The following is a 142923-nucleotide window of genomic DNA, read 5'->3' on the forward strand; positions in this document are numbered from 1 at the left end:
GTTTAGTGGTGACACTGGTGTGAGGGGGGATCTGGTGGCCACCAGAGGCAAAGCAGGGACATTGTTGTTTTATTTCGTTTATTATTTGCGAACCCTGGAAGGACACAACGCGGCCGGCACCCCGCGGGCTGCCTGTGAGGGGCTGGCGGCGGCAGGGCGGGGCGGGGCGCGGCACGGCCGCCATTACGGCCCGGCTCCCCCTGCCGGCCGCCCGCCGCCATGGCAACCGGGGCGGGCGGGGCGGCGGGCGCGTGATTGGGCGGCGGCGGCCGGGCGCTGACGGCTTCCGGCGTGCGCGGCGGGGGCGGCGGGCGGCGGCGGGAGGGGGGGTCCCGGTGGTGTCCCGGTGCCGGGTAGCGGCCGTTGGGCGGCGGTTGGGCGGCGGCGGCGGTTGGGCCGTTGGGCGGCGCGGCAGCAGGGATGGACACGCTGGGCAGGAAGGTGGTGGTGTGCGACAACGGCACCGGGGTGAGTGGCGGCGGCGGGGCCGGTACCGGGAGAGCGGCTGGAGGGCGGGTGGGATTGAAGGAGGAGGAAGGGAGGGAGGGAGGAGAAGGGCGCCGGCCCGCCCGGCTTGCAGCGGCCCCTGTGGGGCTGGGGAGGCCGAGCGCGGGGCCTGGCCTCGGGAGGGGACGCGGGGGGAATGAATGGGCCGCGGGGGCTGCGGGGCCGCCCGCTGGGAGCCGGTAACCGGGAGGGCCCCGGGAGGGCTGCGGGGTGCCCAGCACCTCCCCGGGAGGCGGCAGGAAGCCGGCCTTTTGTCAGGCTGCGGGGCGCCCGGGCAGGAAGTGCGGGAGGTACCATTTGCAAGGCAGGCGATAAGGTGCTGGGCGTGGAGATCCCCCTCGGGAGCTTTGTTCGGCGGGCGAGGTTCCCCCCGTTAAAGAAACGCTGCCTGTTGGGCTAACAACGCCGCCGGCACGCTGCCGTCCCCGGGATGGCCGGGTGTATGCTTGGCAACCGCTTAGGATAAAGGAGAAAAAGAAATATTCAAAACCCAGGGTGGAATAGTGGAGACAAAGGATGATGTTGTTAAGGATTCGGCCTCCTGATTCACGCTTTGCAGTTAGCATCCGAAATGGTTGGAAAGGAGAAGCACGCAGCTGACAGGGTTTGACAGCTCCCCTGCCTTCTCATGTTTCCCCTTCTAGGAAAAATTATCCTTAACGGGGCTGAGGTCCAGGGCCTCTGGGTATTTCTTACAATATCAGTTAGAAAAAGGAAAGAAAAATAAGATGCTTCATTTTTACAAATGAATGTGGAAGCTGGTGGATTATTTTTCTGTGTGGTATGGGTATTTCTATTTTTTTTAGATGTTTTAATGTGTTTCTTGTCAGGCTTGATTCCGAGAGACCCATGCTCAAATAAAATTTTAGGACTTCATCCCTTAGGATTGCCCTTTAAATAGCAGTAAATCACCAAAATGTAAAATGTTTCAGGTATAGTTAGTGACAACAGCTCTGCACTGTAGCCAGTCCCAGGAAGGCATGAGCCAAGGGTAGAAACAGTTATTTTTACACTGTTTCCCAAGGTAAGTTTGGAACACAGGCTTTGCACAGTGTAACAGCTCTGCATCAGTTTATAAATCAAGAGGCAGACGATGCGTTTTTCCCCTTCTGAACTGAAGCAGATGGATATAAATAACTACAACAGTGTAAGATACCTTTGTGCTGCTGTGAGAGTGCCAGAGAGGAGGGGCCTGTGTCACTTCAGCTTCTGTTGCTTTGGGTTGTGTTTTACCTCCAAGCAGAACCGCAAAGATGTGGACGTAGCCTGGTCGCAGAGATAGCTGTGTGCAAGAACAAAGTATCAGGGTATAATTATTGTTAAATTAGTCAACTAGAAATATTTAGGTCAAACTGGGAGAATTAAACTGGAAGAAAATTCTGTTCTTCAGAAAATCTTGGAAACCTCAGCTGTATTGAGAAAATGAAGTTTGTCCTATATTGTCAAAACACTTCTTACAATAACCGTTTTTCTGTGTGACAAAGAAGAGCTGCTTTATATCAAAAGGATTTCTGATACACTGAGATAAGCCATGATTAAAGTTAAGTGCCAAAAATATTACATTAAAACTACACCTGAGTGAGTTTTCTATTCTCTATTTTTACCATAGACCTGTCTTTGAAAAGTTCTCATTATGCTGAAATATGACTTTAAATGTATCTCGCTGCTTTGAGGAAGAGGTGACTAGAAGGAAGTTCTTGCAACACGTGGAGGAGAGAGGCTGGCAATGGCATCTTAAGTACCAAAGCACTAGAAGTGGGCGTTCTTTTTGTTACAGGACAAGCAATAAGGCCTGTAAACGTTTCCTGATAGTATTTAGGGGTTTTGCTTGAGAGTTGCATCAATAGAAAGGGTCAGGCACAGATATCTAATGAGAATATCAATATTCATTTTAGAGCTTGTCACGTGACGTGCCTGTGAGCTTCCTCATTCTTTCAGTTCGAAAGAATACTTATACGTACCAGTTCTTACTGTTTGATGACTCAGTAGGAAGTGAAAGAGTCAGTATAAACCACAGTGCAATGGAGAAGAAACTATATATGGTAAAATCTTTTACATACGTGGTCTTGCAGACAGGCAAACGAAGCAGCTATTCTTAAAACATTTTGAATGTATAGCAAACGCTTGCAAAAAATGAATGATGTTGAACTCTTGGCTTCCTTGCAGCAATGCATAAATTCATTGAGTGGTGATGTTATTGTTAGAGCCGTGGTGTATACTAAGCATTGTCCTGAAATTATTTGATAATTGTCACAAGGGGTGTGCAGATAATGGGTGGCAGAGGAATAAGTGCACTGTACTTAAATTTCAATGAAGGGCTTCAAACTGAGGGTGGAAAGTGCAGTGAGCGTTTAATGTCTGGCACCAGAAAAGAGAAGGTGATTATATTCCAAACAATTTTATAATGTTTAATAAGTATTTCGGAGGATCATTTGTCAGGGAGAGATAAGTGTCTTATGTTTCTTACTCTCCTTCAAAAATCCAAAACAGTCCAGGATCTATGATATGGATACAGTTTTGTTCTAAGATGCTTTTACCTGTCAGTTATCTCTTGGTACTTTTGTCAAGTCTGGTTCTTCAGCCTTAGCATCTAACGCTACGTCATCATCAACCTCCTGAACCAGCTGAATATCCAGTGTCGTGACAGGCAGGATACTACACTGAGAATGCTCTCATTGATGGGGATGCTGACGTACAAGGCTGCCTTGTTCTCATCTTCACTAAATATTCATGGAGCCTGGGGAGGGGGCAAAAAATGAAGGGAAGGAGGAGAGAGAAAATTTTGCCCCTTCAATTTGGTAAACTCTATACAGAGCTTACCAGGCTTGGCAAAAATGTCATTTAAAGACTCTCAGTTTCCAACCTGAAAGCGGTAGGGAGGAATTAGTAGAAGTCTAAGCTTAGCCTTGCTCATTCTGTGTTGCACAGACTAAATCTGGTTGTAGGATTTGTTAATTGCTGATATCCTGCTATTATGCAGCATCCTGAGAAGGTGTGTCAAGGCCTAGAGGACTTAGCATAGAACAGGGCTGGAAGTTAAAAATGCTGTTTGGATAGTAGGAACTCAGAACTGTGCTTCTGCAGGTCAGTGTATTCTAGCTCACTGTAGTTGGATGTGGTTACCAGAGGTACTTTTAAGGTTAATCAACTTGCACTTACTTTGGTTGTGCATCGCGGCTGCTGCATAAACCTCAGGGTTTATTTGCCTGGCCAGCAGGAGCTGCAGGTGGGTGTCTTGAAGCTCCTTGAGAGGTGCTCTGATGGCTTCATTTGTAAAGCTTCGTTTAGGTGGTGCTGGTTCTGTTCCTTCTGTTCACCAGTGCGGTTGCTGATGACTGGTAGGGAAGTTACTTCAGTCTGGGGGAGGGGAAAAAAGAGGAAAACCAGATAACAGCTGCATGGGTGTGAAGGTTTAGGTGTTTATGGCTATACTCAGAATAATCTGTGAAACCTTAAGCTAGAAGATGGGATTATAAGGGCTGTTTTGTAGAACTTCATTCAAGTTTGGCCAGGTTCTGCTGTACAACCAAGTTCTAGTCTGTAACAAGCACCTTGTAGTAGCGACTAAACCTTGTAGTAGCAACTAAAATTGCATGACTGAAAGCACTAAGTCTGAAAGGGAGGGGTGTGTGTGTTTCCTTATTTATTTATTTATTTTTAAAGAATCTGTACACCTTTATTTGCACTCAGCTCAGTCCTTCAAAATGTCTCAAATGTTTCCTGTGGTGTAAAACTTCTGGTAAAGACTTGTGGCGTGTTCAGGTAGCGTGATCCAAAAATGCTTGTGGCTACTCTTTGCTTTCCCATAGCAGCGCTGCATTCCTGAATACACAGATAAGATCTGTGTAACTCCTAGGTACTTTGGGCCTGAACGAAAGGCAGGGAGTCGATAAGTACTTGCCTCTTTGCAGAACATGGATTGAAGTCGACTGAGTGAAATGAATTTTATACACAGTGTCTTTCTTTAGGTAATTAAAACAGTTCTGCCAATGGAGAGAACAATTTCTGAGCTGTGAAAAATGAGGGGCACGAAAGCAAAGAATTCCCTCCCCACCTTAGTAGCCCAAGTTTCACTAAAATGTTTCTCGGCTCTTTCCAGAACTGGCTTGATAAATGTCTTTCCGAAATGGGTGCCCTTTGTCCTTCAGTAAGACAAATAATTCAGAGCAACAACAGAAAGTGACTTCTCGTGTTAGAGTTACCTGTAATGACGGAGTTCCCCTTGGCTGTGAATTTTCTGCCCTTGGAGGTTTCCAATTCCCATCTGGACAAAGCCCTGAGCAGCGTGGTCTGAGTTCAGCGCTGCCTGGGTTGAGCCCAGGGCTGGATCAGAGAGCTCTCAAGGTTCCTTCCACCCTGTGATGCTCTCTTACAACTAGATGGCTTGGTAATTTTGTAGGTAAAAATGCTTAATGTTTGGCTTGGAACCACGGGATTTTTTTTTTTTTGTGTGTTTTTACAGCACAGTAAATAAAATGTGCACCAGAAACAGAAGCCAGCTCCGTGTGAACTGCAGTAGGCATCAGAGCAGGATGGCTGAGGAGCATAACTTGCTGATCGCAGTTAGCTGAACTTGTAACTTCTTGTTGGGGCAATCTTAACTTCTTGTTTTACAACTGAGCTTCCCCTAGGGACTGTGTACAGTCCCTATACACTTTTTTATGCTCAATTAATCCTTAATGTTTTCTTAGCATATACACTGTGTATCTTTGGACCTAGCAGTGTGAAACTTCTTTCTGTATGTATTTGAGGAGCAAGCACGTTCTCAGGGTATCCTGGTCAGTATGAGCTACCGTCAGCTGAGACTTTGCCTCTGGCCTGTACATTTTAGAAGTGTTAACTGCAAACTGTTTTTTTTTTTTTCCCCTTAAAATATATCCTGAAAGTTTTGAAACTCTTGAGAAAACTCTGACTTGCAATGAAGCATCTCTGCTGGTTCCCAGATGAACCCTTTTTATTGCAGCGTAACACCTGAGTTCACAAGGTTTTGTGTTTTCTAACGTGTAATTTGTTACGCTGATCTTTGTGCTAATTGGAAAGGCAAGTTAATTGGGTCTCATTGGGTGCTGTTATAAGGTGCTCCATCACAGAATGGTAGGTTTCAGTTTGCTGGAGAGTTTGCTGTAGTGTGGCAGGAAATCCAGATTTGAACACTAGACTCTTTTATACCTCTCAGTGTACTTAGTCATTTTAGTAATGTTTGCAACAATCTGCTTTAGAAAACATTTTGGAAGATACTTTAATTCTCTATTAAACATTTCAGATGTGGAGACCTGTAGAAGTGATGTGAAAGCATTAATCCTGTATGGGCACATGCTCTTAAACCTGAGACTTTTTTTTTTTTTTTTTTTTTTTTGCCCCCAGACAGGTTTCTGTTAATAAAGTAATGCATGCTCTAATAAAATTGTTTTTCTTTTCAGTTTGTGAAATGTGGCTATGCAGGCTCAAATTTTCCAGAGCACATTTTTCCAGCTTTGGTTGGAAGACCTATTATAAGATCAACGGCTAAAGTGGGAAACATTGAAATCAAGGTAATTATTTTTATTGTTATTTGTTTAACAGATAAGTTAACGGGTGCCCTACATATTGCTCACAAAATGTTTGAAAATGGTTGTTCCTGTATTCTCATTTGTGCTGTTTCAGTATCTCTTGAGTAATTTCTATGTTGGGTTTTAGCCTGTCACGTATTACGAAGTAATCAAGAGGATAGTGTGAAGTTCTGCAGAGGCCTTCAGCTAGTACAGCTGAGGAGGCAGCAGGTAGGGCTCAGGTAGTTCTGGGCCAAAAGGGACTTCAAATGCCAATATCTAAATGATTACAAGATTAGAAGGCAGAAATTCCCCAGGCTGGGTGGGGTCTTTGAGAAACCTGGGCTAGTGGAAGGTGTCTCTGCCCATGGGGGAGGGAGGGGGGTTGGAACTTGGGTGATCTTGAAGGTTCCTTCTAACCCAAACCATTTTAGGATTCTATGGTATCAGACAGAAGTGGTTAAGTGGTTGGTACTTGTCACTGAGATGTACTGTAAGATTATGAACGAACTGGTGAAGCGTCCAGGTCTTTATGTACGCTTTGCGTTCTGCTGTGATCATCTGTGATCTTGTATGAGGTGCTTAACCTCGGTTGTGTTTGCATTTCATTGTTTCTATTGCTTTTGTTTTCTTTTTGTTGCTGACAGAAGTAATGTACCACCAGTTACAGACAGAGGCTGTGTTCAGGCTACTGCTTTGGTGGAGAGCCACTGCTCCAAAATCCTCCTCTTATGTTTAAGGAGCCATTATTTCTCACTTTTCTTTTGTAATTACAGAGAAATGCTTCAAATGTTAGTAATTGCTTCTGCAATTCAGACTTCAGGAAACATCTCGGCCCTGCTGTGCCTACACCCTCTTTTCTTGCTTCTAGCCACACATTCTCACCTTGTGCTGGCCATAATGCTTGTGCAGTCATGTGGTGAGCCGCTTTAGAGACCTGACGCAGCTGAAAAAGACTTATTTCTTTGTAAGGTAAAGTTTTAACTGCCTCCTAAGACAATTGTGAAAGCTCTAGTTGGATGGCAAAGCAGAAGAAGCAGAAACTTGAGGGAGAAGCGGAAGAGGATGCAGAACTGTAGAAACCCCCACTTAAACCAGTGAAGATCAAGTAGAACCACACGTGCACAAGCTTTCATTTTTGCTTTCCATGTTGCTTCTGAGGAACGGCTTGGACAGAAATTTCCCCCCCCTTTACCAGCCTTGTTTCCTTATTTTCAGACCCCTGTGGTTGACGAGGAGAACTTAGTTATCTGATTGCCGCTGCTGCCTAGAAGCAGCAGAAAGCAGTACTAGAACTTCAAGAGGACAAAAGATGTCAGACCTTCCCAAACTGCTTTTATATATGGATCTATGTAGAAATTAACAAGTCTTAAGTCCAAAAAAATTCTCTGTTACAAAATCATATCAATGAAGTCATGTCTTCTTACTAGCTGATCTGATAGAGCCTGTCCTGCCAGTTTTGGCATCCTGATTATTTGGTAGCTTAGATCAATAGCATTACAGATGTCAGCGTTGAATTAGAAAAATAGATGGTAAAAGTGGGTAATTGTTATGAGATAGCTGCAAAAGAACCAATAAACCACAATTTTTCATATATTGTCCCTTTTCTACTTGTGTGGATCACACAGGTGTATTTTAGAGAGCGTAAAGTGTGTCTTCATTCTTCCTGGCTGTTTTATACCATCTCTCTATAATAGCTTGTCACTCTTTCTTAAGAAAATTTTGTATCCAGAGAAGAAATTCATGCTGCAGGTACTTTGGATGTTCCGGTAGGATGACTTGTTAGGTGTGTGTACCACTTTCCTTTGTGAGATTCTTGCAGATTTCTTAAAATGTATTTTAGCAGATGAGTTTTATGCCAAAACTTAACTCTAGCCATTCACTTTAAGATTTTACAGTGTAAGTTTAAAGCTGAGTAAAGGAAACTGTCAAGAAGATTAGCTGCTTAACTTGTGAAAAGTATTCAGAAAAGCTGTCATTCTTGTGAAATTCAGAAATGCTGTGAAAAGTCTGGAAGCTGATCAGAGCAGTGGTTATTGTCCACCTAATGAGTTGCCAATTTCACGTTGCTTTGTCCATCTTCTCCTTCTGGATTCTTGTTTCACATCAAGGTGACATTTTTGGAGGGTGAGTAGCAGTCAGGGCCACTTATGGCAATGCATTATAGGAGCACTGACAGCTTTCTTGATGCCAAGGAGTTGACCAGATTGGGATGCTGATATTTAGGTATTTTCATCTTCATTAGTTCCTGTTTTATTTATTTATTTATTTTGGCTTATTATGTGGCCATAGAAGCAGTTAAGCACAATGGAAGAGAGAGTCATGAGCTGGTTAGAAAAAGAGCATGGTCACAGCCTCCTTACACATCTGCTGCTGTCTTTGAAGTGACTGTAGAGCTACAGCCTCAGTAGCAGGGATATATCCTTTTCTCCTACCTCCAGTTCAGGGCATAAACACAAAAGGTCAGTTATTACTGGAATTATTTTGCTGGAAATTGCAACGTCTAAACTTAAAAACCAGAAGCATAAATACTGCTTTTTAGTTTTAACTGATTTAGTGATCTTTGAAGCAGGTATTGGGAGTTAATAACCTTAGGAAGGCAGGACTGTCATGTAGCTTTGACCACTTAAGACAGGGTTTTAGGGCAGATCAGACTTAGGGGACCTGTTGAGCCATAGTCCAGGTGTGCAGTTCTGCTTAGTTTTTGCCAAAGACAGCCTGGAAATGGTCTTTCTTTCTCCGGGTTTGAAGTGAGGAAGTGAGGCCATGCTCTGACCAGCCTGTTTGGTGCTGCCTGTGTAAAGGGAGCTGCCAGAAACTCTAAGCACTTTTTCTCTGACACAATTTGCAAAATAACTAGGTTTGCCTTAATGGTGCTGGTAGTTATCTTATGGCTTCTGACACGTCAGGTGACTTGATGTAAATTTAATTGAAGGAGGAAAAATCTCATTAGTCATGAAAATGGCCTTAGTATAATTTTGGACAATGTTTGTACACATATGCTTTAAATATTTTAGAGCGCTTCTCAGTGGCTTTAATTTTCCTATCTTCCTGCCTCCATTGCTTGCTGTAGGGAAGAGCTTTCAAACCCTGCTCTTACTGCACTTTGTGATTGCGTATTTCAGTTCTGAAAGTAGCTACCATCGTTTAAATATCTCTTGATTTTATTTCCCCTGGATATTGGTTCCATAATACCTGAACATATTAGTCTGCTTACAGGTGAATTTTTTGTTACTGTTTTCAGTTCTTGGGTATTTAAAGAAGAGTATTTAAAGCAATCTAAATTTAGCGTTTGCCAGAGCTAGTTATGGTCAGATGCTTTGTGCAGTCTTGTACAGTTCAGATAAACATTTTGTCCAGGGTAAAATTCCAGTGTTACAGAATATTTATGCACAGTGTCCTATTTATGAGAAAAATGCAGATCTTACTTGCAACATCAGATGCATAAACACGACATGCCAGTGACTTGTAGCAATAGCTTTCTTTAAAGAGACGTTTTAATCCGAGATCCTGAGAATGTTAGCTTGGCCATAACTACACTAACTCAGATAATTTCCAGCTGTACATGCATTTTTCAGCTTATTTCTGCTGTATACTTAAAATAATTTGAGAATTTCATTTAGGCCTTTTCTGACTTTCTTACTTCTACCTTCTTTCTTCACCTTTCTTGACCCGTTGAAGTAGAATAACAAAAAGATGGTAAGTGAGGTGCCCCTGTGCTGCTTGTTCACCATTTTTGCTTGATGGGACCTAGTACCTCTTATGCTATTTTTGATGTTACTCATTGTTTTGTCTTGCTCTACATCTTACATTGGAATACATACTTATTTTGGACGTTGTTCATTGCTTTGGTTTACTAGCAACTAATTAATGAGAATATTTTATGTGTTGCTTCTAAATGTTACCTGTAGTTCTGCAAGGTACAAGAATAACACTTTACGGTCAATGTGAGCTCAGTACCTCTAACAGTAGAAATTGCTTTATTTAACATTACAAACCAAGGGCTTGAGAAAAGCCTCAGATATCAGTTAGACGGATATTATTGAGCACCAAAGTGGTGGAAACACTAGACATTATGACACTGGTTTCTCTCTGCAACTACAGCTGTACTGTCCTTCTTGATCCTACTAAGTGTGCATGTTGTTTGTTAGCGTGCTCTTGTTCTGCCCTTTAGCTTCGTTTTAACAAGACATGAAAGTTTTGTGTGACTTTGACTGCATATTTGATTAGTGTCTTTTCCCAGACTACGTCCTGTTCAGGAACATTAAGTCTCAAAGAGCAGTGCACAAAAAAAGGCTTCTGATTCTTCCAACTGGTGGGGTTTCTGTTGTCTTAATTCTCAGGAGTAATGTGGTACCTGGTGGAGTTTTCATAGCATGTTTTCACTGAAGTATGTTTGATTTAAATATCAAAGCCTTGACTTCTGTCTTCTGTGTAGTCAAGACAACTGAGTGTGATCTGCTGTGCGAGGGAAAACAAATAAAATGCCTTGTCAGGGAGAAGAGGTGGAAGAAGAATGGTTTGTTTTAAATTATTTTCAATGAACTTCCTTTCTAATGGTCACCAGTAGCTGCTTAAGTTGCTTCTATAAAAGGCACTGGATTTTTTCATTGTGCATCTTGGCGTTGAACAGTAGACTGAATAACCTTTGCTTCAGAGGTCTTGGTGCCACGGTAACTGCAAACCGTGGTGGCATTTTTTTGCAATGAAAAGAGTATGGGAGCAGTGCTCTAGAAGTATGTTCTTAGAGGCTAGCTGTGAGCAATTCAGTTAAGGCTTCTTTAGGGAAGTATAAGATATGACAGGGAACAGTGATAGTGTTATATTGGACATACTTTGTCTGGGAAATACGTGGGAAAGGAGAAGATACATTGCTACTAATCTGAATGTGCAATGTTTGCATAACTAACTTTAATAAACAGGTTGCTTAATTAGTGTGAGATGACTGTACAAACTATGCATTGGTTGGTTGCATTTGTGTAAGAATGCATTACTGGGGTTTTTGGCTTGGGACTTCTGGCATGGAACAGTCTGGGGTGTATTTTATATTTAGATGCCTCTTCTTCACACCCTACTGGCATAGGCAATATGTAAACCATTGTTTCTTTCAATGTATAGCGTGGAACTTCTAATCTCTTATTTGCTTTTGCTACTGCTCTGTATGCTTACGTACCACTCATTATTCCTTTTTTGGTATTATGCACAGAAATTTGCAGCATGCATGGAAAAATACTCTGCCGATCCCACCTACTACTTTTATGTGCCATTGTGTATCTTGGCCTTTTGAAATGGGAACTTGATAAAAGAATTTTGGAGTTGTCAGTGGAGAAACCTTTATGTTTATAAAGGTCTTTGTAGTATCTCACTTTAGCAGGCTTCATTCATGTGTTTAAGATTAATTGGAGAGTGGAATTAACAAAGTTTATTTTGGAAAAGGTTTGGGATGGGTAACAGCCAAATTGAAATACTACCTGAAATGTATTCTACTTCTCTCCTAAACACCTGAAAATGATTCTAAAATGCAGGCAGTGTTTAAGAACACAGTTGGACACAGGCTGGAGCAGCTCACTGTTACTTTTTTGAGGATATTGCTGTTTAGAATACTCTGCAAACACTGATATGTCTCTTTATTAAAACTTTGCAGGATCTCATGGTTGGTGATGAAGCAAGTGAATTACGCTCAATGCTGGAAGTTAATTATCCAATGGAGAACGGCATAGTTCGGAACTGGGATGATATGAAGCACCTCTGGGATTACACATTTGGACCAGAAAAACTTAATATTGACACAAAAAATTGTAAAATACTACTTACAGAACCTCCCATGAACCCAACTAAAAATAGAGAGAAGATTGTGGAGGTATGTCTGTCTAGTAGAAACTAATATGTGCTGTCCTAGAAGTATAGATAAAAGATTTTAATCTTACAATACCCAATAACTGTTTGAGGCAAAGCAGTTCTTTTGTTTTTTATCCAAAACTTTGGTCTTGGTCATAAAGGCTACTGTGGTCAAATTCAAACAGTCCTACCTCATCCAAAAATTATAACCGAGCTTCTTGTCTCAAGCCATATCACCAACAAAACACAGAGTTGGAAGTGCATGTTTTTCTTCAGGTGTCTAAGATATTTTGATTACTAGGTATTGGATGAATGTTAATTACTTTAAATGACTTGGACTTTTGTAAGCCAGAAGAGATTTGAGGCTTGAACAAGATGATGCTTGCCAGACGGAGCAGTGTTGTTGGAAGTAGTTGAGACAAGTGTGATGACAACCAATTAATTAGGCTTTGATTAATAGTAGGGATTATCAATGAAAGCCTTCTGAGAAGGAAAGCTGGGTTGTTGGATCCTGGATCTCATGGTGACCTCAGCTTGCTCTGAACCTAAACCTTGGCTCTAGTACTGCGTGACAAAGACTCACTTTTCACGAGCAGTAGTGTTTTAAGAGAGCAAAAAATTTAATCTCCTGTTTTTTGCTTTTCTCAAGCATCATATGTATTTCCAGTTAATGCATGTATTTGGTTTAACAAAAATTCTATTAAAATTTTCAGTTAAAAATAACTACCTGGTAGGGCAGAAAAAATGTTTTCTAAAGGTCTGAAACCTTACCCATGTATCGGAAGTGTGAGTATGAAAGGTTGTATGTGTTTTTTTTCCCCAACTCAGTTAGTACAGTAAGAATTTATCATTACCCACTGACCCTGCCTTTAAAATCCATTTGCTGTCACAGTTATAGCAATGCTTTCTGCAATGTGGCAGAAAATATTTTTGCACTTTTGTTTCAATGACTCAGGAGCCAGCTAAGTAAAGCGAAGCTGGAAAAACTTATGTGGACGAATCAAACTGTACAATTTTAGTGTTTCTGAATTGAAGGTTTCCTAGCATTTAAGGACATCAGGGACCAGTTAGCTAAGTACTACATAAGCCAACATTAGCAATACGGTCTGCTGTGTCTCAGCTGTGGTGTGATGAACATAGTGGATTATTCTGGGTTGCCTCCATGCAGCAGGAATGGATGAATTTCCTGTTCAGGCTCTTTTTGCTTTTCAGCTGCCTACAAGTGTTCTTGTTTGTTTTTCTGTTAAACGCAGTGGTCTGGGTTTTAGTTATTCTGGTACTGAGTAATTTTATACCATAAATTGAGAAGCCTTCTATGGGTTCTGAAGTCTGATGAAATATTTGTATTGTCCCATTTATTTCCTAAAACCAATCCAGAGATCACAGATACTTAACCATCATCCAGAGGACTAGGGAGAACTAGAACCCATTTACATAAATCTAAACTTGAGTTAAACAGGAGTTCTATGCTTCTATTAATGTTTTTAACTGATCACAGCATTATGACAACTAGGAATATTTATTTTTTAACCGCAACCTATTCGCACTTCTTTTTGACAGTGACTCTTCCTTTTTGGGGAAGTTAGCCCCAGTATGAGACAGAACTGAATTAAGATTTTCCTACAGGCTGTAGTAAATGTTAGTGCATTTTTCTGGATACATTGCAGTAGCATTTTATAAGAACAGCTTAGTCATCTGGACCCTATCAAGACGGTAGATAATTCCATATGCTGTATCTCATTCTGTTTCCACTAATTCTCTTTCCATACCCCATCCATCCCTCCATCAAACTCAGCTACGTACCAATAGCTGCAACTGTTCACAAGACCATGTATATTGTAAAATGCATATTTTAGAAGTGCTGTTTCTTTCACAGTATGTACAAGACACGGATTAGTCTTCAATTTAACTGGGTGTTTGCTCTTTGTCTGCTGCATTCTCATTCTGTAGTACCCTCAGGAGCACCCAGACTTCCATGGTATATTGTGTGGCTGTAGAGATGATCTAGCATGGACACTTGAAGTCCCATTCCAGTATTCTTTCATGTTTTTCCCTCTTTTTTTAGTTCTTCCTTTCTGGACCAAATTAGAACATCAGTAGCTAATCCAAAAGCTGCTCTCACTAGAATAAGAATCTTTTCAGGAGAATGTGCTGGTCCATGTTTACATCTTCAATGTATTAATATAAATGCCCTGTGTCAATGCATTTTTCTAGTCAAACAGAACAGACCTAGGTGTCTTGAAAGAAGAATAGCAAACCATAAAGCCCTGTGTGTGGGCTACGTACAAAAGGATTTTGGGGTGACTTTCAGAGTGCAGTACACCATGTGAAGGTAGTAACTAATGAAATTTGAGTGTTGAGTTTTTTATATGAAGAAAATTTAAATTTGTCCTGTGTTGGTTTTTCATTTTGTAAGCACTCAGCTTGCTTGAAAGATTTATCCTTAGGAATAGTACAGTTTTTAGTTGTTGAGATCTCAAACAGGATCTCTTTCCGAGTTGCTTTCTTTCAACTGTTCCTTTTCTCCTGGACATTTCTGCTTCTTGTTTCTGAAGGTATTGCGTATATGCAAAATTGCGGTGATTACAGAAGCTGCTAGCCAGCAGTGTGTTGCTGGTTCTTAGCCAATGCATCTCGATACTGTATTAAACTTCCTTTTGTATCACTCAGTTCAGCTAGGGGGGTTGTGAGAACCCAAAGCCTGGTGTTCTCATGGCAGGGTGCTCAGCAGCTCGCCCCCTCCATGTTCCTCTCTGCGTGACTTCTGTTATACGGCGTGCTCGCGGGGAATGTTCTCAGAAAGGAGGCATCAGTCTTCCCAGGGGTTCTGCTCTGTGCTCGATATAGCTATGAAATAATTAGCATGGCTTTGCGAGGATCAGGGTTTTGATATAGGCCAGCCATTTAAAATCATGCTACTCTAACAGTAAATTCTTCAAATTGTTCAGAATTCTAAAATTGTCAGGCATCAGCTTTTTACTTTAAAAATATTTAGCTGTCTTTTACTTGAACTGTGGGAGTGCTTAGGATTTAATCAGTTTCTAATCCTAGAAGTTGCGGAAGTGCTCAGAAGGCTGCAGAGGAGCAAAAATAAAACTTTGCATGTGCTGAAACGATCAGAGTTCATTGGTTTTTCCTGGTAAAGCATTTTGAGGGGGAAAACTTCTGTGCAGCTTAATTTGTTTACTTGGCCTTCTTTTTGTTTATAAAGCCGACAAGATCCTATGAACTGCACATCCTTTAATCCTAGGCTGTTTCTTCACTGAAACTTATACAGTGTTTAGGGAAGCCTAGCCTACAAGACAGGCAATTACCTTTCATGTTTTAATGAGTTGTTCTGCAAACCTGCATAGTTCTGCAAGTAGAAACTGAGTAGTTCTAACTGTCCTTTTTCAGTTATAGTGGGTTTTGTACTAGAACTAATTTTAGAGGTTTGTCATCACTTGTACTTTAAAGAAAGGAAGAGGAAGACCCGGATGCAGAGAACAGTCTGTGATAGCGCTCTGATTCTAGACTGATACGAGTAGGAGTCTGTTTGGTCTTTGGCAGTCTGCAGTTGTACAGAGACTGTTGACCTGGATATGAAGAAGAGAAAAATCTGAACCTCATTAGATTTAGAGCATCCATCTTTAACAAACATTTCCTTCCAAAGTCACACTTCAGTAATGAAGTAGTTGGCTGGCCTACAAGTACTGCCTCCCACTCATTAAGCACTTTAGAAAATGGCTTAGTTGCAGAAATGCAGAAATTGGAGTATGGATTTCTTGAAACTATTCACATTTGTTGCTAAAAAGGATATGAAATGTTTTAGCTCCTTGATATGATTCATATGGTATGAATGGACAGGTAAGGTATAGAACTGAATGTGCTATTACTGCCACAAGGCAAGTAGGTTTCAAATGTTTGTAAAGGCAAGTAGGTTTCAAATGTTTGTAAAGGCAAGTAGGTTTCAAATGTTTGTATAGAATGAGTGTAATAAACTTTCTTGGAAGGTCTTTTTGACTAGGGAAAAAAAAGGCAGAATTATAGAAAGTTTTCAAACATCCGTGAAAATTTCTTTAAGAATCTTGCCTTATTTGGAGATTAATTTTTGTCTTCATCTTGCAGGTTATGTTTGAGACGTACCAGTTTTCTGGGGTGTATGTAGCCATTCAGGCTGTCCTTACTTTGTATGCTCAAGGTAGGCAAAGATAACTTAAAAAATGTTTAACTTATAATTGCGTTGCTAGGCTGTAGCTCTAAGATGGTATTAATGGGTCTTGGGCTTACTTCAACACTGATGTGAGCAAGCTGAATCCTATCTTAAGGGTTTGCTTTTTGTTTTGAGGAACTACTGAAAGATTATTTTTGTGGACAAACTGTGCAGACGTGCTTGTAAATGCAAAAACCTGGTTTATCAAAGGTATCATTGTTTCAGGGTGTAGTCACTTAGCCTTTGGCGTGCTTCCAAGTTTTAATGACATGCTTTTGATTTTCTGATAAAGAAAAGTATTACTGCAAGTGAATTTCAAGCAGTCGACTAGGTGACTTTGCACTATTTTAAGTTTGGGAAAATGTTGATTCTTCGGTATATAAACAAGAATAAATGATTGTCAGTTTGAGAAGAAAATTACAGATTTACTGAATTCAACAGAAATTCTGCCATTGGCTGCAATCCATCTATGATCTAGGATATTCAAGCAATTGAATTCTAATAACATGACTTCTCACATCTGTTTACTGGTCGCTTGGTGTACTTAACCATCACATGGCAGGAAATAAACATCCGTATTCATTAATATGTCATCATAGTTTGTTTCCAAGAGCAAAAGTGATAGGATACTGGAAGGGTGGGACCGCCATACAAGTCATTAAAAGCAGTTGAACCCAAACCACTTTTGCAGACCTGGATTATAGATTTATTTGTTGTGTGTTATTGTAGTCCCAACGGACAGCACCATTACTTTTTTTTTCCTAGATATTTTCCTTGGTTTTGTTTTGGTTTAAGTCTGTTTAACTACCTTATAGGGTCTCAAATTCTGTTGTAATTGTACGTGTATTTTCCTGTATAATGGTCAATTACTCCACTCTAATCTAAACTACTCTGCTCTAAATCTGAACTGAAATCTGAACCATGATCCAAAAGAAAGCTGAAGACCTTCTAAAATAAAAATACAAAGTGGTACGCAAATAGAATACTTACTTTTCAAAACTTAGAAGTTGTTCTTTAAAGCATCCTACATGTTTAAATTGCACGCTCTACATGCTTCTGACATTTCAGTTTTGTGCACCTTAATATATGATTCATTTATGGTAAACTTTTTTTCACTGGATTTAATTTCTTGAATGTGAAAGTGGATCTGGTTCTGTCTAATGCTGTTCCTGTGGGGAAAAACGTAAATGTGGTGTATGGTCCAGATACTCTCTACCTTATGAAGCCATTGTCTTGTTGATTGTGGCTGGTACTCAAAAACAATAATAATATTAATAATAATTCTAATAGTCCTAATAAATCTAATAAGATAAATTTGTGGCATGAATAGCTCTAAATTTCTTCATATCTGAAAAGTTAATATCAGGTTGCACATATACAGGTGGATCTTAGGAGAAATTTGTAACCCAACAAGCATTTAATGATCTTACATATTCTCTTTAATTGGAGTGCAATTTAAGATGTCAAAACACTGGATAAAATGGTGAATGGTAGAGCTGTAAGTACCTAGGCAGGAGTCAAGGCAATACTTCTAAAAATGTATAGAAAGCATTGTTACTGTCAAAATCTTCTGTTTAAAACTGAGGTGAATGGAAATAACTGAATTTTAAATTGTGATTACTTTTCCCGGAATGATGACTTGGGAGAGCAGAGGTTGTTTCAAGATAGTTACAAGGTTAAGATTACAATTATAAAGCTATTCTGCTCTATTTATGGAGGCGCTAATAAAAGGTGTACTTTTTTTTCTCCGCCCATCCCTACCTCCCCCATTCTTTTAGGTTTGTTGACTGGGGTTGTTGTGGACTCTGGAGACGGTGTGACTCATATTTGCCCAGTTTATGAAGGTTTCTCCCTCCCCCATCTCACCAGACGGTTAGATATTGCTGGGAGGGATATCACTAGGTACCTCATTAAGGTAAGCTGAAAAGAATCTTTTAAAGTTGAGGCTAATAGCTGTGGCACACTGGTGCACGTCTCCTGGATAGCAAGAAACCACTATATGCATTCCCTGCATCACTCTTATGTTACTTACATAAAGAATTCCAGTATTCTTTGTATTGCTTCAGCTTATATATATTGTTTTGTCATCAAAATGATGTGATAGGATTGATATTATTCAGAGACTTCACTTATTTTTTTTTTTAGTAGCAGTCTAAGAAGGGAAGGGACTTTATTCCTTATTTGGAAAGGAAGAAAAAAGTCAAATTTGGCTTTTTTGATGTGTAAAATGAAAAAAAAATTGCATTCTGTCAGTTCTACTCATCTATTTTCAGAAAGACCATTTTTTAGGTGTGGCAAATGTAGTGATTCTTACCTAATTATTAATTAAGGCAGTATGTTTTATAGATTATTTGCTTTAAAAAATACAAGCAATATTCTGTGTTGACAAATCCTATGCTTTAAGTGGAATAGTGTGGTGTTCTGAAGTGAAGACCTAAATGTAAGAACTATTTTGGTTATCTTTCACTTCCCTTTCTAACAATTGTACTGAAAGTTGTGAAGAAAGAAAATTTCCCACTTGCAGTGATGCTGCATCTGTGTTTTTCATTTCTGTTATTAATGGATACACTGTGACAGACTTGATTTAATACTAAATTTGCTGTTCCAAAAGGGAGTCAAACTTGAAAAAGATACATTTTTGAACGTGCACGTCTGATAATGTGAACAGGACATTTACTGCAATTCTAATCTCCTCACTCTAGCTCCTCTTACTGCGAGGGTATGCTTTCAACCATTCTGCTGATTTTGAGACTGTTCGCATGATCAAGGAAAAGCTATGTTATGTGGGATACAACATCGAACAGGAGCAGAAACTGGCATTAGAGACCACAGTACTAGTTGAGTCCTACACGGTGAGTGTTTTGAGACAACTTTTCTTGTCCTAAATTTCTTAGGTATAAAATTAGGTAGCCTTTAATTTTGATTCTTCTTAAGTTTTTCTTGGTAGTAGCCCACTTCCCAGACATGAGTCTGTAGAATCACACCTGTTTCTGGAAAAACTTTGAAAAGATAATTCCTTATTCCCAGGATTTTCATAAAACTTTGTGCTGGTTTTTGTCCTTGTAGATACTTGAAAAATGATTATTACAGCACAAAAACTTGTAGAGAAGGGGGACTTACTCTAGCATGTCGAACTGTTTTAGCTTCATCTGTCTAGCTGTGACACATTTGAGACCAATACCTGCTAACAAGACAGGTAAACTTGCTTTTAGGGGACACTTGCTGTGATAGTACACAAGGTATCTTGCAGGGGAGCATTACTGTTGTTGTAAGATCATTTTTTAAGTGAAGATTTGGAGCTGTATTAGGAGTGTTTGGAACTTCAGTATCAATGTGTCTGGTCCCTGATCTCTGTAATTTTATAGGAATTAAAGAATTCATAGCTTGTTTCAGGAGTACTAAATGACATTTGCAGTGGTGACAATAAGCAACAGTTTCCTGTTCTAAAACATGAGGTAACAATGTAGGTACTTCCTCTTGCTTTGTTTTGTATTTGAGTAGCTAAAAGTAGTCTTGTGAAATATGTTTTCTCTTCACTAGCTCCCAGATGGCAGAATTATCAAAGTTGGTGGAGAACGGTTTGAGGCACCAGAGGCTCTCTTCCAGCCTCACTTAATCAATGTAGAGGGGGTTGGTGTGGCTGAACTGCTGTTTAACACCATCCAAGCTGCTGACATTGATACCAGGTAAGAGCAGGAGGACACTTAAACTCCTGTGTCGTGGTGCAGGGGTGACATGAGAACTGCATTCAAATGAAATGCCATCTTTTGCTTTAGATGTTAATGTGCACGCTGCTGCGGGAAGATATATGCTGGGATTGGGGATCAGTCTGAGATGACTCTTTGAAGCTTCATGGCTTGTTTGGAAGCCTGACTATTTTGGTACGAACAAGCAAGGATTGCATTTTGGAACTGCAATGTTTTTTTGGTTTTATTTTGCTGCTTTCCAGGACGTCTGGAAAAGCATGAGCAAGCGTGCCAAACTCAGGCAAAAGCTGGCTTTATGTTTGTGTAGTGACAGTTTTAGATTTGTATTTATTTCCATGTACAAACAGGTAGCTATTTGTACTGCAGAGTATATGATATGACACTAGAAAGACTGTTTTCTTGGTTAGGTCTGAATTCTATAAGCACATTGTGCTGTCTGGAGGGTCCACCATGTACCCCGGGCTGCCTTCGCGACTGGAGCGGGAACTTAAACAGCTCTACCTGGAACGAGTTCTGAAAGGAGATGTGGAAAAACTCTCGGTAAGTATGGAGTCACTGCTTTATTTGTGCGGGGCAGAGGTTTATCCTGAATCCCCACTAGAGGGAACCAAGTAGTCAGAAATGACTGGAGCTGCTGGTCACCCTCCACACAACTTGCAGAAGCTTGGTGCATCTCAGTTCTTCACACCCCAGTTGTGCATGCAAGGACATGCCATAAAGCCACTTCCAGTCAATGCTAACAGCAAGTCATTCCTAAAATCTTGGGCTAGTTTGTATGTAAAACGTGCTGTTAAATGTTACGGCACAACTTGTAATATAAATTGAACAATGCTAATGAGCATTTGTGTTTTTGAAAGTCATCACTGGGCAAAAGTGATTTTTATTTTTAAAAGTTTTGATTCATACTGTGTGATGTGGGTGAAATGGTCACTCCCAAAAAAGAATTTAGAGGTCAGGGTTAACACATCCTCAAGTGAAATACATTTTCCTTGTTCATGGGTTCCTGTGATAAGCAGACAAAAGTCAGATGTGTTTTGGAGGTAACGTTGCCTTCTATCTGCCAGCAGTGCTGTGTGCTTTTCAGAAAGGAGGTATTTACAAAAGAAATTTCTTTGAGTGGAGTTTCTGATGTTAAGCTGAACTGAACTTCCCCAGTTCTTAATACAGTATTCTAAATAGCTGCAGAAGATCTTTACAGAATGACTCAGTTGCACTCACAGCTTTGACTGTACTCATTTTTGCTCTTGAAGTTAGAGCTTGAACATCAAAGAATTGAAGATAATATTAAATAAGCTGGTCTAGATTGTATAAATTTAGAATCTGTTCCATCTGCCTTTCTAAAACTTGGTATAATTCTAAAATATTTTGTGATCTGGTAACTTCTGATAATTTTAGCCATCAAAGCTTAGCAAGTATTTCGTTCTTTTCCGTGTTCATGAAATGTAAAAATGTGGTCTTTAATTTTGTATTCTGACTTCTGGGCTTTTTGTGGATACACTGAAGGTATAATTTTGGGGAAGTGTCAATAGCTGTCTCTAATTTCCAGTGCAAAGTAGTTATTTTACTTCAGTTGCGCAAGCTGAAAGCTCACAGAGTGCCCTATGCTAGCACTTCAGGTTTTTGGTTGTGTTTTTCTCACTAAATGATTTACATTTCATTGTTCTGGTGGAAAGCACAATTTTATTTCAAGAGGCTTTGTTTCAAGAATCCTAGTAACAATTGTTTTTTTTTTTCTTCTTAGAAATTTAAGATCCGAATTGAAGATCCACCTCGTCGAAAGCACATGGTGTTTTTGGGTGGTGCGGTTCTAGCAGACATCATGAAAGACAAAGACAACTTCTGGATGACCCGACAAGAATACCAAGAAAAGGGAGTGCGTGTTTTGGAGAAGCTTGGTGTGACTGTTCGATAAATCCCAAAGCTTGTTCCCATCACATGTCTAAAGCTTTTTTTCTTTCATTGCCAATCTCTGAACTCACTCAGCTACATGCTATGGAAAGGCCTGTCTTTGGCCTTTGACCCAAAGGTCAGGTTTTGTTCTGGTTTCTTGGGGTAGCTTTTGTTAAGTATTTCTTAATGTGGCTAAATTTGACTATTAAATTTGACCACTTCCCTGCAAACAAAACAGAGCAAGAGCAGCCTGTCTACTTCATTGTTCCTTCCCAGTAGGCAATTGGGTAATTCTGGTAGGCTTTTTCTTCTGGGTTTATTGCTGTAGTACCGCTAGCTTTTGTCTCTAGTTCACAAGGGGTTGTGTGCCTTTTTTAGCATAAGAAAACCTTTAAACAGGAGCTTTTGCTATTGGGTCGTTGTGGTGGTTATCTTTGCATCTTTTTGCCTCTCTCTACATTCAGACTTTTCTTTCCTGCAGTAAGGAATTTTGATTAAACATAGTTAGAAACTAGTTTAACTAGCTGGAATGGCTTTAACACTGTTTCAATGTAATGTGGTTCCATACGCACTGCTGCCTAAACTGGCTTCTGAGGTGGTTTATCAGAATCCTTAGAGGTGGTGGGGCTTTCATACTGTATTTTCGAAGTGGGCATGCACACGGTTGCCACAAACCAGGGAACACCGGATATTCTGGCAAAAGTAAATTTGTGGCCTTAGGTGTCTTTGTTTTTGTTTTTGGAGGGAGGAGACAGGTTTGAGCTGTGTTGCTTTTCTGTTAAAAGGACAGCTGGGGGTCAGGCTGACCAAAAATGCCTCTCTTTTTGTAGCTAAATTTTGGTACCATGTTATCTCAGCATAGGGAGCAAGAATGTTACGTTAGCTATTCAGTAATTGTTGAGAAACTTAGATGTGCTGAGACAGAAGCCTCTAAACTTCTGAAGAGATTTCAGAAATGCTTGTGAAAACTGTAATTATAGATATTAAGCCCCCCAAAACTAAGTTTTAAAAGTCTGATGTTTTAAGTGCTTGTATGTACATCAGAAGCACTTTATTATTAAACTTTACAAGTATATTAACCTAGTGCCAAGTAGTTATTGCAAATGAATATTTCAGTGACCGGTGTTTATTGCAGCAAGTAGATGTTTATAAACAACCACTGGCAGTAGGTTATAAAGAATGACCTATATTTGTTCTAGTTAAAAATAACATTGGAATAGGAGATGCTGTTGGTTGGTAAATATCCACGATTCATTTTGACCAGTCTTGAGATCTGATACTTAACATGGGATGGGGAAGGAAGTGGAAAACCAGTGATGAAAATGCTGTTTCCAGAAAGTACATTAAAGCTGAGTTGTACTGAAAAATAGAAGTTGTCACTAGTAATTATCAGCCATCTTCTCTGAGTATAGTTGCCTGTATCTTTTCCTGCTAGCAGACCGGTAACTATCTTTGCAAATAAAATCTGCCTTACATGAAACATAGCAAAAAGCTGCTTGCATATGAATGCCAGTTAGACCTAGTTCTACTTTGCTTTTCATGGAAATATTGTATCACTTCTTACTTGGTTTTCCAAGCCTACCGTAACATTTAAGTGTAAGGAAGTTAAGATCTGTTTTTGACTTCCAAACCTTGGAATGTACAAGATGTGCTTTCATATACTTGCCATTTGTCTACATCTTTACATTAATAATTGACCCCAGAAACATGGAAATATTAAACTCCCTTGGATTCCTAAAACTTGCTTTCTTTCTAAATTGAGCAGACAGCTTCCTTTCGGCCGAGAGAGCCAAACAGGCAGAAACCATGTCTGCATTTCTTTAATAACAAGACAGTCACTATAGTATTGCTAGTAATGACCATTTAATTATAGGTGGGTGGGGTTTTTTGCAGCTATATTTACTCTTAACTTGAACAATATGAATTTACAGGCATGCCGGTCATGCCTCAGTGCATGCACTTAAGCAGTTACTAGATTTTTGGGGACATGAATGTAAGGGGTATTCTGAATTCCTGTAGTCTTCTGAACATCTAATACACGAGATTTAAAAATGCTGTGGGCTTGCTTTAGGGCTATGGTTTCTCATGTGACTGTCTCTGGGCTTTTTGGACAGCATTGAGAATCATGGAAATAAACCAAAGAATGACTTAAAAACCGTTTTTGAATGACAATCTGCCATGTGATTTTTCAAATCTAGACCTTGACCCTGCACCCCTTTTCTAAACCATATTCTCCCTCTTCATTGGCTTGGGTTAGGTATGTGCATGTTTGAGTAAAGGATTTGGAATTTGGCCCTTTCACAAGAGAGAACTTCACAGCACCATGAGTAATAAATGTCAGTCGATTATGCAGTATCTTGGGTTTCCATGGAAACCATGTATATATTGGAGGAAAAAAAAAAGAAAGCATTTTAAATTACAGCTATCATGGATTCAGAAGAATGCATATGTAATCCACATACTGAATGGGGTGTTCCAGTTGTGCTCAGTGTGGTTCTCTGCGTGTGTTTGCACACATGAGTGTATGTGTGTGTTCTCTCAGCTGACAGCTTCAATATTGCTATGAAAGCAATCTGGTTTTAATGGGTTTTTTTGAAGACCAAATAACTTGAGTTGTATTTGCAATATGCTTCAGCTCCTATAAAATTAGAATAGAAGATGCTGCATCAAATGTAAGTTTTTTGGGAACATCCTATTTTTAATGTTAAGCTGCTTCAAACCCTCCCCACACCCCACCCCAGTGTTCTAGGATGTTAACCAATGTAACACAAATGGCTTTTTTTATACAGTTCTGAACGATATGTTAACACATGACACTGGTTGAGACCATGAATGGAAATAAAACATCTATTTAAATTGACAGGTCTTTTCAATATAAAAATAAAATCAGATTTTTTTCAAAGTAGATGCCGTTTGCTTTGTTTCCTTTGGGAAATCGCAGTTCTGTCAGTTTTTCTCTAACATAACTTTCATCACAAAACTATCATGAGCTGCTTATGCTGAGGAAATCTGACATGACAAAATAACATGTTCCCTATTGATTGCTGTCAGAGTGAGAAAAGCGCCCTTATTTCATTCCCTAGCTAAAATTTCCCTCCCTTCACCCTAGTTTCTTTAAAATTTAAAAAAAAATGTCCTCAAAGATGAATCTTTTCTAGTTCAAGCTCTATGCTTAGTACTGCAAAATGAGAAGAGCCCTTAACTTTTATTGATTTTAGCATCCCTGGCTATGCTTGGAAGCCACATAATGATGTTCTGCTGCGGAAAAAATCTTGGCATTGCTACCTTACATGCTATTTCATGCGCATCCCTCATTTTAATTGATACAAGAACTATACAAGGGGGGTTAACATGTGGCTTCTAGGAAGAGGCACTGGTTTGAAGCAGCTCTTGCACCTGAAATCTTGCAATTCTCTCTTGCCATGTGGATTAGTGGCTAGCCCACTTACTGTGATGCATTATCTGGCTTATGAAACAAGCTTAACTAGCTTCTTCATCCTGGCCCACTGTGATGCTGTTCTGTATGCATGTTCCCCAGGCATTGTGTCCCTCATGGCTTGGGTTTTACAGTTAAACAATATCTGCAGGTTGGCTCTGGGTGAATCTGTCTCAAGGGCTAGGCCAGATATTTGCCATATTAAACCATCTTAAATACAGGTGGTTGGAGACAGGATCTTAATAGGGCGTGGAAAAAAAAAAAGCATTCTCCCTTGCCCACCACCATATCTTTATTCCATCACTGTGTATTCTTGTGGGGATGAGGAGGGTGTCAGGATTTACTTCTGCTCAGTGATAATTCATGCTCCCCACTCTCTGCTTTGACTTAGTTTGCTTGTCCTGGCTTTTGCAGGGAAAGAGCTAAATACAGCTTGGTCAACATTTACTAGCCAGCTTTTTCAATAGTTAATTCCTCCCTGCAGGCACTTCATCTATTTGCCACAAACAAGCTTCATTAGCTGTGTCTGTACTGTGAAAAATCAAGGGGTTGCTGTTGTTGTTATTTCTTAAATCTAAATTATCTCTTCCTGTGTTCTAGCAACCAGGAGAACTGTTAAGGGAAAAAAAAAGTTCTAGATATTTTCAGCAAGTGTTAACATCTGAATGGAAAACTTGCTTTATTCTAGCCCTACCTTATGCAGAAATACTTGTTCCTATCTAATGGGGGTCATTTGTTGTCCTGTTGTTACAAGTCACTGTGCCATTAGAGGCCTCAATAAAAAAAAAAAGTATTAAATTTTAGAGTAGTGCTAATCCTGCCTCTTACCATCACTGCATGACCTTCTGAGATAAGTTTTAAATAACATCCCCCAGGTAGATGGGCTATGTTCCCATAACCTGTTGTTGCAGCCTGTTTTCCCAACCCAACTGCACAAAACAGGACTGCAACGCACAGCTGCTTGTTGGCCTGACAGCTGGAGGAGGGCTCCTTGTCTTCACCGTGCCATGTGCAGAGCTCTGCTTTCGTGTTGCTGGCACCAGGAGCACAAGTTCAGGGAGGAAAGGAAGCGTGGGGCTGTGCTTCATTTTATTTTTTCTTTCTTACAGTAATTCCTTAATGCTGGAGATTAGGGAAACAGTTTCTGTTCTAGGTGATGAATAAAGCACATTGAGAGTCTTCAACAGAGATTTAGGATGATGCTAAGGGGCATCTTCCAACCGCAGAACTTGTGCTCCTTCCCATAATTTATTTTTTTTTATTTTAAATCTTTCCCCAAAGCCTAGGAATGGTAATTAAACTGTAGCTGCAGGAATAATGACAGATATGGGCCCCTTGCCTACACCTTTTCATCACCGCACCCATCTCCCATCTGTTTTTTATTTGCCCTAAAGCTTAAGTGGTTTCAGGATCCTCTACTTGCATGTGTGTTTCCACTGTGTGCCCATTTTAAATCTCTCCAGGTATTTTAATGAATTAATTAATTGACAGTTGCTGACCTCAACACAAGTACATCCTGTAAGTCCTGACTTGCATCAGGCACTTTTCTTAGCGCAGCAGCCTTCTGGGGGCTATTCCAAACCTAAACCTTTGTGTTTTCCAATAAGTTTCCCTTCTGAACCACTCTGTGTAACCCTGATGCTGGCTTTCCCTGCCAAAGCAGGAAAGACAAGGGTGGCATTAAATACATGAAAGGGAGTATTTTGGGAAGTGCCTGACCACACGATCTCCTTGTAATGTTTTTGGGTTTTCCCACTGGAGTAGTGTTGATGCCCACTACAAACTACCCTGTGATGTCCAGTAGGAGCTGGTGGGATTGATGTTAGCACCTGTAATGCTGGTAGGTAAGAAAGTCACCTCCTGATGGGGGTGCTAGTGCTTTCTGCAGCATTGCTAGGTGATAACCTGGAACTAGAACTGGAATAACCTACAAAATATTGTCAGCACTGGAATCTGTGCGCCATGTGAGAACAAAACGCTGTATGATCATTGCCCATTATCTAATTATACAAGAACTTACAGCCCTGGAGGGTGAACAGCTAATTAACTTCCCCACTTTTAAAAGGGTAACAAAGAAGGGAGGGATGTTTGTGTGAGCCAAAAAAAGGCTCTTGCTCCAGTGAAGTCACGTGTTCCTTGAGAGGTGAAGGAGGCAGGCTGGTGTGGACATAGCTCTGCATCCTGATCCTCTTAATGCTGTGCAGGGGGTTGTAGAGGCAGGAAGTTTGCTTTTAGGAGTAGATTGCTTGCTCAAAAACAGCTCAGCTATTGAGATGCAACTCATAATTCACTGACTCACGAACCCAGCTTGTCCAGGGAGGCAGCTGATGCTCGACCTTGCTTGCCTTCAGTGCAACATGAGAGATCTTCTACATTTGAGGATTTGCTTGTGCAGAATTCTAAACAGAATCTCTCTGGAGCATTTGATCTTTTGGTGTGGATGGGAAGCACTGGGGAAAGGCCATGGTTTTACCCCACGTTGGGGCTTGCTGTTATCACCTGGGAGAAGAGCTGCCTGTCAAAAAAGCAGTGGCATTTCTCCGTATGATTAAAGGTCCTGCAGCTTTTGTGTCTCAGACCTCATGCTGAATGCACCAGCATTTAGTGCCCTAGACTCTAATTTTACTTTCCAAGCAGCACTGGACAGCTTCCACCTCACCTAGAGGCAGTGCCTTCCTTCAGAGCCCTCATCGCTGCCTCTCAGGACCTGCACACTATCACCTGGCTCGTGAAACACCGAGCACCCTGTTGTGTGAGCCAGGGTTCCTAAACGTGAGGGACTCCCCAGCCTCTTGGGAGCAGCGTGAGCACCACTGACCTGCTGTTCTTTGCCGATGCAGGATGCAGACAGGTCTCCTCCCAGGCGTCAGCGTGGCTCAGCAGGGCAGCACCCCTCTCCTCGGGCTGCAGCAGCAAGCTGTGCTGGGCTGCTGGGGGATCTGGAAACGGAGCCTTCGTCTGCCTGGGAAATCAAAACCAGCAGGCATTCTCAAAACAACCTGTAGGCTATAAAACACAACTGTGTGGCTGCGGTGCTCCTGAGAGCTCACAGCTCACACCTGGCACGGGGCAGACTGTGTTTGAGCTGTTGCCTTTGCAGTGGGTGTGCAAGGACCAGATAGCTACCTTGGCCAGAAAAAATAAATTAAAAGCTACCTACCAACAAACAAAAAACCCAGGCCAAACATGGAAAGCAGAATTTGAAGTACTGCCCCATCCAGACCCAGAGGCTAATTGTTCTAATCAGAAAGGCCTAATTGCCTGCAAGTGACTGAGAATGAGATTTCAGCGCGTGCAGTGACACCCAGGCAGTTTCTGGGGAGCAGCTGATGTGCTCTTGTCCACATTCTGGCAGTAACATGGGTGTGTACGTTCCTGGGTTGCTGTTGATTACAGAGCTGTTAGCTCGACGACTTTTACACTCCAACTGGCTTTCTCCAACTTTCCCCAAACCCACGGTGCAAGTTTCTGCTGAAAAAGGTGGGTGACTAACTTGGGAGGTAGAGTGGGCCCTTATAAATCAGTGTGCTTGCTATTTTTGGAGGTTTGCTTAAGGAGTGGAGTGGGTCAGAAGGAAGTGACTCTTTTTTTTTTTTTTCTTCCCCATCCCCCCCTGACATTGTAACACAGTTGTTGCTTTCAAGAATATGCATGGTCTGTTTTCTTCAGACTATTGGCTCGTCTGGTAAAATAATTAGCTGTTAGGCAGACAGAGGGAAAGGATCACATCTGCACAAGACAGGAAGACTGGGACAGTAGAAAGGGGAAAAAAAAAAATCCCTGCTTGAATCACAGCTGCCCACCATGCATAGTAACAGAGCCTGCCAAGAATATTCAAATTGATTTAGGGAGAAAAGCTGAGGAAACCGTTTAACCCCAGCCTGCTTGGATCTGTGACAGTACCTCTCTAGGCTGCTCCCGCTTTAGGCCAAAAGAAGGGTTTTTCAAGCCGTGTGTTTCTCCAGCCACCCTGCCTCTACCCCCTTTTGCAGCAGGAACACAAAATACGGCCTCACTGACAGGCACGGGGCCGTGCGCTGCCGAGCAGCTTTCCACGCGGCAAGAATAACCGAAGGTGGGAACATTTATTTCCTATTGATGGGATTAAGTTGTAATTGGATCATGTGATTAAACCCGAGAGCCAGGCAGATCATTTGTGACTAATTTCAGGCAGTGGGAACCTTCCTGCTGCCTGCAGAGTGCTCTGAGTTAGGCCCCCTCTCGCCACCATGGGTCTGCAGAGGCATCGTCTGCGAGCAGCCTTCCCAAGTGCACGAGGCCAAAGTTACTCGCCCAAGACTTTCGGGGAGCACACGTCCGCTGCAGGCTGCTTGCAAGCAGTTACGAGCGAGGCTTTTGCATCAAAACTGTGGCTAGTGATTAGTTTGGACAGGCGAGTCATCCAGCGAATCCCTTTCCCTACTTAAATACATCTATTACCGGAATCTGTAAGGAGAAGCTTGCCTAATGGTTAAAATATGGTTTGTGGGGAATATGGCTTGGTGTTTGTTCTCAGAACCTGTTGTCTCAGACCAGCTTTTCCTACGGGAGTCCCCGGCTCAGTCCCAGCCATCTCTGCAATAAACCCACAGAAGGATAGCTGGAGAAATGCACAGAACCACGTCCAAATAAAACACAAGCGCCATAACGCAGGTATTTCAGTGCTTGCCTTCAGGTGCTAGTGCTCAGGCTGCAAGCTGCAGCCCTAAATGCCACCCAAATACCAGCTGGAGCAGCAAACCCCAACATTCAGCCCCCCGAACTTCTCAGCTGCAGCCTCGCTTGCATCGGGAGGCCTTTGGCACACGAGCTTTTTTTCCGGTTAAAACACAAGTTCCCTGGGTACCGAAATGTCTGCTGCGAGGCAAATGCAGGAGTGCTGAGGCCCTGACAGCACTCAGCAGCTATGTGCTTTGTCCATGCCTAAACCACAACAGGCCCCGGCAGCAAAGCATTCCCCATTGAGCTCGCCTGCAGAGCCAGGCTGCAAGATGTGCGCACAAGATGTTTTTGGATCAGGTCTCACATCAAAACAGCTGTGGGAGGAAATGGGCCCAGTAGTCAGACCACATTCACCATTAATATTCATTTATGCACAAATACGAACACAATCGGCGATGACTTCTAAAGGAATGAGCCTCGCTAAGCCCAGGAAGAGACACTTCTGGGCTCTGGACAAATAATTTAGAGGCCACTGAAAGGAAACCTGAATGCTCTTCCTCTGTTTTGTGAGAAGGAAAGGGATCCTGCCGGCACATCCGAGGGGGAAGGAGCCATCTCCTGCCAGCCTCATCAGGATTAGGCACCTCCCTGCCTCCCGGCACAGGGCACCACGCAGGTGCTGGACACGCAGGGCTGTTGCAGAAGGCTGGGATACAGGAGCAGTGCCGACCAAACCTGCAGATAGGCGGGTGTCTTCAGAGAGGTTTGAGGATGTGTGCTTGCAGTTGGGTTCTAAAAGGGGGGAAGAGTTACAAACCAGAACCAGAGGAGGGTTAATTGCATGTTTTTCCTTGTGAATGATACTTGGAAGCCCTGAAATCACAGCCCTGAAGCAGGCAGGATCAAGCAACATCCCAAAGACTGAGATATTCAGAGCCCCGGCTTTAGAGCAGCAAGTCCTCAGCTCATGGCAAGAGAACATGGAATAGGGAAAACCCAACCCAGGGGAAGAAAAATAAATAATCAGAGTGGCAGAGAGGGAAATAGGGAAAACAGAGAGACCACAGCAAGGCCCACCGTCACAAACAGCTTTGCTCGCCTTTGCTGGTGACCAATTGCTCAAGCACAGCCCGAGGATGCTCCTCAGAGGATGTGGTGAAGTGCCAACAGTCAGTCTGCAAACACGCAGCGTCCCTGGCCGGACCCCTTTTGAGGGAAATGAACCAAGTCCTGGACAGGGTAAGAGAGGTGTCGATCCTCTCTAGGGGTCTAAGGAAGCCTTCATTTGACTTGTCCCAGCCTCGCATTTTTATTTCAAGTAATTGATGCATCGTGGATTGCAGCCCGCTGGAAGCAGCTGTCTCACAGCGAGCACAAAGATGGAGGTCTCTGGGTTTTCCTGGAGGACATGGCTGCGCTTTGAGAAGCAAAGCCTGGAAAAGCACACGAGAAAAACCTTCCTCCCCAAGGCTTGTTCAAGTTTCCCGCTCATGCTGGAGAAGTTGTTGAAGGGGTAGGGAGCGTAAATCCACTAACACCAGGAATCCATTTGCTTTCAAACCGAATTCCTCTGTGAACCGCTGTGAAGGAGAAAACACACGAGACCAAATCCAAAAAATCCTGTCGCTGTCTCCTGAGGAACCTCAGCGAGATGGCTGAGCATCACCTTACACCGAGGGTCCATCTGACTCCCAGTATCTGCACGCACCAGAAGATGCCTGCCAACTTCAAGGCAGAGGCTCATGTGCACACCAGGCAGGATGAAGCCTAAAAACCACTGGTAGTTACACTTTTACTGCCAGAAGCAACATTTTAATCTAAGTATTGGCTCCCGACAGAGCCTGTACTCTGAGGCACTGCAACATCTTTCCTCCATCTGAATAATTGCGAGTGCCTGTCTTTAATCTATTTTCAAGAATTGTTGGGTTTAATTTTTTTTTTTTAAATATATATATTATTATTTTTTTTAAGTACAAAAGAAAATGTTTCTGTGTATACATTCATGGCAACAGAGCTGCACAGAGACAGAAACTAATGGAAGGTCCATATGTCGGGAGAATACCGTGTGTAATGAGAACTGCTGCATTTTTGTAAAATGTAATGGGACAGATACGCAGCAGCTGTGGGTTACTCAAGAAGCAGCTAATTTAGCAAGCTGAATTCAAGGATATTTCCCAGATCTCCCAAACAATGAATAGCAGTGTTGTTTAAGATTACCATTATGCCTTACATCCTCCTTTGACTGGAAGCAGGGGGAGGAAGCCTCTATCTGTGCTTCTGGGGCAGAAGTACATGATTAGTGCCTAGCTATCATAGGAAGCCCCAGGGGAGCACAGGGGTCTGGGCTTGAAGGAAGGAAGGAAATCGTGTAGGATAAACAAAAAAGAGCCTCAGGAAAGCAGTTGAGATGGGCAAGACTTGGTGAAAAATAGAAAAGAGAAATAAAAAAAGGAAGGGACCTACTGGAGTTCTAGCTAATATTAAACTTATAAAAATAAACAAAACCAGAATGAAACAACAAGAAAAAAACCAACACACCTTATTCTAAAACAGCGTTAGGAACTTAGCAGGTTCATATTTCCATACGCTGCCCAGCAGGCCCAGATTTCACCTCCTGCTCCACCAAAAAAACTGTCTCCCTACAAAATCTCCAGATTTATTTTTTTTTACGGGGAAGGTCCCTGCGGTGACGATGCCAGCGCTGCCAGGAGCACACGGCTGTAGTTTGCGGCCGCCCTTCTGCAGCTGGGAGGCAGAGGGGGAGGAAAGGGACGGGGCTAATCTGGAATCCAAATTTGTTGCAGGTTTCACACGTGTAAACAAAAGTGGCCGGGCCGTGCAGACAGTCTGGGGCCTCGTTACATCAGCTTGAGGAGGGTTTGTCAAGCGTAACGCAAAGCAATCCTTCCCCTGAAAAAAAAAAAAAAAAGGAAAGAAAAAAACCACACCACACCTCTCCCTCAGCAAATTAAGAGATTACCTGAGCGAGTGGAGTTTGCAAAGGATTTTCAGATACAGTAACTTGGTAGCAGTAACTGGAAAGGACATTGCTGCGTTAAGACAGATTGCATTTATCTGGTTCCCAGATCATGATGTTAGAATTTCCTCTTACAGTACCGTTGAGATAAGCGAAGGCCCTATCTCCCTGTACAAGAAAAACACTTGATTTCCACACAAACGGAATGAGCTTGCACAAGAGAAGTACCAGGAAAATCCATCTCTCCCGGCCAGGCTCTCCTCCCTGCTCCGCTGCTGGAAATGACCAAAGCTCTGAGCCTCGCCGTGCGCTCCCGGGGGTAGAGCAGAGCAGAGGCTCGTGCTTTGCTGACAGAGTCATTCCCTCAAGCCTGGCTTTAGACACTCATTATAGCAACAGTTTCTCTCCCAGGCCCAAGCCAAACCTTTTGCTTAGTTACACAGGGAAGGGAACTTCTGAAATCGGCGTTAGAGACGCTGAGTGGTTTGTGTAATGTCGCAGCGGGCTTCCCAAGTGCTCCATGGAAGAGCACATCTGCGGGCAGCAAAAGGCTATCGTGGGCCAGGGACTTTGCTCTTTGCCATATATCACTGACACAAGGCAAGTCTGCGGCGTAATTCTGCTCCTGGAGTCACAGCTGAAGCAAGATAGAGCTGGAAGCTTTGGGCCTACCTGCAATGAATGCTTTTTAAAACATTTTTTTTTTTTCTTCTTAAAACTTTCGGAGCTGCCCCTTCCTGTTTAATGCTAAACAAAAACCTCCCTGCGACACCAGCACGAAACCCTCAGCGTACTTCATTCCTTTGCACGAGGACAAAAGCCCAGCCCCTCAGCCAGGGGAGCCTGAATTTATTCAGGAGTCCATAGGAAACAGCTGTTGCTTCCAGCCCAGCCTCTCCTTTATCTCCTTTATTGTTTATTCATGTCTCAGCTAATGCTGGCCACTGCGAGCGGGTCAGGACTCTGCACTCCGAAAAGCTCCTCGGAAGCTGATGGAAGTCAGCCCGGTGCCAGGGGGATGGAGGAGCCGGGTTTTGCATTATTCAGTTCCCAGCTGGTGACAGAGGTAAATTCCTGACTGGGCTAGCTCATAGCGCAGGCAGGAGCCAAGCTTCTGCCCCAGGTTTTTGCAGAGGGGGGCAAACACTCAGCTTGAAGGAAGCCAAATGCAACAAGATGAACATGGAGCATGGCTTTTGACCTCTCCCTGCTTCTTCTTGGAGTTTGTTGGCATCTCCTTGTACTGGGGGGGTGTTTTCCCTCCAGCTTCTGGAACAGAGTAGTGACCAGGATTATGCTCAAAAACCTGCAAAGATTAATCTGTGAAGACCGTGCTGTGGTCTCACGGCATGCAGAAGTGCTCCAGAGTCCAAACAGCCCAGAGATTTTCCAGGGAAAAAGCAGAGGGTGGTGACCCCACCAGGCTTTTGCTGGAGTTTTCCTACCAGGCAGGGGAGAAGGCGGCAGTAAGGAGCCTGGCGTGGAGCACAGGGAAATGGGAGGCAGGCCTCCCATGTCCTACTTCGAACTGCCTCCGTTTGTCTCTGTTTCCCAGCCAAAACGTGGGTGTAATTGTTCAGGCAGAGCATGAAGCTCTAAAGCCTCACGGTGGCTAAGGCGTAGCGGGGGGACAGCGTGATGTCAGCAAGAAGCGAGCTGTTTTCCTCAGCGGCAGCAGAAGTAGCGAGCTAGAACCTCAGAAAGAGCATTTCAGCTCCCCAGACGGGCAGGGGGACAGCCCCACGTCTCCCCTTGCAGAAAGGCTTGTTGAGTTTTCTGTGCTGGGCACCTCGGAGCGCTGCAGGTATCGCTCACGCTGCTGGAGCGCTGCAGGGAGAGGGGCAGTGTGTTTGCCACGGGGAAGAGGAGGAAGGAGGGTGCATGCTCACGGAGCAGGCCTCTTCCCACTTCACAGCGGCTGCCAGCATCGCTTTTTTCACAGGCAGCTATTTAACAGTCAACATAAGGAAGCATCCTGAGTAGAGAGCAGCAGACGAGGCATAAATTAGGCAGCTAACTACGGATCACGGTTCCTACTCTCCTTTAAAAGGCAGGCCAGATGTCTTCAGATACTGTCGACTGCTAGTCGGCAAGGAGAAACCCTTTCAAGACCGGCTCGCTGAAGCCACAATGTGCGCTCGATTTGCTCGGCTGAGCGAGGATCTTCCTTGGCTGAGAGCAGGATCTACGCGCAGCTGAAAATACGGTGGGAATGAGTCAGTTCCTTGGAGTTTGTGTGGGAGGCAAAGACAGAGCTGTGGGTGGCTTCAAAGTGTTAAACAGCCTTTTAAATTCAGGCCCGGATTCTCAGAGGAATAAGGAAACAGAGATATTCACCCAGCCTGGATTCAGTTCCGTGCCTTGGGTCAGCCTTGAGAAAATTGCTCTCCGATAGTGGCAGCCACTTCCTTGGCGTGCAGGTCTGCCTGCTCCCCGGCCAGTCCGGCCTCAGATGTAATTAAGACGTGGGGTTAAACAGCAAACCCAGTTAGATGGACCCTTACCTGTAGCAAGGCAGCACCTGGCCTTTCTCTGATGGCTGCAGGCTGCCCCCGAGGCAAGGCAGAGCCCCCCAGCCCCAGGCAGTGTCTGTCTGTCCATCACATCTCACTTGAGCTGCCACAGGGATCTCTGGTACCTGCTCGAAGCTGCTCGAAGCTTTCCTGCTCTGTTTCAGCCCGGAGCTTGCCCACCCCGTGGTCTATCATCACACCTCGGGGGTTAAAAGCGCTGAGATCTGGTCCTGGGAGATGGGGGACAAGGGATGCCGTGAGTTAAATCACCTGGCACATCGGAAATTCAGGCTCCATCCAGTTACCTCCTGCCAACTCTTTGCCATTCAGCCCCGTTCTCCTATCGTCTGGTCAGCTCTAAAGAGGATTTATTGCTTTTACTGGATCAGGCTCACCCTTCCATTTAAGTGGATTAATGCGGGTTAGCTCCAACTTAGCCCCACACAGCATTAGCCAAGTCAACATAAAGTTCCCTACTACTGGCAGCGCTGTTGTTTTTTCCCTGCCCTGATGAATTTTTAATGGCCTTTATGTGCAAAAGCAGCTTTGCAAAATCTTAGGCTCCTGCTTTCCAACTTCGATGATTTGGCATGTGAAGAATGCAATGAATATTTAAACCTGCAGTTTGGCAGGGCCTAGGAAGCTGCTCTTTCGGGGACCGGCCAGGACCTGTGCGAAAACCCAGCGCGGAGAAAGAGCTCGTGAGGATGCAGCAGTCTTCAGCCCTCAGCCCGAGTCACCCGGAGCCCACCGTTCTTTGCATTCTTTTAATTAGCCTCAGGACTCATCTGGAGGAGCCGCACGCGGGTGGAGCTGCGGGTTGTTTGATAGATGACTCAGATCGCTCTGCCGGCCGTATTTTATGAACGCCAAAGTAGCTGTTGAAGGCTGTTACGTACCGCTGGGACCCGGGTCCCCATCCCTGTAGACAATGTGCAACCATGTGGTAACAAGCGCCGCCTGCAAGACCTTACCATCAAGCCAGACGAGGCAGAAGGGGCAAAAAAGGAAGGGTGCCCCTCTCGTGCCCTCCTCGTCCAGCTGGGTGAGCTGTGGGTTCGCACACGCACTCGGGCAGCCACCCGTGAGCAGCTCACTGCAACCCCTCGTGCCCACCTCGAGCCCGCAGCGACATCCAGGCACATCGACTCGGCTTCGTCGGCTGTAAAAGGGCACCCGGCTCCGGAGCCGTGGCCAGAAAACCTCCATCATCCGCTCGAACACACAGGGACAGATGCTGGAATTGAGCCAAGACAACGCAGCTTTCATCTCCGACATGAAAGGGGGCTCCCTCTGACATTTGGAGGCCCACTTTTTTTTTTTAAGAGCTGCTGTGCAAAATGCAGTTCACACGAGCTCAAACGCTACAGAGGGGCATGCCTCCGAAACCTCCCTGGTAAAAACCTCTCTGTGAGCTCCTCTCTGAAAGGTGGATGCAGGAGGAACCCCGTTGCCTTTGGCCAAGCAGCTGGCCCCGTGTCTCAGCCAGCTCCTGCTGGCACCAGTGCTGCCCAGAATGGGGTTTGGGGTTGGGTACCGGCAGGGAAAGGTGCTCGTTTCTTCAGAAATGGCTCATGCTGTCTGTCTCGGGTGGCTTTCTGGAGATGCCGGAGTGTCTAAACGTGGGCAGCTCTGCGCTGTGTAGTTGCGAAGCCAAGCAGCCCTGCTGTAGCCAGTGGCTCTCTTCGCATGTGATCAGATTTAGGAGGCTCCACGGGCTGTGTCGTTATCTGCGTGCGGTAATTTGTTAAGTCTGGCCTACATAGTCAGCGGGGCTATTCCCTTCGGGTTGTTATTATTAGCAAGACTCGGAGGTTTTAAGCCTTTCTGGAGCTCAGGAATCTCTCTCATCATGCAAGCAGAAGCCTAAGGAAATCTCTTGTAATCATTGACTACGATAATTTAATTTCAGCGATGGAAAGATAGCCGGATTGATGCACGGGAGCGCGAGGGGAGAAAGAAAAAAGGTGGAAGCAGACTTCAAGCTGGCAACAAGCAAGAAGCAAATCATCCACCTACAGCACTGCGGAGATGCAGCCAACACTCTCAGCTGAATTAACAAATTGTGAAGCAGACCCTTTAGCAGCTAGAGCCAGACTGAAAAAATATATATAAAAACCCAACAACTCAGGGCATTACTTGACACATTTCTTTGCCCTGGTTGGGAAAACATGTCACTTCCCTCCTCGATATCGCTGGGATATGTTAAAACAAGTATTCCATGAGCGATGAAAACACCAAAGCTTGGTTTCCAAAGGATGTGTCTGGCTGTTTGGGGGAGATGTGTGGTGTAAACCTGAAGTTGCTCTCGTGGAGGGGATTTTCAGAGCCCAGTAAAGCACAGCTGCCAGCCAAGAGCTCACCCCCAGGTAGGGCATTCATGACAGGTCTTGTCCCACACTGGTTTCCTGGTGTCTAATCGGGGATGAGCTCACGCTTTGCTTTGCTTCAGCAAGAGGGCTCACAGCTCTCTGTTTTACCCAGCTGATATTTTTCATGAAGCCCAAAGGAAATTAATTTCTCCAGGACTTCAGTTTGGTTTTCACCGTCCATGAGGTTCAAGAACCATTACAGGGGCAGGACGAGCAGAAGATTGATTGTGCAAACACAAATCCTTTAGAAACCAAGCCAACGTTGAACCTGTGTGCATCTTTTTACTCCAAGCTGTGATTAAATTCAATGAGGCGCAGAGCCCAAGGACCCACGTCGTAAAACCCCATACCTGCTGGCTTCAGCTATCCACCGCCTGCTTCCAGAGACGCTGCTCATCCACAGCTCCTGCTAGAGCCAGCTAAACAAATTGGAAGTCTCAAACTGGGCTCTGAACATCAGCTGAGGAGTTTCTGCATCAAATCCCCTAAGTTTCTACAATTAGGCTGACGTGTGTGTTTGGCTTGTGACTAAGACCAAAAAGGTGCCACTCGAATAGACTCTGAGGGCAACTCAGGCCGCAAAATTTTTTTGTATTTCTTCACCAGAGATGGGAAAATGCACAGCAGGGCTTTGCACAAAACTCAGACAAACACAACGAGGTCTGTTGGTATTGCTCTAGGTATTAGGCAGGCTCTCACAAAAGCAGCTGCCAATAATTAGTCTCCTAACTCGGTATTTCAGAGCTGGTTAAATATTTACTGAAGCCAGTGGAAAATCTGCCATTGACCACAGTGGAGCCGATATTTTACACCCAACCATCTAGGAAATGTTGCGTGCTTCAGGAAGAAGGGCAGACATTCAGCACCTCTCAGAACAAAGTCACTTTACCTTAGGAGCCTAAATATGGACTTTACACCTTCAGCTTAGACACCCAGTTTATCCTAGATTACATTCACGGCTACAATTTGAAATTACCCAGTCCCAGAAAACAAATATTAGACATCCCGTGCAGTGTCAGCAGTCTGACAAATAAAGACAACAATAAATTTGCTTTCTTTTCACTACCCACGTCACATCCTCAATCTGTTCTGTGTCTCTTGACACACAGGAGGCTTGGGAGAACCTGTCCAACAGTAAGAACACAATGCCATCTCAGCAGTAAGAAACCCGAGGTTCAACGATTCGGAAGGGGGGATTCAAAACCCCTGCCAAGAGGAGGTTTTGGAGGAGGAGACACCACCATCCGCAAAATGGCTGCTGCAGGGCCGCAGCTCCTGAGCAGCGTCACATTTGCCAGGCTATCTGCATGAAAAACAAGCTGGGAAAAAAACAAACAAACTATCAAATCAGCACTACAGCAATCCCCAGAGAAAACAGTAGAAGGGCTGTTACAGTATTTCAGAAAAATCAAATACATTTCAAATAAAAATCTGCTAGGCTTGATGAATAAACTCACATCACTCTTCCATTCAGTTGATTTTTTTTTTCAAAGAGGCATATAAACTTTCCTGTTCGAGGGGATAAATCAATGACAAACTGTCTGATGTTGGGAAGAAATTTCCTCTGCTAGCAGATGATTTCAATACAGAGTTTCTTGTATTCTCTGCCTTTGAAGTATCTGGTACAGGCTGTGGTTAGAGACAGGATATCAGCCTGACGAACCCCAAAGACATTTTCTTGTAGCTCAAAGTTCAGATGGTCACAAACAGCAGTTGTTCTGGTTAGAAAAAAGTATCACGCATTTGCTGTGAGTTCAAAAGCTCTCTGCTCAGCACCTGGGTTTTCTGCTCTTCATGCCACATCTTTACAACCACTTCCTTCAGGAACTGGCCATAAAACGAGCTCTGATGGTGACAGCTCTTAAAATGTTATGTATGTGAGCGGGTTTGAAAACACAGTCCTTCCAGGGACGCCTCTTTGTTACAGGACCTTTTTCTCTTGTATGTTATTACATAGGCACTCTTTCAGCCTTTTAATCTTTGTAATTCCAAGCTAATATCGGAAAGAATCGCTGCCAGCTTGAAACCCAGTAAGCTGTCAAAAATGAGTGAAACGTGGCTGTGGGAATGTCCCTGCCAATTTGTTCGTTTGAAAGGCAAATCTGCTTGCTTTTTCTGGATGCTTTTCTTTTTCTTTTCCAAGCTAGTTTGTGAAGATCCAAGTGAATGAAACGCCCTGGCCATTGGTCACAGGAAAAAAGGTAATGAGCTGAGGTTGGAACCAGCGATGCTGGGGGCTTTCTGCTGTGGCATTTCTCAGGCTGGGACGAGCAGTCCGCAGGAGGCACGTCTTTACCTGTCACTAGAGATACCCCAAGGAACAGCTTCCACATGAAATGTCTTCTCAGCCGGGCTGGTGGAAGTGGGGGCACCCAAGGCCCATTCCTCTCCCACTAACCCCTGGCACACTTTCAGCTGGCTGGGGTTAACCCGTGTGTCCTTTCCCCCGGGAAAAGGAGGAAACGGCGTGTCCTCAGCTGCCAGCAGGATGCTCTGGCTCCTCACTCACCTACTCGTGACTGTGCAGGAGCAGAGCGTGGCTCCTATTTCAAACAAAGCTCTTTAAAGGCAGGTTTGGGGAGCTGGTGCACTGTAAAGGATAATAAATCCCTTCTTACGGGCTAAAGCTGTCACTGCACAGAGTCTTCCTTAGGGGACTGGGGGAAGGAGAAGACTGCAGAAAGTTTGCCTCAGGGAGTCACCAGGGAGGGAGGTATTTTGGGTGCCAGACCTTGAGATATTGCCAGCTAAATCCTGCAAATCCCAGGAGACAAATTCTGGCTCTACTTAAGTGCAAGGTTTTTTTTGCCACTGACTTAAGCGGAGCCAGGATTTTACCCCGGGGAACTGCAGAACGGAATCTCCTGGCATCGGATGGGCTGTTCTCTCCCCAGTCTTCTCTACCTGAGGCTGGAAGGAGTCCATTTGTTCCAAGTCTAGGGAAGCACAAAAGCAGCATTGCATCTGAGATGTGTGCTTTTAAATTAAATCTGACATTTCTTGCTACCTCCCCAGCACGTCACAGCCCTTCAGAGCTCTCTGCGAAGACAGGGGTAAGTGTGAGGACTTTGCCCACCCCCAGGACTTTGCTCTCAGGCCCGTGGTGCTTTTGGCCATGAGTGGAAGCACAACTGTGTCTCAGCCCTGCGGCAAATGGCACGGCAAAAAGAAACTCCTCTGAGCAGAAAACATCCCTTTGCTTCATCCTACAGCTATTTCTGTCTCTCCTTTGGAAGGATTCCCATGTCTGTGGCTGGCTGAACCACTTAATGGGGTTCTGGGGTTTTCCCCGAGATGAGGAGTTCACTGAAGCCTATTCACCAAGTGAACAGAGAAATCCTGCAGCGATACCCAATACTTGGGGCCACTGCACTGAAAACCCCATTCATTGTTGCCAAGCCACCGGGGTCAGCCACACGGCTGGAGTTTTACCTGCTTATTTGTTTATTTAATGAGTAACTATCACTTTGGAGCTCACGTCGGTAATTTCAGATTTCTGCTCCCAGAGGGTACACAAACACACACGTGTGTAGATGTGTACACACGTTTCCTGCCTGGCAGCCTGAGCCGTGGCATGGCTCTGAATGCTCCTCTCAGAAGCACAGACCACCAGGTGGAAACCACGGGGGGTACCTCAGCTCCAGCATTGGCCCCGTACCAATGCACCACTGCATACCCTTCAAAAAAAACAAAGTGGTTTGTATTTCTCCTTCTATTTAATATCTGGATTGAACCATTTATCCAGCATCTCCATTCAGTCCTAGCCTCTACTCTGTCTGATTTAGCTACTCGGGGTTTTCTGCTACAAATTTATTGGGATTTGAATTTTGCACTGTTTAGACACAAGAAAAAAAAAAAAAAAAAAAAAAAAAAGAACAGCAGAGTGCTTCTTCTTTTGGCTGTACACATAAAAATGTTCTGTTTTAAGTTTTGGCCAGAATGTCTGCAAAATGTGGTTGGAAGTTATACTTTCTAACCTGGCTTTTATCATTGTTCTCAGGAAGCTGTAAAAAGTAAGCACTTTTAAAGTGAAATCACTTGAGTTCAGTAGTTCTAGAACCGGGCTTTTAAGGTTGGAAATGGCTCTCAAGGGCACAAGGACATAAATGCTTCAAATTTTAGAAGTGTCTGAGCTTTTAGTTCCTGAATCAGGTTGGAGCTAAACACAATCTGAACGCAGGAAATCTCAGATTCTAAGCCAGAGTGTGTTTGGGAAAATATCAGACTTGATAGTTGAAGACCAAGGATCTCACAGTTCACAATAACAAGTTCTCTGTATCTGTTCCCTTCTCATAAAATTGAAATTTTACATCAAGACCTGAAACAGTCAATAACCTTGTATTAGCACAGTGCTGAAGCAGAGAAATTGAGTGTGTGAAAATCAGAGAGATGCTTGCTTAAAGCAGTAAGCCTGCTGCTAGTCTTGTCAGTTCCCTTAAAGCAGATGTTGGCCAATTCCACAGCTCATCGTGACATAACCTTAGAAAATGCGAAAAAGAAATGTCAGTTCATATCGCGCTCTCTCTATAATTAAGAATAATTAAGAATTCTATACAAGCATTAAGCTTCAGGCTGCGTATGACTTGCTAATTTCTCAGCCGTCCCAAAACATGCATTAATTCCAGCTCCTCCATGCAATGATACGTGTTCTTAACATCAGTGACTCCCCGGGTCATTAGATGAATTATATTGCCTGGGTATGACTTTGTACTTTCTTTGCCACCTCGAAGTACACAGCAGCGCACGGAAATGGGATTGCACACGCAGAGAGACAGGGCGTGTTACAGCCCTTCAAAACCTTTCTCTTTACAGCCACACAGCGCGCTGCTGGGAGATGCTGTCTCACACGACATTAGGCAGCGGGCTTGAAATCTCACAGAAGCCAAACCGAAGTCTGTCAACTCTTCCCAAATGAATTTACAAGTGGGGAATGGGGGAATGAGATGAATGGCATGGGATGGTTGTGCATGAGTGCAGGGAAGCAACTGAAAATATTTGTAGAGATCTAAGTACGCCACCCCAAAAATACACACATACTTTCCATCATTTAAATATCTCGTCTCTGGGTGGAAGCCAAGCATTTTTCTATTTATTTCCACTTATGCCACCAAGATACGAAGGGATTTAATCCCCTAATTCAACATGTTAGGAAAATACCAGAAGGCTGAACATCCTGGAAAAGGACAAGGTGTTAGGAGGATGTTAAATCATCGAGCACGATGTGCTGAAGAAACTAAAGCATTTCCGGTTGCTTGTGCTGCAAGCTCTCTCAGTGACATGTGAAGAGGCTGCATTTGGTCCTTACCAGAAGCCAAGTTCTGTCTGTGATAAGCATTAGGAATACATGCAATGATACCTCTTGTTTCCAGCCCTCCTGACAGCTACTTCCAATTTGCATTTCTAAGTGGAATTAGCGGAGGAAGGAGATTTACACATTCCTTGCTGATGGGGACTGTTTAGTTTGAACTCCTTGCAGACAGGCTCCTGCAGAAGCCAAAACCTCCCAGTTAATCTTCAGAGAGAGTGACAGGAGAGATGACCTTTCAGATGAAGACCATGGACTTTTGCTTAGGATACTCCTGCTCCAGGCCAGCAGCTCCCCATGTGACATTATGCAAGTCATTCCAACCTTACTCATTTTCACAACAGGTTTAAATAAGTTTGTCTGATTTAGATCACAGTGCTCTGAGCAGAATAGATTAAAAAATATTACTGAGTGAGCCCTTCTTATGCAAAAATTCTGCTTCTGAGGGCAAAGCAAGGCAGATACAGTCACTCCTAGGACACACTTGACAGGGTTATCATTGTGGTTACAGAAAAACAGAGTTGTTGTAGCCTGAGAGACCCATAATGGTTACCCCTCCCCGCTGCCCTCCATTCCCCCATCCATCCCCTCTGACCTGCTACTGTCAAGCTGGGCATCCTTCCCAACCTGGTAATGCTTTTATGAGGAGCAGCTTGTCACAGATATATTCAGGCTTCCTGAGTGAGCACAACCAAGAAAACCCTCTCTGTGTCCTCTCTCTTTCTTCAGGTTCACAGGCTACAAGTTCACACTGGTGTGAATGCTGTAACATTTGTCTGAGACCAAGAATGCCTCCCAGGAGAAAGGTTTCTTGGGGGTTAAACTGGGTCTGCTCCACTCCTGCTGCCACCAAGGGAAAGGAGAGGCTGGGAGGTCTGTTCTGACCTGGGCAATGGTAGCAGGACATTTGGTGGCAAGTTGGTGTGAAGCCACTTTGCTCTGAAATGCCAAACCACATTTGGCAGTGCCTAAAACTTACCCTGGGTGAAAGATTATTCTAAAATGTAATTTGTCGCTAAATGGTATTCTTTTAAAGTCATAAAATATTCAGATTTGTTTCCTGTGGTTGCAAGCTTGCTGGTCTGTATCCTCTCCTTGATTGCCTCCAGCCAAGAGGCCAATTCCCATCACAGATGCAGAGCGTGAGTAAACCTGGATGCAGAAGTTTGGTTTCCTTCCATATCGCTTTGTATCTTGCTGAAATCTGCAGGGTCCAAATGTACTGTTTACTGGTTCAGTTTAGAAATCCCCAGGCAGAAGTGACCCCTTTGGTTTTCAGACAAGCATGAGAGGAGACATTGCAGGCCACAACCAGGTACAAACGAGGCTCAACCAGGCCTTCTGCAGGACAAGCTGTACATGAAATGCCAGGAAACAGAGCTAAAAGTCTTTCTGCCATCATTAGTCAAGACCAGGCCATCAGAGTTGCTTTGCCTTCAGCTTTCCGTGGCAGACTGCAGGATTTTGTGAACCATGAGGGTCCTCTTGTGCCAAGCAGCAGGCCCACACCGCAGCGTTTCTCAGGAGGGCCGCAAAGCCTGGGCGGACTGCTAAAACTTGTTTTGTAAAAATGTTTACAGCAAATACACATTTTTATAATACGCATATATTTATGTGAGATATGTAAGATCTATAGAAATATGTAAAGACAAAGCAGAAATGGGCTCGATCTCAGCAAAGCTGTGACAAATTAAACCACACATTTATGTGACTGGAAATTCGCACCAAGTGCTGGGTCTCCTGTTGGATTAATGGAAAAATTTGTAGAAAAATCAGATACACTTACTGTTTTTCGCTGGTTTCTGAGTCGATCAGCTGCAGCCTGGTGTCCTCTGGCCTTTTTTAGCTGGCTTATTCCTCTTCCATCTTCCATTTTAAACCCCTCGGACGCTGACTGCAGTGCCAGCAGGTGGAGCTGCCCATGTGTCTCTCCAAGTAGTGTCCTGGCAGGCCTTGCAAACCTGCACCATGGACCCTCAAAAAGCAAGGTGTCCTCTTCAGTGATGACCTTTTCGGGAGCCACGTGTCCCCATGGCTACCTGCGACATGAGCCGAGCTTCTCTTTCCCTCCAGGGCTCTCCAGAGCCTGCTGAAATGTGCAGACATATGGACTGCTTTGCAGGCAGATTTGGGTGCCCACAAGGCTAACTTGGCGTTACAGCCCCTTCCCTCACCCCTGGGACAGTGTAGGGGGCAAGTGGTACAAAGAAAGAGGAAAAATGCCAGAAAAAATACCACAGCTCCCAGCTTTTTTCTTCTTCTGCTTTCTCCCTACCCTCCTTTTCCCTCATGGTGCTGGGACTACTCCAAGTAGTGGGGTGGTTTTGTGGTGGCATGAGGAGGACATCGACGTGTTGGCCCTCAGCACCAGCCCTATTTCCCATCATAGTGGCTAAAATAGGGAAAAAAAAGTATATTTTAAGGCCTCTGTGGGATGGGAGGCTGTGGGGGGTGGAGGCCCAGAGGGTGATGGTGACACCTGAGGGTGCCAGCCCAGGCCCAGGCCCAGTCATGGCCACAATGGCCTTCTGGAAGGCAGAGCCACCAGGCCGGGCCTACTCATCGAGGTGCGCCCCCAAAACATGCAAAACACCTGAATAACACCCAAAACCGCTTAAAAAAACCCACCCACTCCCTCATTCCCTGCTGCATTTGGGCAAGCACAGCCTGTGTCTGATGCTCACAGCATTTACAACCTCAAAATGCAAACTAACTCCATTTTTTTTTCCCTCAGAGACTCTGAGGTCTTGGAAGGGTGGCTCTGGTAATTTCCCCTGTATTTACCAGCGTGGTTTGATTTTCACCTTGTTTTCCAGCCAGGCAAAACCCATAAACGGCATCATTTTGATATGATGTATTTGTATTTACATGGTACATTTTAAAGCAATAGCTACATTGATCATACATATTAGAAACAATAAAAAAAGAAGTTAAGAACTAAAATGTACATCATACACTTGTATATATATTTTTTTACACAGAGGTAAAAAGGCTTATAAAAATCAATACAACAGGGTTTTAACTTTTAGTATATAGATACAATAATGATGAGGCTTCAGGCACTTTAATTTGTTAATGTGAGCAATAGCTTGAAAAAATTTTTCCACAACAGAAAAAAAATTGGTTAATGTTTTGTTACCACAGATACAAAAATAAAATCTGAATAATTTCTCTCAAATGATTGATGTCAGTATTGCAAAGCTGACTGGGAGAATGCTACACACTGTTCAGCAGCAGTGTGGAAATTAAGGAGAAATATTTACAAAAAACACCCATTTCTATCATTGTGCCCTTACACCACTGCCTTCACAAACCAAATAACACACGCAGCAAAATCTACAAGTATTACAAAAACCCAAAAGGAGAAAAGGGAGGAAGAAGAAGGGAGGAAAAATAATAAAAAAAAATAAAATTAAAAAAAGTTTGTTTTTTTTTTTAAACTTTTATTTCCAGACATACAGAAAGGCTTGGAGTATGTCTACTTTACTTAAATAAATAGGGGCACTTCAAGACCGGACAAAAAGCTGTAAGATCTTTTTGTAGTGTTGTGCTTTATAGAGACAAGATCTTACAGATGTTTGTTTACATGAAACAACTCTGAGAACAGAAATAAAAGGAAAAGGTTGTTCCATTAAATTTTTTCGAGGCTGGCTTGATGTTTACTAGACACCATTGAGAGATTTGTCAACTGCTATTAGGCACAAAATATTTATATTTCATTCAGCAAACCCAGACACATCACCAAGAGTGTAACACTCCATCCCTTTTCCATTATCATTCATTTTTTTCCAACCAAAAGATCCCCAGCAACTGCTACAAATTAAGCCTACCAAACTCTATAGTGTATAAGCACATTGCATACTTAGTTCATGGTTTACTAAAAAGCTGTGATTAACTCTCAGAGGAACTGTTGGGACATTCCACCAAGAAAAAATGGCAAGCGTTCCTTTTACATTTATTTGGCAAAAAAAAAATAAAAAAATCCTCTCTTTTAAGACTGATGTCAATGTGCAATAGAGGGAGGGAAAGGACATGCGCCCACTGGCAATTTACTGCAGAAAGAAATTATGGCAGGAACAGCAGTGCCAGCTTTGACAAGCCAATCCCTAGCTGCCTCAAAGTATTCAGATTGTACTATGCTAGTTAGAGCTCACTGCGCTAAATCATTTTTTTTTTAATAAAAATTATTTGGCTATTCCTTGTAATATATTAGAAAAATACTCTTTTTCCAGCTAATTACAAGCCTTGTACACAAGACAACATGACATTTAAAAAAAATTAATCTTATCCTGCTGTATGCACCTTATGCATCCACTTGATAAATCTGGGTGGCAAACTGGGGAGGGGAAAGCGGGGGAGACACTTCAGTCTGGCTCCTGCAAAGACTCACATGCTTAATCCTACACACAGAATCACAGAAATGCTGGTTGCACACGCATTAAGTTGGGACATCTGTAAGCATCTGGAGGATTGGGACCGTAGGTCAGGAAATGAAAGTGGTGGTTAACAACCTGGCTTTTGATTTTAAATACCTGCTTAGACTGCTAAATGTAGTTTCTACTGTGGATGTGTATGTTCTCATGCTCATGTATTATACAGAAAAAAATAAACAAATACTATTTTCCATACAATCCACCACTTAATGCAGCATTTCCCCAGAATTGCCATGGATTACAATAGTGCTTTTGACATTGCATTGTTAATAATTCTTTGCATAACAAGAACTTTCCCCATCTGGAACCTTAGTGTTTTATTCTCAAATCATGACATGGCTGGCTAATGAAGAAGTTCCCTTCTTTCAGGCAGAACTCTGAAAACACAGTTTTATTTTTCCAAAGTTATTTAGGGAAAAAAGAAAACACTAAAATTTAAGTTTCCCTTTCAAGTAGTGGTCTGAAATGATTACAGGTAAGGAGAACTACCAGATTCTCAATGGTTATGTGACTATGGTAACTGAGCCTTGCTTTCTGTTCATAGAACTTTAAGAACAGAGAAATAATTTAAGATGTTTGCTGAAGGAAATGACGATGGACTCTAGAAGAGAAACTGCAGCTTAGATGGCTATTTTGGCTTTGGAAAATAGAACAACAACAACAAAAAAACAAAATAAAAGAAAACCAGTGACAGAAATACTGTGTTGTGGTACAAGTTTGTTACTAGCACACCTTCTATACACACAATAAATTGACGGCAAGTTAAAATATCTTCCAAGTGAGATTTCATTCACTATACCACCCTGTTTTGAGAAATGCCAAAACTTGCTAATGCACTGATGGTACCGAGCAAGCAGAGGCAAAACGGACACAACCTGGAGATGTTCTACAATCCACCACCATTTAAAGCAGTTCTTTTCTCAAACTCATTTTAACTGAAAAAATAATATAAACATGTACAAGAGAGTCTGTTTGATTACAGATTAATAATACAAAAGTCTATGCTGTACGTTAGTTAGTTAGAACACTTGATGAGCAAATCAATGCAGTGTGAGCCCCAGACGATCAAATGTAAAGTGATCCAAACTGGTGGTTTCTGGATGCTGTTGGGCACAGTGGCTGCATCAAAATAAGTGATCTTAATGCTCAAAAACCAACGTGTTCCTTGAACTACAGGAAAAACATAACACTCTGAACTCATCTGTAGTCATCCAGCAGCTTTGTGTTTTCCACCACAGCACCTGCACATGACCCCACAGTGGTGACAAGCCCGAAGCGGCAAGTAACAGCACATACATGGAGCAATGAAAGACAAGGCGATAAGGGCCATCCACCGGAGGCAAAACATTTCATCACTGGTGTCACACGAGCAAGGATCTGTATAGTCTCCTTCCGGATCGGACATACAGTGATAGAGCATAGTGTCTGCGCACCACATACAGCTCACTCGACGGATGCAAGTCTTGACGCGGTCTGGAGCATCCTGGCATTGACCCCGTTTGTTCTCCTCATGATTGAACATGTCCCTGCAGTACACGCACCGCGACCTCTCGCCATCCTCCTTCCGTCTGGGCTTGAATTTGACGGGTTGAGTCTTTATCACAGCACCCTTGATATCTTCACCCAGGTCAAAGTCTGAGTTGTCTACGTAAGGATAAGTGTATTCGTGTTTTGAGGCCTCACTTTTGGCAAAACGTACGTAGGAGTCCATGTCATCAGGATCAAAGTTCTTTCCTCGCGCTGGGGCATGGCGATAGTCCTCATATCCAGTCATCCAAATCTTTTCCCGAGGATTGATGCGTACTATCTCCTCATCGTCATCCGGAAAGTTGACGTGCCGGTACGATCGTGGTGCTGACTGTGGAAGCAGGGATGGAGAAAATATAAGTAAGCTCAATTTTCAATGAGCAATTACTTTCTCCTTGCTTAATGAAAAGCAAGTTATTGAACAATTTTGATCTTTGTACACACTTTGGTGTGTTTTGACTGAAAAAAAACACACCCAACAAGCTAACAGATCAGTGCATCTTCACAAATGCCCTGCTATCTGTAGGAGAAGCAAGGTAAGCATTTGGCTTTCCCCCATAGTCCAACTTTCAGACAGAAAACAGACACTGAAAACTAAAACTGAGAAGGAGACAGGAATGGGGATCTTCTGAGGGATGGGGGCGGAACCAAACACTCCACAGACTTAGCTAATGACAGAGACAGTCCTTTATGTCCTAACAGCTAACAGAGACAGAAACCTTACTTGTTCTAGATGGTAGTGGTCGGAACTATAATGGTCGTGAAGGTGTCCACGAGTGCAAATTCTTCGATGTTCGCTGGATGCCGGAGAAGCCAGAGTTCGCACAGGCTGTTCCCTTTTCTGAGAGGAGTTGGAGGAGCTATCTGTAGCATTCTGTTTTAAATGGAAAGGGGAAAAAACTTGTCACACATTCAGCTGTTGCAGCACGCAGTATTAAAAAGAAGTGTTTTGCCACTCACTGACTTCGCACACACCTGCAATATTGGCAACACCTGACAGCAGGCAGCTTCATCAGGTTTCACAAAGTTCTTGAAAGAGGCAGATCTGTTGCCAGGCCATAAAATGTGTTGCCACACACATAGAAAAATTAAATGTGCCATAGTCTACCAGTGACATATTCACTAACACCACTCGTATTCGTTTGGCATATTATTTGTTGTGCTGGGCACTGCAGGATGGCAAACATTCACACTAGAAGTACAAGGTTAAATGATTGCATCATTTGAAGGAGTTTAAGTCCTGATGCACACTCAGGACTGAAAGAAATCTGGTAATTTTGTTAATCTTCAGGAGTCCCATTAAGATAAAAACTTCTTTACGCATTCTTCTCCAAACACTTGCTGAGTTCCAGTTCATCACAGACTACTTAAATAATCAGCTTTCCTTTAAAAATCATTTTTTTCATCTCCTTTTGTCACTAATCTCCCATGTGCAATGAATGTTCCTTTTATTTTTATACACTCCTGCCTCATAGTGCTCACTTTCTTTAGATTAATTATTATATCATTACACAGTAACAATCATGAAATGGCAAAATATGCAATAATATGCTGCTGCCAATACCTGCAGCTTCTTAATGTATTTATTTTCTTTATGTATTATAATAATGTATTATTATTAGAGAAATGCACAGCAGGTGACCAGTCTTAGCCATCCCTTCTCCATAGCCCTTCCTTGGTTAAAATACCTTCCATCCAATATCCAGGCATTCAGGATTTTTGCCCATTAATTCTTTTCATATGTCAGTTAGACTTTTTCAGATTACCACAAATATCAGAGGACAGCTGTTACATGAGCACCCTCTCGATGGTTCCTTTTACACATCAGTCCTGCTGTTGACAGAAAGGCTGTAACGTTGCAATTACATCAATTGCAATATTGGTGCCTTGAACTAAGAAAAATCTCCATCCCCCTTCAACTGTCAAGCTGTGGCTGCGGCTAAGACAAGTCCAATGGAGACGTTTTCATTTTCCACAGCAGTTAGCAGAAAGACAACCCCAACAGAGGAAGGTAGTTATATCAACACTGGCAGAAGACTGGTTTTACCTGAAAAACCTTCTCTCCTCGTCAAGAATGCACTCTCTAAATATTATTTTTCAGTGAATTGTACTAAACATGTCTCTTACTCCCAGAACACAAGACCAGTCATTGTGGCCATTTGTTTATTCTGAAAACAACGCCTCGCAAGGCTCTGTCCAAAGCTGAGCTACACCTTAAAGCACTACAACACAAAGTATGTGTCGAACCACTTTAACTGGCAGAGCACTTAAAGGCACTGAACTGCCAGCTTATTTTGTTGAAAGCAAATGCACAGATCTGGTTGCAGTGTGATGTAAAGTCAGGCTGGGTTATCCGAGACGTACAACAAGCAGGATGAGTTTGAATGTCTGACCCACCCATTGTGAACAGACTTTTAATTCATGTGGGATTGTTTTTTCTTTCCCTTTTTTTTAATTAAAAAAAAAAACAACAACAAGTACTTAGAACAAGTCTTAAGATATGTTAGCAACACCTATAAAATGCAACTGCACTGATATTCATTTTTTTCTTATATTATTATTTAAATGGTTCATCAGCCAAGTCTTCATTTCTCACTAGATACAGACACTTCACTTCTGGGGTTGAAGCACTTCTAAGCTAACTTTTCTGCCTCTAACTTCAAGCCCTACTGTATCGAGCACATTCTGGGGACACTTCAAAATAAAACGAGAAGCTTTTACAAGCAAGTACTTCAAAATAATATTAAGCTTTCAGGATATTTTGAAAACCTTAGGAGGGTTAGGATTTAGTTACAACAGCCGCCTCCTACAAGTACCTTTCCGCAGCGCGGCGTGTGGCGCAGACTGATGCAGAGCTGTAATTTCAGCTTCTCAGAACAACAACAGAAAGGCACACACCCCAGATTCCGGGTAGTTTTACCCTGTAGCATGCTCTTAAAGTTAAACTTTGACTGTCATGAGCCAAAAAGGAGGCAGGGCTTAGCAGAGTGCCGTGCCAGCCAGCAGGACCCTTTACCTTCAACTGGAATTGCAGCCGAGCCCTGCTGGGACAAGCCTTTCGTGGGTACGCTCCAAAAACATCGTGGGTGCTCATGGTCAATGTAATGAAGCCTGGGAAACTTACTCAACTGGAGTAGGTGGCACACGTTGGCCTGCAACCCTCTCACCCTCTTAGATGGAAAAAGAAGTCCCAAAGTGGATGTAGCTGCTAGATAATCCCTTGTGGGGCAGCTGAGGGCTGTAACCAGCCCTCCGAGAAGCGTGATGCTTGCTGGATGTGTGCACGGCCTTGCTGGGAAGGCCGCATTTCTGCAACAGGCAACTGGAAGAGAGGCTGGAGCGATTTCTATCTAGCTGGATCCTTATCTGCCCTTGCTTTGCTCCACACCTCCTTCTCCTTCAGAGCCAGCAGGGCGACTGGGCCTCTCCTCCACATGTGTTGACATGGCTACAAAACCTGTTTGCAGCATACCAAAGAAGCTGCGGCTCAGGCCTCCGCATTAACCTTATTAAAAATTGCTTCATTTCCACGTTCAATGTCCTCAGATTAGAGGGGCACTTTGCCAACACAAACACTTTGCTCCGAGCACCCAGAAAGGTAGAAAGCAGGCTATCCGAGCCCAGGTCTCCGTTCACTCTTCTGGAAAAAAGTTCATGCGGCCTCCTGGATGGTGAGGCTGAAGGGAACTGCTTGACAGACGCAGTATCTGCTGGCTTACCTTGCTGACTGTCAGCTGAAATAAGCACTGCTACTTTCCAAATAAAAGATCCCTCACCAAAGCTTCAAGTTTCTGTAGAAGTAAAAAGAAGGCCCTCAACATATAGGAACAAATGGGTTGAAGATTTGGACGTAAGAGGGGGAAATATTTGTCCCTCCCAAGCAGAAGGTCACCAGTGAAGCCCCCAGACCTCTACTTGTGCTGCTGAGTGTACTCATAAATAAACTGAAAACAGGGTGAACAGCAAGAAGACGAAACCTTCTCATGACACTTAAGTTATTCAGGGAAGCAAAAATAAAAGCTGACCCTGAAAATTCGCTTAAGAATCTCATAATGCTGGGATGCTAAAAAAAAAAACAAAAAAAGCTAATTATCACTAACATGTAAAGTGATGGGAACACCTTGATCTGACACATACAATGATGATCAAACAGCTATTGCTGCTCAGGAGAGAGGTCTTGGGGTTAAAAAACAGCAGCCCCCAGTGCTATAGTCAGGACAATCGGAGGCCTGGGGTGGCTTCTGAATACTGGTTAGCTAAATAGAGGAGGTCTGTCCAGCCTGGAAAAAAAATGATGGAAGGGAACGTGAAGATGGGAAGGGAAGAAGACTATGGAATCAGGAGCCCCATGGGCAAGGAGAGTAGGAAGTGATTATCCTTCTGGTGTTCTTCAGAAGAGAACACAAGGCCTTCAGTGGGACATGCTCAGATAAGCCTCAAACAGGAGGAAGAATTTCTGACAAATCCCAGGGTTACAGCCGGGTTCAAGAAGCCACATGGAAGCTCTCAGAAAGCGATCAAGGATGAAAGGTATGATGCTCAAGACCTGAAAGTTGGTCTGTTTCCTTAGTACCACTCAACCATGACTGAATCTGAACTTGGTGACTGGTGACAGTCAGACACATCCTTCAAGAAAAGGATTTAGTCCATGGTGGAAGCAGAGAGCAATTCCTACCCCACATAAGACTGAGGGCTAGGATTTTCTGCTGTCGTCACAGCAGTGAAAATTTGGGGGAGGATGACAGAGTGGGAGACACAAGAGGTTTGTTGCAGGTCACCCAAACACAACACACTTGCCTATGGGAATAAATCTAGAAAAGGCATTGTCTCCTCCAGAGCCAGGCTATCAACCATTGGTCTCTCACAGAAACACTGTCTTCCCCAAAGCCAGTTGAAACCAATCTGGTTACAAATATTTTTTTTTTCAGGGGAACTATTGAAAACATGCCCGGTAGCCACAGAAGAGAAATGAACCCAAACCTAAAGCTGTTGGAACAGCGAGTCCGCAAAGAAACGCCGTTTCAACACGCCCTCAACGCACAATTAGAGAATTTTGTGTGGCACGTACCAGAGCTTTGTGATTGCTATGGCGGTCGCGAAGCCTTGTGGTTTCGCTGCTCGGATAACAAAATCATTAATCATGACCATAATAGCAATTTTATAAAACCCGTGCTACACATTTCCTCCTGCGAGTGAGCTGAACATATCTAGGCGAGCACACGTACCGCATGTTTGATACGGCCACTTGGAGAGAAAACACTCCTTTTCTACACACAAATGCTTGTACTGCGATCACTAAAAAGAAAAAGTGTCCCCGGCCCCTGTTTCCCTCTCAGAATTTAAGAAGTGACTCATTAAATTAAAAAAAAAAAATCCCTAGTCATTAGTAAAGAAGATTATGTTAATCATTTACTGCAGTTTACTTCTCATTGAAATGGATTTGTTACACAAGAACGGCTGGCTAATCAGGTGCCTAAGTAATATTCTGAGATAAGCATCTATCATAAAAACAGATGAGAAAAAAAAAAAAGAAAGCTTTCCCCTTCCCCCATTTCCCAGCTACTGAACTGGACAGATCACCTTGCCTCTAATGGCTTCGCAGAATAGTTTCACCCCTTGTGGTGCAATACCCGGGGTGGCCAGGAAAAAGAAGACAGATCCATCTCCAACTTATGAAGCGGCTTGTCAGAAATCAGTTGCCTGAGGGAATTTATGGGAGCTCTGCTGCTTGCAACTTCTAGAAGTGCTCTCAGCCAGCTAAAGCATTACCAAGTCTGCTGTCAAGATTAATTGTGGGTCAAACAAGATGATTTGCTTTTTCTCTAGGATTTTAATGGCTCCACGAGGTAGGGAAGGCGATGGGGAATAGAAGTATCATGATGTTGAACAAGCAATTTTGCAAGTAATGGATGGCTCTAAAGTAATTGGAAAACTGTGCCAGCCTGGCCGTTCGACAGCAGAAGCTGTCTGTCTGCAAGTTAACCTGCTGTCTGCTGCCACACGTCGCTGTGCTTCTCTCCCACTGCCGTGCAAGCTGCCTTTCTGAACCACCCCAATCTGATGGGGTCTGTCTGTGCCCCACGTGGAAATGCAAAACTCGGTGGGTCTCATCTTTGCCAAGGCATTCTTCAGCCGCCAACCCTGCTGCTTTCACTTTGGGAAGCCCACACATGCTAATGGGGAGCCTGCTTGATGTCTGATCATCTGAAAAGACATCCCCAGTACGAGAAACCCAGCTCCATCACTAATTCATGGCTTAGGGATGAGCCTGGAAAACAGACATGCGACAAGCTGCATCCTCCCCGTCATCTGGAGCCCGTTGTTTGTGTGCTCTGCCCAGGTGCAGTTTTGCTTGGGAGCCCCAGCACAAGCGAGCAGGGCCCTTCCCATTTGCTGGAGAAAAGGGAAAACACAGCTGCACTATCGATACGGAAAGGAAAAATGATAAAAGTCTGAAATGGTGAAGCAAGTGAACGGTACGGACCTACGCTCGACTCTGAGGTTTATCTGCAGAGCCTCCGCTGTTTATGAACTTCACAAAGAGGAAGTCTGAGAGCTATTTTGGACGCACGGCACAGAAACTTCCACCTTTCCAAAGAAATTAAGATAAAATATAGTCTCCCAGTACTCCCTCAGCCTAATCTTGCAAGAACATTTCTTTCCTTTCCCCTCCAGCTTTTATTTTTAAGCCTTAAGGGACATGGCTGCTTCTGAAAGTCACAGAGAGGGAAGAGCAAAATTTTTAGTTTTTGTCTCTAATTGCTCTCTACTCAAGAAAATTAGAAAAAGATTTCACATTTTTAATTCGTCTCTGAATTGTCCTTGTGTTCAAGAGAGCCCACTTCAAGCAGGGCTAAGATTACCTAGGTATTAAGGAAGAAAAAGCTTCATTGTGAAGAATCTGTAAGATTTTAGATTTCTGTCTCCTGACCACAAGATTTTACTTTGTCCTGACAAGACAAATCCAAGGAAAAAAAAAAAAGCATGTGTCCAATTTCTGCTTGTTTCGTATCACAGAGGACAATTTTTACTAAAGACAGCAGTTGTATTTGAGAAAGCAGCTTCTATGCATTTTGGAAAAAGTCTTGAAGCTCTTCTCCACAGAGGATCACGAGAGCTGCATCCAGTCCTAATCCTAACAGAGAGCCTGCAGGAAAAACTTTGCGTTAGATCATATTCCAGTACGGCTCGAAGACAAATTGGCCATACGCAACTCGTACAATAAGCACGGATTCAGATTTTCTTACACCAGAACAGGACTATAATTTCTCAAACGTTTGGACCGCTTCCTAGTCCCCATTTACACAAATACCAATATCAAGTGCAGAAAGCCAGCTAGCTTTACTGCTACCTTTTTCTATTTTTTAAACTTCTGCGGTTAGAGCACTGAGTGCCAGAAACATCCCGGTGGCTGCGCTGCCTTTAAGTCAGCAAAACTTGAGGAACATTTACAAGGACTCTGCGCACGAGATCATCTCCATTAAGCTAATGCTAAACCCGCTTCTGGCACCGCGGGTCAGCTCTGCGTGCTCCACAGATGTGGCTGAACGACTGGCTCCCAGGTCCACGATGAACACATGCGAGTCAGGCACAGCTAAAGCCATGTGGCGAGCAATCAGGTGTGCTACGGGGGAAACCTCGGTGAGATTTTTCTGTTTCACCGCTTGCCAGGCAGCAGACACAGCTCTGGGCGGACAAAAAGAAGTCCTCTTAAAACCCAGGAGCTGTTTAAACCAACTGGTTGCTTACGACCAGCTAGGGACAGAGGCAGGCTTTTCCTTTTAGCACAGAGGGCTCCACAAATCTTTTCACGCCTCGGAAATTACCTCCTGGTGCAGATCAGAGCATTGCCGGGATGATCAGCTGCCCAGTATTTGTGTTCCTACAGCTCCGCGAAGATTAGCGAGGCCTCCCTCCCATAACAAGTAACATTAGCCACGCTGCTGAAGCTGATCCTCTTCTAAGGCCACGAGAGATGGCCACCGAGGTCTGCACGGGGCCACACTGCCACGGGGAGGTGACAGTCCCTTCTCCCTCCCATCGGTCCCATTATGTGGCTGAGGAGCCACAAGAATCCAGCCCCAAATCTCTCCAGCTGTATTTTTAAAGCACTTTTCTGGCTGGATCTTGTCCCCAAGCCCAGCTCACCACACGTAGAGGCTTGTGTCCTGATGGCACAGGAGGCTCTCAAGGTGGCCTAGGGGGCAGAGATGGGCGTCTGGAGCAAGGCACCATTGCTCCAGATGGGTGTGCTGAGCAATGCGTGCACAGAGAGGATGGCGAGAGCCTGCGTGGCTCGCAGGGCAGCCGGGAACAGATGGCAGCACACAGCTCGCTGCTGAATCCCAGCTCCTCCACGCTGAAATGCCCAGGGAGGGGGAAAATAGGACCGGGGAGGGGGAGTGCTAACAAAAACTGGACTAGCTGAGCCGCAAGGATCGGTGCACCTGAGCCATTCACATCTTTGCTTTGTAGAAATTAAACATTTATCCTCTAAGTTTGGAGGCCTGCTCCTTCTATACAATATGCTCAAATGCAAACAGAGGAGAAAAAACAGTTAAACGCAGACTTCCCACAGCAGACTGATACGGTATTTTAAGAAAGCAGTTAGGGGTCATTTATTCACACAGTTATGAGCATCCACGTTATTTTCGCTGGAATCCGTCCCCAAAATAGAACCCAACAGCTGATGCAAACTTTTAAAATACCCTCTTCACATGCACTGCAAATATGTCAGGCTCCGCTTAAAAATGCGGTGGTGCTGACTCCTGCCTTGCCTTCCCTCCTCGCAGACAGAGCCAGAGACAGATGAACTGCTCGCCCTAATCACTTCTGATTTAATTTCCATAAAATATTTACGAGGCGCGGGGAGAGCAGACCCTTGGCAAAACACATTAGGCAGGTGAGGGAAGGGAACAGGGCTATCGAGATGCAGTTGTTTACGGCGCATCTCAGCGCTGGGCACAGGTCCACGCCGAGCTCCCGGGGCTTTTGTAGTCCGTGGCATGGTTTTGGTTATCCCCAGCAGCAACCACCACATGCCTGGGGGCGAGGGCGGTGTCATCGTGCTGGATATTTTTTGTCAATCGGAGGATTTTCTTTATTCCTCACTTTTTAAAAGGGGGGAGCCTGTCACTTTAAAGGAGCAATCATTCTGGAAGCCTCATGGAAGAGCACATTGCATTGTTTAGCTTTCCCAAACTCCTCCTTCCTCTTTGCGAGCTCTCCAAGAAAATAATAAAAAGAATAAAATCGAGAGGATGAAACCAAACTATGGTTAGACTTAGCAAAACGCGGGCGCACGCTCCAAGCAGCTTGAACTCTCTGCATTTTTCCCCCCCTTTCCTTTATTTTTTTCCCATGCCCGCTACATGAGACAATGGGATTCAAACCAGATTTTTGTGCCTGAAACAGCATGTGGAAATGGCAGCCCCTCTCCTGAAAAGCGGCGCCGAGATCCTCGTCTGCCCCGTGGTTCTGACCCAGCTCTCCTCCTGTCACCGCCGGGACACGAGGTCCCAATGCAGCAGCACCGGGGGGCACCAGCCTTCCCCCTTTGCCTCCCGTGCCAGCTGGGATGCCTGGCCCAGCATCCCGGCTTCATCCAGACCCGGCGGCGATTCCCTAATCCGTCCTGCTGCGGTGCAGGAAGCTGTCAGTCATCGCGCCGCCCGCCAGCCAAAGCTGCTTCTTCCCGACCGTGCTCGCACCCTGTTTTTTTTGCATTCTGCCCTGCTGCCTTCGAGACACCCGAAATCAGCCAGCGTCCCTGCTTTTTGCTCATTTTGCTGCGTTTTTTTAAAACACAAATGGGAAACAGCAGGAGCTTTGCAGCAGCACTGAGAGCTGCATCCCTCGGCTGCCGTCTCGTGTACAGTGCTAAAGTTTGGGGGAACTCTCCGTGCTCCTCTCAGGCTTCTCGCCTTGAATCAGGTCCCCCTCCTACGCTCCCGTACGAACGCCTGAGAAGCCACGGCTGAAGAAAAGCAAGGCTAAAATCAGGAGGCCTCAGCCTCGCTTTGTAAAGCTTCATCGAAAAGCTGAGATACGCCAATCCCCTGCGCTGCGATCACGCCGGAGACAGGCTGTACTGGAAAACACTCCCCGCTAAGTGCCTGGTTCACCTTGACCAGCGCACAGCACCAGGAGGAAAAACATGCGTGCCACAGACACGGGGCAGGTTGGCATGTTTGCACATTCCCTTCCCCAAAGGTCAAATCTCAGCGCGCTCGCTGCCCTTCTAGACGGCACGGCAGCCTCCACACACACTGCAAAAAGCAAGCGGAAATTCACTGCACGCTTCTCTTTCATTCCCTGGGAGAAAAAAAAATAAATAGAAATAAAGCAGAAAAAAAATAATGAAAAAGGAACTTTCCTCAGTGCCACTCTCTTCCCAACTTTAAAGATGCTGCACTCAGGTGTGGACTATTTAAAATAAAACCCCAGCTGGCTCTGCCAACACCGCATCCTCCACTGCAGCCCAGCAATGCCCAGGTCCTTGGGAGAGGAAAGCCCACCTCCAAGGGCACCCAGGGACAGCAATTTGGGCTGTGCCACTGGCTGATGTCTCCCCAAGGCTCCCCACTTTACCCATGGGACCATGTGGCTAAATCTGATCAATATGCTTGATCCAGGTTAAAAAGATGCTTTAAAATATAAAAAAAAGAAGAAGAAAGAAATCCATCTCTCCCCCCTCCATTTCACTGCACATTAAGACAGGGCGATTTCAGCCTGGCTATGTTTTGTTTCCAACACGTCTGTGCTTTAAGCACACCAATGCACTAAAACGTTCGGCTGCAGATGAATTAAAAGGAGGGCGCTCGTAAACAGCTTCACACTTTAACTCATCACATAGTTCAAGTACATTACTACGCAGCCAAATTATTTTTCGGAAGACAAACATTCAGTTAGCTGATTGCAAGTGTGAAACGGTGCTGCCATGCGCTCAGAGCCACAACTCCTTAGCTCCAAACTCCAGCTAGCACGGCACCGGTCAATTCACCTTCAGACAACAAATCCTACCAGCAGGTTGGTGCTGGCCCTTCTCCTCCAGAAGCCTCCAGTGGCTGCATGTTACAAGAAAACAAGCTTTTGGAAGCTTGGAGATCACTCAAATGAATGTGAGACTGGTCATATGCAACAAAAGAATTGAATTGAGTGTGATACTGAAAGAGCTGGCACGTTTACCTATGCCACCCTGTCATCATTTAAGCACAGGAGTGTTTGAAACAGAATAAAATAAAATAAAATTCTCCTTTGAACTGCTGGAGCAAGGGAAAAAGGGCAAGCTAAGCAACAACCCATCCCGAACTGGTGCACAAAGTACACCACTTACAAGTTCTGGCAAGATGCAGCTATAAGGAAACTTCCATCATAGCAGAAGATCAGATTTCAGCTTCCTGCAGGATATATCCCAATCCCACTGCAGGCCCAACTGTGTTTGGATGTGGGAACGGTACAGAGCCAGAAAACACACTATAAAAACAGTCTTTAGAGAAAGAATTGCGACAAGAGAAATTGCTTACCCTCAGCAAAGCAGTTTGACACATCCACATCACCGCTATAATTAGCTGCATAAAAACTACACGACAGCAAGGCTCAGGAGAGCTCAATATGGATATTATCTGCTTAATAATTTGTTCCTGAACAACAGATGCTCCTCGCCTCTCTTCATGCATACACGCCCTGAATGCTACGGGCTCCAAGCAGGCTGCTATTCACCACGAAGGACCGCTTCCCTCGTCCAGGCTGCTAAAGAGACAGGTAGTGCAGTCCTTGCAGAGGACGTGGGCATCTGAAGACTGTGTGGTGAATAACCAGGCTGATGCAGGTTGGTTAATTAAAAGAAAAGAAAAGAAAACAAACACAAACAAAACAAAACATTAATTTTTTAAAGCCTTAAACCGAAGCGCAGCGCGTTTGGTAACTGATCTCTAGCAACAAAAGCCTGGTTTACCCACCAGAGAGTGACCTGAAAGCAAGAAGTAACGCAATAAATACAATAAAGCATTGCAGAAATTGTGCAAGACCTCTATTTCCCGCTCCTTTCTTTCAAAGAAAGCAAGATTTCTAATCTACGCCATGGTTATCTCTCCCATCAGCTCACCTTAGCTCTTCATTTTCATATCATGAATCTGCAGTTTACGTAAGAATAAACAGATTTCATGTAAAACCCATCTCCACAGCTTCCATGCCACGGCAATTTTTGTATTTCCTTCTGCCCACAAGAGAGGCTTTGAGCAAACAAGGACAACTCATAGGGTGAAGACAGTAATTATGGCTTTGAAGGACTGAAGAAAAGAGCAGCTGCCATTCGGGGTGACACCTCTGTCTCAGGGACAACCATAGCGGATTACTGTCAAAAGTAAAACTTGCTTGTATTTGTAGTAAGAATAAGAAATAAATGCATTAATTTCCAGTGTCACTTCAGAGAAATAGGAGGTCCTGGAGGAAAGGGGGAAGCACACTGCTACAGAAACCTTTGACTATGACAGCAGCAAAAACTTTCCACTTGATTTTCCCTACTGAAAAATCTCTTCAGGTGTCATTGTCTGTTCCCCTGGACTGACAGAAATTCATTACAGGCAAAGTCAACCTGAGGAAAGGCAGAAAAAAAAGCATAAAAGAATCTGGTTTTAAAACGGTTTGGAATCGAGGACTTTTTCACTATTTTCACTAGGGTCTCCTGACCCCCGGCATAGAAACTCCTCCATGGAGAAGCTGAAATACCCTGGCGATTAAAGGGAGGAAGAAGAAAAAGAGCTACAGATACACCAATAACTTCAGACTCCCGAAGTACCTTGGTAGTGGGTCTGCTGGAAGAAATCAAGACAGATTTCCCAGGGCAGGAGCAAGAAGAAGGCAAGCTGTGCTCTGATGTGATAAATGGTGGCTGCCTCGGTGTAACGCTGAGTGTGCACGTGCAGGACTGCGATGTGCAGAGCGCTGCACACAGCTTGAGGCACCCAGCTATGAAAAACAGCAGGAGTCCAAGTCCAGTTCATTTCTCTTCATTTAAGCCAGGGAAGATTTATTTTTTAATATGTATTTTAATATATATATATTTGAGCCTGCTGGTATCTGTGTGTGAATTTCTTTCTTCTTGGCAAGCATTTCTTTTTTAATCTGGATGAGAATAGCTGTGGTTTACAACACCAGCCCCAAATCCAGCCATCAGAGGATGTGGGTAGGAGCAATGAACCCTTCTGCCGTCCGTGCATCGCTGAGCAGGAAGAATAACCCAGGTAAATGCCACCCAGCCCTACTGCTGTGACGGGTCCCTAATCGCTCTGCTCAGCCTTACAGAACAAACAAGGCGGATTTGCTCGCAGTGACAACCTAAGCACCACACCCCACCACCCCCAGACAGAGCTCTGCGCCTCCAAAAGAAGCTTTTCCCTTCTGTTACCCTATCTCAGCCTTAAGAAAAAGGCAACAGCAGGCTCTTGCTGCTCCTCATTCCCCGAGAGCAACTCATGAAAGGTATAAATCTTGCAGCTCGGTGCTTCTCTATGCTCAGCAACATCATTTTCCACAGAGGGGTGGGCTGAGGGATGCTCCAGCCTTACACAGAGCTCACAAGAATTTGTAAGTACAGTCATCCAAAGCGACTGGGCTGGGTCTCTACATATCTACTTTAAAGAAAAAGAGATACAGTGGTTCTTTAAAAGAACCATCTGAACGTGAAACGACCAAGCCAGCAAGAAAAGTTAGATTTAGTGTTTATCTAACTAACATAAATCTTATAAATTTTAATAGTGAGGCTGTAACACACTTGAGGCCCACATGGGAGATGAAAGTAGGGAAAAGGTTTCATGGAAAGGCAGCAAGGAGAAATCTGTTTTTTTAATTATGAAACCAGAAGAGATGCAAAGAGGGCTGTAACGTTAACAGCTGCCATGACCCTCTCGGCTGCAGCCGTCCCTTCCAGGACTGCTAGCAGCATCCACGCCACAGGACAAGGCTCCTGGCCCTAACGTCCCCAGGCACAGGAGCAGTAGGACTTTGGGCTGAGAAAGGGGCACGAGGGGTGCGGGATCCCTCGAAACACGCAGCCCCATGGGGAAAATGACAATCTGGAGATCGTGGGTGAGAAGCCCAGCAGCAGGATCCTGCTTACCCACAGCAGTGAAATGCGGAAAGAAAGCCAGGGGTAACCTTGGTGGCAGCAAAATCCATTCACCTTAGTGAAGGAGCAGAGTATTTTCCCTGTCTTGTAGCTGGGGAACAGAGGCAAGAAAGCTTTTAGCCAGGACCCCATAAAGTCTCCAAGAGAAGCAGTGGACTGTGCCTGTATGTCCACAAACCCAAACCTGTAGATCAGCCACACTCCTCCATCTGCAAAATTCTGTCAGTCTCATTTTCAACAACAACAAAAAAATCATATTTTTAAAATTATTAATTACACGGAACAGCTATCATTGTAACATGAACATCAGACTTAGTAAGGTCGGGTTTCTTTGTTTTCTCCCTCCCGCTCCCCTTAAGCCAAAAGAGGGCTGCAGTCATTTTTAGGTTCACAAAGCAGAACAGACATGGGAGCCGTTGCTCCTCCTGCCAGTGGGTGTCTTGTCTTTAGCACTAAAGCAGGCACAAGGCTGCGGATTTATCTGAAAAACACATGAGCAGCATTTCAGCTGAACTGGTCATAAGGTTTCAGAACGAACATCTCTGCTTTTCGGGTGGGTTGCTAAAAGAGACCATTTCAGGCACTCTGCAGACTCTGGAAGACATTGACCTTTCTTTCCTTGGACTCAATTCACATTTTTCACTTCATGGTCATGTGGGATTATTATCTGTAATTGAAAGTAAAAGTGTAGATTAAGGAAAAATTCTGCACAAGAACTCAATTATATGGCAAATGCTGTGGCTGAAGAACTACAGAATGTATTTGGACCTTATTAAAAGGTACTTCTGAAGTGACTGTTAATTAAAGAAGCCTGAAGATGCAAACTAGATGGATGAAGACAAACAACAGTCTCAGACCATTGCAAAGACAATGTTTCCCCCAACGGAGACAGAACGGATGGCTAGTCTTACTCAGATTGCATCTCTTGAGAGGACGATTTATAATGTACAAGACAGGAGAAATTTATTTGCTAACATATGGAAAACATTTATGGGCTCTACTGAGGATCTGGAATTAAAGAAACACAACTACATATTGTTAAAACTTCTAAATGGAGATTTCATTTCAGAAATAAGCATTTTTTCCCCTGAAGTCAGTGACATTTATTTCTAGATACTTTTGCTTTCTGCTTTACGAGGTATGGCTTTCCAAACAGAGGCCTGAATTGGTTTATCTAGCTGCTACAGGTCTCAAGCACAGCAAACTCAGTAGAGTCCTGGTTCTAAAGACACAACCCAGCCTTCAGAACGACGGCCAGGGTGCACACATGCCATAGGGATGGGCAGGGTGCTGCTGCCCGAGGTCTTTTACCAGCCGAGCTGGCACGGCAAAAGCATGAGAGAGAATAAGGCCACCGACCCCAGCAATGCTTCTCAAGCCACAGCTGCAAATAATTCACCCCCTTGTACCAGAAAACAATCCTCTGTTAAGCCCCACAAGATCACAGCCTGATGGAGAGCCCCACCAGCAGGGCAAGCCTTCCCAACCTCAGGGCAAATCACCTACGGGATCCCTGGCGGGCTCAAGTGCCGGCTGGTGATCCACCGAGATGGGTGCCATACAAGTTACACGCACAAAAAATGCAAGAAGGCATCATCCCATGGAGCAGCACTGAAGCTAATAAGATACAAGACGGCACAAACCCCTTGTTTCAATCAATAATCAACAGTGCTCATGCGTAACGAGGATTGGGTTTTTCTTTTTAAGCTGATGCATTGGTGCAAACGCTGATGGAGAGGTGCGGCGATCCGCAGAGCAGAGCAAGCAACTGGAAGTCTGGGCCGGCTGTGGTCGAAGTGACTGAAACAACTTCAAGGAGAGGAAGGACCTCGGAGCAAAGTCTTTGAGGCAGCCGTGCAGTGGCGACGGCTGGGATTTTCAGAGACGCGTAAATGACTGCTTAAATGACTCAATCATGCAGATGCTTTTGAAAATTCTGCCACACGCAGTTAAGTTTATTCATGCATGTGTGGGAGAGGGGGAGGACTGTGAAGATTTTAATAACTACCTTAGGAAATAAAAAGAACAAATGTACTTTCTCTTTAAAACAGAGCAAAGAAACCGAGCCCTAAAAATCCATTGCTGTGGCTGGGGAAAAAGAGCTTAGAGGAGAGTTGTAATAAAGTTGTGTGTGCAAGGATGACCAAATGGACTGTGAGACGCAAGTCCAAAAGAAGTTGAAAGGAAGAATGGAAGAGAAAGGTTTAAATAAACTAACAAAAACAGTGAAAAAAAAAAAAAACAAAACACAAACCCACTACACATTAATTTCCTCCAGTCTAAAATCTCTCTACACTTTAGTGTTTTATTTCAGGCTTATGCAGATCTTAGGCTTCACCATCACCAACCAGGGTCCACAGGTAAATGGGAATTCAAGGACTTCCTTCAACCCAAGAAAACAGGGAAGAGATACTGGGGAAAAAGCCTGATTTTTGGAGTAAACCCACCCATCCCTGTGACAGCTCGACAGCAGCACCCCATGAGCTACCACCGTCGGTGAAGTCCCCTTGCTACGCAGGAGCCCACCTAACGTGCCAAAACGTGCACAAAACCCTAGCAGAAACCGAGGTGTGAAGGTCCCCGTAGATCCCAGCTGGGTGATGATTTACACGCGGATGCTATCGAGCAGCTTGTTCCTCCCTCGCCACCGAGCATCCTCCCCATAAATATCGTCGCGGTGGGGGGTGATCCGACACCTCGCTGGGGTCAAGGAGAGGGGAACATCTCTCTGCGTTTCGGTTGAATACGGGAGGAGTTGGAGCTGTTTCCATGCAGCCGCTGCGTGGCCTGTCCAGCTTTCCTGGTGTGAGGCAGCACGTACTGAACGGCAACAGCCCTCCTCTTGGTTAAGAGCACCCTAAGAATTGAAAAATCAGCACAAGACGGAGCTGGTGGAGAAATACAGGAGCACTCCCAGCTCCCTACACGTCAGCTGGCTGGGCTTTAGTAAAAATAAAAAATATACCCTTTGCTATTTCTGTAGGCTATTAGGCTACTTTTTGTTGCTTTAACACAGAATATTTCTGTGCCTAACCCAGCAAGAGCTGGCCCATGGACGCCCACCTAAAGCACATTTCAGCGATCAGCCCCACTCGGATGAGCACAGAAGAGCCGCACACGCTTCCAGCACAACGTCCAGCCCGGCAGAGCACTGCTTGCCTGCGGACTCCAGCCACTTTTGGGACAGAACAGCACAAATCGGTAAACCGCCCCGGCTCCAGCGGGGCCTCCCCCTGCTCGGTGCCTATAAATCACCCCTGGCAGGTAGCTGGGAAGCAGCTGCTAATGATGGTTTTGCTGCGGAGCGCAGGAAGTCACCTTTTAACCCTGCCTGCTGTTGTTTGTCTCCCCGAGCCATGACAAAAGGACAGGCGCGGACAACGTGCCAGCCAGCCATCGGGTCAAAGCACGGCAGGAAACCTGGTCCCACACCGGCCAAAGTCGCCCTAAAAAAAAAAAAAAAAAAAAAAAAAAGAAACAAACCACCACCTTTCGACTTCGGGATGCTTGCCTGCAGCCGTTTCCGAGCGGCTTGGCGGCATGTCTCCCCATCCTCAGCTCCTCCCCGTTTGCCCTCCAGATGCAAGGAACGGTCCCAGAAGATGTTTTTTTGAGTGAGGAATCGCCTGCAGCCACACACATCCCACCTTGCGACCCGTCCCCACCTGCGCCGCGGGACAACGGGGGCATTTATCACGGAACGAAGGCACGCACACGTGCGCCCGAGGGTTTGCGAGCGGAGCCGGGCAAATAAGTGCAATAAAACAAAGTATTCATTGTGAGTGGCGTTTTTTTTTTTTCTTTTGGCCCATGGAATATCCGTGATCGGATTACAATTTCATCCGACGTATTCACTGTTTTTTGTTTTTTCCCCCCTCTTTTACAGCATGCGAGTGCAGCGCGGATGGAAGCTTCTTCTGTTTCAGAAAAGCTCCAAAATGCATCTTAGACCTTACCACAAATTAAATACAAGCAACTTGCTCCTACTTAAGCCACCGCTGGTTAGGTAGATCGCATGGCACCGTGCCTTTCTCCAGCTGAAAAACGCTTGCTTGAACTTTCTACCTTCACGTACTCACAAGACACCTTCAATGTTGGCTTTTGCTCCCAGTAGCAAAGTCAACTTTTCAGAATTTCATTTCCTTGACTGCACACCTGAGAGTTGGCCACCTACTGTAGTCTGTGGGAAGGCTAAGGACAGAGAGAGAGATAAAGAGGTGCACGCACCACTCACACCAAGGCATATTAAACCAGAGAAGGATTATTTGCTCACTTTCAGCCCTGACAACATCTGCTCTGCTCTGTCATGGTTTTCACGTGGCAATGGGAGCCCAACAGAAAGCAAATGCTTCTGCAAAAGTTTACCTTCTGCAGGGCAGATACTTGCATCAAATAAAACACACCCACTGACCAAACAAGATTAAGGCCGGAAACCAATCCCAGGTAATAAAATGCACAAGAAACACACTAACTTTTAAACCTGACCATGCAAAACCAGAGCATAAAGGAGAATGACCTCAAGGGAGATGAACTTACTGTGAAGACATCATCGTCACCGACCTCAGCCTCGTTGTGAAGCGTTGATGAGGAAGTAGTAGACCCTAGAAAGAAACATATTTTTTTAAAAAAAAACATGACATTGCAATTTTTTCCCCATTATTATTAGGTTGGTGAACACTTGGAGGCTAACAACTTTATGTGTTGGATATATGTAAAGGAGTGGCTTAAATTAAGGAAGAAAAAACACCTGCTGCTAGCTGTGTTGGAAAGGTAGAATCTGAAAGAGTTTCTTAACATGTAACTGCATGGCTGCCAATGCTAATTAGCTATGTTAAAAATAGCATTTAGCATTTCCAATTACAGAAGGCTCTCATTTCTGAACGGTAAAGCCACATACTAAACAGTGCTCACGGCTAGACCCTCAGCTGTCAAGAAACCATACATGGGTTATTCTTCATCTATTCCTTAAAACTGGAGGGGGGAAATCACTTTTTATTGAAAAACGAACCTCACTTCGAAAGGGAAGAGTTAGATTGTGCTTTTTTGTTGTTGTTGTTGTAATTTAGGAAGTTATTAAATACTGTAAAGGTCTGCTGTGCTATTAGCTATTTGTCAGAGAAGCATCCTTCTCCATGTAAGCAACATGAAAGGAGCCGAAATAGATAAAACCACGAACAAGACTAAAATACTAGCAACGGCTTGGAAAATGGGAAATTGTATCAAAAAACCCTCCTTATGGCCTCTTCGCACACCCCACGGGTGCCCCCTGAGGAGCTGCTTCATTTGAGTTTGAACCACATTGCATCCCTGAGTGAAATAGTTAAATGCTTGGTACCACCTTCGCTCTGGAAATTTTTCTGAAATAACGTGCTTTATATAATGCTAAACTGCACCAGCCCCGGCTGCGTTCGGTTGCGTAATCACGAAGATGTGCAGAGCTAAGTGTGAAAGCCCACTTAAAACACTAAGTAATGTGAAAACATTCATGCCGTTTGCTATATTAGCTTTAAAAGTAAAAAAAAAAAATAAAATAAAAATCCAGACTCCCTCCAGAGCTGCCCAGGATTACTGTACTTGTGCAGAAAACTTAAAGATACTTCTGATGCTACATGAAATAACCTACCAGATAAAACAGTGACTTAATGAAATGAAGCTTCAGATGCACGGTTTGTTGTGCTTAATATTACCTGCTAAATCTGATGAAGTGAACAAAAACTGAATGCGAAGTGAAACCCAAGGCCTGACACTGTGTGTGCACGTGCCAGTGATTGTTTTTCATTCAGAAAGCCTTATTTGGAAGTTAAGTAGGAGCACATTCATGAGGATCAGACTGTGCTGTTAATGTGATAAATATAGATTTGCTGATTTTGAAGTATCTGAGATACAGCAGAACTTGATTTTAAATACTTCCACTGTAAAATGGATTAGAAAGAGCAGTGTAGGATCTGCCCCATAGCAGCATCTCTGAAATACCACTCAGTACAACTGAGCTATAACTCTGTATGGTCCTGTGCCACAAAGATAAAACATTGCTTTTTTTATGACTCAAAACACCTCCCAGTTTTAGCAAGCAAGAAGGAAGCAGGGGGTCTAAACATGACTTGTTCAGGTAAATGGCACAGGAAAGAGCAAATGAACAACTAGTTGAGAAGATCCTTCCTCAAACCGGTGAGATGAATATTTAGTCCCCCATGGCACTTTCCTGGTAATTCCCTCCCAGTAGCTACCACTTCCATGTTAAAGCAAGGACAGGGCATCCAAAAGCTGAAGCTGTCCTAGGGAGCAAACGTCCTCAAAACACAATTCACCAAAACCAGATGGATACAACACTGCTCTGATCACATGGGGTGAGGAGGAAAAAGGCTTTAGAGCGCTGAGTCCTACATAAAGCGGCATGGCTAAAACCAAGCAAAGAACCCATAATGAATTCATTTTCATTAAAATAAAATAAAGGAAAGTAGTATTGAATTATAGCTGTATTATGACTGATTGCAATGAGATGTGAAAAGGAAGAATTTATGACAACTTCAAAGCACAGGCAATTCAAATGCATTTTTTAACAGAATTAAAAAAAAAAAAACAAAAACAACAACACAACAAAGTCTTCAAGAGCGACCATTCAACCAAGCGGAGACAGACAAAACTAATTACTGCAAAAACAAAACAGTTTTTATTCAGCTCCGTGCAGGAATTCATCCTATGATTTAACAAAGACTTAGCAAAACTAAATTCGGCTGCACATAAAGACGAGCCCGGGCTGTTGCTGTCATCCCAAGCACGAAACCCAAGCCTATCGAAAAAGCATTAATAACAGACCAGATAATAATTAACGGGTGAAATCCTGACAGACCAGGCCAGATACGATGGGAAAATATTTGGACTTAAATCCCTTCCCTCCATAAAGGATTAGGAGACACAGCTCTCTGAAGTGAGCTGGGGCTGGCTCGGATAATGGATAATGCTGGACTGCGCTTGGAAGTGCCAGAGAGAGACTTTCAAGCCCAAGGCCTGATTTTAAACCCCGGCATCTTCCCATCTCCTTGCTGCAAACCCTCTTCCCCAGGTCTCCATGCACCTCGGTACCTTCAATGAGGTCCTCGATGGCTTTCCTCACGCCTCTGTCGAAGGCCCGAGCGTCAGCGGGGCTTTGAAAAGTGAGCCCAAACTTCCTGTTGTCGACTTTCCAGTGGTGGAAGGTTGGGTTCGCCTTGGTGTACACCAGGTCCTTCTTCACGAAGCACTCCAGCACCACCTGGGAGGGCGCGAGCCCAAGAGAGGAGCAAAGTCACTTTTCCCACGCGAAGGACAGAGCTGTCACCGCTTCAGCCCCGACCAGAGCTTTCCTCTCCCCAAAAGCAAGCCAAGTCATGATTCGCGCTACGCTGGTCGGGGAACATCCTTCCCTACTAAATTATGACTAATAAACACCAGACACTTTAATTGTTCTCGTAACCATCACACATTCATCTTGTTATTAGGGTTTAAGTAGGTGCTCACTTGCTGGAGCAGATTTAGGAGGTGCTGTTATGCTCCCCCACCTTTTTTTCCTCCTTCACCCCCCAGACACTGCTGTGCCAAAATCCATTTCTAGGGAGATACCCAAGGAGAATGGGAATGGTTTCTAAGTCTTCCCCCGCTCCCCAAAAACCATAAGCATGGCTCAAAAATAACTTCAAAAAAGCATCCCAAGCAAAACAGCAATGCAAAAGACAAGCTGTACTTTATACAGCTTTAAAACACCAGAACTTTTCAAAGCAAGATCATTTCCATCTTGAATTATACTTTTGTCCTTTTTTTTTTTCCCTGAGCCTGTGTGGGGAGCCTATTTTTAAGCCAGCCCATCTCTTCAACAGGAGAGGATTTCAGAAGAATCAAATACATAAAAACACCATAACAAAATATAACATCCCAAACAGACTCTGCAAACAGGGAAGTGGCTTTATTAATTTGCTTTGTACGGGAAAGAAAAGCCCTCTTTTTTCAGATAAACAGCTACCAGAAGAAACCGAGTGCGTCAATTCATAAGAGACAACTTGTCTTCATATTCTCACTCTGCTCGTTCGAACCTTGAGCAGCACGCAGCATAAATAATTCATTGCCGTTTTTAAAGGCTTGCGCTGCATTACTCAGTGCAATGTGACTGGCTTCATGGATTCTTTACACTTCAATTCACTTCTCACATACCCCTGGCTAGAGCTGAGAAAAACACGGGCCCTTATTCAAGGGATCAGAGGGGGATCTTGGCACATGGGTGTTGAAAATTTACCTGCTCCTTCCCGGTGGCAGCACGACAGCCCAGACAGCGAGAGACAGCAATTCAGTAACCTTCTAGATGAGGCTGGGATTGTTTTGTCCGATCTGGCACTATCTGCACATGCCTTTTTTATTTTTATTTCTTTTAAACTTGCACAAGAACACAATAGCATCAGATTCGGGATAATTCTCATTATAAGAACAGACAAAAGTTGAATTAGGTTCTATTACCAGTTTGTCTTTCTGCCTTTCACCATGGATTAGAAATCCACTTCTTCCATTGCCCTCCGGGTATGTGACCTTGCAGACGCCAACTCTACTGAGACCGCCTCCTTCTTGTGGCAACCATCCCCCACTGGAGTCATCTCGGGTCATAACCACAGCTTTGACTCGCACAATATAGCTGTCACTGCAATGGTAACAAAACAAAACAAAACCTTTTGTGAGCATCACACAGTCTCATCGGGGTGTTTGTCTCGAGGGCGGTATTTGGACGGCACTCCTCCCCCCGCCGCAGCGCGTTTGCGGAGCGTATGCCCAGGATGGAGGGCCACCTCCCCAGGGCATGGCTGCTCAAGCCACTGGAGGGCAGAGACCCACCAAACAGCCAGGAACGACCCCGTTGATCAACACGAGATGGTATCAGTATCAAACAACCCGTGGTCCCGCATGCCCTGTCTCTTACGCCATTGGGGATGGGGACCAAGCCACGCAACACCTTGACGCCAGCACCACTGTGGGATGCGTTAGGGTCTCAGGTCTTTATGGTGTCAGAAGGAGCACGCAGCCCACATAACCCATGAACTCCTGTTAGTGAGCTGGGGTCTGGGAGACGGCACTCAAATTCCTCCACAACTTGGACAGCCTTGCAGGAAAAACACAGCGCGGCTCCAGCTGGTACCTCAGAAGAAAGGAGCCAGGAACCAGCTTAGCTCAGATCATCAGGACCATGAGGACCACACCGTGTCTGTAAAACAGCTCCACCACCTCCCTGAGGGGCTTTCAAAGGCGGCATGCCATAACCTTGAAAAAAAATGATTCTGGAAGCAAGTGCCCGCTGTGAAAGCTCACAAGATCCTCCTCAGTGGGGGCCTCCACTTCCACAGGCCTCCCCTGCACCCCTTCCACAGGCTCTTTGCTCCAGTGTCTGATGGGGACATCAGTCCTCACGGGGAGGCCACCACAGCGTGGCTGGACATCAGTTTGTGGGCCTGGTTTGTGGGCCTTCTTGGCTGCAAGGTAGCTCTGCAACCAAGACACCCAACAAGGCCCACAAAGGGCACTCAAACCTGGGACAAACAGGGAAACACTAACACGGGCTAAGAAAACAAAAGAAAATTCCAGAGGAATTGTCCATTTCCAGGCCTCCAAGTGAGCTCATCAGGAGGAAAAAACTCAACCTTTATGGGGCTCCAAGAGGATCCCTAGGGGAAGAAATTCCTCCTTTAGGAAAGCTCTGTATCTGGACGTTTTTTGTAGCATCCCATGCAACATGACAAGAGAACAGGTCCTTTCTATCCAAAATTAAAGGCAGCAGCATTCTTCACGCAGAAGGAAAGCACGAGTAAGTGCAAGGCTGCAGCAGGGTTCCTGCTGGAAGAGGATGTCCCACACCCATCTGGAGGACAGACCAAGGGATGGAGGTGGACATGCCTGGGAGCAGCTCCTCCCTCCCCAGAGCAGGACAGATCTGCCAAAACACACTCTGAAATTTCACCTTCGCCAACGTTTTTTTTTAATGGATACTTCAACCTTCTCACTGGATCTACGTGATGAAGGCTGTTAACCTCTCGTGCTTAGGTTTCATCTCCTGTTGCACTGAGGACTTTGCACCGCCTGATAAAAAGCCTTTCAGTACACTCAGATATGCTACCTGCACCACAGCTGGCACACGCCAGGCACTCCCAGAACCCAGAAACAAGTATTTTAACAACTTTTTTGCCCTGAGTCCTCAGAGCAGCATCCTGGTACAGGAAATGAGGCAAGCGAGCCTATAAATGGATCCAGTTACCTTTTTATTTTCCATTGAACAACCATTTCTACATTTCACCTGCGGCAACTTGGATCTCTTGGCTTCCTGATACTTAGAATCAAGCAAAACACTTCAGCTGATTTCCTACTTTGTAAAAACTGAGCTGTTTCCATCCAGGATAATTTGTGTCTTCTTCTCTGTATTCTTCCCATACAGTCTATATGGATAAAGGGCAAGGAAAGCCAGCTATGCCTTTCTGTCTCAACCATCTCCTGTTCTCCAAGGCTCCCTTTTGGCCCTGTTTTTACAGTAACTCCTCTCACTTCTGGAGAATTCCCATTATATTTCAAGTTCTTTTTGGAGGTCAGAGGCACTAGATACAACCTCCCTCCCCATCCTCCTGCAAAAGTCATCCATACAAACTGCTGCTTTGCCTTCCAGGCTTGAAAACTGCTGCTTGCAATACAGCTTCCTGTGTGATTTACCACTCTGCTGCCAGAGCCTTTGGCTGTCCCAACAGGAATGCAATCTTCAGTTACTTTGCTGCAGAAATCGCCCATTTAAAGTAAAATCAAGAAATCACCAGTTACTCAGTACTTTGTATTTTCCTCCAATTATTTGCATTTCCATCACCTCTCACTGATTTCTAGGGTCAGAGTTATTTTTGCATGCTACACGTAAAATTTAGGTGCTGTGACTACCATCCCTCCCCATTAAAACCACATTGTGGTGAGCCCCAGAGCCATCCAGTTTTCATTTTCCTGCCCTCACTGATAGGGTGACAACCTCTGCTACCGAGGCCACCAACTTCACCCATGTGCCCAACAGCTTCGTGACACCTACTAGGGGAAAAGCTGGGTGCTTCGTTAAACTGAAAATAAAATTTTTGAGAGGCATTTTTTAGAAGCCAGCATGGTTGGGCTGTCCCTGACATCCTCAGCTGGGGACACCTCTTGCACCATGATCAGGCCTGTGGGAAGATGGCCAGGTTTTGGACCACCGTTTGCCTACAGCCAAGATGCTCTTGTGATAACAGAGGGTCAGGGGGAAACAAGCTGGGACGGCAATTTTTTGGACCCAAACAGAGCAACTGAGTAATTTGCTTTAATGGGAAGAGGACGTATTGATGGTGCGGAATCGCTCGCTGGCTTTCCACGAATACATGGCAGGGGATGAACTTGAAGGAACCAGATTTTGACGTGGAAGGAACACCTGAATTTTACTCCATTCCTTATTGCTCACCATCTCTCACTCCCAACCATATAAACTCAAGTCCTCCCATTTTGAAGAGCTACCTCCTTAAATACATTGAGCAAGGGAAGCTGGTTTCCACCCCCCACCACGGCGAGAAGACCTCTGCTCCCCTATTAGAAAAGGACCTTGTCCTGCAGAAGGGTTCACCTTTGGCAAGGTAAGCGGAGTGCAGTGCCTCTGGCTCCATTCACATCATCCCTTGGCACACTTTCCTACGGGATCAAAAGTCATGAGTGACGCTGCACTGCCCCGGGAGCCCGGACCCGCTCCTACCAGGCTCCAGCCACTCAGCTGATGCCAGGGGACTTAGGAAAGTAAAAGGAAGAAAAACAAACAAACAAAAAAAGCAACAAAAACCAGAAGGTTAAGGCTTATTAGGGATTGACGGCTTAGTGTAGTCACTGTATGAGGACTTACAAGCTGCACATTGAATTTTCCAGGCTTCATTAAAGCCAAAATTGCGTCTGCAGTTTCTGCCCATAAGCCTAGAATAGGCAGTGCTCCTTCCCCTCATGCCAGCATTGCCAAATGCCTGGGAGGTCCTCAAATACCTCAGGTCCATATACGGGCCTTGCTTCCTTCACATGGAAGCTGTTTATTTTTGCTGGGATTTAACTTTACGTGAATGCACCAAGCCCTGGCTACTTGCAAGCCATCACACCCCGCCGAGCTCAGGAGCAAGCTGCAGATCCCACGGGCATCGTGCTGGTTCAGAGCACCGTGAAGCCAAACAGCCACGTTGAAGCCAGCCCCCTGCACTTTTATGGTGGCAGCTGGGCAATTCGGCTGTTCCGGGAGGAATGGTAACGAGGTAGGTGAAAATATTTGGTTTGTTTCCACTAGCGAGATACTGACTGCCCCAAGGATTAGATAACGCACATCTTTCACGTAGTTAAAAAACAAAATAGCCCCAAATCCAGCAGTAGCCTTAGTTCCCCTCGTTTTATGGGCTTCTAAAACTTTAAGACCGCTCTAATTGTCGGGTTTACGGCCCGCATACTACGCCTTTCATGCAAACTATTCTTAATTACGCTCTTAAATGGAGTCCTGTGCTATCTTAACCCTACAGATTCGTCTTCAGCAGCATGAAAAGCTGCAGAGGAAAGCATCCGCAGGGATCACCCAGCTGCATGGCAGGCGGCCAGCTGCTGCTGGGGCTGTCTCAGGTTGTTGGCCAGCCCCACCCAGAACAAAAACCATAATGAACCCGGGGAGGAGAGGTAGTGCAGCAAGCCACGTGCTGCTTTTATTGGAAGGGAAAGAGAGCCCTTTAAAAATTATAGCTCGTGGGTGTGCATACGTACATATAAAAATATATTAAAAAAAAAAAAAGTGCGTGCGTTTGTAATTGCTGTTCTGAAGGATATTGAGAATTTTCCTAAACACAGAGTGACTGAATGATTATTTTTGTGATAACTGAATCAGAGCTGCGTTACCTAACTTTTACAAAGCATTTGTGCGTCTAAGAGACCGGCTCCATTCACGGGGGATACAAGCACTTTCCTGCACTTTGTAATTCCTTTGGCGGATAAGGCTTCCATTTTTCGTTTAGCTGGAGGATGGGAAATGGCACCCTTCAGATTTGAGGATGGACAAATAAAGTGCCTGGGCCTGTTCTTCTCCTAGAAGCCCTTCACCTCTGAAACACCTCCTGAACACCTTCTGTAATTCAATACATATACATATACGTATATATATATATATATATATATATATATATATATATATATATATTTAGGAGGTAGCAGTTCTTTGCTAGCAAGGCTAGTTGACAAGAATGTAAGCTTATGTAAGCTCGCTAACACTGCCATAAGTTCATTCATTATTTTCTTCTCATCTTGACTTTCCAGCTGGCAAGGCCAGGAGAGATTCAGGTCTCAGACTGAAAGGTAATTGCTCCACAAAACCCAGAATTTGTTCCTCACTGTCTTCACTCCTAGTTTCCACCCACAGCAGATCAGGTGGGTGCAAAACCACAGTCACAGTCCCCTCCATCCCTGCACAACGTCACCACCAGCTGTGAGCATCTACAGCTTCCATACAGAGGTCTGGTAGGCACCTACTGCTGGACATCACCAGGCTGCCCTCTCATCCATCAAACGAGCATTTAACGGGCTTCCAAAACACAGATTCTTGTCTTTAATGTCTCTGCATTCCCCCAGGGAACAGCCAAAAGGACGGCAAGGGGCTACTAATGCAGCCAGAGGTTAGGTTATAAAGCTCAACCACAGACAGCGGGCGTTTAAGCACAGTTTGAACTATTCAGATACATGCAAATTTAGCTCTGCAGTCACTGGGGCACAACCTATCTACAGAAACTCCGAAAACTACTATTCCTGGAGTCCTGTCTTCTTGATCTAATGCTTGCTTGGTTCTTCAACCTTCTAGCAAGGGTGAAATATCTGCAGCACTTTCCTCTCCGAAACCACAGCGTTTCACTTTGTTAGAAGGAAGAGCATTCTGAGTGCACGGAGCCACAGCAAAATAAGGTTTGATATTTCAGTATCATTTAGGTTTCCAGCAGGAAATCACTGTTTCATTATAATACCAGCAAGTAAAAAAAAAAAAAAAAAAAAAGCCATCTGTGCCGCCTTGGTGAAACCCAATGTTAAAAAGGAACCGGTACAAAAACTGTGGAAAACCTCCCCAGTTTCAATGCATTGGTACCCATCTCACCAGGGCAGGATTGACAAGAGGGCAAGGAGACGAAGCAGGGAACCAGAAACTTTCTGGTTTGCACCCAGAAATTCATCCTTGTGCTCATCACTACATTGCACCGAGAACACAGAACCCCTGCAGAACTGATCTCTGGGACAACAAGCTTACAACCTATTTTTTCCTGACTTTCAAAGCCAATGCTGACGGGATAAAAAGACGCTCTGGGAAATTTTGTTTTCCACCTCAAAGTAGATAGGAGGAGGTTCAAACCGATCTCAACACGCCTCGCTCCGGCGCTGCCTGCCCAGTCCTGCAGCACACGTGTCCTGTGGCACTTCACCTTACAGCAGGATTAACCTCCCAGGCTCCGTTTCAGGATGTTTCCCTCCCTAAATAAACCAAGAAAACTTCCCTGGCATTTTGTAGTGGCATTCGGCTTCACTCTGAAACCAAAAAGGAGTTTTCTCTTCCAATACCCTCGCACCTATAATGGAGCTGCTGAGCCCAGCTCGGCAGCACGCTCAGCTCTTACGCTGATCCACCATTTCAGGAAAATAAATAATAATAATAATAATAATAACAACAACAGCTGCCTTTCTGGGTCTCCAGTGGCCCCCAAAACAGGATAAAGACTGGCCACGTCCCGGCTGCACCCCGAGGTTTGCTTCCAGCCCTGCAGCTCGGTTCCCACCCGCTCAGAAAAGCCTTTGTAGCAGAGACTAACAGCAGTTGTGTTTGTTTGTTTGTTTTCAGGGGGAAAAGGACTTCTCGAAAACCAAGACACCTGCAAGAGCCCAGCCACCCACCTCCGCACCTCCCTCCAGCCACAAGGCAGCGGCCAACAATGAGGCCTTTCAGCACAGCCTTTGTTCAGCGCTGAAGTGGGGTTTTATTTAGCTTATGAGAAACAGCCCTGTCCTGCTTGCGGGGCTGCTCGCGTTTCCAGCGCTGATGGGGCTGCAAAGCGGGGTCCGGGAAGCCTTCGCCTGCAAGCCAAGACCTGGCCCTTGCTCCACACCTCCCAAAGGGCCCCGAAAACCCACACGGAGGCTTTTGTCCTGCTGACAAAACTTTTAAATGAATGACGAGCATTCCTGAGCTGGAGGAAACCTCATCCAAGCCCCCCCCCAACTCTCCTTCTCAATGGATTACTGAATGACCTTCAGTTTTGCAGTTTTAACTTTCCTTCTAAATCATTCAATGGATCGATCCTGCAGTAAGCCATCACCGCTGCACACGACAGCGTGTCTTGGAAAGTTGTAAGGAAGGGCAAGGCAAGAAAAATCATTTTATTAAGGTAATTCATTTGAATGATTTGCCCTGTGGCACACTGGCTAGGCATGCAGCACGGGCAAAGTTGCACACGCAAGTCGCAGTAGTTTCATGCAAGGGTACAAAATATTAACAGATTTCAAGGAAAGCTAATTAGCATTATCATTTACTGTAATGAGAAAGGAAGTTGTTATTGCATGACAGATGGTATTTGTTTTATATCACATGCAAGATAAGCAAAAAGCGCATAAAAGCCTGGCCAGCCAGCCAGGTAGTTGCATGAGATCTGCATCCTGAATTGATTTTTTTTTCTTTTTTTCTTTTTTTTTTTTTTAATTTAAAGACACAACCAAGTTCTATCAACTTTCTCTAACATATACTGACCACAAAAACTGTTGCAGTTATCATACATTAGCTAACGAATTCTATTTAGTAAAAATAAGACATAAAAGTAACAAGCAAAGCAAACACATTAATGCTTTTTTTAAGTTTTCTTGCCCTCCTTAATCTGTAAAATGCGCCTAGAGATTGGACACCGCTCACCAAAAACCAGAGAGGAGTGCTATGGGCAGATCTATGTGGCTGATGCACAAGACGACGCCACCTCCACACGACCCTCTTCCCACGGCCCCACAGCCTGATGGCAGTGGTGACACCCGGCGCCCCATCCCATTCCTCCCTGCGCTGCCGTGTGTCACAGATAAACCACGCTGTGAGCTGTGGTGATGACACACGGTGATACTCCAGAACATGAAAATGGTTTAGTAAGTATGGACAAAGAGAGTAAAACCACCAGGACCCCTATCCACTTCGCATTTCCCCCCCACCCTCCTCTAATTTTGATGGGTGAAGGAAGGAGCTCTGCTCTCCCCCCGCACAGCTAGGCAGGCTGACGGACGATGGGATTGTGCAAATGTACAAACAAACTAACAAAAAACCCTTTCTGTAATTCCAGTCAGATCTACTGCACAAAAGGCAGGGGTCGGGGGGGGGGAGGTTGAGAAGAACAGACGCTTTAAATCAAAACATTTTTATCTTTTGCCATCTAAATACATTAAAAAAAAAAAAAAAGAGATTAACTGTATCAAAACCAACACGCACACCCAGCCTGCATTACAGCTCTGTTCAGCCCCTCCACCCTGATGGAGAAGGGCAGCAAGCGAGGCAAGGGGCCCCTCCTGCAGCATCCTCGGCATTTCCCCCTGGATAATTAATTAAGAAAGGGCAGGCGTGAACTCCATGCTCCTGCAGAAACGGCGTGGAACCAGCGAAGAAAGCCCGCACGGATCAGCTGTACGCATCCACCGCTAAATCACCCGGCTTGGGGAGGATTCAGAAGGGCTATGGAGGAAGAAGGGGGGGGAAAAAATAGAGCAAAAAAACGAAGGTGCCGCGAGGGAAGGCACGTACCTGCCGGGGGATGCCATTTCCTCTACATTGCGCCCCCGGGTCGCTCCGTGTCACCATCCTTGCCTCCGCTGCGCCTCGGGCTGACCCCAGCCCAGCTGGTGGCTGACAGGCGGCTTCCCCCCTGTGCGTGATTCAGCCTCCTCGACGGATGTGCTGCATTGTGCCGGGTGACTCATCCCCCAGCTATCCTGCACGTTAGAGCCCTGCTGTACCATTACTCATTCGCAACATCCTCCCCGCTCCGCTCCTCTCCTCTCCGCTCGCTCACGGGCGCACCGACCGACCAAAGATCCCTGCTTCCCCGCCCCGGCGATAGGCTTGGAGAAATAATAAAAATCAAACAAGGGCCATCCAGCTGCCATAAACTAATAACAGCGGCTCACGGAGCCAAGGCGCTGCCAGGGATTGTCGCAAGTTGTGCCGGAGCCCGGGGCACGTCACTCACGCCTCCAGGTCCAAAGTTGAGCGTGGGCGTCCCCTCCCCGCTCCCCCTGCCCGTGCTTTATTCCCAAAAAGCCGGTGTGCTCAGAGCAAGGGGCTGGGAGAAGCCCCATTGTGGCTCGTGGGGAGCTCACCCGGCGCCACCCCGAGTGTCACGGCTGTCCTCAAGTCCTCCCCATTATTTTAAGGCGAAAAACGTTGCTCAAGAAGTGCCTCAGCGCAAGCAGCAAGAATGAAAATTGTGACACCGGGGCTCTGAAGCCAGCTTCTAAAAATACTTGCCTGATTTCTGAACTAAGCTACACTGATGGTTGGAGGAGCGGGGGAAAGAGAGCTCATTTAGATGTTTCTAGGCTCAGCTTTCCTCAAATCCAAGATGTTTTAACCTCAGGTTGCGGCAAACATCATTTTTTCCCAGGATGGAGAATAGTGGCCACGGTGATGCCACCTGAAAGCATCCTCTGGGAAAGCCGTGCCCTGGATTTTAGGGACATAATCACCAAAAACCATGCACATTCTTGGAAACTTCACGCTTGGACCACAGCAATACTGACCTCAAGAACACAGAGGCTTGAGCCCAGCTTTGCTGTGCAGACAACAGATTGTAAAGCGAAAATGCCCGGGACGCTCAGAGGAGCCAGGGCAGAAGCATTTGCTCAGTTCTTCACTACAGCATCCTGTGAGCCCAGCTCGCTGCTTTCCTCTCCTGGCTCTGCAGCAGCACTGCTTTTACCCTTCGGTGCTCAATACAGCAAACATCAGCCCTGTCCTCAGCTGCCTCCAGCAAGAAGTCAGCACACAAGCCTAAAGCAAGTCAGCCAGAAAAAAAAAAAAACACAAAAAAACAAAGATGCCTTGCTCGTTTTGCTGCAAGTCCAGTTTCTAAAGCTTTTTTCTCTCGAGGGACGAGGGAAGATGAAATTAGCCTCCCAGTGCAAGACAAAACTATCTTTGAATAAACCATGTTGTAATCATGTTTCTGAAACAGCAGCTTAAGCGCTGACATCTCCCCAGTGCCTGCCCATCTCGTTGCCCTCCTGCTGCTTTTCTAGAGGTTCACCGGCCCTCTTAAAAACTCCAGGTGCAGCATGGGGTCAAACCACAACGTGGGTATTTTCTGCAAAGTCACCCATCTGCTGGTGTGCCAGGATTAACCCAGGAAGGGCAAAATGCTGTGAGAGTACAAGATGTGGAAAAGCTCCCTGCTATAAACGCCGCGGCGTGCTCGACCCATGTGGAGGCAACTGAAGTCGTGCCCTGGCTTTCCATCCGCACAGAGAATCGAGTGCATCAGTCAAGGAGTACCTCCCTCGGTTTGCTTTGAGCTCCGTTCCCAAGGGTTTCCTCCGAAAGGAAGCCGGTCTCAAGTCACAGGATATTTGTAAGCATCAACTGAATCCCTGGCTGGCTTCTTGCTTTTGCAAGTATTCTTTAAACTTGAGGCTAAGCTAACAAACCTCACCTCCAAGCCTCCAAGCCTGGCAATACCGCTATGCTTTTTTTTTGTTTCTTTCAATTCCCTCTGTCATTTTTTTCCCCCTTGAATCCCACCATCTCCAAGACCACCTTAGCGTGCCTATCACCGCTAGCTTGGTGCTACAGTGAAAAACCCCCTAATGCTTTTCTGCATTTCCAGGCTTGGCCGGGTGAGCGCCTGCTCCCATATAGGCACGTTTTCCCCCAGTTTCGAGCGGGATGCACGCTGCTGCAGGCTCCTGCTATTAGCAAACTAAAGCAAACATTGCAAGCGGAGAGCCAGCGAGGCGGTGGAGCTGCTTCCTGCTGCCGGCCGGCCAACTGCGAGCACGGTTCAAAGAGCCGGGACTGTGGTCAGAGCGAGAGGAGCTCCTCCTCACCGCAGCTGCTGGAGAAACTGGGATTTGGACGAGGAAACCCCCTTGTCCTGTTCGTGTCGGTCATCTCAATGGGCTGAACTTCGGCAGCACGGCACGGGACCGAGCCCAGCAGCTCATGAACCCAGCAAGAAGTTGCTCCTTGTGAGAGGTGAAGGATGTTGCTCTTCCCCGTTTTTTTTTCCTTCACTTCAAAACAAAACAACAAACCCCAAAGACTTTATAAACATCTTCAGAGTAGCTTTTTTGCCCAGCGTTTGAGACAGATCTCAGTTCATTCACACCCTCCCTTCTTGCCCACAAAGCTGCCTTAAATCCAGCCTTCGTCCAAGTCACTTTGGGAGAGATGAGGGAACAAAAGTATATGGCAGAGATAGGAGAAAGCCTGTAAAAGCTGATTCCTAGGTATGATTTCAGACGTTTTATGATGTTTACAGATGTTTTAGATGGGTTGCACCTGAACGTGCATTCAAAGGGGCACTGAAATGCTCCTTCTTCCCCACAGTCACCATTTTATCCCTCTTCTCCCCCAGGCAGGAGCCCAGTACCAAAAAGCAAGGTACCACTGTGAGTACAGCTGAACAGTGCTTCTTTCAGATGCAGTATGGCAAATCTCACTTGTATATCAAACAATTAGGTCTCACTGACTGTTTCAGATTGAGGTCAGGGAACCTGCTGGGGGTGGATGGTCTGTGAACACCCATCTCGGAGCATCTCTGGCCTGAGCACGGCTCAACCCTGTGCACGCGTTTGTCAATACGGAGCTCACCTGGATGTTAAGCATCACTAAGCATGGTATTTCCTAACACAAATGCACCCCAAGCACTGCAGTAAAACTAAGAACGGAGAAAAACTGCAGCATTGAAGCTGGAGGACCGCTCTGACCTCAGGCATCCCTTCAGCACCACATCACTACATGCACATCGGTGCAACCCCGGGTCCCAGCAAAGACATTGCCCGTTTATAAAATACAGAGGTGCTAAACGAGCACAGCAACTCAGAGGCAGCATTTCTATTTCAAACTGTGCAAACCAAGGCGACTCTTTGCACATCGGTTGAAAAAGGCCCGCTTGATTGTAACAGCACTTGTAACAGCATTTTTTATTTTTTATTTTTTATTTTTTAAAAGCTTAGCCTTGGCCAGACCCATCATTCTTCCAGATGCACAGACCTTTGTGCATTTGGACGACAATAACCACCGATCCCAGCAGAGATGGGTACTTCCCAGTGTGCAGGAAGGTGCTGGGTGGAGGCCACGTGGATTTAATTTTCCTGTAACAGACCAAAGGCAGGCCGCTGAGTGCCTTGCTTGCCTCCAAACAAACATCCCCGACCGTAAGAGAGGTTACACAAATGAGACATGCCCAGCTCCTCAGCGCCGAAATAAGGCCTCGTGTGCTTCTTTCCTAATTAAACTGCTCCTCCATAGCTCCTAATTGATACCTGGTCAAACAGCTGCAACCCACGGCAGGAAATCTAAAATGTCCTTTGCTCTCGTGTAGTGTGGACTCTGGCATCACAGGGCAAGCTGCGAATTTTCATTGTCTTGAAAACTAACGGTAAAAACCAAGACCTTCCTCCTTCCTTTCTTTGCACTTAGGCACTTAGTTCAAAGGAGACATGCTTTTGATGTCCTGCCTGTCCATGGTTTGCATCTGAATTGACTTTTCTCCCACCAGGATTGATATCTCACAGGCTGGCCGGCCGGCAGAGCTCGACAGCCGAGCTAATGGCTTCTTGCAAGTCATCCCTCTGACGAGCTCATCACCTGCACAAGCCAAGATCAATCACTGCTACCAGGGGTCAGATGTATGAATCCACCCAAGAAAACACCGAGGAAGACTGGTCATTCATAACACAGGCTGAAGAGCTTGACTTGGCTGGTGGTTCCTGAATTAAAACTTCGTTTTATTTCAGCTTTCATCCAGACTGCCTGGTCTAAGTGACTCTCTGTGCCAGTTTATCTTGAAGAGAAAATCTCATGTGATGAAGAATCCAAGATTGCTAAAACAAAAACACCCAACCACCTTTAAAAAAAAAATAAAAGCGAGTGCTCTTTGAACTTCTAACCATCAAACCATCACATCTTCACTGTCCCTTGCTGCAGGACGACATCCTTCCCAGCAAGCACTCCCAGACTAACGATGTGTACCCCAGATTGGAAGACAAAAATAGGCAATGCACATCCAGTTCCTTGTTTTCTCCCATTTCCTCTGTGCTTTTTAGATTTCAAGCCACTCTTAGTGCTCTTTATCAGGGCTGGCACTATCTTTTGTAGCAAGATTCAGCAGGCCTAGAGGCAAGCACTGTGAGATAACCTTTACACAGCCACATTCCTAAATCCACTGAAAACTTCCATAAAATCACGTTAACCGGCCCCAAAATAATATACTTGAGCTGTCATCAACTGCACCTCCTTTCAGCCAGCTGTTTCCAGTGCCTCTGGGAGCTGGCTGCTGGTTTAGACACTTAAAAGGAAGCTGCATGAAGCTTACTGTGCTGCTGTGATTTTTAGTAGCACTGTAATTACTTTACTGAGAATTTAGGATTGCCACATCCAGCATTAGCTATCTGTAAGCTTTCTGATGGAGGTCCTACAGCAGCCAGAGCTTTCTCACCAGTACCTTTGCTTTCCTGCAGCCCAGTGAGTGCATCTCCTAACTTCCACTTTGTTCTCCCTGCAATTGGCTTTCCTGTTTACATTTCTGCCTGCGCTTCCCTCGCAAAGCAGAACGGGCTGAAAAAAAAAAAAACAACAAAAAAACCAACAAGCAAACAAACGTTTCCTCAAGCTGCAGCCGGTTGCGTGCCCCCCACAGCCACCGTGCGGGTCCCATTTAACAGCTCGGTACTTCCTGAGCTCCCTTTAGTGGGCAGCTATTTTCAGTGCTGTCAGACACGGCGGGCTGGAGTGCCAGCAGGATACAGCACCGGCAAGGAGGATTTCGGCCACATAGGGTAGAAAGGTTCATCGGGCGAAATCACCCCAGGGGAATCCGGCACCTCGGGATAAGGACGAGTTGTTCAGTATGCTGCACATTCATGTTTTCGTGCTGATTCCTTTTAAGTGAAAGTTTTGGGTACTTCTGCCTACGGACAGAGTCCCCGGGCGTACCTGAAGATGACTGAAGCCTCCCATGGTCTTCTAGCAGACCCTGGGGAAGGAGCTTCTCGTCCCATTCAGTCAGGATTTCTGGCGCAGATTTATCATCTAGGGCTGCCATCTGCGCCTGCTGGCTTACTGGTGTATGCCAGAAGACCTGTGCTCCACACAACTGGCTAAAACACCAGGTTTTGGAAATACCGAGTACCAGCGAGTCTATTCGCTCAGGAGGCCACAACGCATGCTGAACCTCCAGACGTTTAAGAACATCAAACCAGAATGTGAATGCTGAAGAAAAGCGATGATACCTTCATGCTGTGGACCTCTGAGAAGAAATTATTTGCCTTTTGTCTTTGGGCATAGCCCAAATAAATTACGCAGTTAATGCCTAGAAGGGAGGAAGTTGACATACCCTGATTTTTTTTTCCAAGTTCTCACTTGTTTTTCAGTTTCTCAAGCTGTGTTACGACCACACTCGACGTGTGTGCAGCAGATGATAATGGAACCACAAGTTTTTATCTGACTCCAAAATGCCTTTTTTTTTTTTCTTTTTTTTAACCTCCCCCCCTCCTTAAACTCAGATTTAAGTAGAGCTTTAATTCCACTTTACCAAGAACACAAAACTGACAGACACCTCGGTAGGCGCAAGCTTATCCTTCGACACACAACATCACAGTATCTGGTTTCCCTTTTCCTGCATGCACTTTCATCCAATTATATTACGAGCATCTGCCTCGCTTGCTTAGGACTTACTGTTATTTGTGTCATTCCCACCGAGATATTGGAGCAGGAGAAACTTGAGGAAGGAAGAGCCTTGGTTTGAGGATGGGCAGCCCTGCTCTGAAGCAGCCAAGCTCCTCGCGCACTTTACCGGCAGGGGCAGAGGGCAGGAAGGAATTGCATCAGGATCTGCAGCACTAACAGGGGATGCAGGTAACCCTCCACGTCTCTCTGCGCATGGCCAAATCACAAACACACAGCAAAATCTGACTTGCCTGCAAATCAGCCTCAGCAGGGCTTAAAAGACTTTTCTCTTTTCTGTTTTACGGCCAAAGTGGTGGCAGCAAGGTCTCCAAATGCCCCCATGCACTCGTGCAAGCAGCAGCTCCGTGCCTAGCACTCGAGTGGGATGTTTTGGCTGTGAGACAAGACTGCCGGGGAAGCAGGACGTGCTGGGACTGTCCTGCAAGGCCTTGTTGTCTGCTAAAAACTGATATCCAGAGAAAACAGTGACAGTATTGCAGCGTGTTACTGGGACAGAAATATGTACGCACTGCCCCAAGGCAAGCTGAGCATGAACTTCTGAAAGCAACTCGCACCCAGATGGGAAATCACAGGTTGCCTGCCAAAACACACCGTCACCCCCACCCCACAAAAACAAAACAAAACTGAAAAAAAGACCCCACACCTTTCCAGGACTGATTCAGCCGCTGGAAGGGGACAAGCCATAAGGATGCTCAGCACCAGCCTCCAGCAGCTGATGGGATCACACCAGCAAGCTCTTCACACTGCCCACCACACAGGCCCTTTCCACAGCAGTATAACTCAGTCATGCAGCAGCTTAAAGGATGGCAGCCACCCCGATGTGACAGGTCAACACAAGGGCTGGATGTCCCACAAACTGGGGACTCCTCTACTGACTACCACTTGCCTTGTGCACGCCTTCCTGCAAACAGACTTGATGGAAACCCATGGCTGTCTTGAAACAAGCTCCAGATGCTGCAGCATCCCTTCTTTTTCCAGCCGTCCAGGTGACACTTCAATGGGAGACTTCCAGACGTGCACCCAACCAAAGAGATGGAGTGTAGCTGAAACAGCGCGCTGCCAAAACCCACACAAAGACAGTGACCTCTGGAATTTGGGGCTACTTGCAGATGTCCTAAAGGATGCCATTGACTAAGTCATACAGAAGGTACTTTAACCCCTGGCAACGATTCATCGAGATATTTTTCTACCAAAAAAGCCTTATTACCGAGGGAGAGTTTCCTACTATTTGCAAGAAAATTCAGAGGAGAACAAGTAGATACTAATTTGTTAAAGAGACAGATAAACATGTACAGGAAATACTTCTATGAAGGTCCTGATCCTCTGAAGATTAATAATCCACAGTCCTGGAGACAAACCCACGACACTGAGGAAACAAGCAAACTATAAAAACAGGAAGAAGTGGAAGCTTATTTATTTATTTATTTTCGTGTTATTTTGAGTGAATATTTGTTTTTCCGAAGCCCAAGACACTGGCGAAAGCCTCCATCTGCAGGTCACACCGTTCTCTATACAAAAGCAGCTGCAGAGAGCTTCCTCACCCCGGTCCCCAGAGCTGTCAGCCTGGTGAGGCCATCCTGAATGTTACGGATGAGCTGTCTCACTCGCCAACATAGTTGGTTTTTTTTTTTTTGGTTTTCACCTCATTGAAAGCCATTTCAAGGCACTGCAAGGGCTGTCGCTGCACGCACGGCGTTCTGTAGGTGATGCCAATAAGCCAAGTTATTTTGCTGTTGTATTTCTGCCCAGAGCCATGGATGAAGGCACTCCCTCCAGATAGGTATTTCAGTGTATTCACTATAATATCGGATTACGGTCATACGTGTTGGAAATGAAGGGTTTTGTCACTAAAGCCACAAAGCAAAGCTGCTTTGGACTCAAATTCCTTTGTTTTTGTTCAAAAGAAAACGAAGCTACCACCACTTGAATTACAATCCCTTCGAGGATGCTGTGGGGACACGCTGAAGCCAGCCACCACAGCCTCTCCCGCGACTTGGGGGCACAACTGCTTTCAGACCATCACAAATCACCACATCACCGCCGTGTTCAGAGGCACTGACACCTAAAGCTGAATTAAGGTGACACACGCAGACTTCCCAGACCACAGACAAAGTTCCACTTAACCTTAGAAAAGGTTTGCTAAATATTTATCCCTCTGAAATGCTCCTGTCACACTGAATACTTCTTTTATACTGTATAAAGTCCATTTTTTTTTGTCCACTGGAAGTAATTGCTTTGAGCTTGGGCATTCATCACTTAAGAAATGTAATTAGATTTCCAGGTTAGTTTATGGGTGCTACCGAGCTGTGGGGGGAAAACAATCTACATTTTAAAAAGACAAAAAAATAAAGGCAAGTGCAGCACCACCGACTTTACTTCCCACTTGGATTTGACTTCTTCCACGATGGCAATCAAGGACTAGATGCTAGTTTTATCATGTATGCGACATTTGTATAAATATCTATATACTTTACCAAATATCAAGCATTTTCTATTTGCCTGACATACAGAATATGCCCAGCCCCATTTCCTATTTCTGTCCGAATCAGCTCTGGCACTGGCTGACAGTAACGCTGGCATGGCTGATTAAGTTGCAGTAAAATCAGATAGAAAAAAAAAAACAAGGATCTGACGGGTACACCTCCAAAACAATTCAGAAGTCCAGCTCACCCAAATTATTCTGGACCAGAGAAACCCTGGTGCCACTGCAACGATGCAGAGCTTATCAGCACGTTCCCTGAGCAGATGGAGAAGTGATGGGCTGCAACCAAAACGGGACCCACGCTAGCTGAGCAAGCTATGGGTACCTGCCTTACACTACTTCACCTTCCCTTTTCAAGTGATTATTTTCATTAAAATCCCACCTTAACGTTGCCCAGCCAAGCACACCAGCAGTTAAATCAGCGTTTTCTTTGTCTCCCGCATGTGTAAGCACACCAAAGTTTCCAGACCCTTTGAGAAGGAGACAGGTTTGTGCCAGGAGGCGGGGAGCCTGCCTGATCTCGAAAACTGAAAACCAGGTTTGGAAGAATGCAGCCACGTCCTATGAGCACACTTTGCAACCTGCGAGACATTTTAACCCTGAAATCTCACCTGGATATTCCGACTTCACTTCTTATTTGCTCGAGCTACCAACAAAATCTGGGCAATACTTTCACAAAAATAAAAATATAAAATACAAAAAAATATAAAAAAATACTTTCACAAAAAAAAACTTAAGACTCCTGCCATTACAGAAGTTCATCAAGTGTATGTCAGTAAGTTTTTTCTCCATCATCTGCCAATGATCAACAAATACTTTTTTGGAAGTCATGAACTGGCTCCTCAAATCCTTTATTTCAAGGCATACAGGAACATCACGAAGCAACAAAATGCTGAAGAGTTGCTCACGTCTTCGTGTGGGGCATCTCATGGCTTCTTGGCTTTGCACAGTCCTGGCTGCACGGGACATTTTTGCCTTGGCCAGTAAATCAACTGGTGTTTGAGGCCAGCGGGTCCTTCAGCAAGTCAGAGATGCAAGCTGAATGCATCAAAAATAAAAAATAATTAAAAAAAAAAAAAATCAAGTGCCTTTAACAATCTCCGTGGCACCTGCAGACTCTCCTCCCAGCCAAGGTGGCAATCGGGCAGTCTGGGCTCTGCTGCCAGGGCCCCCAGATGCCCATCGTGCCTGCGATGAGCAGCTGTTGCCGGTATGGAGGGTGGTACGGGGACTATTCCAAAAATCCTGCTCCTGGAGAGTGCCTGGGGCTTCCTCATGACCTTGTGCCAAGCAAGCAGCAGGCAGGACTGGGCAGGAGCTCCAGCTGGAGGGCAGGAGATAAAGGAATGTTCTCCTTCACGGGCTGGTCCTTTAACCATTTGACATGGGAATCCATCTCCACCGTTTTATCAGCCCTTCCTCAAGCCCTTAGGTTTTGGGGTCTTCCCTCCCTTGCCCAGAGCCCCCATACTCAACGAGGTGGCTCCTCGCTTGCTTTCCTGAAGCAGTGCTGGGGTTTGGCTCTTCTCAGCCTGCCGGTGCCTACGTGATTTCCAATAGCAGCACTATCACTGAACGGCGTTTTATTAACTCCATCTGCTAACAGCTGGCAAAGCAACGGCCTGCATCCATCGGCTGCAGAAGGCGCTACGTCTGTTTAGATTTATAAGGCTAAAATTAAGCTTTTCCTTTAATACAGGGTAATTTGGGGGTTGGTGTCCCAGTGCTTGTTAGGGCAGGCTTCCTATTCACCTAGGGGCAAGCAGGCTCTTCAAGCTTAATTAGGATGTATGCCCGGCTACAGCATTTAATAGTTAATTGAAACACCGCGCCAACCTACGGTGCGCTCTGCATGTCTCTCATGCCTCGCGTGGTGGAAGTCCATGGGTGGGAGAGTCGGTCGGGGTGGGGAGAAGGTTTAATTTCAGCCAAGAGGAGGAATGCTTCCAGCACATTGCCTAACTAAGAAAAAAATAAAAATAAAAATCCGCTCTGCCACAATCCGGCCCTGACACATGACATGGGCGGATTAATTAATGCATGATCCATAATGCAGAGGAGTGCTTAATGACAAAAAATGAAACATTCACAAAATCAGAGCTACAGCCGTAGAGACGTAATGCCAAGCTGCTGCACCACGCAACGACGCTCGGAGCTACCCAGTCCACCCCACTTCTGATGATGCACGTCTTCCGTACCCACTGCGAAACAAATTATTTCACCACTTGCCTCGCAAAAGAGAAACGAATCAAAAAAATCAAAACCACGCCGCATCGGTCCGATAAGGACCAGTTTGGAGCCCGCGTGCATCAGTCAGCAGGCATCCGTGCTAGCGCAGCGAAACGCAAAAAATCAGGCACCGACACAGCAAGGGAGCTCATCACAAACCTGTCTTGGAGCTCTCACAACCTTGTGCCAGGCTGGCGTGTGCTTTTGTACAAACAGCCACAAAGACCAGCCTCGGAGGGACTTTTTCCATGTTTGCCTCCGTGTGTTTGATGGGACGGAAGACAGTAACCGCCTTCTGACCTTTGCAACAAGCCACGCTGACAAAATCAAGGCTAACCTGCAATGGGAAGTTACCACATATAGCAGCAAATATTTTCCTTAAGCACAAAAGAGGTTAGTATATTTAGCATTTCAATTAGATCATGAATGACAAAGCCACATTCCTGCAGGAAAGTTCCTGTATTCAAGACGTTCCAAAATAAAATGAATATACAAAGACTGGATTTTAGCCTTTCGGTATTTCCTTCCCCAAATCTGAGGTCTACAGTTGTCAGTAGAAGTTAAATATAAAATGGCAAGAGCATGCAGAAGCTGTGAATGCACAAGCCCTCCAAATTCAGCCTTCAAGTTCCTCACATGCCCGTTGGCTCCATGCAAGGAAAACCCGACGTGGCTTTCTGCCATCCACCAACCTAGCGAGCTGCAATCCATAGGAAGGACTTCCCTGGAGCTTGTAGGATACTTCCTCCAGAAAAGGCTTTTAAAATTCTGGATGTATTTTCTGTCCACAATTTGAAGTTAAGTGTCAAACCTATTTTTTTCCCCCACTGATAACGGGGTATCATTTTCAAGCGTCTCAAAACCCGTGATGTAGGAGGAAAACGTGCCTATGGATTAAGAAAATCCCTTTCCTATCGGTTGTTCTCTTTGCTGAATACACTTTCCTTCAGAAGACGGCCACCCAAGCCAACGCATAAACCCAGCCTAAACCCTCACAAATCTCAGCAGGGAGCTTGCTGGGGACCTCGCTCAGGTAGGACAAAGATAACCCCAAACTCCTTCTAGAGGTGAGGCGGGCAGAGCAGTATTCTCCCTAATAACATGCCTCTCTCCATGTTCTGTGTTTGTTTCAAGAGACCTCGAGCATAGCTTTTGGCACCAGACAGTCTTCTCCTAACACAGTGTGAGGTTTTAAAACGTGTCATTGTTCCCTTCATTGTTTGCTTTGCACCGTGGGCTCTGTGCCGCGTGTCTTTCCCCGCCAGCCCCAGCCATCCTTCATGCCTCAGTCACCTCTCCCTGGCTATTTGCTTAAGGCTGTGTACAGCACAGTCACTTCACATAACACGGCGTACAAGTGCACTTTTATACGGTGCATTTCAACACAGGAGCTGGAAAGGGCTCTCACGGAGTTTCCCTCTGCCATCCCGAGGAGCCGGCTTTACTCTCAAGTTCAGGGAGCAGCAGAAGGCTCTTACCGACAAAACCACGTGCAGAAATGCAAGAAAGGAGATAACTTATTCCTTCCACCCACGAAAGCAACAGCTCGGAAGAGCAGTTGATTATTACTTGAAGACAGCCTCTTTCCATGGGACAGCTAGCTAAACCCACTGCATCCCCCTTACCCAAGCAGGGGCTTGGCAGGACTTCACGCTCCCCCCACTGCGCTTCACAACAGAAAGCAGAACTGGGTTTCCTCTGCCAACACCACAGAAACTCAGCGCTGAGAAGCAAGCACATGAAAGTGCTGTTGCTGTACCTGTGGAGCCACCTGAATGAAGCTGCGTGGGTATCGTACATGTGGGGGGCACCAGCTGTGCAAAGGAAAAGGATGAGTCTACAGCACGCACACCTGAGCGAGGTTTGGGGTTGAAGTCAACAGCACATCCCCGCTGTCCTGCTGGGTGCTCACGCTGCCAGAAGCCAGAAAATAACACACTGCTCGGCTTAACAGGGAGGAATAAAGCCAGGTACTCTGCACCTGGGAAAAAAATGTGCCTCCGAACGCCATCTGACACCGGAAAATCCCATCTGCAGACACAAAGAAGATTCACTTCCACCGCTCCAAGAAAATCCAGTCACCGCCTTCCCATGGCCCTTAAAGCAAAGGGTGACCCAGCTGGTCTAGGTTCACATCACAGCAGTTTGTAAAAGCACGAACTGGAATCAATCAGTACATTAGTATTTTTTCTGCTGACCCATCACCAATTAAGTCAACAGATTTCTCTGCCATCTCCCCCCCTTCCCTTCCCTCCCTACCGCCCCCGTTACACACAGAGAGGTTTTTTTTTTCCATATACACTGCAGAACAATCCAGTACTAATTGTACTAAAAAGCAATGCTGGTAGCTATTTACCAAATATTTTTTTTAAGGCATCCTAATACTTGGCCTGTCACTTTCATGAAAAGATGAGAGAGGACATGAAGGATCTCTCTTTGATGCTCGGTTCAGAGCACATCGCTGAAGGCCAGCTGACGTTAATCATCCGAAGAGACAACCTCTTCCAGGCACAGACACGTTCCCTGCAAGCACCAGCAGCACTACTCAGCTAGACCCCTGCGAGTCCATTAAACGAGTCTTTTTGGCTTTAATTGAGACACGCACCGTATGTTAGATATTATTTCCAACTGTTCCATAGACGACAGATCAGAGACAGCAGCTCCACAACCCCCTCGCTGAAGCAGCCGGGTCCTTCCACCCTTGCTTACAGGGCAGGGGTTGCTTCTCTGCAGATGCAGAGCTCTCAGCTCCCGCTGCATGAGTGCATGGCAAGAGAACGGGTGGTGCATTTGGCTAAGGAACGACTCCAGGAAACACCTAATGGTGTTTCAAGATGCTCCTGTACTCTACCGAGTCCCAGTAAGCTGTACTGGAATAAGGCTGCACATGCCTTATGTTGTCACCTGCCAGAGTAAGGCGTCCTTGAGCATGCTCTGCTTTCTCTAGAAATAGGTTCCTCGAGTCAAGAGGAGCCAGAAGCACCAGAAGGAAGCCTTGCTCACCTCCAAAAGCTGCTGTGAGAGCAGTCCCGCAGGCCGGACACAAGCTGCTCTAGGGCAGACACACGGATCTGCCCGGTGGCACGCACACAAGGAAATGACTTCAGCATCCCACCAGAGACAAAACACACCGAACCCAAGGATGATGCCGATGCTTTTCTCTTTGTGTACAGAGTAAAAGCAGTTGCTGCAGCTGCAAAAGCGCTCTCCAGAGAGGAGGCAGCTATCCTGAACTGCAGCCATTAACTTGTGTTTGTTTGTCGCCGATTCTGCGGACACTTGGGCATTGCCGGGTTTTAGGCGTTTCCCTTCTCATACAAAGGAGGGAACTGTGGAAGAAGGCCTGCTGCATGTCCAAGGTTAGGACACCTGGACAAAAAAAAAAAAATACTTGCTTTAAATACCGACAGCATGAGCAGGTAGCCAGCGCTCCCCATGGGTGACACGAGATCTGCTGGAGAAGGTCTGACTGGGGACACTCATTTCTAGTCCCACCTCAACCATTCATAACCCTAGCACATAAACCAAAGCAACTTTTATCCTTCTAAAAACACCTACAGGTTTAGCTATTTGTCTTGCAGTCAAGTATCTCTGAAATGGTAGAATCACAACCTTGCAAATGGTCTAGCGAAAAGTTATTCCTCCTATTCTTGCAGCAGAGAGGAAGCAGAAGAGGGAAACAGTCTAGTAATAATTAACTCTTTTTTCTTAATAAGAAATTTGCAGCGAAGTTGTGTTTTACTGAACTCCCACAGTTTAAGTGCAGGAACAAAGGCCACAAAATTGTCTGCGTCATCGCAGCCCCAGCCACCACGCACACCCTAGGTACATCCACGATCAGCAGCCAGCCATTATATCACTTAAGTCACCAGAGACCTTGAAGTACATTTTGTCTAACCAAGGCAGAAGCAGAGCAGCAAGTGCTCTCCTGCTCATTGCTTTTCCGCTCTGGCTTTGTTTTTTTCTTTTTTCTTTTTTTTTTTAAAGTCAGCACTGAGAAAGCAATTAAGGCTCTCCTTCTCAACTCCTACCATTGCACGAGCGAGGCGGCCCTGACTCCTGAAGTTTATATATTTTCTTTTCAAAATATGAATGGGAAAGTGTACACAAAACACCCTTCTTTCCCCATCCCTTCCTTCCCATGAGGAGGAGTGTTTGTTTTCTTACCCGACCTTATGAAAGGTTGGGGAAGCTATTCCACCAATACTCCGATAAAGGTAGCCCACACTTCCTTAGAGATACAGCGGAGCGAAGGAGGGGGGGACAGCAGCCCTACCAGCAATTCGAGCCGCTAGAAATAATTTCTACTAGACACAATGTCAAAGCCAGGGCTTCTGATGTTTCAGTTTACAGATCTTTGTGCTGCTTGCACACCGTTTCTGAACCAATCCACGCAGCTGCTAACTTTGGGGAACAGGCTTTCATTGCTTAGAGGGGCCTGAGGTGGAAATGAGGCTTTTCTGCACTCTCTGGAAATGTATTTTGAGGACCTTCTTTAAAGACTTGCACACAGAACCAAACCAAACGAGTGGGTGGCAGCAGACTTTTTAAGCCATAACCTTTTGCATTCACGGGCTGCGGTTTTGAAGCTCCGCACTCCAGCACCAACCCAAAAAACTGAGAGACCCCCAGCCACATCTCAGCCTCTGGGTACACAAGTGTTTCTGGGACCTACCAACAAAATCAGGAGAAAGGCAAGAGTATTTTTAAAGAGATGTTCAGTAAAACCTTCACCATACTGCAAGTGCAGGCATTACAGCAGCAGTGAGCCCAGCGTCATGCCAGGGCAGTCCCAGGACCAACAAAACAGACATCAGACATCAAAAAAGCCTCTTTCTGCCCTGCCTCCCCTTCATCTTCTGCCTGGCAATCATTTCTACACGTACCACATGTGTGCAAGCACAGCTTTTTGGTGGGGGAACACCGCCCCGTACACACACACACACCAAGTCGAGCAGAGGAAATCGCCCACCTCCCGCTCACCTCTGCAGCAAGCTGCTGCGTTTGGAAGGATTTAACCAAAAACGGTCACTTTTTGATGAGCCCGCTGACCTGGGAAGTTTTAAGGTGAAGGGAGAGGCAGACTGTTTGGTAAAAGCATGGGCAGAGGCGATTAAGAGCTCGGAGAAAACCGCCGGTATTTATCACCTAGCTTGTTTTGGGAACTACCGCAAAAAGGCACATCGCCGGGCCGATAAGATCTCTTCAAACTGGTGGAGTTTGTGCATACGTAGACAGAAGGGGGGGGGGGGAAATGGTTTATTTGGGCTCGAGCGCTCTTCCTGCAGGATGCGGTGTTTACAAAGGGTATTTCGAGAACTTCCTGCCGCCGCTCGCGAGGCCGCTCGCTCCTCCCGGAGCCCGGCCCGGTCTCTCCCGAATTTCCCCGGAGGGCCCCAGAAGGGCACAGGCTTTGGGGCTTTCACCAGCACCCCCCCAGGTCAGCGGGGCCAAGCTCAGAGTCACTGAGAGAGGGAGAAACGACAGCTCTCGTTGAGGTGTTTTTCCTGGAAAAATCGTCAAGTTGTCCTATGTAATACTTGTTCTTTTTAAGCACGCCTTAAAAATGCAGCTAGACCCCTTTCTCCCCCCTCTTTATTAATAGTACTTTTAAATCACATTAACTCCACGCTTTGCTTTCTTCAGGCAACAAGCAAAAAAAAGCTCATCTTCAGCGCTCCTTAATAAGCTTCAGGCCATTTCACATTTGGACTCTTCTGCAGCATGGCAATCCCCAAACACTAAACACTTGCGGGAAAAGGAAAAAAAAAAAAAAAAACACAACACGGAACTTCTTCTCTTAAGCAGCTCTAGTGGTTTAATTATCCCGCAGCCTTTCATTTGTGTTTTTAAGCATGGAAAGCAAGTTGGGCACTAAGTTTTCCCCGTAGTTCAACAACTAAATGCCAAATGCTTTTTGGAAAGCAGCAGGTCCTCCAGGCAAGGCAAACGTCGCTGTTTTTCAGATCTCTCACAGCTCCCTAACCTCTCCATCTCCACAGCCACTGAGCTGCATCCATCCAGCAACAAGACGTACAGAAAGGCCTGGCTGCGACCAGCTCAACGCCTCCCGCGCCAAGTTTCAGTCAGGGATGAATTATGTTGGCAGCGCCATAAATCTCCAGCGATGAAGTTTTTGCTGTAGTATCTCCAGTATTAAGAATAAAATAGAAAAGAGCAAAGCACAAGCATGCATCGCTGAAGTATCGGTGGGTTTTACTCAATGTATACATAAAAACACTGAGCCGAACCAGCTCTGAAACAGGGATTTGTGCTGCGGCCTAAGGCCGATGCTGGACCCTGGCTCCTCAATGCTCATCCCCCAGCAGGGAAAATTTGGCTTGCTTTGCAAGGCCACAGCATTTTTCTGTATCTAGCCAGTTGGAGCTTCTCCTGGGATTTGGGAGCAGTGGGTTTTGGCTCCCTCGGGCCTAAAACCCTGCTCTCCCAGCCCGAGCAATGGCTTTTCTTCTGGGTCGTGTTGTGCCAACAGGGCGAGCAGGGGCATCGCCTCCTCTCCTGCCTTCAGGCACGGTTGCCCAGTGAGGCCCAGTAGGGCTGTGGGGTCTCTCTGGAGATCTCCAAAACCTGACAGGATGTGGTCCTGGTCCAGCAGCTCTGGGTGGCCCTGCCTGAGCAGGGGCCTAGACCAGATGTCCCCCGGAGGTCCCTTCCCACCTCAGCCATCCTGGGATTGTGCGAGCAGAAAGGAAGTTAAGCAGCTGAAATAAACTCCGAGGGTGCTTTGAACGAGCCCGGCTGATAGCTCGCAGATCTCTGTGTAATTTTGAAGAACCAGACTGTTTGTAAATAACTTGCAACGCTGGACACAGAAGCCCTGCAGCAGGGGCCGAGTTTACTCCTCAGCTCTGCTCAGGTCTTGCAGTAACTCCTGACTGCGTCCCTTTGACTCGTGGAAAATGAAGGAAAAAAAAATAATCAACAAACCACCAGCTAGCTCCCTAATAATAAAAAGAGTTGTGGAGATGTGCTCATTGTCCCTGCATTGTTCCAGAAATTCAGTCTTTCCGCCGGTGACGGGCTTGCTGTGGTGCAGCACCGGGTTCCAGCGCGCAGGGAAGCAGCTCTGTCATTTCTTGCAGCATCCTGAAACCACGACTGCTGCCAAGACACCTCCGCTGCACTTCAGCAATTGCAAAGGGAACTAATCTGGCTCCTAACTACTTGCCAAACAGGTAAGCAATGCTAAATATTTTAATGTGTGGAAGGGGGGGGGAAGCTGCCCAGCCTTCAGCCCCATTTTCAACTAGTGAAAAAAGAAGTCATGCGCGTAGCCACGCAGGACAAACGTAAACCACAATTCAGATCTAAGCATTTCAGGTTTCCTCAGGATGCGTGTGCATGTGCACACCACCCTCGTGTCCTCACACGGCTACACAGGTCCCTGTAAGCAGAGAAGCGCTTGCACCACGTCCCTTCCTTCCCCATGAGGCAGATCAAAAGACACCAGGTTTTACAACACATCTCAGTACTGATGCAAGCCTCCCGCAGGTCAGCAGCAGAGGGATGAGAGTGACCTACTCACCTTCCTTGTTAAAAAACGGAAAAAGCAGCTGCTCTCAGCAAGAGACACAGCTTTGTTCCTAGAGAGATGTACACAGAGGTACCAAGTCTTGTCATGACACGTGGCAGGCCGGTTGATACCCACGCATGAACCCATCTGTTGGATCGCTCAGGTCTGTGGCTCAGGATGCTATTTGCAGCTTGCATCCCCCCTGGTTGTGTGGCTCCTCACCTGCCAAGTGCCATCCAGCAGGGACCAGGCTCCAGCACCATGGCAATCACTGCTTTGCTCCTCGCCAGGCTTTGCGAAGGTGAGCAGCCCCACAGCCCGCTTCTGGAAACATTGCAGATGATGGGGAAATCAAAGAGTTTGGCTACGGAGCCGTGTAACCCCTCCTCCCCGTGCTCGCCAGTAAGAAGAAATTTCCTTCCTCGATGGAATAGCCATCAGCTATCGGGCTCAGCTGACAGACTCAAGATCTCTGCTCTGATTACAGCACACGTAGGAGTCGAGAACAAAGAGGGGAAAAAAAATAAAACGCAAACAGTCCTTGAAGTGTGAGTTGCAAGCAAAGAAAGTCAAAGAAGAAAGTTATTCAAAGAGCCGAAGAACAAGGAGACCGGAGACAAAAATAATAATTTGGGCTAAATCTCCCTCAGACCTCCTGCAACAGGTAGAACCTGCTGGCTGCTGGCACACGCATCCTTCAGGCCCTGAAAGCGCACTTTGTAATGCTGTTTTTGATAAAACACAGCTTGCTTTTAAGGTGAAGCACCTACTTCTGCTGCGCAAGGCAGCCGGCGTTGGGCTTCAGGAAAGGAGAGGCAGGGAGCGCCGCTGGGACACGCACAGCACCGGCAGCGACGGTGGGGCTGATGCCCTAAAAACCCCAAAAACGAGCGCGACGCCACGGCACAGCTGCACAAGGAAGCAGAGCTGTAGGAACTGCGCACGCAGACCCACACATGCCAACCCAACCCAAACCGCAACCTCCGTGCCAAAAAGCTGATACAAAACCAAAGCAGAGGGCGAGGCGCGAAGGGGGGCATCGAGAGGCAAACGGAGAGAAAGCTTTGGGGCAGAGGACGTGGAGAGGAGCCGGCAGGCACAGCCCCGGGGAGCCAGCGTGTCACAGCTGACCGAGCACCAGAAAAAGAAACGATGGAAAAGGAAGATGAGCAGGAAACAGGGGGGTGGATGTGGGCTGGGGAAAGGTAAGCAAGGAAAAGAAAACTCACAAAAACTTGGCAGGACACAGAAGGAAAGCAAACAAGGAGAATTAGAAACCACAAGCAGAGTGTCCCTGCGGCCAGCGTGGGAGAAAGGGTCAGTGCCACAAAGCGCTGGAGATGGTGCCACCGCTCTGCTCGCTGGCCAGCTGGGAGAAGACCTCCCTTCCTGGTGCAGGGCTGTACAGGGCAGCAGCTTCTCACCTGCCTTCTGCACAAACGGGGACTGCTCAGGCTCATCCCCCCCTGTGACACCATCCCGACCACCACGTGGGATGCGGGGCTCACCAGCACCCCTTCACCAGCACCACTTTGTGGTCCTTCTTTCAACATTTGACCCATGAGAAATCCTCCTGCAACCGCACATGGGCAGAAACAAGGTGGTTGTACCCTCGTGCCACAAACCATCCAAACACTTTTATTTTATTTTTAATTTCCACGCTGCTTCAGAAGCATAAGTCCTCCAGAAATCAAACGCTTCGCTCAGCAAACAGAGCATCCATCCAGAGCTGTACTTTTAGTTTTACTCATCTCTGTCCCCTCTCCACTCCTAAGCACCTCTTGCAAGAATTACACTGTTAAGAAAGGGTGGGAAAAGAAAATAATGCATACTTTTCCATGGAGTTGGTGAAGGCAGCAGTTTCCATGGCCAAAGATGGCCTCAGCAGCGAGGAAAGCACACGGTGCACCTTTGCCAACGAGCCACAAGCCCTTGACTTCTGCAGGACCATCCATGGGCTGAATCCAAATGCGATGGCATTTGTAAAGGCTGCCCGCACCCTTTACGGAACCGTAACGATACTCGGAGTTCGCCGAGCACGTCCCTCCCAGGTTTAATATCTCCAGAGGATCATTTATTCTTATTCTGCTGGAGGGAAGGAAATTGAATTTTCCAACCTCTCAAGCATGCCAGAACGTGCACTAAAGTGACGGGGGGCTGAACCTAGCAGTCACGTTGCCTCTCGTTCCCGAGCTCCTGTTTTCCAGCCCGGTCCAGAAGAAGAAGGACAATTACCATCATCTCCCTGCGGTTTGGTGGCCTGAAGGAAACAATTTTGTGGTTTCAATCCAGCTACCAGCGAAGCAAGTCCACGTTAAGAAAGAGCCTCCCCTGCACGACGTACACTTTTGTTTGCAGCCCGGGGATTTAATTAAATGGGCAGATAAAGCCTACCTTTTAACCCACGCTAGAGGGTGCGCCAGATCAAGATTAGAGCGCGCTGCAAAAACAGGTCGAAGCAGCTCCCGGCCGCATCCATGCCATGGGCAGGCACCGTCCATCGCCAGCCCCCGGTGCTCCGCGCTGAAAAACCCACTCGCCGGCCCAAAGACGAGTTCCTTCGGCTTGTCTTCGTCGAAAACAGGACTGGGGTTTTCTGAGGGTTTGGGCTAAAGTGCTGAGTCCACAGAGGAATTCAAGTCCAGCTCCTTCCCTCTTGCTTGTACGCAATCCTCTTCCCACAGGTCTCTCTCCATGTTGACCGAGCAAACACCCCTGCAGAAATCCCTCTATCTATAGCTGCTTTTCAAGTTGTTTCCAAGACAGAAGCAGAAAGCATAGCTCCTCTTTTTTTTTTTTTTTTCTTTTTCCTTTTTCCATCCGACAGAGCTATTATTCCCTTATAAACAGCAAGTTCTCCAAGTAACTGAACAAAGCAGCTACTTACATGTAGTATTTTAAACAGCCATGTTTTCGGGCCAAGAAATAAACAGTTATATTTTGGCAACCCTTCATTTCCTGTCCTATTTGTGAGCAATAATGTCATGACACATAGTATGTCCCATGCCTTCCTCCCTGGCTCAAGCTCGCAAGAAAAAAATGTTAGCTGAATGAATGGCTTCTGACAGCCACAGAAAAAATCACCAGGATTGGGCAAAAGTGGGTTGAAAATGGAAAAAGGAAAAAAAAAAAAAAAGATTTTTCAGTGTAAAGGGCAAACTGCTACAGTGATGGGTTCAGTGTTTGGAGCAAGTGACGGGGATGCTGCTCGGCAATGGGAGGTGGGATTGGGGAACCAGCATAAAGACAAATCAGCCCGAGTTGTGCCTGGAAGGGGGAAAATGCATCGCCCCGAAGCACCGCCACGACCTAACGCTGTGTTTTGCCTCCTAACACACCCGCAATGCCCCAGGTTAACCCAGCACGGCGAGAAGCCCCGCGGGGTATGGCAGGAGCTGCGCGGGCGCGCTTCCAGCCCGCAGCACCGGGGCTGGGGCGGGCAAAGAAACCCAGCGGGGACGGCCAGGATGGGGCTGGGGGAGCCGGCTGGGCTGGCGCGGGACTCCCCGGCTCCATCCCGAAAGGCAAGGCGGCATTCGGGACCGCCACTTCCTCGTTCTCTGACCTTTTCCATTTAATTACTTCCTGTGACTTTCTTGGAACCCTGCATCGTAATGATGCGCCCGGCCGCCTTCGGGCGTAACTGAATCATTTTATGCCTTCCGATTCGGCTGAATACTCCTACTTGTAACCAGAAATACAGCGGTGACCTGCCTAGGGGACACTGGCTGCCCGCCCCGGGCTCTCCCACCACCTCCCAGCCCTGCGGCTTTAACGCTGCCCGTTCATCATCCCCTCTCCCGGCCCCGAAAAGGGAGAGGAGCAGGGAGGGAAGCAGAAATGAAGCCCGGGGAAGCAGAAAGAGGCGCCCTCCTCGCAATGACAAATCGACCTCTAAGTATCGATCGGAAATGGTGCAGTCATTAAGGAACCCATGAGTCTCCGGCATCCTAAGCCCTGTTTCTCCTCCTCGGTTTTGCGAAACGTTTCAAAACTCAACATATTATAGCGATGTTCTCAAGACAAAAAAAAAAAAAGCCAACAAAAGGGGAAAAAAAAAATAATTTACTTATTTTAAAGTGCATCCTGACAGCGGTCCTTTTTTTGCAATCTGGCTGTTAACATTTGCTCACAGTGCACTCAGTGAAATGAGAATAGCTATGCAAATTAAAGCCAGATATCTAGGGCAAATAGCACGCTATCCTACCATTGTTCTGACAGCTAGAGAAAACTTATCAGGAGAGCCCGTCCTTATTTCTTTTAACGCCATATATATTGGAGAAATAATAAAAAAAAAAAAAATCACTTCACCCACCGCCGAAACGAAAAACAACATATGAGTCACTCGCTTCAGCAGCGCTATCAATCAATGCGGGGCCGGAGGGGAAGGGCTTAGGAAGGAGAGCGTGGCGTACCTAAAACACCGAACCCTGTCCCGCAACATCACGGCCCGCGTTGTGCCGGGACGGGCCCGGCGCTTCCACAGTGCTGGCGGCAGCAATCCTAAAAGCTGCTCGGGATGTGGACTGACTGTGTTTGCCAAGGAAATTGGTATCAGGAAGGGGGCTCGGCGGCAGCAGCCCATCGCTCCCCATCTCCTGCTCTGCTTCTGCAGCAAAGCAAGCAGGAGAAGCACCGTGCGAGATCCTCCCTCCCGGCACACATAGGAAGGACACGAAACTTAACGAGGCGGCACGTGCGAGGAGGATTTATTCTAATAGGAACTGCAGCCTACAATTAAATAAAAAGAAAGCTGAGCACTCGCTGCTCCACGCCGACACTCACCTCTGCGCCAAGGCCCGTGCAAAAACGCGGCTGGGGCAGCCTCCTCCCCCGAGATGGAGGCTCAGCAGCATCGTGCAGCGATGCCCACGCGCAGCGAGCACCAGCTCTGGTCCACCACAGGGAACCAGCTCTGCTTTCGTGCTCTACAGCTCACGTACACACGGGCCCACCTCTCTCCGCTGTCCGATTTGAGAAATGAAACCGAGAAGCAAACCGAGGACCGGAGGGGTTTTATCGGAAGCGAGTCCACCACGTTTTTCCAGCCAGCTAGGTCATGGCAATCTGCGAGAGAAACCCAACTTTTTTTTTTTTTTTTTTCCTGGAAGAACCGTGCCAACTTCAAAATAACCACAATTTCAGAAGCTACATATAAACATGTATTTATAGCCTCTTCGTTAACAAGTGCCAAAAACACAATTCCCCTCAACACACGCGTTGCAGTCAGAAGCCATTTCCCTCGCCACCGACACCTCTACGGCGAATCGCACCGAAACGAGCTCGGCGGTGGGTGTTAAGGCACAAGCCCGGCGCACGCCAGCAATTAAATCTTTACCCTAAGACGGAGCCGGGGTTGCACAATTATTTTTTTTTTTTTTCCGCGGTGCTTTACGAGCCCTGCGAGGAGCCCTCTCGCCGCGCGCGGCACATCCTATGGCGCTTGGCACCGCACCAGTCCTGCGTGCGGTGACTCATTTCTCTGACTGTCAAACCCCGAAAAAGAGATAGCCAGGAACGATGTTCTGGCGAGGAGGAAGAGCTGCGAGGAGAGGCCGGCCCTGCAATTCGGCAGCAAATTTTTTGTTAGGTTTTATTCTTTTTTTTTTTTTTCAGGGGTGTCAGTCATTTTTCGGAGGCGCAGAAGGAGGGGGGGGGTTAATAGCGGGGAGGGCCGGGAGCGCTCACGCACAGTGGGGGGGGGGGGGTCCCCAAATCCTGCTTGGGGGTGGGTGTAGGATGGATTGGGGAGGATTTTGGGGGTGCTGGGTGCAGGCAGCGGCCGCCGGTTACCGGATTTATGAATGCGCCGTCATGTGACGGCCGCCTTCTATTCACAAAACGGCGGACGGGGGCGGGGCTCCGTGGCCCCCCCTTTCTCCCCCCTCCACCACCCAAAAAAAAAAAAAAAAAAAAAAAAAAAGGCAAAAAAAAAAAAGAAAAAAAAGCAGCCCCAAAGAGCCCCCCCCTACACCCACCTCCAGGGTTTAGGATTAAGGGGGGTGGGGGGGGGCATTTAATTTACACCCCCCCACACTCCCCTTTAACCCCCTCCCCCCCCGGGGCTCCTCCCCCCCCTTCTTTTTTGGGGGTGGCCTCCGGTTTATTTATTTATTTATTTAATTGATTTAATTTTTTTTTGGGGGGGGGGGGGAGGGTGGGGGGTGCTGTTATTATTTTTTATGAATGAAGAGGGCGGTATGCAAATGAGGGCGGCCCGCGGGGGGGAGCGCGAAATGGCGGCTGTGCGCGCGCACGAGCGCGTGCCCGTGAGTGTCCGAGCACGGGGGGGGGGGACGAAAAGGGGGGGGAGGGGGGGGGGGGGGAGAGAAGAGATCGGGTCCCAGCACCGGGTCAACAAAGGGGCCCCCCAATAAATACAGAGAAATAATTGGAAAAGAGGAAAAGAAGGGGAAAGATCAGGAAGATTAGGGAAAGGTGAGGGAAATAAAGGAAATAAGGGGGGAAATGAGGGGGAAATAAGGAGAAATACGGGGAATAAGGGGGAAATAAGAGAAAATAAGGGGAAATAAGGAAAATCAGGGAAAAATAAGGGAAAATTAAGGGAAAATAAGAAGAAATAAGGGAAAATAAGGGGAAAATAAGAGAAAATAAGAGGAAAATGAGAGAAAATAAGGGGAAATAAGGAAAAAAAAGGGAAAAATCAGGGAAAAAATAAAGGAAAATCAGGGAAAAAATAAATGACGAAAATAAGAGAAGAAATAAGGGGAAATAAGGGACAAATCAAGCCAAAATAAAGAAAAATTAAGGAAAAAAAAAGGAAAAAAAAATGAAAAATAGGTAGAAAAGCCCCGCGGCCGCCCCCCCCCCGTCCCCCCCGTCCCCCCCCCCCCCCCCGTCCCCGCTCACTCGTCTGGGTAGGCGTCCTCGGTCATCTTCTCCCCGTCTCGGCTCATCCCTCGCCGCGGGCGGCCGGGCAGCGCCTCCGCATCTTCCTGCGCTTCACATGGCGGGGGAGGCCGCGGCCCGACGGCGCGGGAGGGGAGGCGGCGAGCCGGGAGGGGTGCGGGGCTACGGCCGCGCTGCGGGAGGAGGAGGAGGAGGAGGAGGAGGAGGAGGAAGAGGAGGAGGAGGAGGAGAGGCGGCCAAGGCGCCGCGGCGGCGGCGGCGGCGGCGCGGGGTGCGGGCCCGGGGGAGCGGCGCAGCGCCCGGGGGCAGGCGGCGGCGCCGGGCCGGCCCCATGGCCGCGCTCACGCCATGGCGGGGGAGCGGCCGGGGAGGCTGAGCGGGAGGAGATACGGGGCGCTATCGGGCTCCGTGGGGCTCTATGGGGTTATATAGAGGGGGGGGGGGGAGCCCCGGCAGGAAGCGGCGGCGGCGCTGCCGGAGCGGCCGCGGCCGCCGGGAGCGGGCAGGGCAGCGCCGGAGCCGGGCGGGCAGGGAGAGAGGGGAGGGAGAGAGGGAGGGAGGGAGGGAGGGAAGGAGGCGGTGGGAGGAAGGAGGAGACGCTGCTGCTGCTGCCTCTGCCGCTGCCGCTGCTGCTGCTGCTGCTGGCGCCTCCCCTGCCGCCGCTCCGCCCGCCCCGGCCCGGCCCTCCGGCTGGGGGGTGCGGGGCCAGGGGGGAGCAGGCGGCGGGGGGCCCCGGGGGGGGGGCTCCAGCAGCGGGGTGCAGCCCCTGGGTGTGCTGAGGTGGCCGCAGGGCGAGCTCCCCGAGAGGGTTTTGCAGCCCTGCACTCGGTGGATGAGGAGAAACCCCCCCCGGCCTCGCCTCCCACCCCCACGCCACACACACACACACACACAGGGGGATTGTCACCCCGCTTCTGTCCCCCCCCGCCACCACCCCGCTCGGTTGTCCCACCACATCCAGGGCTGTAGGACATGGGGGAAGCCACTCGCTGATCCTCCACGTCCTGGCCTGGAAGGGGCCTTTGGATTTTTGGGGTGGAAAGCGCGTTTCTGCTCTGGTGGGTTTCAGTTTCCGAGCGGTGGCGATTCTCTTTTCAGGAACAGAAGTGGAAACTCAGCGGGGAAAAAAAGTCTGTGGGCTGCCAGCAAGCAAGAGACGAAGAAAGCTTTGGGGCCTTCTGCATGGGTGATCACCCCCGAGGAGCACCAGCACATCCCTCAACGTGGTACCAGAGCCCACATCTTCGTGGTGGTGTAACCTTAAAACAACATCGTTTTCATCACTAGAGGTTCAGCCCCTAATGTTATAGGATGTGTGAGGAGCAAGCCTGCTCCCCTTTCCCTCAGCAGCCCGTGGCACACTCATTTGGGTGCCAAAGCCACCGTCCCCTTGCCACCCAAGCACAGTTGGACCCCCCCGGGCTGTGCCAACCTGTGCACCCTTTGGGGAGTTACGCTGCTGGATCCGCTAAACGGTCCTGGCTAATAACACCCCCAAAGACCTCTGTTATTATTTTGGAGAGTTATTCAAGGACCCTGCGAGCAGAACGATATGACAAACATCTTGGCAGAGCTGCGCTGGCAGTGGAAGGAAATGTCCGGGCAAGAGGGAGCGGCTGGGGGCAAGGAAATGGCAGGAACGTAGAAGACCAGATGTAATGATTTGGCACACACATCCTTTTTTTTTTTTTTTTCCCCCCCTCCCATTTTTTTCCCCCCCTAAACGATGCTGAGACTACACAGGCTTCCAACTTCCCTAATATCTCTCATGCCAAACATCTCCGTGTTGAGCTGGAGGGGTCGATGGGGAGCACAGCGTTCAGCTCTTAGCTCCTGCAGAACCAGGCTAAGGGGAGAGTTACGTGAAAAAAAAAAAAACAGCCAGGGTGCAATCATGTAATTAAAAGGCCATCATAGCGCATATACCCCTGAGGAGGGCTGGGGGCCGGGCGGTCCCGTTAATGCTGGAGAGCTCGGCTTTCTGAGCTGAGCGGGTGTTAATGTGTTCTGCCTTGTGTGCGTGGACGTCGGTCACCGTGGGGAGAAGCCCGTGCGCCTGAGATACAGAAGCTGAAGTTTTACTCGATCTAGTTTCTTGAGTCATTTCCTGTGGATTTACAAGATCTCACATTTGATCTCTGCTTTCACTGTCATGCTAATTTGGGTGCTGCTAAGCTGTTTATTCCTGGAACAATTTCTCTCGCTGTACAGCGCTCCTGTTATTACGTATATGCTGTTTGTACAGACAAATATTGGATTTTATTTTTCGAATATTCAGGTTGCTGTACTGGTCCTTGAGAGCAGTGCTTCCAAAAGCACTGATTTTTCTGAATGAAAGGGCTCTCCGAGGTGCGATTTCTGCTCGTGCATTGCACTGTTTGCATACAGAGATTCTGCTTACACAGTGAACAGCCTTTCCCCGAGATGGGATCATTACGGTACCTGCAATTAATTAGGCATTGGTGGCAGAGCTTCAAGACAGCACCTTCTGTGTGCTAATGATTTGCATGCTATGAATATTTTGCGCTTCGTATTTGAATGGAAAGTTCATTGTGCAGAGTGAGACTTCATCTGCTGCAGACAGCCAGGTGTATGGACACTGCTTCTGCCTGGACTGAAAACAGACTTCCCCGAGGGCTGTTACGCTCCTGGCTGACACTAATTTTAGGTGAGAAGCACTGGAATTTGGCAGGACAGAGTTCAGAATGGCGTTTACTGCAGGCTTGCAACGTAGCCCGTTGCCTTCCCGTGCTCTTGCCTCTCAAACCTCAGAGCTGAAGGCTTCCACGCAGCTGAAGTAGGAACCTCGATATGAATATCGGTACCTTGTTGACTGTGCTGGTTTCAGTGGCTTTTCCTCTGACTCACTCTGTGACTTTGAATGAGTGAGGAGTGGAAGTTGTCAGTCCTGATTCACCCCATCCTCCAGACAATTACCCCCCGCCCCAATAATTCTTTTGAGCAGCGATCATACTTTAAAAGCAATGATAACATCCGTGTTTCCCCCCCCTCATTATAACGGCTCAGAACAGAAGAGCTGCAGAAACGATCTGCAATGTCTGCAGTCAGCTTGAAAGCTTTCAGAGCTGACACATTTTGGTAGGTCGCAGAGTTAGGAAATACAAAGCTTTTTTTCAGCAGGAGTGGGATTTCCGCATGCGGTTTAGAGAATTGTTGCAAGGATTTCGGGTAGCTGCCAGGGGAACAGGAGTTAGAGAGCTCCTTGCAGTCTTCCCAGGATGTTCTTCGGAAGGACAGTAAGACCAGAACAAGAGAGCAGAAAGGGACCCTTGCTGCCAAACAGACTTCTTCGCCCAAAAAGCAAGAAAACCACCATTTTCTGGGCCTTTTTTTTTTTTTTTTTTAATTTATTTAAATGATGTGTTTTACTAGGGACAGAAAATGTTCTTTATCTTGACAAAGCTTATGCCATCTCTTTGCTACCGCATGGATGCACCTCTCGGTACGGCTCTGGGATGCTGGAGACCAGGGAAGAAGAACTGGGAGGGAAGAATGTGGAAGGAGAGCAGAGGTCTCAGAAATAACCCAGCGCTCACAGGTTAAGTAAAAGAGACAACCAAACTGAGGAGCAGCTTGGTGCTTTCAGCTGGAGGAAGAGGTAGAGCAGGAGCTCAGCCCATTCTGGACACATGAGGACAACAGCCACGTCCTGATGGCCAGGATGGCATCCACCAACTCTTGCCATCAACCAGCTCAGTCAACCATGAGTCCCACACGTGGGACAACCCTAGTTTCATTCACTGCTGTATTCACTAAACCCTGTGCTTTCCTTCACCCTCTCCCAAAATAAAAGCAAGGGTTATTGAAATCAAGTGATTGTGAGGAAAAGGGGGGTTTTCAAAACCCTTTCATAGCTACAGGCTCTCTGATGTCCTCTTAATATACAGCAGTAAGTGATTTATAGCCCTCCTGACGCGATGGTTTGGTGTTTCCTTTGTGTGCATAACTTCCTTTTGATATAAGGGGATGATAACAAACCCAAATTGTAATCTCACAAGCACATGACACATTGTCTTTGTGGTGCAGATAGCAGGAAAATGCTCTGATCTTGAGTTCAGAGCTTCACCCCCCCCAAATTTCACCCTGGTGACAGAATGGCATCAGCAGCGTTGGCAGGAGGGTTTCCTTCGGACACGGTGCTGCCAGCTGAAATTTGCTGGGAGCCCTCCTGGAGCTGAGTCCCTGGTGTGGACTGAACAAGAGATGGGCGCGTGGTTGCTTCTTGAACTTCTTTCACATCTTTTGGATGAGTGCCTGGGAGGAAAACCTTCACACAGCACTGGGGGCTCCCCAGCAGAGCTTTGCAGCTGGCTGTTCCCAACTCGGCGTGTGCCCTGTCCCACCACATCGAAGGACGAGCGTGCACCAGGAAAGGGCTGCCCTGCCCTCAAGGTGCCTTTCCACCCTTGGGAGCTTCCTGCATTTATGGTGCAGCTGTTTCCAGGTTCTCATGGGAGCTGGATGAACAGATGCCAAATAATCTGTCCTCAGGGAGCACAAAAATGGATGGATCAGGAAAAGACGTCGGAGCTGTGCACACCTCCTTCTGCCCTCCCGGGGGATTATTTGAATTAGGCCTGAACCCTTCAGGAGCTTGCCTGTGAGAAAGTCGCCTTCCTGTTCCCAAAGTTCACTCCAAACTGCCTTTGCCACCCAGCGGATGGTGGACCATCCCTTCTGTACCTCCGCACTGTGAGGTTCTTTGGTCAGCCTCAGCAGCCACATCAAGAGGCTTATGGTGCATGGGGCAATGAGTCCATCAAGTGCCATACGTACCCTGCATGTCTTCTCCTTAACCGAGCCCTGCTCAGTGAGACCGACCCACGCAGTCCCTTACAGATGCTCACCAATATTTCATTTCAAAGGGTAACAAGCCACCCTCTTCTCCAGGCAGCTATTTTTCCTTCTGTCAACATCCTCAGAACAACTCCAGGTAGGCAAATACAGCACGTGGCTTGTGAGAGCCCTGGAAGCACCCAGAGGTGGGCAGCTAAGGCTGCAGAAAGCTGATGGTTAGCCCGATATGCTGCGGGATGGCTCTGGCAGGGCTAAAGCCACAGCACACACCGAGGAATTGGGGAGGAGAGGTCAGCGGTCCTGCAGAGAGCAATACCTCAGCTGGCCATCCTCGGAGAGGCTTGCATCGCTGCTCCCGAGAATTCCCATGAAAAATAATCACACGCTCCTTTTATGTCCTTGTAATCACGAACATGTTATGCTTCCCTGCCCACTTCTAAAGGGAGAAGTCATTAGTCACCCCACACAAATCTTTTGGGACGGCACATACGCTCCGGTCTGTATCCCAGCTCTGTCTGCAAGGGAAGGAGGACGCGCAGCCCTGCTCGCTGCGTGGTTATTAACCAGGTGCTGCCATTTACAGGGACTGGTTGCAAGTCTTTCATGTGCTTACCGCCAGCCGCATCTCCAGCAGCATTTTGCTGTCGGGATTAACGAAGCCTGGAATTGCAAATCCAGGTTATGGGAGCTTCAGGCCTGCAGAGGAAAAGCAATCCGAGGCATCGGGGTAGTGAAGCGGCGGCTGAAGGGCTGCTTTTGTTCCTTCTGCAGTTAATAACTCTCGTGCCAAAACTGCGCACGGTGAGGAGTGGGGGTTAATTTAGGGGGTGTTGTGACAGAAGTATTCAGAGTTTGCTGAAAAACTGCAAATGGAAGCTATTCTGGAAAATGGGCTTTGTTTCCATACTCAGAAGTATTTGGTTTATGTTTCAGGGATTCTGAAGGAGACCTCCTAGACCCGTGGCAGGTAAACATTTGCCTTTGATTCTGTTTTTCTCTTCAAGCCTATAAACCCCAGCATTTACACATAAATGGATGTGCTGAAAGCTATGTTTAGGAAGAGAGAATTTCATCCCCTCCTGCACGTACTTCTAGCACGTGATAATTGTTTGGCTGCAGCTCTGCAAAGTATGGCCAGAGGGGTGGTTTGTACCGGAGGAGGCACACGGCTCCAATGGTAACTGCCTGATTCAGCCCCACCGAAGGCAGTGGCAGCAGGATCAGACCATCAGCAGAGACCTTGTGTTTTACTTAACCATAAAGTACTTTAAGTGGCTATGGCAAACTCCTGTCCCCCCAATTTCACACATCAGAGAAGTCCCATTGATGGCATTAGGAGCACACGTGTGTATGCAAGGATCAGGCACGTGGCCAGGGTCGCACGTCTTCAACATGGATGTCAACCTCAGCAAAACAGTTTCAGAAAGGTTTTGAATTGCCCCGTGCTTCTGGGGGCACCGAGACCAAGGTGCTCAGCAGCATCCAGACGTCTAGCTTCTTGTGCATCCCCAACTTGGCAGCATTCTCTGGCTTTATAAGCATTTTGTCACCTTTTATTTGGGAGCTTAGGGAGCATTTTGGTGACTGATGATGTTTTTTTTTTTCTTAATGTCATTGGTTTTGCCTTCATCCTACCTATCACATAGGTTGGGCTCTTCCTCTACCTTTCCCTTTCTGCTGCTTCTCTCCTGGGAAATGTCAAGGAGTGACAGAACTAACCCTACCGCATGGCCTGTACAGATTGCCTAGCACATAATGGCTGCTTCTTGTACCAAAACCATCGCTGCACCAACAGTATTTAATTTATTGCCACATAAAAGTGCTCTGGATAGCCATGACATTGAAAAGTTGCTTATAAACTGGCTCTTGCTCAGCTCTGAAGAGCTTTGGATCTTCTCTTTGACAGTTCTGGTTCCAAGAAAGTCATAAATGTGAAAGCTCTCTTAGAAGACTTGAGCGAACCGAGTGGCCTGATCAAAGGCCAGGAGATGGCAGTCTGGATTTTGGGCCTCAAAATCCATCTTACAGGATTTTCTTTCTCATCAGCATTTTCCAAGTGTCAGGGGGAAGCTAATCGCTAAGGAACGTGAGATGCTGAGAAAAGATAATTACCCGGGTCATGAATGACACATGGCTACTTTTGATAGAGCTCATGTGGTCTTATATACTAATTGTCCTCAGTATATCTCGGTGTCCTTGATAAGGACGAGAGGAGCAGGAGAAATGAGAGCATGAGGAGATGCCCAGGTGTCAGCAGAAGTCAGACTCAGGAGCACTTGGAGTCATTTAGGACAGGAAAACCTCCACCAGCGCTCGAGTCCCCGTGCTCATTTACATGTGCCTAATTGCTGGGCTGTAAGTGGTATTAAAGTCACCTCAAAAACCCCCATTCCCCTGTAGTTTACTCTCAGGAAGGACAGAAATATATTCTAACATGTTCTTGAGACATACCAGGATTTGCTCCAAACTCAGGAGAATTTTGGAGTAAAACTGACTGATTGGTGCCTGAATCCCATACTGCTCATTCTCGTCCCATAGTTTATATCAGCGTGGATCAAAACAAAACCTTGGTGCAGAGCCACCCCAGCAGGCTGTACACGGCTGTAATCCTCTGCCTGGTGTGTCCTGAGTAAACGCACTCCAGTGTGCATTTCCACCCTAGGAAAAATTCTTTGCGTCCCGATTTCCAAGTTTTAAAATAACTCTCTACAGATGAAACACGTTTCTTGCCATCCAAAGAAGTGTTTTCACCTTCAAATGTTTTTTGCTGCCTAAACAAGAGCCCTTTCCTTTGCACTTGTGCCAACATGCAACTTGGATAAAGAATTAAACTTAGATCCCTACTTATAATGCTTCCCCCCACTTGTTTTTTTTTTTTTTTTTTTTTTTTAATAATGGCTGTAAGACACACACCGTCTCTCTTCTGAATTTTAATCTTTCTAATGAAGGTGTGTTTGAAGAAGGCACGCCCTTCAGAGAGTGTTTTGTGGTATCGTATTTGCGCCTTTAGTGTTGAGGGCCAGTTGCCTTTTCAATTTTAAACACACTTTCCAGGGTCTTGCATCACAGAGGCCTAAATTAAAACACACCGTAAAGGGGTGCAGCACAGGCACTCAGGCTGGAATTTGCTCTGCGACATGAAAGATACCCAAACACCGCGTGTAATTTTGAGGATGAGCAAGGCTTGGCCTTTCAGATGTCCCACGCGAGGGAAGCACCCACGTCCCGCAGGATTGCGAGCTTCTGAATCATGGAAGTCGGGTGAGAAAGCCTCGAGTGCCTGCTGGCTTGAGGACGCGTGCGGCTGCAAAAACCCAGCCTGGCGCTGGCCGGAGCAACCCGGGGAGCTGCAGGGCTTGGGGATGTGGTGGATCACGCTCTTTGCCTCCCAGCTCCTCTTCCACCTGGTTTTCAAGGTCAAGGTCTGGTGGCTGCTTGTGGTGTGAAGGTTTTTTTGTTTGGTAGGCAGAGACAGGCTGGTGGTGCTTGGTGTGAGGAATTGTTTGTTTACCTCTGCGTGTTTCTTTTAATGAAGACTGTCAGGGAAAATGTTTCTTCTCCTGTATGGTGGTATGGATGAGGAGCAATACCACTAGCACCTTAATTTTGGAAGGCGAGACCAGCAGCTGGCCTTAAACACAGCTCCCTGAAGGTGCGCAGCCCCACAAACCCAGCCCTGGGCTGCACATCCCTGCAGAAGCAGTCCTCCTTTCCGGGCCCAGATGGGATCGGTGCCGAATTTCTTCTCCATCTCCCTGGAGCTAAAGGGGAGCAGCGGGTGTGGAGGTGGAGCTCCGTGCTCCAGCTGGAACAAGCCTTCCTCTTCTGCCTGTATTTGGAGCAGTCCTTACCCGTACCACACTGTTGGGAGGAGAGATTTTGCAATCTGCTTGACATGGTTGGAGAGCATCCTGGGCTAATTTCGGAAGCACGGTTCTCCCCCGTGTAACGTGGCCCTAAACATTAGCCATGGGGTTACCGGGCTCGACACAAACGTGATGGCCAAGCTCAAAAGGAAGAGGAAACATGGGAATACTCGCTACCAAAAGACACCGCCTCCCTTGCCTTTTTCATCTGCAGAACAATGCCTTACAGACGGTTTTGAACTGGAAGGTGTTGTTGACCTTTTCCCTTTTCCTCTTTTGACTTTTGTTTCCTGTATGACAGCCTCTGGCATCGTTTAGCCTGGTCATCGGGTCCCTGGGATTCCCCTCCCTGTCCTCTCCCAGTCGTGCTCCATCTCCCAGGTCCCCTGCTATGTGAAGCTGCTGACGGAGGACATTTCTGGTGAAGCTGGGAGCTGTGAACACAAGAGCTAATCCTCCCAAAGGAAGTGTTGTTTTTGTTCTTTTTACTTCCATGTCCTCAAATCTTTGCTCTGGACCCGGGTAGGTCCACCTAGGACTTGCCAATGTCCTATAAATTCTGATCAACTCCCTTGCTGAGTCCGTGGGACCAGATGCTAAATCTGTCTTATTAAAAAGAAAAAAAAAAGAAAAGAAGAAAAAAAGAAGGAACAATAAAGCCCTAATTGAAATATTTTGTTGAAAAATGTCACAGCATAGTGATTTTTGAAACAAAAGCCCAAGAAATATTTTTCACTTTTCTAAACTAGGAAAAGAAATGCAGGCGTATACTCCTTTGGTTGGGCTGGAACTGGCAAAGCCGGAGACGTTGTCCTCGGTGCCAGCTTTGGGGAATGGAGCACGTGGCTTTGTCTTTCTGTGTGTGTTTGTGGTGAATGTGGAAGTCTTGGGAAGTTTTGTCCTGGTGTTAAGGAGCAGAAGGCTCTCAGGTGGCTCCTTCGGTGCCTTCCGTCACCCCAGCCAAGCCACTGGACCCCGATATTATTTTGCCCTACATTTTTCCTCTGGATTCGGCTTGTATTGAAACGTCTTTGGGATCCCCGCTACCGAGGCCGATGCCGCAGGATTTCCGTGTGTTTGTGCTTATCTTCTAGACGAGCTGTCCCGGGGACGAAAAGTCAGAGGCGCACGCAGGTACGGCGAGCGTGAGCGCAGCTGTCTGTTGTGGCACCAGAAGGAACCGCCGGAAACCCGCTGAGGAAGGCGCAAAAAAAGAAAAAAACAACAAAAAAAAAACACAACACAACAAAAATGTGAAAAGGGGAAAAGGGGGGAGGGAAGGAGCTGTTTTTCTCGACGCTTGGCTGCCCTTGCGAGCAGAGTAACGTTGCGAAAGAGGCAGGTGGAGACCGTCAAAACCTTCCTGTGTTCTGGGGATGCTGAAGCATGGGGAAACGGCGCTGCAGGACACAGTGCTTAGCGCGTGTTGTTTTCGGGAGCAGACCGAGCAGCTTGCTGTGCTGATAAAGCTCATTTTGGCTTGGGAGTGGGGGAAACTGAGAGCCCTGGGAGTGGGCCGGCTTGTGGTAACACAGTTAGAAAGGAGATTAAGCAGGAACAGATTCCCCCTGCCCTGCCCACCTCACGCACGTACGCCAAGGCTGTACCTTCGCCGAGGTCTGGAGATGCTCCTGAAATTCGTGAGGCAGGCAGCATGGCTAACACTGGCCGGCTTCTCATGTAGAAAGTTAACAGCAAGTAAAAGAGGGTACCTGAGGTGTAGGTTTGCCCCGTGGCAGAAGAACAGAGCTTTGTAGCTCCTTCTGTGTTTGCCCCTGCGCTGCATGGCGGGGAGGCACAGAGAGCCCGGAAAATCCTGGGGAAACAACAGCTGCCTCCAGGGGCTGGAAAACAGAGGGAAAAGAACGGGATTTGGTCAAAGTGAAAGAAATGTCCGTTTTTTTTCTACTTTGTTCGGGGGAAATGAGAAAAACCCAAACGTGTTATTTGGGGTCAACCCGAATCGCATTTTGAATGTAATGTTTTGTTTTGAGGTCAGTTGCCCCTCGTGCTTCTCACACTCTTTTATTTCAGGTCTCTTTTGAGTGGAAAATGCCACTTCAAAATAGCAAATCAAAGGGTTGCATTTAAGAGGCATTGAAATAAAATGCTGTGGCATTTTCAGACCATTTCTTTCAAAGAATGTCGATATGGATGTCTTTTCCCCCTATATTTTGGGTACCGTTGAAAATGTTTGCCATGTTTCATTCATTTCGGAAGCTCCAAAATTGCATGTTTTGGTTTTGCTTTTTTTTTTTCTTTTTTTCTTTTTTTCTTTTACTGGACGTTCTTTGGCCTCATTCAACTGCTGCCGAGCAATTGCTTCTGCAGAGAGAAGAAAAGGGAGATTTGTAACCGGGGGCGTGGGGGGTGACACTTGGTGGTAGCACAAGGCACCAGGAGCGCTTGCAGCTCCCGGTTGTGTCCTCGGCGCAGAGGACAAGGCTCACAGCAGCTCCTGTGATTCCAGCAAGCTCAAGATTTCCCAGTTTGCTGGCAGATCGTGCATGGGTACGTGTGTGGGGTCGCACAAGAGGAGCTGGGGGCTGGTTTTATTCCTACATGCCCCCTTCGGCCAGTTTGCCCCATCAGGGGCTGCCCGGCACGCTCGAGCCTTGCAGGCGAGGGGCGTGCAGAGGAGGAAACTGCCTTGTGCTCACCCCAGATAAGAGAGGTGATACTGATAGGCCGGAGGGAAACATCCCCAGCAACTGACTGAAGCAGCAGTGTGTTTTGCAGCCCGAGTGTTTGCCCGACGTGCTGGCACCCGTGGGCAGGGACGGGTGGGAGCTGGGAAATACCACGCCACCGTGCCCCTGTTTGAGCAGGCACTTTGTCGGCAGAAATTCCCAGTCCCTGCCATTTGAAACGAGCTGATTCTTGTCCTGATTTTGCCACAGCTGGCCAGCTGTGGCCCTCTGAGGTTGCTCCAGCGTGCAGCGCTCTGTGATGAAGTGGTGGGGTCTCAGCAGGCCTTGTTCTGTCACTGGAACAATGGAGCACGGACTTGCTTTATATCCTGAAGGGCATCGAATAACACAAGCAAGACAAATTGTCCAGCTGTGCTTCAGCTGGAATAGTTCTCTGTTCATTTTTTTTCCTGGTCAGCCTTAGCAGAACAGCCTCATTTGCTTCTCATCTGAGAAGGCTACTCAAAATGGAAGTGGAAAACCCAATTTAAGAAGTGGCTGGCGTGAGCAAGCAAGAATTGCCCCTGCTGTAATAACCTTCCTTTCGCTGGGATTGTATCAGGGAGCAATTTGTCTTGCTGCCTGGTAGCTGAGTGCCCCAGCTGAATGGTGGCATCATTGGCATCTAAAAATTCATTCCTAACCTCGGTCACCTTGGCTGATTTATGCGTGAAAAGCTCACGTAGCTTGGTAAAGTCAGCAATGACAAATAAAGGAATACCGACCCAAACTGCCTCCCGTCTGGCCAGAAATGGAGTTACTCAGGTTTCTTGGCAGTGCTGGGCTTCGCTTCAACCCCCTGAAAAGTCTACAAGGAGGTGAAGAATTACGGGCAAAACCTGAGTGCACGGGGTGGCTGTGACGGCCAGCTGGGGCTCTGGGGGGCATGGAGAAGAAGGCAAAGCCCCTGCAGGACGTGCCCACTGCTCGTCACAGCAAGGTGAGAGTGCCCCAGAGAACTGGTCAGAAGGGCACAGGAGTGGCTTGGCCAGCAAAGCTGGAAGAGGAGGACTCGTACCTGCACTTCCATCCTCCCACTGCAAGGATGAACAGCACAGCTCAGCAAGGACCTGGGGGAAGAGCTGGTGCCCAGACGGTTCCCCTGCACCCGCTGCAGTGAATCCAGCCGTCTGCCCTGGGTACAGCGTGTGTGCTGAGCCCACCATACTTGCTGCTGGAGTTTTGTTGCTGTCGCTGCTGCTGAAACCACTACAGAGAGCGGTGCGTTTCCAGGAGCCTGGCTCCAGCAGACTTCCCCGTGGCTTCCAGCCGGCTCGGGGAGGCTTCGCGGCTGGGGATGCTGTACCTCTCCCCTGCCAACTCGACTGGAGCCGCGTCTCGAGCTGCTTCTTTGATATCCTATACAAAGGGTTGTTCCTCATCATATTTTCTGTTGTGAAATAATAGGTTTCTGCAAAGTTTCACCCGGTTAAAATACAAAGAATTAGGATGGGGGACTGGGTACGTGCAAAGCAGTATTTACGTATCTGTTTCTTTTGTTAATAGATAGGCCTGCCAGTCCCACAGAAACTTAAGCATGCACTTAATGTTCCCAGTGGCTAATCCCATGAAAGCCTGCTCCCAGCCTGTAGTCCAGCACACACGTACGTTTTGGGAAGGCACGGGCTGCACGGCCCTGACGGCGATGTGCTGACTTGGGGCTGTTGTGTTGCCTTTGCACGCCTGCAGTGTCTCGGCAGACCCAAGGATGCATAAACCCTCACTGTCTGGATCTCCAAGGCATTAAGTAGGACTTGAAAAATGGAGGGCTGGCAGGGACAGGCAAGACATTACATTTAACGACGTGAAATGATCGTAGGAGCCAGGCACAGGGTTGTTAAATAGTGGCTTTGATTGTCCATTATTTACTTCAGCCTTCTGCCTTCGCACAGTGCCGCCTCCCGTGCCACACCTCTAGCAAGGGCACAGTTACCATCACGTTTTTCTACGAGACATTTCTATTTAGTACTTCAGAAGCAGGCCTAAAACGTACGCAAGTATCAGCGTGAGGCAGAGGGAGAGAAAGCTGGAAGATAAGGCCGTGCATGCACACCGTAAGGCACGCGCCTTATCTCCCCGTGAAGTTGCTGAATTGCTATCGGCGCCGCAGCAGCGTTCCCAATTACTGTGACAACGCACGGCCTGCGACACCAGGCCGCCCGAATTTTGGTCTGCGATCTGATAAAGAGTCAACTGTCCCAAAGCAGCAAAGAGATTAAAAGCAAAACAAACAATTAAAGGAAACGAGGAATAAAAAGACGACACAAACGAACAATGGCAGGCCAGAACCTGAATTACACAATGCGCCTGACACCAAAAGTCCCCAGCTTGAGTCACGGCACGGTTTCGAAGGCAGGTCCATGGGCTGTGTGAGACTGGAGGTACCGCTGTGCAACTGGGGGATCCCTGGGGCATCTCTGAATACTTCCTTCCTGCAAGGACCCCAGGGACTTATGTAGTCGGGGAGATGTGCTAGTTTTGGCTTTCCACCTGAATCTCCAAACAAAAGGCAGCTCGGGGCTGCCAGATTGTGCCTGGTTTCAGATCAAACCCCTGCGAAAGCAGTGAAGTGAGTATGGTTTCTACTCAAAACCATAAATCGGTCTTGATGTGCTTGAAACTTTGCCCGTTTTTTTTTTTTTTTTTTTAACTTGGCCTGTGTTCTAGGTTTGTAACGAAACCTAAAACAAACATCACTGGGTTTCAGGTTCAGTTGTGAAAGCCTAACACAGAAACCATTTTCCTCCAGGGTAAGGGGGAGATGCTGGCCTGCGCACTAGGGCTGAGGTTATATTTTTGTTCTTCACGATGGTGACATTTTGTGATTTCTACCTTGAAAACCAGTGGAGAAGAGGCTCCACATCCAACCTGGAGGACAGAACGGACGAGCGTGCCCATTGTGCCCCCGCGTGGACCCGCAGCCTGGTTTTCAGGCTGCTGTTAGCAATGGGGAGCGCGCATTTGTGCGGAGAAACCCCGCTGCCTCGTGGCTCTGCCATTTAACTCAGAGCAGCGCAGCTCCGAATCAGGGTCAGCATTTGATAGCGTGGAGGCCAAAGATAGCAGCAGGGCAGATTTTGACTGGCGCACGGTAAGATCAGCAACTGGGAATCATGCCACCACGAGAGAAGGAGCTGTAAGAAATAGGAACTTCCAGCTCACACTCCATTCCCGTCTCCTCAGGAGCGAGGGCTGGCACGGAGGAAAGCAAGATACCAGCCATTAACTGCTGGCAGCATTTTGTCTTTCTGCAAGATAGGAGCTTCCGATTCCTCTTGTGTTTCTCCCGGCAAGCTGAGCATCACATTTCGCAAAGAAAGCCCAGGCTGGCGTGCTACCCTTGAAGCCTCCCAGGCTCTGCTCTGTGTGGCTTGGAGACTGGGCTCCGGCATTTCCCCGTTAGCCCAGTGCTCCTTGTGCCATGTGGTGAAACCTTATATATATATAATTGTTTTTTTTTTTTTTTTTTAAATCAAGATTACTACTGTGCACAAGGTCAAAGACTGCAGGAGTCAGCGTTCATCACGCTAAGAAGTCACTGCTGTCTCTGATGAGCACGGCCGTGCTGTGTGGTCCTTACGGCTTTTGACCCAGGGGCGTGAAGGCGAGCAGCAGAGCCCTCCTGGTGTGCCTGGCGAGAATCACAGGAAGCTCATTCATTACTCAGGTCCCGGAGATATGGAAGTCGTGGCAATCAGTTTGCAGGGGAAGGGTAAATTCATCATTTCCTTTCACACTTGCTGGTAGAGGAATTCATTCTGTCATGAGAAGATTTGGAAGTTGGAGGGGGGGAGTTTCGGTAAACGGTGACTAAAACCTGAGGTTTCAGCCAGATGTGGTCCAGCCTTGTCGCTTTTCTCTTTAATTTTGCTTCCCCTTTTCGCTCACAACAGCCCTTTTTAAGGGCTAAGCCACACTTCCTAGAGCCTTTAACTGGGTCCTTAACCTTGTCATCCAGAGAATGGAGTGGGAAGCACATCTTGGTGGCATCCTGGAGGAAAATGCCCAGGGCAGTACAAGTGCTGTTATCCCCAGCCACCAGCAGCAAGGGCAGATTAGAGATCTTACATAGGAGGTAGGAAAGCAGTGTCCTGGGCAGTCAGACAAATCTTTCCTGCCACTGCCTGGCCTGCTGGATACTGCCGAACCCTTCTGAAAAAAAACTGCTAAAAACAGATCTGAAATAACACCCCTTTAGTTCTGCCCTGGGGAGGCTTTGTGGGATGGGGAAGCAGTGCCCGTGTCCAGCAGCCCACATCCTTCTGTTGGCTACAGAATGGGAAAATGAGGAGAACTGAAGCTGGGGCTTCATGTCGATGGTTTTGGTTTGATTGGCTTTAAATCGGAAGCCTCCCCTGCACGCTACTTCAGACACAGGTCTGAACGCAGAGGTGATTAGCCAAACGCTGTGTGCCAAGTCCAGTTAAACATCCTGCATCGTTTAGATACAGTAGCTGTCCCAGGAAATGAGCAGCACTTGAATGGCTGTTGTATTAGAAGAACTTGCTGCTAATTTTTCCCTAATTGCTTACCTGTCTGCAGTCTCTTTGCTAAGTGCATACCTTTTAAAGCTCCTTACAGTGGCTATTTGGTAGGGTGGGACTGGATGTTATTTAAATTAGATCAAGGGAAAAAAAAGGAGCAATTAGTGTTTCCTGAGATCAGAGAATCACCTTTCAGTTGCACCAGTGGGAGACAAAGCTTGTTAGTTAATTTGAAGGGCTGAGGCCCCAAGGCACCAGATGCTGCTGCATTTAGAGCTGGCTGCTTAAGGAGACGTAGCGCTGTGCTACAGGACTTTGCACGATTTCCAGAGTGTGGCTGCACTTTCCACTTACAAAGAAAATAGCTATTATTGTTTTTATTAACTTAATACATGTGCGAAGTGGTCTTTTTTAGGCCTTTTCTCTCTGCAGCGCTGGCGTTGCTTTATCTGTAGCGAGGCAGTGGAAATGTTACATGCTACCAACCCAGCTATGCGTTGTGTTAGTTTATGGAGCTGACAAAGGGGTTTTAAATTAATCCAGCTGATTTGGGAGTGCTCTGTTATGGAGCTGACCTTTGGCTTGATGTTGCTGACAGGCAGCAGAGAGCGGTCCCGTCTTCAAAGCAGCTTGGGACGTCGACATCTTCAGGCTGGTGTAAGCGCTCCTTCTCACTCAGGTTGTATATTGTGATTTGGGTATTTATAGTTAAAACTGGCAGTGGTCAAAACACCACCCCGAGGTCGCAGAGAGCTCGCCAAGTCAGGCAGGACCAGCTGGACAGAGCATGGAGCGAGTGACAAAATGCTGGCCGGGCGCTGGGCGCTGGTAACCGCTGCTTGCCAGCACTCATCAGCAGTCGGTGGCCAAAGCCTGTCCTGATTTTGTGAGAATTGCCTTGCTGGGAAGCTCATCTTGTAAAGGCAGACCTTCCTCTGGCAATATAATGCTTTTTCCTATGGGATTTTGGCCCTGAAGTGAAGTGATTCTTTGCTGCTGTAATTGTACCTGTGCGATGTTATTACTGACAAAGTGATGTAGTTCAGCCTTCCCTGCCTCCTCGTAGCACTGTCACACAAACGGCGGTGTTGGTAAAACAAATGGGAAAATTACAGAAGGGAGCTGAGCTGATCTAATGGCAGATTGCTGCCAGAAGAAGGGAGCGTGTCCCCCTCTCATCTTTGGGATGCTTCATCTGAACGTACTGAGGCATGAGAAATGGAACCTCACGTAAGAAAGTCAAAAATCTAAATGCACACACACACACAAAAGGGAGATTTTTGACCATAGCGGTCAGCAGAGGGTGCAGTCTGGCCCATGGGAAGGGTGAAACAGGATGCAGGATGAAAATGAGAGCTGCAGTGGGGACAGGAGCGGGATAAGGGAGAAAAGAGAAGGGAAGGGGGAAGAGGAGAGCAGTGAGCCACTATTTAAGCCCAGACATTTAGTGGGACTTCATCTTCCTCGTGTAACCCCGGTCTGGGAGACCGTCCTCTGCCTTGGTGGAGACCTTTGCCATTCCTTTGCACCAGGTCTGGCAGCAGCAACAGCAGCCACAACACCTGCCTGCCTGCAGGAACACGGGGTGCACGTGGCAATTTGGGACCCCTGCTCCCAGCAGCGGGATGAAATCGTTTGCTTCTTCCTCCTGAGTGCTGCAGCTGGGCACACAACGATCTGGGACGAAGCAGGGAGTTAAGCTCTGGAGCAGGGGGGAAAGGAGCTGAAATGGATGTAAGAACCACTGTTTGCAGGCTGCAAGACGTGTAATAACTAACCTGAACAAAAGCTCTCTATCCCAGCAAGGTGTTAATTATACGCCTTGTCTTTCTGGATATGTGTGAACAGGGTCTCCCTGCCCGCTGGGAACAATAGGTGTAATTATTATTTAGCTGGAAAGAGAGGAAGCCCAGCTGCCTTTAATGCACAGGATCAAATGAAGGCCAATAAAGCGTATGCACACGTGGCCTGCACTCTGTGGCTTAGTGTAACCTACAGAGCATTGCCACTGTAATTCTAGGGTGTGGAAAGAAATCAACTCCCCCACTGCTGGCAAGGCGCTGGTGTAGACAGAGCTATGCTGACAGATGAGTGTTCCTGACAGTTTAGCATGTCTGGGTACGTAGGTGGCGTTGCCGTAGGCTGAAATTCCCTTTGGTGGCACTGGCCATGTCTCTGCTAAGGGCTTCGACCCATGCTGCTCCGTGGCAAGGCTTTCCCAGGAGGGGCAAGGACAGCAGTGCTCTGTAGTTACTGCAGGAGAGCTCCTAGGCTGGGACAACGTGTTTTATACTTTAAGTCGCTGCTCTTCCAGACATGTTACAGAGTACAGCGTGGCTCAAAAGCCATCATCGTGCAGGTAGGGACCAACACTGCTCTGACTCCAGAGCTATCTGTGCAATATTCCCCTGGCAGAACAATCCTGTGGCACAAAGCTGCCCCTCTCTGCTCCTTGCGGCAGGCCCTAGATGCTGCCCACCACCTCTTCAGCACACGCGTTACTCCAGCCTGCTCATTTGCTGCTTCACTTCGGGAACCAGAGGATTTTCCCCCTCCTGGCTGAGCACACGAAGTGGGGACCTTTATGTCAACATCCAGGCTGGCTCTGATTTCAAGAGTTGACTGTCATCAAGCATCAGTGTCACCAGGGAGCTTTCTGCTAGGTATGGTCCAGACAACTGCCTGGACCGATCTCATTAATGACTTATGTGCAGCTGTAGAAGAACATGGAAACCTTCTCTGCCAGAACGCTAAAGGAATTTCTAGGTTTAACCCTCCGTGGAGTAACCCGGGCTTTGAATGCGAGTAAAAAGGCTTCTCCCGATGAATGAGATTAGTTTTATTAGGAGGGAAAACGTAAGAAAATTAGCATTAAATTTGTTCACAAGTACAGTAGGTGTTGGTTGGAAAAAAAGCATAGAGGCCACTTTATGGACAGCTTAAACAACCACGGCCGGCTGAAATCCGAGAGTGCAAACACAGAGCATGGATCTTTCTGCTACCTCCTCGCAGCAGAAGGACTAGGCAAAGAGGTGCTCCGAGGAAAGTTTCTTTCCCTCTGCTAAATGCATGCTTTTCCTGACGAGGTGCCATGTGTAAAGAAGAAATCATGCTAAAGGCATAATTTTGTTTTCCAAGTCAATGTTTCATTTGCCTCCTCTTAGAATATACATTTCTTTGCTTATGATCTTGGCATGGATGTACATATTTTCTATTCTCTTCAGGGGTGGTTTGCTTTGTTGTCATAGCAATGCCTTCTAACTCCTGCACTCACCAGTTTCTCTTCAGGTTCCTGCAGGCTGCAACCAGTCCCTCATTGTGATGATCACATCTCCTAGCAGCTTTAACGCCTTTTTTTTTTTTTTTATCTCCTAACTATAGGCACACTCGGTAGCACGATTCCAAAGAATTCTGGTCCAAACAGGTTTTCATCTTGAAGATAAAAAAAAAAAAAAGGCAATAACATTGTTTGTATCTGTTTGAGGTTTTCATTGTTCTACTGATGATCTAATATTTCAACATTTTTATTCATTCATCTTCTTGGCTTTTCTTGGACATGAGCTATAATTGGCTTGGTGATCCAACTATCAGCAAAGAGGTGCACCAGGCTAAACGACGTTGCTTGAGGACTCTTTTCCCCTAGACTACCATCGTAATGGCAACGTGAGGCTGGGAACAGGCCAACTCAAACACAATCATCCCCTTTTCCTGTGCAGTCTCGCTCAACAGCTTTCCTTCTGCAAAGCTCTGCTTTTAGAGGCTCGTCACCTCCTCTTGTGTCCAGTCCTTCCTTGAATGCCTGGTGAGGCAGAGCCGACATGGGTGAGGGAGGCTAGATGAATTTCTGAAGCCCTCCCCAATGTCAAGGGCTCTCTTTTAGTAGATCATCCCAGCCGTGGGACGTTGTTGGAGGTAGGCAAAGTGGGAAAGGGTAAGAACTCAACTTGGCTCTTGACCTTTGGGCAAGCTCTGTTGCAGACATCCCTGTCCTTGAGCAGTCACTCCCTCGGATCCTGCTCTTTAGCACACCCAGAGTAAAAGGAAGGAAGCACTCGTGCAGGAGGGCAAAATCCTTCCAAGCCTATTTTGGCCTGGGTACCCCAATGAAAGGGGTGATGACAGACACTTTGCAGGGAGCACAGACTTCCTTTGTCATTCCTGTTGTCCGCGGTGGAGCACAGCAGGGAGGATCCCGTAGCTACCCCTGGCTTTGGAGGTGGGCTAAGGCAGGGATGCTGCTCAGAGCAACATACCTAAACTTAAGTCAAAGCCAAGTCTGACCTCGCCACATTGCACCTCTGGTGTTTTTCGCAGCTGCTGGTACTGCCTGTGTTTGGCACATGGATCCACGAGGCTGGGTGGTTCTTCCGTCTCCCACAGCACAGCTCCCTCACTTTGTTGGTAGAAGTCACATCTCTGAGAGGATACACGAGGTGCCTAAAGCAGCGAGCCAAGGGAGCAGTAGCCTATATGCTCACCCCCAGATATTTTCTTGAGACAGATTATTACAGGCTTGCATTCTGCTCTCACCACACAAAATACAAATCACAGAACGGAGATGGCTCCTGCTCCAAAGAGCTTTGTTCGTCGCAGAGTGGCTGTGTGAGGTTGCTGGCTAATATTTTGTTGCTGTTGGAATTTGTTTCAATATGAATCAATACCATTTATTTTATTTTATTTTATTTTATTTTTTTAGCACAGTAGGCGCATACATTATACAATTGAAAGCAATTTTAAAGGAACTCGCACTTTAATGAAACTCCTCTTGGGTTTCAGTTCCAAAGCGACTGTCAGGAAGGATCATTAGTTAGTTGCTGTCTTCATAAACATTACATTCAGTTTGGATTGTTGTTGTTTTTGTTTTGTTTATTTTTTATTATTATTTTTTTAAATCCCGGAGATGTTTGATTTTTTTTTTTTTTTTTTCAAAGTAAGAATATTTATCTTTGAATCCTCCAACAGCTTTGGAATGCAGCCTCCACACAGACTTTAATAGCAAAACCCACTTCTTCTGACTCAGGGACCATTTGATGAAATGTCTAGAGAAGCAAAAAGCAGCAACAAAAAAAGCTTTGCACAGATGCTCCTCTGTGACTAACAGAACGTCCACCCAAAGCGGAGAGAGCATAAGTACGTTTGTCATATGTGGGTGTATTTTTCCCATACATTCATTTTTAAAGCTATGCAGTAGAGCACTATAAAATTATAGTTTTACAAATAAGCATTATTTGACCGTCACTGGGCTGAGCTGATGACTCACTCTGTGACCTCCATGCAAGTCATTTGATTTTCTTGTTCCTTAGTAAGCCTAGCTGGGAAACAGGCTTTAAAAAAAAAATAAAAGAGAGAAACCCAGAAGACATTCCTGACAATATGTTCCCTACCTAAGCTTTTGTGTTGACTGGAAACACAACATTGGAAACAAGAGCTTTACAGCTGTTGGCTTGATGTCTGTGCCCAGCCCTGTAGGAATTGTGGGTGGCCAGTGTCTCTGAAAAGCATGCTCTAAATATGGTTTGTGGTGTCTGACCTATTCTAAAACATTAGCAGTAGAAGACTCGCTGTCAGCTGCCAATATCGTTAGAGTGTCCCATTGTCATTGTGGTGTGAGCCGGGTCTTTTAGCAATATAAATGTACTGTCTAAAGATGTACTTGGAAACATTAGCCTTATAATACAGGCTTTAGCGTGTCTCTAGGCATCTCTGTCCTTGTCACTTGCTTTTTGATATCAGATTTCTCTTTGACCTGCAAACTACATATTTGTACTTCAACACCTTTTTAATGAAAACGGTCTTATTTGTCCAGAAAGCAGCAGAGATGTGTAGTGTTTCCAGGGCCCAAACTATTAATTCATTCAACCCATGCAATATTACCGGCATTTTGAACATTTCGTCAGTGTTCAAAAGTTGTGGGGCAAATCTCGAAGAATCATCAAATTGCAGTTTTTGAAGAGCCAGTGTTTGCTAGCCAAATCTGAGTGCCTTTTCTTTAAAGCACATCTACATTACATTTTCAAAGCCTTTGTAAAGGGTAGTGAGGAGAAAATAACTTTAATGTCACTGGGGACAGTATGCAGTCCCCTGGCTCCAGGAGCTGCGGCTTAAAGGGTGAGGCTTGGAAAGGCTCATCTGCTTTGCCTCTGTCTTTGTTTTACATATGTTTATAGTTTATTTCATATTTTGTTTGTTTGTTTGTTTTGTTTTGCTTTCACTCAGCTTTTCCCTCAGTTTCCACCTCAGGGACCTTCATCTATTTGAGAAGGACACAGCAGTTATCTTAAAAAGGAATCTCATTAACTTTTTTTTTTTTTTTTTTTCCCTCCTTCTTTCTGGTTACCAGTTATGATTACCAAACTCCTCCTTCCAACCCTCCAACCTGCCATCTAGTGTAATTGCTACCTAGGACCAGCAATGTTAAGCTTCCCATTCATACAGAGTGAGTTATTAGGTGTCAGCTCTGAAGCATCCATACCATACCTGGAAGGCACAAGCTTGCTTCAGAGCTGACTCATGACTGACAAAATAAATCGAAGGGCTTGAAGTGCCACAGCCAAAGAAGTAGTTGCCCTTTTTGGTGTGCTTTGCCTAATCATCAGGTACCAGCATTTCCGCAGCAGGGTTGGAGAGTGGGGTTTGTATCTCTCTGGTTTTAGGCCAAATTTGCAGTCTGGCATTTATCCGATGAGGACAGGACAATGCTAGGGTGCCCTAGGTGAGCAAAGCCAGAGTTTCCTCCTGAAGCTATCCTGATGGCAGGATTATTTTGCTGTCCCTTGTCCCTTGTCCTTGTCCATCGTGGGTGACTGCCTGGGACAAGGCAGGGATCCAGGAGGTGAGGTAGGCGAGTCCTGCAGAAGGACCTGTGTGATGGACACAGTGCTGAAGAGCAGAGCTTATGAAGTGACAGTGAAGTCATCCCCAGGAGGGTGACTCCTCTCTCTTCTGAGCATGTAAGCTGCTGAAGCTGAGTCACAATCCCAGCAGTTTGGAAGGATGGGGGGCTGGAATGAAATATAGCAACAATTAACAAAAGAGAAATGTACTGAATAAGAGCCTCCTCCATTTCATTTTCCTTACGGATGTTATTGATTCATCACTCTGGCAGTCCTGGCTCCCACCCAGAATGCAAAGGGTATAATATAGGCTGTCTGGAGGCAGTGGCTATGGAAGGTAAGGAATATTCCTGTGCAGTGTTTTGTGTAGGAAACCTTCCCATATGTGTCCTACCCAAATTGCTTGGGGAAATGGGGAAAGAATCATGCTGGTTTGCATTACCGTGCTTTGAAGGTGCCTATTAGCCAGTGGGTAGCATCAGTCACCAAGAGAAGTTGTCCTGGGAGCAGCTGACACAGTGAAACCTGGTTCCTACGCATCTTTACCCCACGCCTCTGTACAAACAACCCAATGCCTTGTACAAGCCTTCAGTTCTCCCCACCTGTCATATATGTCCCAGCAGCTTTCCTATAACATGACCACGGCCAGCCAAGCAGCAGACACTTGCAGTGGGAACCCTTGGGTGACCCATGTACAGGGTGATGTGCGCGCACTGCTCTGCCAGACCACGAGCTGAACAGGTATCTGCGGGCCTGCGTGGTCTCCCCTAAAACGAGGGCATTCGTTTGGGTATCTCTTCTCAGCCTGGCGCTGATTTTCATTAGGCTTGGTGAGGTTGCAAAGATATTATTTTCCTGCCTCTCTGCCAAATTTAGCTGGAATTGGCCAACAGGTTTAAACACATTTGAATGGGGGAGGAGAGTGGGAAAGGCGAGGTAAACAGACAGCAGGATCACATAAGCCTCATTTCATTGGGAAGCCAGGCTAAAAAATAGAGGGTTTAACTTCCAGCTATTAACATTTTTAGAATTGTCTTGAACACTCAGCTACAGCTTTTTTTTTTTTTTTTTTTTTTTTTTTTTTTTTTTTTAATCCAGATCAGTTAATAAACAGGTGTTACCACTGGATGTTTGAGAGATTGTTCTTACCTCTGCGAATAAAAGGAAGAAGGAAAAAGCCTTGATACTAACATATTTGGAAGAGGAAAGTGGAGGAGTAGTAGAAGAGATTATGAGCAAACAGGGAGGGCAATGCTGATCATATATAGTTAATATCATCTTTGCCATGGTAACAAAAAATAACCTCCCCTAGAAGGCACTTGAATCTACAGAACAAATGTAAGCAAAGATAGCAATGAAGTATGCCTTGTTTAGAACATAATTCATGTCAGCTCCAGTGAAATTCTTAATGAAGTATGATATTTTCCTCTTTAAAAACCCTTTTAAAAAACGGAATCTGTTAAAGTCTTTTAATTTTCACTTCCAATGGTTGCCAGCAAAATCTGATCCAGGGAGTCAATTAGGTAGGATTCTCCAGTGCTCCAGGTTTAATTATCTCCTCATTGTGCATTGAATCACTGTGTGACTCTTCTCTCTAACTTCCTGCACATTGTTTAGGATCATTAAACCTTTTATTTCCAGAGGTACCAAACAAACATTGAATTGTACAAAGCTAGTACCATTGTGTCTCTCTTGTAATGAGCATGATTTTCAAAAGGAAGGAGGATGCTTGGATTTAAATGCAGTCTTAATCCTACAGAAAGCTTTACCCACAGTTACAGTTTGCTGGTGAACACAATTATGCATAAGCAGAAACCTTGCTCAGTTTTTATGTGGAAGAAGCTATGTATGAAAAAGAGTGAATCTAAAACCTAGAGACTGTGCCTTACTACTCTAAGCCAGCTGTCTGAAAGGAAGTGGTCAAGATCTTGTCAATCGTTAGGAAAGAATTTGTTTTCCAGATGTTCATAATAACGCTGTAAATTTAAAAAAAAAAAAAAAAGGGAAAGAAAAAAAGGGAAATCTGACTCCTTCGAGAGCACCAGGGCTTGCCACTCCTGTTTCATTGACATCAGCAGGACTCCTTGTGTCAGAGAGGGCAAATGTTTTCTGAGAGCAGATTCCTGTTCTGAACCTTCCTACGTCATTTACATACATGCAATTATTACAGGATTGCTCAGAGGCTGCTGTGGGTGACCTCTTCCTTCCCATCTCCACCATGCTTACGGTCACATGTGTGAGCTTCCCAGACTCCAGAACTGAGCACTAACACATCTGGTCTGGGCTATAGGTAGATGTTATACCCGACATGGGGTAGGAAACTTCTTCAAAGGTCACCAAAACACCTTCTGAGATATGTTCCTGGTACATTTGAGGAAGTTAACCTTACTCTTGGCTCCAATGCTGCACACTCCTTCTAAGAGGAGAATTTCAAGCCTAAGTGATAAAGCTACTCAGCAGTTTGGAAACCCAGCAGCTCTTTTTATTCTGTCACTTCTTCATGGAGTCCTTTGCTGTTCTTAACAGACTGCAGGAGCACGGTGCACTTGTGTAGCCACTCAGAGGGGGTTTCAGGTGCTATCCTGCTAAATCACACCGTTTTTAGAGGTGAGGGGACTGAATCAGAAAAGCGTGAAGGGCAAAACCATACAGGGAGTCCCTGGACAGAGAGGGTGTAGAAGTCAGGATTGTGATCTTTCAGAAGCAGGTCATTCAGCTGGGTTGTCCACCGGAGAGTCACAGCCCAGAAGGGCTCTCATTCTCTTCTCCACCTATTTGGATCTGCTGAAAGATTTCGCCGTCCCCTTGATGGAGTTGTCTGTCTGGCATTCACTACTGGCTTCAAGGAAATCTGCTGGCTGAGCTCAGCCCACCGATTCAGACTGTCGGAGCTAGCCTCTCTGACTGTGCCTGAAGTGGATTAGGGAGCACGCAGATAAGATGATCCCACCTACAGAGTCAGGAAGGTGGTAACCCTCCAGCAGGCAGGAGCTGACAAGCAAGTGGGAGGTGGATACGTCTTCCAGCAGAGCAGCTGTTTGCATCCTGGCCAGGTCTTTTAGTCCTAACTTGTAATCAACTTCAATTGAACACGAGCGGAGGCTGCGGAGTTTTGCAAGACTCATTTTAAAATCAAGTTTTCGCATTTATTCAGTTTGGAGGGATGCACTGACCAGATGATGGGGTTTAGGAAGGACTGTAGCTTTACCTTAACACTGAGTCACCATGAGATGAAGCTGCGAGCTCCTAGCAACAGGACAGCAGTCATCCTCTTAGACTGTTGGATTTGGGGGGGGTTTCACTTTGGGTTTTCTGGCTGCTCAGAAGACGGCATGAAAAGAAGTTGGGCTATAGGATATAGGATATTGGTGTCACGGGGGGCAGAACAGAATGAACTGGCCATGGAAATAAAGTTTTCTGAAGCAGAGCGAGGGCTCAGAGCAGCCTTCCAGGCTCTGCATGCAAAGGGAACAGCATTGCAGGAGGACTTCGGTACAGCCCTCGGGTATGGAGGGGAGGCGGGCTGCACCCCTGCACGCCCTTTTGGTGCCCAAACCAACAACCTAACCCTCCTTTTCTTCAGCCATCACAACTGGGGCCGCATCCGTGACCCGACAACGAGGCAGCACATCCGCAGAGCACAGGGCCGGCACCCAAAGCCACCTTCCCCCGGCCGGGCTGCGGGCGACGCTCCAGCAGCTCCGCGACATGGCGGCCGCTCTCTGCCGGCCTGTGTGCGCCTTAGCCCGGCGCTGCCACCGCCGCCAGGTGGGCACCGGGGGCTTTGGGGCGGCTCCTGAGAGCCATCCGGCCGCCTCCCCTACAGCCCTGCCGGGGCGGAGAAGGGGAGGCGAGGGGCTGGCCCCGAGAGGGTCCCCGGCCGCCCCTCCAGCCCCGGCGCTGCCTGAGGGGAGGGCGACATCTTGTGGGCCAGGCGCGTGGCGCGGCCATGGGGGCTCGCCCGGGTCCCTCGGGATAAATCGCGACCTGTAAGGCCCCTGCTGCTCATCGTGACACCCCGACCCTAACCGCGACCCTAACCCTGCCTCTCCTCGAGGCTTTGCCCAGCCAGAAGGTGACCCTGGTCCCCTGGTGGGAATGGTTTCCTCAGCCAGGTCAGCCCTACCTCCGCTGCTGGCTGCTGAGGTGACCTTGGAGAAATCCTATCGCCTTGTAAAGCTGTGGCGTTCCCACCTGGAAAGGCCATACAAAGACCTTTAAATGTAATAAGGGCTTTTTACTGAATTGCCCCACAGCTTAAAAAGCCACTTTTTTAAAAAACAGCTTCCCATTGGTTCTCTAATTATTCCAATAAATTAATTAATGCGCAAAGATGACTGCTTTTCTCGTTTCAGCGTTGGGATAGCAACGTGTATTTTCTTTCAGGAAAAAGGGGATTGTGCAGCTTTGCCTGCATATTCTGTATATTTTCAGTTTACCAAGATGGATAAATAAGCAGATGGCTCGTTCTGATATAAGCTTGCTGTCAGAGTGTTACAGTCTCTGAGTTAAGCCTGCACATAAATATTTTAAACTTTTCTGCCTTTTTTTTTTTTTTTCTTTTGTGTGTGTGTGTGTAAATAGCTTATTTATGAGCAATCTTCTGTATCAGAGTCCATCTCCATGCCACATACCACTACTTCCTGTGAAGTACTATCATTTGCTTTTCTTATCTGTGTGATGGTATATCATAAAAGCTGTGCTTAAGGAGAGAGATCTGCTTTGCACGGACAATGTAAGTACCAGCACTTCCAGCTGGAAACAGTAGGAGCTAATGGTCCTGGGCAGTCTGTTTTGGTGACCCATGGACTGGATGATAATCACGAACCTTGCTCCTGTCCTCTTCCCCAAAAGAAGAGCATAGGCCCAAAAATACTTGACACAAGTTGCGAGGTTATGTGGTGCATTCAGCTTGTTGAGCACCCTTGTACCAGAAGGAAGTCACTGCCATAAAATAGATTCATTTGCTGTACAAGGATCCAGGAGATGGGATGTGATGGTGTTCCCCCTCTAAGGAATAGCATAGGAATGATGGAAAGGAATGCAGGAATTTTCTCCTTGTTTTGTCCTCTGTGGAAGATAACTTGGTGAGACAGCCTATGCAGTAGCAGTGGGACTCAAGTCTTTAATTCCCTACACGTTGTGCCCTCCCTGCACATAGCTCTGTCTCTCCCTTTCATGACTGAGTGTCCTGCTCACTCCTGGTCTTTGAGAGCATACCTGAGATCTGTATGCCAGCTTGAGGTCCATTTGGGTCTCCGATCTTTAAGACAATCTGCTCCTTGGTAGCCATTTAATAGTCTTAATAAATAGATTTTGGGGAGGAGGAACAGCTATTTTTGTATAGTGATCATCATGCTTTGACACAGGTACAGCCAGGAAGATGCCCTTCTCCTGTGAGGCCACGTGGAAGAAAGAAGGAAGCAGAGATGGCCACAGAGGCATGCTTACTGAAACAGAAAAACTTCAAAGCTGCTGGTTCCTAGAAACGATAACAGCTGCCCTATGGAAATGCATCTTCACATAACATGGAATTAGTCTGGGGAGCTCACTGCTGCTAGATTGCTGTGGGACCAAAGTTCAGCAGGAGACAGAGTGAAGAAACCAGCTTTTGCTAACTGAGGTAACCAGGTTCATAGTAATTTGTGCAAAACATGTCTTTTGAAAAAGATGTAACAACTGATGGAATCGTGATGAAGTCCAAATGCAAATATGGGGAATAGATTATTCTTGATCTATAGTGTCCTGTATCTTTCTCTGAGATCATAGAATTGTAGAATCATGGAATCATAAATGGCTTGGGTTGGAAGGGACCTGAAAGATCACCTAGTTCCAACCCCCTGCCATAGGCAGGGACACCTCCCACTAAATCAGGTTGCCCAGGGCGCCATCCAACCTGGCCTTGAACCATTCCAGGGATGAGGCATCCACAGCTTCTCTAGGCAACCTGTGCCTGTGCCTCACTGCCCTCTGAGTAAAGATTTTCCTCCTGATGTCTAATCCAGATCTCCCCTGTTTTAGTTTACAACCGTTCCCCCTTATCCTGTCACTGTCTGCTCATGTAAAAAGTTGCTCTTCTGTCTTCATAGGAGAGGTGCTTCAGCCCTCTGATCATCCTCATGGCCCTCCTCTGGACTCGCTCGAACAGGTCCACATCTTTCTTGTGCTGGGGGCCCCAGAACTGGACACAGCGCTCCAGGTGGGGTCTGAGCAGGGGGGGACAATCACCTCCCTCTCCCTGCTGGCCTCTCCTCTGCTGATGCAGCCCAGGATGCAGTTGCCCTTCTAGGCTGCAAGCATGCGCTGCTGGCTCACGTTGAGGTTTTTGTCCACCAGAACCCTCAAGTCCTTCTTGCAGGGCTGCTCTCAATGAGTTCTTCTCCCAGCCTATACTCGTATGTGGGATTGCCCCAAACCAGGTGCAGCACCTTGCACTTAGACTTGTTGAACCTCATTCAGTTCATGTGGGCTCACTTCTCCAGCTTGTTCGGGTCCCTCTGGATGGCATCCAGGAGGCTTTGTTCCATGAGTTTCCCCAGGCACAGTGGTGTAGGCTCTGTAGCAGTGAGGTCTGCAGCTTCCCAGGCCCTTCTTTCTATCCTTTTTAAAAATTGGAGTGAGTTTCCCTTTTTCCAGTCACCAGGGACTTCTCCTGACTACCAGTATTAGATGACTACTACTGTCTGCTTTCCAAGCCAGAATTGGGTAAGGCTCAGTAAGAAAGTACCCAGGTGAGATTGGGTGTTGTTTATTGGGTATGTCTGCATAAAAGGAGACGGTTCAATCATATATCTCTACATAGTCACTGCTAATTATTAGCAGCTAATTATTAGGAGCATTTTGCTTTGTTAATTGAAATTTTGCGTAGCTAGGTGATGACAGACAACAGCTACTTTGCTGTCTGTCCAGTGACCCCCCGAACAAGCATCCAGCTGCTCTCTGGTCTGCACTGGGGTGAAACCTGCAATAGAAGCACTGCAACCATCATTATCATGTTTTTTAGAGAAGTAACACTGGGGAAGATTTTCCACTCTCTCTGTGTGGGGAGTGTTGCTGTATCCTTTAGGAGATTATGAGTGGCCCAGTCTGATGGTCCTTTCGTCCCTCCTGTATCCTATGCTAGTATGGATTTCCAGGGACCCCACAACTTCAGGATGGGATTATTTTCCTTAATTGTTCCCAGTCAGTCCGTCTCATTCTTCTTGGGGGTTCTGGATCTATTCCCTTGACAGCTTCTTGCCAGACTGCTGTTTCTGAGAATGCTCCGCCTTCCTTGGGCTGTAGTCTTTTATTCCAACCACTGCTAATCAGTACATACATAGCTGCAGATCATGAAGTAGCTGCTCAGCACATTAACTCCTTGGTAGCTGGGTAAGTATGGGGCTGGAGCTCAGCACTCTGCTCCTCAAAGATTACAAAATTATTTAACTTCCTATTTTCTTCTGGGTGGTCTCTCTAGAAGGGAGGCACTTTCCTAAAGACTAAAAAGAAAGTCTGGTCTTAAGGAATCACCTAAGGAATACAAGTGCCCATAGGAGAGAAGAGAACAAGATTTCAGTCTCTATTTTCAGCTAGTGAGTTATTTTGGGGAGAAGTTAATTGACTACAGGAATAATCAAATATAGCATAATAGGGAAGAAATAGTTCTGCACATGGACATCCTTCAGCTTGTTTCATGTTTCTTTTTTTTTTTTAATGTCTTTTTTATTTTTTTCGTTTCTTCATGCTTAAGAAGTTGAGCAAATCCCAGGAGTGGCACAGGTCAGCTTCCTCCACTGGTGAATTTTGCTGGGAAAGGTTAGAAGGAATGTGTTTCATTCCCCCCTCCACCCCTCTTTTTTTTTTTTTTTTGTTCCAGGCAGGGATGCATCATGTAGTTGCACGCTCTCCCCCATACCCCACTGGAATTTACCTACCCCCCAAACCCTAGAGCATCACCACAGTAGAGGAAGACCTTCAGCTATTGCACACTGGTGTAGTTGCACTGAGATTGATTTATGGCTGTTGAGGATAAGGTCCATGGGACTTGGTAATCTTCATCTGACTTTGTTTATGCATGTCATTATTATGAAGGCTTTTAAAAGCCATCCTTAGGTCCCTTAGGTATTTCAGCGTGCCAGAGCAATTGTATATCCTCGTGTCATTTCTTTTCCTCTTTCCTTTTGGTTTTCTAAGTGATCTAAAAGTTCCACTGCCAAGAAGAACAAGAAAGATGAGGCCTATTTTCCCCATTCTTTGATCTCTAATAAATTGGAGCCAGTAAATTATATCTGCTAGCAATTCTTGTGTGTATCATATCTCTCAGGAAACCACACTGAGACTTCTATAACAGTTTAAGGAGAAAAGTATGCTGAAATTAGCCTTTCATTGTCTGCATTTGATCAGGGAATATACGGCCTAAAATTTATATATATTTTAGTAAAAACAAATCAGTGGCTTTTCAGATCCCAAAGCAAAAGAGATAGCACAGAGAATAACAGGAAGAAAACACATGAGCTGTCTGTTACTCTGTGTGTGTATGCTTATAGACACAACCAACAACATGATACTGATCCAGATTGACAAGTAGCTCTGTAAGGACAGAAGCAGAAGGCCTTTTTTTCAATGAGGGGAAAAACAAAAAGAAATTCCACAAAACCTGATACTGTGGCATGAAGTAATTTTCAGGCTACAGAGACTTTGGAATAATAATGCCTGGTACTTACTCGGGGTGAAAAACTCTTAAGAGATACTGTACAAAGCCATATATAAATTTATCTTTATATGACCTTGTAGTGATGTATATACAAAAGGGGAAAAAAAAAAAAGATATTTCACAGAGAAGATTCTCTGTGTGTTTATATGTGTATTTACACACACGTGCAGGCGTATAGCTCACCACATATAAATGATCTGAGAACACACATGCTTATGCAAGAACGTTTGCCTTCTCAAATTGCCAAAAAAGAAGTGTGCCTCCATAATTGTGGGACTGAAGAACTCAAGCAGCTTTGACAGAGATTGAATGTCTTGGGCCCATATTGGTAAGAGATGCCTAAAGAGCAGTGAGAGGTGAATTTCAGAAGTGCCAGTGTGTGGAATCCTTGGGTTTTATTTGACTACATCTCTTTGTCATTTAAAAAAGAGCTCTGGTGATAGCCTTTGGGCTTTAGAAAATGATTCAATTTTCCATCATCCCAGAAAATCTACTGTTGAAATTAAATGCAAAGAGCAGTAGAGGAGATGCTGCACCGTTTGGTACTTTGCTGGGATGTTTTTTCTTCTTTGTGCTTAGCAGGAAAAGTTGAGCAAATCTCACAGGAGTGAGACTGACTGTTGTGGTTGGTCTTGCCAACTTTCCATGTGATTTCAGGAAAGGGGACCCTGTGTTACCTCTAGAACTGAAAAGTGGCACAAAGCCAGTTCCTGAAGAGCTACAACCTCTACGAGCTTCCAGTTCCTCATCACCCTACTCAAGGCACTTGCTTCTTTCTGCTTAAAGTTAGACTTGCAACTTTAGGAGAAATAACCCTGTTGCTTCACGCACAGCGTTATCTGTGCCTGTGCAGGAGCGTTAGGGCTCGGGTATTCTCTAGGTTGCGGTCACTAGATGGCAACATGATCACACACACAGCAGGTTTCCTGTTCCCTTCCTTGGAAGACTCGGTGGAAGGACGGAGAGGACGGGATGATTGCATTCCACTTCCTTGGTGCCTCGAAGCTTTCTAAGATGGCAGTCAGTGAATGCAGCTGTATAGATGTGCTCTGTCTGTGCCAACACCTGCAAGTTACTTTATATTGCCAAACTTTTCCCGTGTTCAGAGTCCCATCACCTGTCTTTGTGGTGAAAGGAAACTCAAGTCAAATACATTTTTTATAGTAGTTCTCAGCACAAGACTGTTAAAACATCATTTTCTACTTCCTCTTTGAGTGTATGCAAGTCTGTGTGCACATAAGTGCATTTACACATCAATTTCTACCTTGTGCCCAGGTATTTAGAAGAGCAGACCCTCTGGGCATCAAGACAAAGGATTCAAGCCTTCCTACATACTATTGATACTGCATTCTACTAAATTCTAGACAGAAGGTGGGCAGACATCCTGGCCATCTCATTTTCAGTTGCAGGTCAGCATTTCTTCAAGTGTTGGGGCATCCTCTTTGCTGTAATGGCTGTGCTGTCTCAGACCCTGCTAAGTGGGCTAGTAATGGTCAAGTAATAGCCACTGCTGATGGTGGAAACATGTAATCCATAGACTGACACAAAGCCACCATCACAGATCTGCAAAGGTTTCCATAACAACTAAGAATTTTCATCTGCACCAGACTTGTTCCTGTCCTTCTCCAAGCTATGGGGTCAGAATATTAATCAGCTGCAATGTTCAGTCATAAAGAAATGAGTACGATGAGGCTCCTGAGATAACCCATGTTTTTATACAAGATTAACATTGCTATTTGGCTGAAGATATTCTCTGTTTTAAGATGTGTCAGAATGTTTATCAGTTTCTTTGGAGAACTACATACCTCCTAAACACCCTTAGACATGTCTCTACTTTCCAAAAGAAACATCAAGGGAATGAACACTCATTAGCTGTGTGTTTACAGTAAGTGGATCACAAAATATTGGCAGGGTCTGGACGTTTGTGTGCCAGCTGACTTGAGAACCTTTGGTGGCTGAGCCTTTCAGAGTGATTGAGATTGATGGGAAATGATTTCAGGGGCAGGACTCCTGTCTGAGTCTGTTATCAGCTATAGGAGCAATATCTTCCAAAGTTGAATTAGTCACCAAGTACAAATAATTTGTCTGTGTTTATACCCTGCCATCAACCTACAGCATTTTGTAGAGAAAAATGTCATCCACGTTGTGCAATGGAGCACACTATTTTCTCTTTGCTATTTGCCTGAGTCTTTTCTGTAACTTTAGTGAAGACACAAAACATACTTGGGTGCCTGGCCTTCAGTGGGAAGTGTGGGAGCAAAATAGTTACTGCTCTGAAATTTAAGCAGGTGTATTCATCCAGGTGTGTGAGAAATCTTGTGCTTAACAAGCCAACCTTTCATTTTCTTAGCTTGCACCTTAGCTTCTTGTCCGGTGAAGCACTTCCTTCTGCATCTAATTAAAAGCATCTGCATACATTCTCCTGAAACCATATCCTTAAGCATTTGGTCCTTAAAGACCTGTGAAATTGAATCAGTTTGGTTGGAAGTTCCTTTATATTGCAGATCATTTGTTCCATGGTTTACTGTGACGAGGTCACAAGAACCTACTTCAGAGCTGAAGGGATCAGAGGGAGGCAGGTACATCTGTTTTCTGTGCTCCACCCATGGGTCACCACTAAGGAAGGGTCAGGAAAAGTTGAAGTCTGCTGCCTGAGCTAGTGGCAGGGGATAAATTTCTGTTGTTGTTCCTGGTTTCACCTTTTTTGGACTACTGATGTGTGTGAACATTTCCTGGCTTACGGACCCCAAGCAAAACCATCATCGTCATCAGCAGCCTGACAGAAAGGCCCTTTGCAGGGAACCCCCCCCAGCCGTGTCACTCACTCACCTTCCAGTGATAAGCTCATCCTGAGCTGGCACTTATTTCTTCCACAGGGACTGAGAAATGTAAGTGATCATAAGGAAACATAAAAGCATGCGAAAACATAAGATCTATCTCCCCCCTTCTAGGAAGATTTCTCACTTTTGGGTTGCTGCAGTGGAGAATTAATTCAAAGACCGTGTCTTCTCATTCTCCTTAGCAGCATCCCATGTTTCCCCCTGAAAATTGCTTACTACACCAGCCATTCTTTGGGAAGAAGAACTACCACCTGTTATCTAGCTACTGTGGCTAGCCAATGTGCTGTTATTGCCTGTTCAAGTTATTTGATTTCTTTTTTTTTAGCACATCTTCACTCTGAATCACCTTATTCTCGACTCCAGCAGCTAATGATAATAGGAATTAGTAATGGACAAATGAGCTCTTTACCCCTCATACTTTCCTGCGCCTCCCAGGCACAATCCTAACTTGGTAAATCAGTTGGAACCTTGTGTAGGAGGGCAGAGTTAAAGCCCGAGCCAGAAGTCCCTATTTTTATTTTACTTTATTTATTTAACATTTCATTATAGCCCCTTAGGGGTATGTGCCTGATGAAAAGCATAAATGCATGGAGCCAAATTCTCCTTGGAGGGCTCTATTCTGCACGAGGTGTTCAACAGCTACATGACCACAATATCTGCCTGGAGTAATCCCACTGCAATAAATGGAATTACCTGGGTGGTGTAAGTAAGAGCAGAATCTAGCCCTGAGGCAACTCGCGGTTGTTTTGATTTTTATTGCTGGCCAACAGATGAGTCCTCTTTTTTTTCTTTTTTCTTTTTCTTTTTTAATTTTCTTTCCCAATAGCCTGCCAATAATATAGCAGTGTTGTTTTGACTCTGGCATTTTCTTGTCTTAATTAATTGAAATTGTTATTAAAATTCAGTGGTCACCCAGACAGTGCCAAGGCAGTAGGGAAGCCTCTTTACCCCGTTGTAATCATCAGCGCTGTCCAAGGTATGTGCTACAAATGGGAAAAGTACAGTCTCTCCCATTTAAATCTCAAACTGAAAATGCTTGCCTCATACTCCAAATAATAACAGACTCATGCCTATTTATTTGTACCATGGTAGGGCTTCAGAATTTATCATGTGTCCTGGTCAGATCTCCTTCAAAAGGAAATAGTAATGCATAGTCTGCATTTGCTAATGCATCTCTTTTTAGCTGGATTCAAAGTCTGAAAATGATTCTCAGCCGTAAGGATGTGTCTCTGTGACACAAACTCAATCTTTCTGGGTGTTGCATTTATTAGAGGAATTGCTCAGTAGACTGCAAGAATGACTTCAGGAGCTTTTCCAAAGTAACTTAGAGGAAAATCTTCAGTATTTGTTCTATTTATACAGACAAACACAAGTGAACACCGAAAAACACTGCAGTTTGTCATTTGCACGTGCTGTCAGGTGCATGCAGTGTACACTATGAAGGAGGAATAAATGTATTTTAAAGCTGAATGCTCCAGAAGTATTTAACCTGGAATAGGTAAGGTTTTGCTGGTGATTTTGGTGGTATGAACGTGGTGGAAGAAGTTCCTGGCCCCAAATAGGGTGATTTCAGACGTGAGCAGGGAGAAAAACAGGCCCCAGGTTTCAGCTGGCTGTTCTTAACCTGTGTGTCAGTATTTGCATGCTTATGTGTCTTTCAATTAAATTAGCAGGGATGCTCCAAGGTAAGCTAAATTCAAAGTGCCTAGGTTTTTTGTAATTTTTTTTTTTTCCAGTAAGTCTGCATTTCATGGATAATAAGCTTTCCTCGGGCTTTCATTTTTGGCTCTGAAAATGCTTCATCCAAAAAGGAGCCCTGCTAGCACTGTGTGGAAATCAGCTTCAGAGCTCACCAGTGCCAAGCACTTCAGTCAGGCTTTTTGTGCTCGAGGAGCTTGAGGAGCTCATGGCCTACACAGCTACTTCTGACTTAGCGTGCTAAGGTAAAAGAAGCACAGGCTTGGTGCTGACAGTCAGCAGAAGTGATGCTCATGCTGCTTGCCTCAGTTTCCCCTTGGGCACAAGACAATTTCTCTGTCCTGCAGAGGCCACGTGAAACTCTTCAGTATTTGTAAAGCAGTGTGGGGAGGCACATTCCCACCCGCACCAGGCAGAGGAGCATTAGAAGGCTCTCAGCCAGCCTAGGAGTCCTGTGCAGCACGAGGAGGCTGGGCTATAAAAAGACACTCACTTGGAGAGGAGTGGGAGAGCTGTGCCCTTGTGGGAAGAAGGATTGTGCAGACGGGGGCCCTGCAGTGGTGTGTGGGGTGCAGCAGGATCCCGAGGTTAACAGGGAGCTGGAGCTCTTCTCGGAAGGGTGAGTGACTTGTGGTTAACTCCGCTGGGAGCTGGTGAGGATGTGCTTGGTGGTAGGCAGCCGGGTGAGAGGAAGGAGCAGTGGCTGCCATCCCTGCAGGTGCTCTGGGTGAAGGTTTTGTGCTCATGATGAAGGCAGATGAAGGTATGTGCAGGACCTTGTTAGGGGGCTGGGAGAGGCTGGGCTATGGTTGGGGGGCCACCCGAGCTGGCTCTGGGTGTGCAGGGTGTGTTAGCTCAGGTGCAGGGGTAGGTGAGAGGATCTGTGTGTCTTCCAGGAGCAGCTTGATGCCAGAAGTGGTAGGCGTGCCCAGTTAGCTGATAATAACAATAGTTACTCAGTTACTTGAGGTATTATTGTACCCAGCCTGGGTAGCATGGTGTAAATCCAACCAGGAGCTGGCTTGGTGCTGGTTTTGGGGCAGGAGCCCCGATGGATCTGAGCTGAATCTGTGTGGTCAGTGGGTCTGCTTTGTGCTCCACGTGTACCCCTTCTTGCTCGAGTTATCTGGAGTTCTCCACTGCTAGGTGTTTGCTAGGGGAAGATAGCCTCATCCTTTGGTACTCAAGCCGTGTAAATGGTACTGTATATCGCAGTGTCACAGAATATGTAACTCTAAAGATATATAATTACGCAATCCTTCTGCCTACTTTGAAATAGTAACCCTCTACTATTAAGAAAAAAATGCTTAGGAAAAAAAAACAACAAACCCACAACATAATTTTTCATAGCAGATCTTTTCCTGAAGAGACCTCAGTTGTTTCTAAGTCGTGTGTTCTTTTCAAGTTGTCAAGAGCTTGGGCAATATTAAATAAATATAAACAAATGCGGACTCTCTATAATACTCGGGTGTCTGGCTGTATACTTAAGTAACGTTATGAAATATACATGTGGAAACGCAAATTGACTTTGACATGTTAAACGTGTTGGATAAAAGCTTATCGGGGGCTGTAAAGAGTTCTGGTAATAGCAGTGGGTAGTATTATGAATAATCAGTCTTGTTTCTAGATAGCAGCTTCATTGTTAGGCAGAATAAATGATTTTGCTCTGAAATTTAATACCGTTACCACTGTTTCTTCATATATCTCTATATCTCTCTATATATATCTCATGTTGATTGAAAGCTCTGATGAATTCTACTTTATTCCCCCACATGGTAAAAATTTACAATGGTATGAAAGTTATGAGAGAACACTTTTACTTAAAGGAAAGGTCCAAGTGATAAATGAATTAATTGACAGGCAGATGAAAATAAGTCTTCCGGTCATC

General features: G+C 46.2%; 2 protein-coding genes and 1 long non-coding RNA gene across 7 annotated transcripts; 2 read left to right on the forward strand and 1 right to left on the reverse strand.

Moving 5' to 3' along the window:
* Positions 1 to 290: 290 nt before the first annotated feature.
* ACTR2 (actin related protein 2) lies at positions 291 to 24567 on the forward strand. 3 transcript variants are annotated; one of them, XM_068675607.1, is made up of 10 exons: positions 291 to 468; positions 5928 to 6038; positions 9720 to 9734; positions 11680 to 11895; positions 15981 to 16053; positions 17844 to 17980; positions 18768 to 18917; positions 19606 to 19751; positions 20180 to 20312; positions 21514 to 24567. In XM_068675607.1, the coding sequence occupies exons 1-10, from the start codon at positions 421 to 423 to the stop codon at positions 21682 to 21684; spliced, it is 1200 nt and encodes a 399-aa protein (XP_068531708.1). In that variant the 5' UTR covers positions 291 to 420; the 3' UTR covers positions 21685 to 24567. The 3 variants fall into 3 exon arrangements, with proteins under 3 accessions (XP_068531708.1, XP_068531710.1, XP_068531709.1); XM_068675608.1 differs by lacking the exon at positions 9720 to 9734 and having other exon boundaries at positions 332 to 372; positions 404 to 468; positions 5928 to 6053; XM_068675609.1 differs by lacking the exon at positions 9720 to 9734 and having other exon boundaries at positions 292 to 468.
* Positions 24568 to 33679: 9112 nt separating this feature from the next.
* Positions 33680 to 41498, forward strand: LOC137853353 (uncharacterized). Its single transcript, XR_011094411.1, has 2 exons — positions 33680 to 39823; positions 40638 to 41498. It is a non-coding gene; the product is annotated as an uncharacterized lncRNA (long non-coding RNA).
* A 4268-nt stretch (positions 41499 to 45766) lies between these two features.
* On the reverse strand, positions 45767 to 105629 carry SPRED2 (sprouty related EVH1 domain containing 2). Of its 3 annotated transcripts, none has more exons than XM_068675604.1 (6): positions 105112 to 105629; positions 71500 to 71677; positions 70099 to 70267; positions 67552 to 67616; positions 49612 to 49761; positions 45767 to 49218 (listed from the first exon to the last, which is right to left on the reverse strand). In XM_068675604.1, the coding sequence occupies exons 1-6, from the start codon at positions 105156 to 105158 to the stop codon at positions 48568 to 48570; spliced, it is 1260 nt and encodes a 419-aa protein (XP_068531705.1). In that variant the 5' UTR covers positions 105159 to 105629; the 3' UTR covers positions 45767 to 48567. The 3 variants fall into 3 exon arrangements, with proteins under 3 accessions (XP_068531705.1, XP_068531704.1, XP_068531706.1); XM_068675603.1 differs by lacking the exon at positions 105112 to 105629 and adding an exon at positions 103027 to 103112; XM_068675605.1 differs by lacking the exon at positions 105112 to 105629 and adding an exon at positions 79835 to 80148.
* Positions 105630 to 142923: the final 37294 nt, after the last annotated feature.

Source organism: Anas acuta, chromosome 3 (genome assembly GCF_963932015.1).
Source record: "Anas acuta chromosome 3, bAnaAcu1.1, whole genome shotgun sequence".
NCBI lineage: Eukaryota > Metazoa > Chordata > Aves > Anseriformes > Anatidae > Anas > Anas acuta.

Excerpts from the sequence above, each read along its gene's own strand:
- ACTR2 (XM_068675607.1), top strand. The coding sequence starts at position 421 with ATGGACACGCTGGGCAGGAAGGTGGTGGTGTGCGACAACGGCACCGGG. Across the intron at positions 469-5,927 it reads TGTGCGACAACGGCACCGGG|TTTGTGAAATGTGGCTATGC; the intron begins GTGAGTGGCGGC and ends TTTTCTTTTCAG. Across the intron at positions 18,918-19,605 it reads TACTAGTTGAGTCCTACACG|CTCCCAGATGGCAGAATTAT; the intron begins GTGAGTGTTTTG and ends TCTCTTCACTAG.
- SPRED2 (XM_068675603.1), bottom strand. The coding sequence starts at position 103,097 with ATGCTGCTGAGCCTCCATCTCGGGGGAGGAGGCTGCCCCAGCCGCGTT. Across the intron at positions 70,268-71,499 it reads AAAGGCAGAAAGACAAACTG|GTGGTGCTGGAGTGCTTCGT; the intron begins GTAATAGAACCT and ends GCGCCCTCCCAG. Across the intron at positions 49,219-49,611 it reads ACCACTACCATCTAGAACAA|TCAGCACCACGATCGTACCG; the intron begins GTAAGGTTTCTG and ends CTGCTTCCACAG.